Source organism: Eschrichtius robustus, chromosome 2, assembly GCF_028021215.1.
Source record: "Eschrichtius robustus isolate mEscRob2 chromosome 2, mEscRob2.pri, whole genome shotgun sequence".
NCBI classification, from domain to species: Eukaryota; Metazoa; Chordata; class Mammalia; order Artiodactyla; family Eschrichtiidae; genus Eschrichtius; species Eschrichtius robustus.
In genome coordinates, this window is record NC_090825.1 from 157838024 (window position 1) to 157965581 (window position 127558).

General features: G+C 40.1%; 2 protein-coding genes across 4 annotated transcripts; one reads left to right on the forward strand and one right to left on the reverse strand.

The window, feature by feature from the left end:
• Nucleotides 1-3253: 3253 nt before the first annotated feature.
• Nucleotides 3254-100399, forward strand: SIMC1 (SUMO interacting motifs containing 1). 2 transcript variants are annotated; one of them, XM_068536399.1, is made up of 10 exons: nucleotides 3254-3466; nucleotides 55407-56957; nucleotides 61308-61540; nucleotides 62307-62376; nucleotides 67139-67293; nucleotides 71946-72098; nucleotides 73949-74077; nucleotides 92506-92662; nucleotides 92805-92889; nucleotides 100084-100399. In XM_068536399.1, exons 1-10 carry the CDS (start codon nucleotides 3338-3340, stop codon nucleotides 100143-100145), a joined length of 2724 nt encoding a protein of 907 aa, XP_068392500.1. In that variant the 5' UTR covers nucleotides 3254-3337; the 3' UTR covers nucleotides 100146-100399. The 2 variants fall into 2 exon arrangements, with proteins under 2 accessions (XP_068392500.1, XP_068392499.1); XM_068536398.1 differs by lacking the exon at nucleotides 100084-100399 and adding an exon at nucleotides 99562-99994.
• Nucleotides 100400-100488: 89 nt separating this feature from the next.
• Nucleotides 100489-114092, reverse strand: KIAA1191 (KIAA1191 ortholog). 2 transcript variants are annotated; one of them, XM_068536400.1, is made up of 9 exons: nucleotides 113909-114092; nucleotides 112710-112822; nucleotides 112380-112466; nucleotides 109700-109878; nucleotides 106623-106743; nucleotides 104358-104482; nucleotides 102398-102504; nucleotides 102059-102201; nucleotides 100489-101949 (listed from the first exon to the last, which is right to left on the reverse strand). In XM_068536400.1, exons 3-9 carry the CDS (start codon nucleotides 112405-112407, stop codon nucleotides 101741-101743), a joined length of 912 nt encoding a protein of 303 aa, XP_068392501.1. In that variant the 5' UTR covers nucleotides 112408-112466; nucleotides 112710-112822; nucleotides 113909-114092; the 3' UTR covers nucleotides 100489-101740. The 2 variants fall into 2 exon arrangements, with proteins under 2 accessions (XP_068392501.1, XP_068392502.1); XM_068536401.1 differs by lacking the exon at nucleotides 112380-112466.
• Nucleotides 114093-127558: the final 13466 nt, after the last annotated feature.

A 127558-nucleotide genomic window follows, 5' to 3' on the forward strand; every position in this document is an offset into this window, starting at 1 on the left:
ATGATGTATGTGCATGCGTGTGTGCATGCATTCCTGCATGCGTGTGTGTGTGTGACAATCATAAAAAAAAAAAAAATTCAGGAAGGTAGAGGTGAGAGAGTGCGTGGGAATATAAACAGAACAGGATTGATAATTCTTGAAGCTGGATGATGGGCACACGGGGTTCATTATAATCTCTTTTGTTTAATTTTTTTAAATAGTGGTAAAATTATAATTGTTTCTTAATTTTTTTCTCAACATAATATGAAAACATCTAAATATACATAAAAGGTAAAAGTGAACACCCATATAACTACCGTGTATTTGACAATGTTAATCTTTTATTATATTTACTTTACCCACATCTATCCTTCTATACATTTATCCATCTTATTTTTGATGCATTTCAAAGTAATTTGCAGACTTCATTACACTTCACTCCTTAACACTATAGCGTGCATATCATAAACCTCAAAAATTTTTTACCATTTCTTTTTTTTTAAGGTAAAATTTACTTACAGTGAAATCATATATTTACTATATGTAAACATATCATATATTTACTATATAAAATAACATTTATTAATATAATCTACAAAAATACATATTATTTATATTTGTCCTTATATTTAGAAGTTCATAGCATGTTATGTTTGTGTCCCTCCAAAATTCATATGGTGAAACTCTAACCCTGCAATGTAATGGTATCTGGAGATGTGGTCTTTGGGAGGTAATTAAGGTCAGATTAAATTAGGGCATGAGAGCATGAGGGTATCCTCATGATAGGATTAGTGCCCTTATAAGAAGGCCATTAATCCTCACCCTCACCCTCTCCCTGCATGCACCCACTGGGGAAAGGCCATTTGAAGATATACTGAGAAATCTGCAACCCAAGGAAAGAGTCTTCACTGGGAACTGAGTTGGTCAGCACCTTAATCTTGGACTTCCCAGCCTCCAGGACCATTAGAAAATAAATTTCTGTTGTTTAAGCCACCAGTCGATGGTATTTTGTTATGGCAACCTGAGCACGCGAAGGCATAGTGTTAGTAGGAAGCCACTGAAGGGGTTCATTACATACTTTCTTAAAGAGTACTCTGGCTAAGTGTGGAGGAAGGAATGAAATAGGACAAGAATAGATTCAGGAAGACTGACTAGACTAGAGGTGATCTTAGCTTGCCTAGAATCATAAGAGCAGAGACCAAAAGAAGCAAGGGAGTGCGAGAAATATTTAGGGGGTAAAAGAGACAGGATTTGTTGAGAGCATAAAGCTGTGCAATTGCTGGCTGGTAGTACCACCAGTCACTGAAGTAGGGAACACAGAGAAGAAGCAGGCTTTATTTTTGGAGGGCCAGGTAGGGGGATGGAGGTTGAGTTCAGTTTTGGACATATTCAACTTGAGATGCCTATGAGGTTCAACAGACATTTGGATACATTACATCTGGAGCTTTGAGGACAGGGCTGGGCTGGGGATAAACATATGGGAGTCACCAGCATAAAAATTATCATTAGGGGCTTCCCTGGTGGAGCAGTGGTTGAGAATCTGCCTGCCAATGCAGCCGACACGGGTTCAAGCCCTGGTCTGGGAAGATCCCACATGCCGCGGAGCAACTAGGCCTGTGAGCCACAACTACTGAGCCTGCATGCCTGGAGCCTATGCTCCGCAACAAGAGAGGCCGCAATAGTGAGAGGCCCGCGCATCGCGATGAAGAGTGGTCCCCGCTTGCCGCAACTAGAGAAAGCCCTCGCACAGAAACAAAGACCCAACACAGCCCAAAAAATAAAAAAATTATAAATGAATTTAAAAAAAATTATCGTTAAAGCATGGAAATGGTTGAGATTGTGTAGGGAGAAGTATACGAAGGTCATGAGGAACACCATGATTTAAGGAGTAAGTTAGAGGAGCAGTAGTCAGCTAAGGAGAATGAAAAGAAGTGGTAACAGAGGTGCTGAGTCACAGAAACCCAAAAAAGAAGTTAAATAAACTAAATGTTAAATGGCATTTGGTGAAGACAAACAACTTAATGAATCCCTTCACAACAAGGATGATTTCAAACATACCACCAGAACATCTGAAATCTGCTGGCCATTGACCTGAGGTTTTCAATGCATGGTCCCCACAAGAGCAGCATCAACATCACCCGGAAACCTGTTAGAAATGAAAACTGGGTGGCCCCACCTCATAAACCTACTAAATCAGAAACCCTGGGGTGTGGCCCAGCAATCTGTGTTTTAACAAGCCTTCTGGGTGATTCTGATGCTCACTAAAGTTTGGGAATCGCTGCTCTAAGCAGTGCTTAGATAGCACCTGATAACCATTCCTTTAGGAACCAATCCCCTTTCCGATAAACACATTTTCCTTTGGCTCTGTTAATACATTTTGCCAAATTGCTAGAGCCTGGGCAGCAAGATTTGGTCAATACCCCATTTATTGTAACACAGATCTTATCCTGATTTTAACGTTCCTGCTCAACAACCAACTACCTACGGCTTCTCCCTCCACTGGGTATATCTTTTTTGCTTATTCATAACATCTAAATATTCATAATGTCTGCTCCTTCATCGCTTCTCTTTGTGCATTTTTTTCAGTCTCTGATCCTGCTACCAACTGAACAAATCTCTAAATCTCAGTTTAAATTCCTGAGTGACATATATTGTTGGTGAAACCGCAAATTGGTACAATTTAGTAATTTGGCATCATTTATCGGAACAGAAACAGCGCCTCCGACCTAGTAATTCCACTTCTAGGAATTGATCCTACAAAGGTACTTGCACGTGTGCAGAAAGAAGTGGGGCCTCTCTCCCCCCACTCAGTCAGAGGCCAGCTCACCCACCCTCAGTCAGTAGGGGCCCCCTCTACCCCGCCAGTCCGAGGCCAGGTTCCACCCTCAAGTGACGCTCTTCGGGTGAGTATGTCGAGGCCGTCTGGATCAGAGAGGCCTGTTCACACCTCACTTCACACTTGAGTCAGAAGCAGCAGGGGAAGCCCTCACAGCCTCAGCGTCCCGCACGGCCGCCCCCAACACCGGCCCAAGCCGGCTGCGACTTGATTTTCTCTCTCTCTTTCCGGGAAGAGAGTACGAGTACCACCGCCAAAAACCGTGACCGCGGCCCTTACCCAACCGCTAGCCGCCCACCGCCCGCCGCCCGCCGCCAGGGGGCGGGGCTCCGGAGGGGCGGGAAGGGGCCGACGGGGCGGGGATCGGGGAGGGAAGGGGCGGGGCCGTTGGGGTGATGGCCCCGGTTGTCGCCGCCGCCGCCGCCGCCGCCGCCTCAGCAGCAGGAACCGAAGTCGCCGCCGCCGCTGCCGCCTCCCGGGTCGCCGGCCGCCCGTGCGCTGGCTCGGCCGGGACCCGCAGCCATGGAGGACTTCATCGTGATCTCGGACGACAGCGGCTCCGAGAGCCCCGGGGGGACCCGCCCGGGCCGGGCGCGGAGGCTCCGCCGGGCCCTGTCCAGGACCACCGGCGCGCTGCCTCGTCGGACCGTGGTGAGTGAGCGAGCCGTCGCTCCCCGAGCCCCGCCGCGACCGGAGCGCCGCCTCCGCTCGGGCCACCCTCGGCCCGGCCCGCTGGCTCCGGCGGCCCCGCCGCCCGCGCCTGGGCGCCTCACAGCTGCAACGGCTTCCCGCCTTGCCGCCTTCCCGGCGTGTTCTACCCTGAGGAGTGCGGCGGGCCCGGATCGGGAGGCCGGGCCTCCCGGGCTCCGCACTCAAGCCCGAGCGGGCTGAGGCTGGAGAATGGCCACCGAGCACATGGACGAGGTCCTGGTGCGGGGGGTGCAGGAGCCCACAGCGGGCGGCGGTCTCAGGTCGGGCCGCGCGCTTCCCCGAGCCTTGGCGGGGGTGGCGGCCGGGGGGCCCGGGGGCACACGGGGTCCTAGGGGTAGTCCCGGACCTCCGGGCGGGGACGCGGGAGCGTGTAATTGTTTGGCTTGTGGTGGGTACAGATGTATGCAGGGAGGTAACAGGAGCCCGGGCGGGGAGGGAGGGAAGCTGGGGCCTGGGCCAGATGGTGGCCGCGCTCCAGGGCCTGGCAGCCGAGCGAGGGGCCCGATTTTGGAGTTGTGCAGGAGGGCCGTTTTATTTCGCTTAGGAAACATTTACCAAGCTCTAAAGGAATAGGGAGGGAAACATCTTGCACGATTTCTTTTTCCCTCAGGCTCTTTGTCCTTCTTCCTAAGGTAGTGAATAAAACATCTATGGTCCCTGCCTTTCTAGAATCCTCCACAGATATTTATTGAACCCCTACTATGGGCCTGATGTTCTAAGAGCTGGGGATACGATAGAGAACACAACATTTGCGGCTTCTGTCATAGAAGGTGATATAATCAACAAGTGGCTATTGAGTACTCAAGGGATGGGAGGTGGGCAAGGCTTTCTATCAGGAGACTCCCAGCATCAGACTTCCAACAATCTTCCCAGCCTCCCAAAGCCACACCCCAGAAATAACAGAATTGTCACACTGATGTTATTTGTGAACCCCTTTCTTCCTTTGCAAATACTTCATCAAGACAAATCTAGCTTCTGCTTCTCCAATCCCATTCCCATTGTTTGTAGTCCCTAAGCCTCCACTGTGAGCCACTGCAGGTATAGTGCTAAATCTAGGAGGTCACTGTAGAATAAATGGCATGCAAAACCAATTAACTTATAGTGCTATGTTGCCATGGTTCAAGCAAGAGGGATTCTCAATAAATTTCAGTAAAGAATTTAGATGAGAGGACAGACAAATGATTTTCAAGGTAAAAGTGACCCAACTTGGGAGGTGAATGGATGTCCCTAGTGCTGTGACAGTGTGGGGGACATACTAGATCCACAATAAATATTTGTTGGATGAAAGAATGGTTGACGGAATGGGAGAGCGAACAGTTCAGACGGATGTTTGACGATGAGAGCGAATACAGTAGGAGCAGGCTTGGGGTGGAGGGAATGCTGCATTCAGTTTGAACTCTGGAGAAAAGTCAGGACTGGAAAGATTTGGTAATCATCTAAACAGAAAGGAGCATCGAAGGTCTAATTGTGACTTAGATAATCAAGGGAAAGAATATAGAAAGAAAAGAGGTGGAAGAAAAAAATACTGCAGAATAACTCCCAACTGCATCTCCTCCTAGTTCCTCCTCTTTCCTATTCCTCCTTCTCTCAATCCCCCTTTAATTTGTCCTTCCTACTAACTTTGTCCTTTGCTCCCAAGTGGTGTCCATCTTCCCTCATCCTGGGTCAGCTTCCTTCTTCAGGTGCCCATATGTCATCCTTATCCCAGTCTGTCGCGTGTGTTGTGACCCTTCACACACATACATAGGGGCACTCTCAAACTGCCCCCCTACCCTCCCTTGTGACCACCCAACCATGCATTTTGATTTGGAGCTTTTCGAGTTGAAGAGAAATGAAGGGCAAGTTCCAGAGTAGTACCCAGTGTAAATCTCGCTTCTCCAGATACTTACTCCACCTTTCTAAAAACTCCGGGCTGGTTCTCCTTTTATCTTTCTTGCAAGTTAGATAAGGGTGGTAGGATAACCACACAAAAGATCAGAGGCATTGAGAGACTCGAGCAAGGTTATAAAGCCTAAAGCGCCTTTGTCCAGCTTTTTCTCAAGGCCCTGAGGTCAGAGAAACCTCTGTTTAAATCAGGAACTCCCCCGCCTCGCCCCGCCCCCAACAGCTGTGTGAGCTTTGGCAAGTTCTGTCATCTCTCTCAGCTTTTGCATTTGAGAACATTAATACCTACCTGGCAGGACCATTAAAAGGTTTTTAATGAAACAATGCAAGGAAAATGCCAGCATAAATGATAGCTTTTGCTACACTTTGTGCTGTTTCTCAAGCTTGGCAAGCAATGGAATAAAAGAAACAAGTTTTGTAATTTTTTTTTTCTTTTTTACAAATATTGACTGATGGGAAACAACTTGCTTGAATTCAGGAAATCAGAAACCCATCTCCAATGCTGAAGTTGATGTTTCTGAACTTCTGGCTCTTAACCTGGGCTTTAGTCTTCAGTAAGTTGATGAAATGTGTCTGTGTTTTTTTATAATATTTATTGCTTTTTTTCCCCCCCTACTTATAAAAGCAGAATATATTCAGATAATTTTGGTTGGCCTAATTACAAAAAATTGAGAAATGTATATAGAAGAAAATTTAATTGCCCTTAATCTCGCTATCCAAAAATAACCAGTGTTAACATTTTGAAGTATGCCTGCCTAAACTTTTATTTGTAAATACCAGTGTGCACTCATACATAGCCATGTGTCATCCCCATATGTTTTTGCAAAAATGAAGTCTTGCTATACTTCATTGTTTTCAGTTTGCCTTTTCTCTTAATATACTTTTTATCTCTTTCTGCATCAATAAATACACATCACCAATATTTTTAATGTATTTCATTGTACAGATTTATAATTACATTTCTCTTTTCCTGTAAATCGATATTATGCTGCCATTTCTAAATTTTGTCTATTATAAACAACTCAGTGAGAAATCTCCTCATAAATAATCTTTGTACCTTTGTTTGTTTGTTTGTTTAGGATAAGTTCCTCTTAGCAGGGGAAAAACATGATCTAATTTACACTTTTAAAAGGTGACTAGCTACTGTGAGAGGAAAAGACTGTAAGGCAAGGTGACCATATAATTTATCATCCAAATGGGGATCCTTTTGCAAATGAAAGGGGTTGCTAACTGGAACTGGTATCAAGCAACAGGTGAAAACTGAAACTGTCCCAAACAAACCAGCTTCACCTTACTATAAGGGGACAAAAGTGGATCAGGGAGATGAGTCTTGGAAGTTGCAGTAGTAGTCCAGACCAGATATAATTATAGCTTTGTAGGTGGTGCAACTGGAAGACTGGAGAGATATGGAAGGCATTTATAAAGTAAATCCTGATCCTTGGATGTGGTTAATGAGGGAAAGGGAGAAATCAAAAATGATGCCCTGGTTTTGGCCTGAACAACTGGATGCAAGTTGGTGTCAGTCATTGAAGTGAGGAAGACTTGGGGAGGAACAGGGTTGGAGGAAAGATTCAAGAGTTCTCTTTTAAAGGTGTTAAATTTAAGATGCCTGTGGGAGAGCCAACTGGAGATGCAAGTTATAAGGTTTGTACTGAGTTTGGAAGCCAGGGGAGAAGTCCTGACTAATTTGGTGTCATTAGCACATAGGTTGTAAAGTCATTGACCTAGAAGAGTTCATCTAGGCTGACAGTCTACAAGAGGAAGAGCATCCAGGATCTAGCCCTAGAGCGTGCCACAGTGCCTGGCCCAGGGGAAGGCAAGGGGAGGAGGAGCAGCTAGTGAGGTTGGAGATCAGAGTGTGTGCTCGGCATGTAGCAGAGCTGGGCATCTTGCATATGTTTATTGGAGATCTCTCTCTCTCTCTCCATATGTATGTATATATATATATATATATATATATATATATATATATATATACATATACACACACATACACACATAGGGTGTGTGTGTGAATTGCCTGTTCTTATCCTATTGGGTTTCTGTTTGTTTGTGTGTTTACTAATTTCTCAGTTTTACTCACATAGTAAAGAATTTTTATAGGTTGGATTGGGTCCTCCAAAAAGATGTGTTGAAGTCCCCATCACCACTACAGAATGTGACCTTATTTGAAAATCGAGTCATTGCAGATGTAATCAGTGAAGATGAGATCATAGAGAGTAGGGTGGACCCTTAGTCCGATATGACTAGTGTCCTTATAAGACGATGTGAAGACAGAGGAAGAACACCGTGTGACGATGGGAGTTATGCACCTGCAAATCAAGGAACACCAAGGATTGCTCATGACACCAGAAGCTAAGAGAAGGGCACAGAACAGATTCTCCCCTAGAGCCTTGGAGAGAGCATGGTCCTGCAGACACCTTGATTTTGGACTTCTGAGCCTCCAGAACTGTGAGAGGATGTTGTTTTAAGCCAGCCAGTTTGTAGTAATTTGTACTAGGAAACTACCCCTGTGTTATACATGTTACATTTTTTCCCCACTTTTGATTTCTTTGGTTTTCTTTACAGAGGTTTTAAATTTTTACATAGTCAATTCTGTCACCCTTTTCCTTTATGATTTCTGTCTTTGTTGTCATACTTAGAAAGACTTTCCTCACTCCTAAGATTATAAATATATTTTTTTTCATTAATCCACCTGGAATTAGTTTCAAAAAAAGAATAGAATGGTAATCTAATATTTTTCTCTCCAGATGGTTAGCTAGTTGTCCCAACATAATTTATTGAATTATCTGTCCTTTTTCCCCAGTGGTTTGAAATATTACCTTTATCAACTAATAACCTTCGTGTCTATTTGTGGACTTTGTATTCTGACTTTGTTACATGCTGTTTTAATAAGAAGCAGAGGAAACTTTTCATTGCTCTTCTTTTTTAGAATTTTTCTGGCTAATTTTGCATATTTATTCTTTCAGATAACTTTAAAATCATTTGGTCAACTTCTAAATAATTTTTACTTTTAAAATTGGGATTGCACTAAATTTAGAAATCTGTAGTTTGTGATGTTTTATTTAATGAAGTTTTACATTTTACATGTGTATTTGTGCATCTTTTTTCTTTATTTTTTTCTTTGTTTTATGTTTAGAAAGATTTCCTGTCCTGAGATTATTTTCCTATTATTTACTTATTATTGTTCGTTGACTATCTCATTTTTAACATTTAGTTCTTTAATTCATCTGAAATGCTTTATATAGCATGAAGTATGCTTACCATTTTCCATATATGTATTGCCTTATTTCTAAGACAACACTGAATCTAAGACTTGCTGTCAGTTTAAGAACGGCTTTTCAAGAAAAAAGAAACTACCGCATGAAGTGTATATACTATTAGATGCATCCTGATTGCAGATGTATGAGGGAAACATTCTGGATATTAGAATTTATAATATATGATTTTAATCATTTGTCTGGGAATCATTTCTTAAATAATTATTTTTCTCCATTTATCTGAAGCACATGATTTATACCAGATTATTTTAAGCACTTGGATCTATTTCTGGGTTTTCTTTTATGTTTCATTGATTTGTGTATTCTCAATGTCAGAATTTGACTGTCTTGTTTTTGTGGTTGATATTTTTTTTGGTATCTACTCGAGCAAATACCTCTTCTTACTTTTTTTTCCCCCAAAATTTCATGTCTGTTGTGACCATTTAGTCCTCCAAGTGAATTTTAGAATCATCTTATCAAGGATTGCATTAGATCAGGGTTTCTTTGGGCCAGATGATTCTTTGTTGTGGGAAGCTGTCCCGTGCACTGTGGAATGTTTAGTAGCATCTTTGGTCTCCACCCACTAGATGCCAGCCAGTAGCAGCAGCCCCTTCACTTGTGACTACCAGAAATGTCTCCACGTATTGCTAAATGTCTCCTGTGGGGGGCAAAAGTACCACTGGTTCAGAACTACTACATTAGATTTATAAGTTAATTAAAGGAGATTAATATCTTAATAGTATTGTCTTCCTAATTGGAAACACAGTTTAACTTTAATTTTACAGGGTTTCCTTCCTGGCAGTAATAAAACTTTAAGACTTTCTTTGTTTGGGTCCTGTGCCTTTCTCATCAAGGAGCTGGTGTTTTGATTCAGAGTGACTGTTTGGTACATAGAGCTGACCATGTTAATCATGGTGAGCATCACATAGTAAGAAAAGCTGATATTTATGCCAGGCACCATGTTAAGTGCTTTGCATGGATTAACTCATGTAATCTTCACTGCAACCCTATGAGGTGTAGGTACTATTATTATCCCTATTTGGTAGATGAGGAAACTGAGGTAGGTTCAACCAGGTGCTAACTGATAGAGCAGATTTACCACCACTAGTGTCAGTCTTGAAAATCCTGGGGTGAACTTGCAAACCTCTCACCATGTTTCCAAAGGAACATCCCCTGGGGATGCTGGAAATAGTTAAGTGGAAAAAAGCAAATTGCAAAGTATAATTCTATTTTTCAAATGTGTGTTTTTATCAGAATAGACTCACCAGTGTTTTTAATCCAAAAATTATTCTTTAAACTCTATCATGTACTTTAAAAATACTTTTTAAATCACTTTCTCTTTCTCAACCCCTTCTCCCAAAAATTGCAAGTTCCCTGCTGGACACAGCCACATACTTAGTGCCTCAAACATAGTAGGTGCTGATTAATTATTTATTCAGGGAGAAACAGAATTCTTATTATTGGTTTTCTAAGGAATCCTTTCCTCCTGAGATAAGTTATGTCAAAATACCCTCTGTGATGGGAGAGCCAGGGGATAAATAATGGCTTCCATCCCAAGCTAATTTTTTTTTTTTTTTTTTTTTTTTTTTTTAATTATTATTTATTAATTTATTTTTGGCTGTGTTGGGTCTTCGTTGCTGTGTGAGGGCTTTCTCTAGTTGCGGCAAGCGGGGACCTCTCTTCATCGCGGTGCGCGGGCCTCTCACTGTCGTGGCCTCTCTTGTTGCGGAGCACAGGCTCCAGACGCGCAGGCTCAGTAGTTGTGGCTCACGGGCCCAGTTGCTCCGCGGCATGTGGGATCTTCCCAGACCAGGGCTCGAACCTGTGTCCCCTGCATTGGCAGGCAGATTCTCAACCACTGCGCCACCAGGGAAGCCCCCAAGCTAATTTTTTATAAAGATTTTTGGAACTAAAACTATGGATATGTTTTAGAGTAGAAGGCAAAATTCACCTACATTTTTAATTTAAAACATCAGATGTCAAACTATTGATAATTTGGATCTTAAATCAAGGTCGGCTCCCATGTAAGCCTGCAGATCACTTGTCCCGTTCCCCCTTAACAGCTTTATTAAGATATAATTCCATACCATACATAAAATTCGCCCATAAAATTCCAAGTAGTTTAACAATCACCACTGTTTTAGATTTTAGAACATTTTCTTCGCTCCAGAAGGAAACCCTATTGTCTCCAATGGCTTCTCGGGTTTTTTTTTTAAGGTATACAATTTGTGTCATATAAAAAATAAAATTTCCCCATTTTAAATTATAAAAATTATTTTAAAATTTTAAAGAGGCAAAAAACTCAGGCCATCAGAAAGAATGTACCCCTGTCCATTCCTGCTCTCCAAAGATAACTAATAGTTTTCTCTGTGTATGTACATAAACATACCTAAATGTCTGATTTTTTTCCCAGTGGAGTCATACTAATTTTTTAAACCACTTAATATATTTTAGGCATTTAAAAAAAATACTGGTACCTCATTCAGACTATTGTCCACTTTGTTTACCATGGTATTCCCAGTGCATAATGTGGTTCCTGGCGCACAGTGAGTATTCATTCAATAAATATTTTATCAGCTGCATGTTATTCTCATATAAAAACTGCCATAATTTATTTAACCAACCCCTTATTTTTTATTTATTTATTTATTTTAACATCTTTATTGGAGTATAATTGCTTTACAATGTTATGTTAGTTTCTGCTGTATAACAAAATGAATCATCTATACATATACATATACCCCCGTATCTCCTCCCTCTTGCGTCTCCCTCCCACCCTCCCTATCACACCCCTCTAGGTGGTCACAAAGCACCGAGCTGATCTCCCTGTGCTATGCAGCTGCTTCCCACTAGCTAGCTATTTTACATTTGGTAATATATATAAGTCCATGCCACTCTGTGACTTCGTCCCAGCTTATCCTTCCCCCTCCCCACGTCCTCAAGTCCATTCTCTACATCTGTGTCTTTATTCCTATCCTGCCCCTAGGTTCTTTAGAACTTTTTTTTTTTTTTTTTTTTTAGATTCCATATATATGTGTTAGCATACGGTATTTGTTTTTCTCTTTCTGAACCAGTCCCTTATTGATTTTAATTTTTTTGCTATTACAGACTATGATGTGATGAACTCTCTTGCATGGTCATAAGAATATGTTTTTAGGACAAGTTCCTTACAATGGAATTCTGGAGTAAAGAGTAATAAGTATTTATAATTTTAATGTATACCACTGTTGTGGACATAATGTCATTCTTTGTGCGATCCTAGTGTCTGAAACCCAGAACTATGTTTGTAAAACTCCCACCTTTGGAGATACAGTCTATTTCCTCCTAAAAAAAAAGCTGAAATGCCAGGTACTCACATGCCCAGGCTCCCTTGCACCTAATGCTTGGACATAGAACCTAGATTATACCAGTCAGAAGTACTTATTTCAAACTTTGAATTGGAAGCTGGTGATGGGAAAAAGCAGGGTAAGGTGGACTCCATTTTGGTGAGACAGCAGCAGCAATGGCAGTTACATGTAGCAGTAGGGTACAGGGTATAGCTGGCCATGGAAGCTGTGGTGTTTGTGCCCACTGACAGTGATAATGGCATATTCAGTTGTGCACTATGGTTTAGAGCATCAGTTTTGGCTGTGTAGACTCCAAACTTGGTTCTCAGGTTCTCCTCTAGATTCTAGGAGCTACCCATTATTCTTAATCAATTCCTGTTGTGCTTAAGTTAGTCAGTTGATTTTTTTTTTTTTTTTGCTTGCAACTAAGATCACTAGTTGATATATAACCACCAAATTATACTTCAAAAAGGATGTAATATATATTCTTATGTGGACAGTGTTTAAGAATACCTGTTTTCTTATACTTTGGCAAACCTGGATATTATCAGAATTCTTAGATTTGTGCCAAATGTAATGGTCTAACTTTTCAATTGTCTAGAATTTTGCTGAAAGGAAAAACTCTTCTCAAATAATGAGTTAACTCATTTAATACTATTGAATGATCTACCCAATTATGTGTAAAACTACCTGTGTCGTAAACTAAGTTTCCAGATAATTCGGGGCCTATTTTCTACATATTTTAATTACTGTAGCTCTGAAGTTGTCTTGATATTTGGTAGTGCAAAGCCTCCTTATTTGTCTTGTGTTTTCCCGTTAAGTTATCCTTGAGCCTTTCCTCTTTCAAAGTAATGTTTGAATCATCTTATTCATTCCTTTAAAAAATACCATTGGAATTTTGTTTGGAATTTATTAAATTTATAGGGTAATTTGGGGATAACCAACACTTATTAAACTTTAAATTTTTGTTATAAAAGATATATGAATAGAGTATCTGAATAGACCTATATCTATTAAAGAAATTGAATCAATAATTAATAACCTTCAAAATCAGAAAACACCAGGCCCAGATGGGTTCACTGGTATATTCCACTAAACATTTCTAAACATTTAAGAACATTATACCAGTTCTCTACAGAAGATAGAAGCTTCTGTAGGGGATAGGGGAATACTTCCTAACTCATTCTCTGAGGCCAGCATTACCCTAATACCCTAAAACCAGACAAAGACATTACAAGAAAAGAAAACTACAGACTAGTAGCTCTCATTGAACATAGATGCAAAAACCCTTAACAAAATATTAGCAATTGAATCCAACAATGTATGAAAAGAATTATACACCACGACCAAGAGGAATTTATTCCAGGTATGCAAATCTGGCTCAACATTTGAAAACCAACTAATGTCATCCACCGCATCAACAGGCTAAAGAAGAAATTTTTTCTTCATATGATCATATGATCATATTAGTAGATGCAGAAAAACCGTCTGACAAAATCCAACACCTATTCATGATAAAAAAAAGAAGAAGAAAAAAAACCTCAGCAAACTAGAATTAAAGGGGAAACTTCCTCACCTTGATAAAGAACAGCTACAAAAAACCCCTCATACTTAATGGTAAGAAACTTAAAATTTTCCCACTAAGATCAGGAACAAGGCAAGGACATCCTCTCTCACCAGTGCTTTTCAGCATTGTACAGGAAGTCCTAACTAACGCTATTAGACAAGAAAAAGTATACAGATTAGGAAAGAAGAAATAAAATTGTCTTTACTCACAGATGTCATAATCACCTATGTAGGAAAAAATCCAAAAGAATTAACAACAACAACAACAAAAACTAATAAGCGATAATAGTAAGACTGTAGGATGCAAGGTCAGTTTACAAAAGTCAGTCATTTTCCTGTATACCAGCAGTGAACAAGTGGAATTTGAAATTAAAAACATATTACCATTTACATTAAAACCTAAAAAAATGAAATACTTAAGAATAAATCTCATAAAACATGTATAAGATCTATATGAGGAGAACTATAAAACTGATAAAATATTTCAAAGAAGAAATAAATAAATGGAGATATATTCCATGTTCATAGAAAGGAAGACTCAATATTGTCAAGATGTCAGTTCTTATGAACCGGATCTATAGATTCAATGCACTCACAATCAAGATCCTAGCAAGTTATTTTGTGGATATCAGTAAACTGATTAAGGTTTATATGGAGAAGCAATAGCCAACTGAATATTGAAGGAGAAGAACAAAGTGCCACTGCCAGGTAGAACTGCCACTACCTGACTTCAAGACTTACTACAAACTACAGTAATCAAAACAGTGTGGTGTTGATGTAAGAACAGACAAATAGATCAGTGGAACAGAATAAAAAGCCCAGAAATAGACCCACATTACTGTAGTCAACTGATCTTTGACAAAAGAGCTAAAGTAATACAGTGGAGCAAAAGATAGTCTTTTCAACAAATGGTGCTGGAACAACTGGACATTCACATGCAAACAAATGAATCTAGACACAGACCTTACAACTTTCATAAAAATTAACTCAAAATGGATCATAGACCTAAACATAAGATGCAAAACTGTAAAATTCTCAGAAGATAGCATAGGAGAAAACCTAGATGACTTTGGGTTTGGCAGTGATGTTTTAGATACAACACCAAGGACATGATCTATGGAAGAAATAATTGCTAAGCTGGACTTCACTACTACTAAAAACTTCTCTGTGAAAGACAAGAGAATGAGAAGATAAGCCACAGACTGGAAGAAAATATTGCAAAAGACACATCTGATAAAGGACTGCTTTGAAAATATGCAAAGAATTCTTAAAACTCAACAATAAGAAAACAAACAACCTGATTAAAAAATGGACAAAGGACACGAACAGACACGTCATCAAAGAAGGTATACAGATGGCAAATAAGTGTATGAAAAGATGTTCAACATCGTATGCCATTAGAGAATTGCAAATTAAAATAACAATGAAATATTACTGCATTTGGATTTTAGACTACCCAATACAAAACACTGACAACACCAAATGCTGGTGAGGATGTGGAATAATGGAATTCTCACTCATTACTGGTGGGAATGCAAAATGGTACAGCAAATCTGGAAGACAGTTTGGCAGTTTTTTACAAAACTAAATGTGTTCTTACCATAAAAACCAGCAATTGTGCTCCTTGGCAATTGTGCTCCTTGGTATTTACTCAAATGAATTGTAACTTATGTCCACACAGAAAACCAAATACAGATGTTTATATCAGCTTCATTCATAATTGCTGAAACTTGGAAGCAACTAAGATGTCCTTCAATAAGTGAATGGATAAGTAAACTGTGGTACATCCAGACAGTGGAATATTATTCAGCACTAAAAAGAAAGAAGCTATCAATCAAGCCATGAAAATACTTGGAGGAAACTTCAATGGCTTTTTTCACTTAGTAATACGTAATCTGAAAAGACTACATACTGTATGATTCCAACAATACGACATTCTGGAAAAGTGAAAACTGTGGAGACAGTGAAGATTACTGGTTGCCAGGGGTTAATGGAGAGGAAGAACTGAATAAGCAAAGCACAGGATTTTTCAGGCAGTGAAACTATTCTGTATGATACTACAATGGTAGATACATGTCATTATACATTTGTCAAAACCCATAAAATGTACAGCACCAAGAGTAAACCCTTATGTAAACTATGGGCTTTGGGTGTTGATAATGTGTCAGTGTAGGTTCATCAGTTGTAACTAATATACCACCATGATGCTGATTATTGGGGGAGGTTGTGCATATGTGGGGAGAGGGGATATATGGGAACACTCTGTAATTTCTGATCAATTTGTCTGTGAACCTAAAACCACTCTAAAAAGTAAAGTTTATTAATTAAAAAAAAAAAAAAAACTTACATGTACCAGTCCAAAAAATTCAAATGCTAGAGAATGGTATACAATGAAAATTAGGGTAGTGTTAGTCCCCAGCTCATTATTTTCCAGAGTTTTTCTGGGTTTTGTCACATTTCTCTTTTTTTAAGTTATTTATTTTAAATTTTAGCTTTATTGATGTATAATTGACAAAATTGTAAGATTTTTAAAGTGTATGTCATGGTGATTTGGTATGCGTATGCATTGTGAAAGGATTCCTCCCATCTAGTTAATTAACAAAGTTTTTAATTTTTAATCAAAGTTTCACACATTATCAATGAACTTTAGTGTCATGTCACATTTTCTAAAAATCCTCATCATTTTTTTATTGAGGTATAATTGACATATACCATTATATTAGTTTCAGGTGTACAACATAATGATTCAGTATTTGTATACACTGCAAAATGACCTCCATAATAAATCTAGTTACCATCATTCACCATACAGAGTTACAAAGAAAATTTTTTTCTCGTGATGAGAATTTTTTTAAGATTTACTCTCTTGGCAACTTTCAAATATGCACTGCAGTATTATTGATATTATAATACATTATAATTATAATATAATTATTAATATTATATAACATATAATAATATATTATAAAATATTATTGATATAATTACTATGCTAAACATTACATCCCCATAACTTATTTTATAAGTGGAAGTTTATACCTCTTGACCCTGTTCACCCATTTTGCCCACCCTCACCCTCCTGGCAAACACCATTCTGTTCTCTGTACCTGTGAATTTCGTATCGTGTGTTTGTTTTTCTTTTTAGATTCCACGTATAAGTGAAATCATATGGTATTTGTCTTTCTCTGTCTGACTTATTTCACTTAACATGATACCCTCTAGGTCCATCCATGTTGTCACAAATGGCAAAATTTCATACTTTTTTATGGCTGAGTAGTACTCTATTGTATATATATATGTATTTATACATATATACTATACACACGCACACACACACACTACATATTTATCTGGTCATCCATCAATGGACACTTAGGTTGTTTCCATTTCTTGGCTATTGCAACTAATGCTGCAGTGAACATAGTGGTGCATATATCTTTTCAAATTAGTGTTTTCATTTTCTTCAGATAAATACCCAGAAGTAGAATTGCTGGATGGATCACATGTTGGTTCTATTTTTAATTTTGGGAAGAACTTCCATACTGTTTTCCATAGCAGCTGTACCAATTTACATTCCCACTAACAGCGAACAAGGGTGCCCTTTTCTCCGCATCCTTGCCAACCCTTGTTATCTCCTGTCTTTTTGATAAGAGCCACTGTAACAGGCATGAGGTAATAGTTCATTGTGGTTTTGATTTTCATTTCCCTGATTATTAGTGATGTTGAGCATCTTTTCATGTGTCTGTTGGCCATCTATATGTCTTCTTTGGGAAAATGTCTATTTAGTTCCTCTGTTGATTTCTTAATCAGATATTTGGTTTTTTGTTATTGAGTTGTATGAGTTCTTTATATATTTTGGATATTACTCTTTTATCAGATGCATGATTTGCAAATATTTTCTCTCACTCAGTAGGTTGCCTTTTCATTTTGCTGGTGGTTTCCTTTGCTGTGCAGAAGCTTTTTAGTTTGATGTAGTCCCACTTGTTTATTTTTGCTTTTGTTGCCTTTGCTTTTGGAATCAGATACAAAAATAATCACCAAGACCAATGTCAAGGAGCTGACCACCTATGTTTTCTTCTAGGAGTTCTGTGGTTTCGAGTCTTACATTCAGGTCTCTAATCCATTTTGAGTTAATTTCTGTGTATGGTGTAAGATAGTATCAATAGTCTAGTTTCATTCTTTTGCTTGTGGCCGTCTAGTTTTCCTAGCACCATTTATTAAAGAGACTGTCCCTTCCCCATTGTATAGTCTTACCTCCTTTCATAAATTAATTGACCATATGTGTGTGGGTTTGTTTCTGGGATCTCTGTTTTTTTAATTGATCCATGTGTCTGTTTTTATGCCAAAATCATACTGAGTTTGAAATCAGGGAGTGCAATGCCTTCAGCTTTGTTCTTCTTTCTTAAGACTGCTTTGGCTGTTTGGGGTCTTTTGTGGTTCCATACAAATTTTAGGATTCTTTGTTCTGTTTCTGTGAAATGTGCCATCGGGATTTTGATGGGGATTGCATTGAATCTGTAGATTGCTTTGGGTAATATGGGCATTTTAACAATATTAATTGTTCCAAACCATGAGCATGAAACATCTTTCCATTCATTTGTGTTTTCTTCAGTTTCTTTCATCAGTGTCTTATAGTTTTCAGTGTATAGGTCTTTTACCTCCTTGGTTAAATTTATTCGTAGGTATTTTATTCTTTTTGATACAATTGTAAATGGGATTGTTTTCTTAATTTCTTTTTTGATAGTTCATTGTTAGTGTGTAGAAATACAACAGATTTTTGTATATTTATTTTGTACTCTGCAACTTTACTGAATTTATTAGTTCTTACAGTTTTTTGGTGGAGTTATCACACTTTATATAATATATTGTCCACAAATACTGCCATTTATTTCTGCATCTTGCCTAATTGCTCTGGCTAGGACTTCCAATACTATGTGGAATAAAAGTGACAAGAGTGAACATCCTTGTCTTATTCCTGATCTTAGAGGAAAAGCTTTCAGCTTTTCACCATTGAGTATGATGTTAGCTGTGGCCTTATCATATATGGCCTTTACTATGTTGAGGTATGTTTCCATCTCTACCCACTTTATTGAGAGTTTTTGTCATAAATGGATGCTGAATTTTGTCAAGTGCTTTTTCTGCAACTATCGATATAATCATATGATTTTTATCCTTTGTTAATGTGGTATATCATGTTAATTGAATTGTGGATGGTGAACCATCCTTGCATTCCTAGACTAAATCCCACTTGATCATGGTGTATGATCCTTTTAATGTATCATTGGATTCGGTTTGCTAGGATTTCTGCATCTATGTTCATCAGTGATATTGGCCTGAAATTTTCTTTTTTTGTGGTATTCTTGTCTGGTTTTGGTATCAAGGCCATTCTCACCTTGTAAAATGAGTTTGGAAGAATTCCTTCCTCTTCCGTTTTTTGGAAGAGTTTGAGAAGGATAGGTATTAAATCTTATTTAAATATTTGGTAGAATTCACCAAAGAAGCCATAGCCCTGGACTTTTGTTTGGGGTGAGGGGCAGTTTTTGACTACTGATTCAATCTCATTATTAGGAATCTGTCAATTCAGATTTTTTATTTTTTCATGATTCAGTCTTGGAAGATTGTATGTTTCTAGGAGTTTATCCATTTCTTCTAGGTTGTCCAATTTTTTAGCATATAATTGCTCTTAGTAGTCTTTTATGATCCTGTGTATTTCTGTGATATCAGTTGTAACTTCTCTTTCATTTCTGATTTTATTTATTTGAGCCCTTTCTATTTTTTTCTTGGTGAGTCTAGCTAAAGGTTTGTCAATTTTGTTTATCTTTTCGAAGAATCAACTCTTAGTTTCATTGATCTTTTCTGTTGTCTTTGTAGTCTTTATTTCATTTCTATCTACTCTGATCTTTATTTCCTTCCTTCTCCTAACTTTAGGATTCATTTCTTCTTTTTCTAGTTCCTTTAGGTGTAAAATTAAATTGTGTCTTTGAGATTTTTCTTGTTTCTTGAGGTAGGCCTGTATCACTATCAACTTCCTTCTTAAAACTTCTTTTGCTGCATCCCGTAGATTTTGGTAAGTTGTATTTCCATTTTCATTTGTCTCAAGGTATTTTTTTATTTATCTTTTGATTTCTTTGTTTACCCATTGGCTGTTCAATAGCATGTTGTTTAATCTCTATGTATTTGTGATTTTTCCAGTTTTCTTCTTGTAATTAATTTTTTATTTCATACCATTGTTGTTGGAAAAGATGCTTGATGTGATTTCAGTCTTCTTAAATTTATTGAGACTTTATTTTGTTAAATATGGTCTATCCTGGAGAATGTTCCATATGCATATGAGAAGAATGTATATTCTGTTGCTTTTGGCTGGAATGTTCTGTTTATATCTATTAAGTTAATCTGGTCTAGTGTGTCTATTAAGGCCAATGTTTCCATATTGATTTTCTGTCTGAATGATTTATCCATTGATGTAAGTGGGGTATTAAAGTATATCACAATTTTTTTCATTGCTGTCAGTTTCTCCCATTACATCTGTTAATGTTTGCTTTATATATTTAGGCGCTCCTATGTTGGGTACATAAATATTTACAAATGTTATATTCTCTGGTTGGATTGACCACTTTATCATTATGTAATGCCCTTCTTTGTCTTTTATTACAGTCTTTGTTTTAAAGTTTATTTCGTCTGATATAAGTACAGTTACCCCAGCTTTCTTTTGGTTTCCATTTGCATGGAACATCTTTTTTCCATCCCTTCAATTTTAGTCAGTATGTGCCCTTACATCTGAAGTAAGTCTTATAGGCAACATATAGATGGGTCTTGTTTTTTTTTTTTTTTTTAATCCACTCAGCCACTCTATATCTTTTTTTTTTTAATTAATTTATTTATTTTTGACTGTGTTTGGTCTTCTTTTCTGCACGAGGGCTCTCCCCAGCTGCGGCAAGCGGGGGCCACTCCTCATCGCGGTGCGCAGGCCTCTCACCATCGCGGCCTCTCCCGTTGCGGAGCACGGGCTCCAGACGCGCAGGCTCAGCAGTTGCGGCTCACGGGCCCAGTTGCTCCGCGGCATGTGGGATCCTCCCAGACCAGGGCTCGAACCCCTGTCCCCCGCATTGGCAGGCAGACTCCCAACCACTGCTCCACCAGGGAAGCCCCTCTATATCTTTTGATTGGAGAATTTAGCCCATTTACATTTAATTATTGATAGGTATGTACTTATTACCATTTTGTTAATTGTTTTCTGGCAGTTTTGTAGTTCTTCTCTGTTCTTTCTTTTGCTCTCTTCCCCTGTTGTCTGATGACTTTCTTTAGTGTTATGCTTAGATTCCTTTCACATTATCTTTTGTGTATATACTAGGTTTTTGCTTTGTGGTTACCATGAGGGTCATATATAACAGACTATATATATGACAATCTAAGTTTTCTTAATATAGGTCTTGAAATTTCCCAGTAAGTTTATTCCAGGGACTTTTAAATTTTTATTCAAATATGTTTATTGGGGGATAATTCTCCTACTCTCTGGATACCAACTGGGTGTCCCACAATTTCATTCAATTCTGACACTACCTGGAGTCATCACAGAACCCACAGGTTAAGGGCTCAGTTCTACAAGACTGCCCCCCTCTTCAGATGCCAATTGCATGTAGTGCAAGTTACCTTCATTTCTTTCCAACTTGTCTACAAATCAGGGATTCCCACCACCCCCTTCTAAAGTTTGATAATTTGCTGTAATGGCTCACAGAACTCAGGGAAACACTTTACTTACTGTTACCAGTTTATTATAAAGGATGTAAATGAACAGCCAGATGAAGAAGTACAGAGGGCAAAGTTCAGAAGCGTCTCAAGTGCAGGAGCTTCTGTCCCCATGCAGTTTCGGGTACACCACCCTCCTCGCACATGGATGTGTTCACCAACACAGAAGCTCTCCAAACCCTGTTGTTTGGGATTTTTATGGAGGCTCCATGACAGTGGGTGTGACTGATTAAATCACTAGCCATTGGTGATTACCTCAATCTTGAGTTCCTCTCCCCTCCCCAGACACTGAGGAAGTGGGGCTGAAAATTCTAACCCTCTAATCACATGGTTGGTTCCTCTAGCAACTAGCCCCAATCCTGAAATACCTAGGGGCTTTCAGCCATCAGTCATGTCATTAACAAACTCAGATATGGTTGAAAGGGGCTTATTATGAATAACGAAGATGCTCCTCTTCTGTCACTAAGGAAACTACAAGGGTTTTAGGAACTCTGTATCAGGAACCAGAGACAAAAACCAAATATATATTTCTTATTAGATCCCAATATCACAGAATCATATTGCATGTTATTCTCTTTTGCCTTTCTTTTTTCCTCAATCTTATGTTTATACAACTAAGCAGTGTTATTGCATCTGGCTTTAATTAGCCATTTTCATCTTTATATGGTATTCCCAAACCAGTCACTGCCAACAACCTTCTAATTTGTGACTTGTCTTACAACTTTCTGGTGTTTTGATAAACAGAAGTAATGTTCTCAGTGCATCTCATCAGGAGGAACATTAGGTAGTTTGTTTCATTATTGGTGATGCTAACATTGATCACTTCACTGACGTAGAATCAGCCAGATTTCTCTACTTTAAAGGTGCTATCTTTCTCTCGATTAGTAAGAAATTTGTAGGGTGACACTCTGAGACTATTAAGTGTTCTAATCCTCATGAAATTGCTATACTTTAGTTTTAGCATACATTGATGTTTCTTGCCTAAATCAATTCTTACCATGATGGTTGTAAAATAGTGATTATATTTCCTGATTGCATTATATTTCCTAATTATACTAGTTGGCATTCTACTATAAAGAAGAATATTTCCTTCTCTTTCCCATCACCCTGTCTACCTATCATTAGTATGAATTAATAGATTTCTATTTTATTCAGTTGGTTAAATAATTTCTACTACTCTTTATTTGTTTTTATTGAGATAATTATAGATTCACAAACAGTTGTAAAAAATAATACAGGGAGATCCCTTGTACACTTTGCCTAGTTTTCTTCAATGGTAGCAGTTTGCAAAATTATAGTGTAATATCACATCCTGGATATTGATACAATTTGCTTATATTATTGAGATTTCCCCAGTTTTACTTATATTCATTTGTGTGTTTGTGTGTATTAAGTTCTATAGATTTATAACCTTTGTAGGTTCTTGTATTTACTACCACAATCAAGATATTAAACCAACCCAATACCACAAGGATCCCTCATATTGCCCTTCTATAACCCCATTCACCTTCCCCCCACCACCACCATCACCCCACTCACATCCCTAAACCCTGGCAACCACTAATCTGACCTTCATTTAAAATTTATCCTTTCAAAATGTTATTCAAATAGGATAATGTAGTATGTAACTATTGGGGATTAGCTTTTTCACTCATCATGATTCTCGGAAGATTCATCCAAGTTATTATGTGTATCAATAGTTCATTCCTTTTTGTAGAATAGTATTCCACTGTATGTATATGCCAGCCTGTGTAACCAGGCATCTGTTGAAGGACATTGGGGATAATTGCAGTTTTTAGCTGTTACAAGTAAAGCTGCTATGAACATGCATGTACATGTTTTTATATGAAGAATTTTTCAGTTTTTTAGTATAAATGTCCAGGAGTGTGATTGCTGGTACTATGGTAGTTGTTTGTTTCATTTTTTTAAAAAACAGTTCCACTGGCAATGTATGAGTGATCCAGTTTCTCTGCATCCTCACCAGGATTTGGTGTTTTCACTATTTTTATTTTAGTCATTCTGTTATATAGTGACATCTCATTGAGATTTTAATTTGAATTTCCCTAATGGCTAATGATGTTGAATATCTTTCCATGTGCTTATTTGCCATCTGTCTATCTTCTTCAGTGAAATGTCTGTTCATATTTAACCCATTTTCTACTTGAATTTTTTTTTTTAACTGTTGAGTTGTGAGAGTTCTTTATATATTCTAGTTACGATTTCTTTGTTGGGTCTGTGATTTGCAGATATTTTCTCCCAGTCTATAACATGTCTTTTCATCCTCTTCACACAGGCTTTCACAGAGCAGATGTTTTAAATTTTGATTAGGTCTTATTTACTCATTTTTTTCTTTTATAAGTAGTGTTTTTGGTGCTGTCTAAAAACTCTTTGCCTGGCCCTAGAGCCCAAAGATTTTCTCTTATTTTTTTCTAAAAGTTTTATAGTTTTACATTTTATATTTAACTCTGTAATCTGTTTTGAGTTAATTTTGATATAAGGTCTGAGATTTAGGTTGAGGTTCATATTTTTGCCTATGGATGTCCAATTGCTGCAGCATCATTTGTTTAACTACTATTTATTTGATGTTCAAATTGACCCAGTGTTAGCCAGTGGTAACCGCTTTATGCTGGCTTCTCTGCAAGAGTAATTTTGAATAGGCACTATTCTTGTCTTATTGGCCTACTTTGGAACCAAATCCCCAAGTAAGATGTGCCTATACTGTACTTACTGTCATGGGGATGAGTTGATCTTGAGTTGCGTGAGATTTCACGAACTCTGGTGTGTAAAGGGAGGGTCTTCTGCTCTATAATCCTTTGGACTCCGATGGTCTAATGCAACTTTTAAATTTCCCAAGGTTCCAAAGTTTGGTCCTACTTATTTGAAAACTAAAGTTTCTTTCTTAGCATGAGAGAGCAGAGCCACTCTTCTCCTTATTCTTAGTTAGTATATCATTAGGCCAAGACCTGGATTAAAACTTTAAAAAGATAGTTGGCACTCCACCCAGTAACATCTGTTCTATCACACATGGGACATTCACCAAGATAGACGACATCTTGAGTCATTAAACAAACCTTATAGATGTTTTAAAAATTGAAATCATAAAAATTATGCCCTCTGACCATAATGGAATCAAACTAGAAATCAATAACACAAAGATAACAGGAAAATACCCAAACACTTGGAAATTAACACATGTCTAAATAATGTATGGGTCAAAGAAGAAATCTTAAAGGAAAATTTTTAATGTATTATACTGATTTAAAATGAAAATACAACATATCAAAATCTTTGGGACACAGCTAAAGCAGTGCTTAGAGGGAAATATATTGCACTTAGTGCTTATATATAAGAAAGGCCTCAAATCAGTCATGTAAGCTCATACCTCAAGAAACTGAACAAAGAAATACATACAAAATAACTCCAAACAAACAGAAGGAAGGAAATAATAAATATTAGAGTGGAAATCAATGACATCAATAACAGAAAGACAATAGAGAAAATCAAACTAAAAGATTTCTTTTGAAAAGATCAGTAACATTGATAAACCTCTAGCAAGAATGATAAATTAAAAATGAGAGATGAAACAAACTACCAGTACCAGGAATGAAAAAAGGAATATCCCTACAAACCCCACAGATATTAAAAGGATAATAAGATACTACTCCAAACAACTGTAGTCATATAAATTTAAAACTTTGGTTAACATGGACGTATTCCCCTCCAAAATCACAAACTCACCCAAGGCTAAATAGGTAATTGAATAGTCCCATAACTGTTGTGGAAATTGAATTAGTAATTTTAAATTTTCCAAAAAGAAATCTCCTGACCCAAAATTGTCACTAGCAAATTCTACCAAACATTTACAGAGGAAATAGCACCAATTCTACACAACTTTCAGAAAACAGAAGAAAAACCAACACTACCCACCTCATTTTATAAGGTGAGCATTACCTTGATATCAAAACCAAAGACAGTACAAAAAAAGAAAAAGAAAGAAAACTATAGACCAATATTCCTCGTGAATTTAGATATAAAAATCCTCAGCAAGATATTAGCAAATCAAACCCAGCAATGTATGAAAAGAATAATATACCACAACTAAGTGGGATTTATTCTGGGAATTCCAGGCTGGCTCAGTATTTTAAAACCAATTAATGTAATCTATTAACAGTCTTAAGAAGAAAAGCCACATGATCATATCAGTTGATGCAGAAAACACATTTGACCAAATTCAACGCCTATTCATCATACAAACTCTCAGCACACTAGGAATAGAAGGGAATTTCCCCGAGCCCAATAAAGAGCATCTACAAAAACCAAAACAAAACACTAGAACTAACATCAGACTTAATGATGAAAGACTGAATGCTTTCTGGAATAAGGCAAGGATGTCTGCTCTTTACACCCCTATTCAATATGGTACTGGAAGCCTTAGCTGGTAAAATAAGGCAAGAAATGGAAATAAAAGGCATACGGATTGTAAAGGAAGAAATAAAAGCATAACTTTTTCCAGATAATATGATTGTCTACATGGAAAATCCTAAGGAATCTACAAGAAAGAACATAAGAGGAGGGGAGGAAGGAAGGAAGAGAAACCTTCCTAGGACAAATAAGTGAGGTTATAAGTTAGCAAGGTCACTGTATACAAGGTCAACACAAATTAATCATATTTCTATATGCTAGCAGTAAACATTTGGAAACCTAAATTGAAAACACAATATCATTTACAATCACATCCACAAAAATGAGATACTTAGATATAAATTTAACAAAATATATATAGGATCCATATGCTGAAAACTACAAACTGCTTCTGAAAGAAGACCTGAATGAGTGAAAATATATACTGTGTTCATGGACTGGAAGACTCAACATACTAAAGATGTCATTTCTCTCAAATTGATGTACAGATTTAACTTAATTCCTACCAAAATCTCAACATGGTTCTTTATAAACATAGATAAGCTTGTCCTAAAATTTATGTGGAAAGGCAAAGGAAGTAAATTAGCCAGAACAATTTTGAAAAAGAAGACTATAGTTGGAGGAATCAAACTATCAGATTTTAATATTTACAATTTAGCTACAGTTATCACAAGAGTGTGGTATTGACACATCGATCAATGGAATAGAAGAGAGTCCTGAGACAGACCCACACAAGTACAGCAAACTGATTTTTTTATGAAGATGCAGAAGCAATTCAATGGAGGAAGGATAGTATTTTCGACAAATGATGCTGGAACAATTGACATTCAAAAGCAAAAAGCAAAAAAAAAGGAAAAGAACCTTGATATAAATATCATACCTTATACCAAAATTAACTCAAAATGGATCATAGATTTAAAATGTAAAGCTGTAAAGCTTATAGAAGAAAATATAAGTGAAAATTGCTGAGAACTGAGGTTAGATAGAGTCCTTAGATATGACACCAAAGGCACAATCCAAAAAAGAAAAAAAGATAAATTGGGCTTCATCAAAATAAAAAATTTGGAGGAACTCTGGTCTCAAGGGCTGGGTGCAAGTCCTCTATATGCATCACCCTATGAGCAAGTGAAACTAGACTAAGGACAAGGAAAAGAAAAAGGGCCAAATATTTGCTTTCTCATGACCCTACCACCGGTAAACTGTAACTTCTTTGTTTTAATGGATTGTATCTCTTTTCAACTGTAAGCATTTAGAATAATGATTAGTGCATAATTATCCTCAAAGAGTGATTGAATGAATCAATGACTTTGATTTCCATTTTGTCCATCTAGGTTACTATTTCTACTTTATTTATATTTATCTTTTTTTAAAATTATTTATTTATTTATTTATTTATGGCTGTGTTGGGTCTTCATTTCTGTGTGAGGGCTTTCTCCGGTTGCGGCAAGCGGGGCCACTCTTCATCACGGTGCGCGGGCCTCTCACTATCACGGCCTCTCTTGTTGTGGAGCACGAGCTCCAGACGCGCAGGCTCAGTAACTGTGGCTCACGGGCCTAGTTGCTCCACAGCATGTGGCATTCTCCCAGACCAGGGCTCAAACCCGTGTCCCCTGCATTGGCAGGCAGGTTCTCAACCACTGTGCCACCAGGGAAGCCCTATCTTTATTTTTTTACTCTATTTCTAATCCACTTTCTTGGATTAGATCTGAAGATCTCAAAACTTGTTAATATAAAAACTCCCTGGAATAGAGAAAAGATGGCAGAATAGAAGGACTTGAGCTCACCTCCTCTCACAAAAACACCAAAATCACAACAAACTGCTGAACAACCATCGACAAAAAAGACTGGAACTGCCAAACAAGGTATTCCACATCCAAAGACAAAGCAGAAGCCACAGTGAGACAGTAGGAGGGGTGCTTTCACAATGCAATCATATCCTACCAGATGGGTGAACCAAAAACTGGAAAATAATTATATCACAGAGGTTCTCCCACAGGAGTGAGAGTTCTGAGCCCCATGTCAGACTCCCCAGCCTGGGGGTCTGGCATTGGGAGGAAAGGCCCCCAGAACATTTGGCTTTGAAGGCCAGCAGGGCTTGAGTGCAGGAGCTTCACAGGACCGGGGAAAACAGAGACTCCACTCTTGGAGGGCACACACAAGGATTCACATGCACTGGGACCCAGGGCAAAGCAGTGACACCATAGGACCCTGGGCCAGAGCTACCTATGGGCCTTGTAGGGTGTCCTGGGAAAGTGAGAGTCAGCTGTGGCTCACTGCAGGGGCAAGGACACTGGTGGCAGAGACGCCAGGGATATTCGTTGGTGTGAGCTCTCCTGGAGGTCACCATTCTGGAACCAAGACCTGGCCTGACCCGTCAGCCTGCAGGCTCCAGTGCCGGGACACCTCAGGCCTAACTACCAACAGGGTGGAAACAGCCCCACCCATCAGCAGACAGGCTGCCTAAAGTCTTCCTGAGCCCACAGCCACCTATAAACACACCCCTTGACATGGCCCTTCCCACCAGTAGGACAAGACCCAACTCGACCCACCAGGGGGCTGGCACTAGTCCCTCCCACCAGGAAGCCTGCACAAGCCCCTAGGCCAAACTCACCCACCAGGGGGCAGACACCAGAAGCAAGAAGAACCACAATCCTGCAGCCAGAGAAATGGAGACAACAAACACAGAAAGCTAGAGAAAATGAGACCGCAGAGGAATATGTTCCAGATGAAGGAACAAGATAAAACCCCAGAAGAACAACTAAGTGAAGTGGAGGTAGGCAACCTACCTGAAAAAGAATTCAAAGAAATAATAGTAAAGATGATCCAATATCTCAAAAAAGAATGGAGGCACAGACCGAGAGGATACAAGAAATGTTTAATAAAGAGCTAGAAGCTTTAAAGAGCAAACAGAGATGAACGATACAATAACTGAAATGAAAAATACACTAGAAGGAATCAATAGTGGGATACATGAGGCAGAAGAACGAATAAGCATGCTGGAAGACAGATTGGTGGAAACACTGCTGCAGAACAGAATAAAGAAAAAAGAATGAAAAGAAATGAGGACAGTCTAAGAGACTGCTGGGACAACATTAAATGCACCAACATTTGCATTATAAGGGTCTCACAAGTAGAAGAGAGACAGAAAGGGCCTGAGAAAATATTTGAAGCAATAATAGCTGAAAAACTTCCCTAACATGGGAAACGAAATGCTCACTCAAGTCTAGGAAGTGCAGAGTCCCATACAGGATAAACCCAAGGAGGAACACATCAAGACACACATTAATCAAATCGACAAAAATTAAAGACAAAAAGTATTAAAAGCAACAAAGGAAAAGCAACAAATAACATACAAGGGAATCCCCATAAGGTTATCAGCTGATTTTTCAAGAGAAACTCTACAGGCCAGATATATTTACAGTGATGAAAGGGGAAAACCTACAACCAAGAATACTGTATCCAGCAAGGCTTTCATTCAGATTCAACAGACAAATCAAATGCTTTACAGACAAGCAAAAGCTACGAGAGTTCAGCACCACCAAACCAGCCTTACAACAAATGCTAAAGGAAATTCTCTAGGTGGAAAAGTAAACCCCACAACTAGAAACATGAAAATTATGAATAGAAAAGCTCACCAGTAATACAGTAAAGGTAGGAAATCATCCACACACAAATGTGATATCAAAACCAGCAACTGTAAGAAGAGGAGAGTACAAACTCAGGATATTAGAAATACATTTGAAATTAAGAGACCAGCAACTTAAAACAATCTTGTATATATATATAGACTGCTATATCAAAACTTCTGGTAACCACAAGCCAAAAATCCACAATAGATACACACACAAAAACCACAATACTAAAGATAGTCATCAAATCACAAGAGAAGAGAACAAAGGAGGAAAGGAAGAAAAAAATACCGACAGCAAATCCAAAACAAATAACAAAATGGCATTAAGAACATACATATCAATAATTACCTTAAATGTAAATGGATTAAATGCTGCAACCAAAAGACAAAGACTGGCTGAATGGATACAAAAATCAGACCCATATATATGCTGCCTACAAGAGACCCATTTCAGATCTAGGGACACATACAGATTGAAAGTGAGGAGAAGAAAAATGTATTCCATGCAAATGGAAATCAAAAGAAAGCTGGAGAAGCAGTACTCATATCAGACAAAATAGACTTTAAAATAAAGACTCTTACAAGAGACAAAGAAGAACACAACATAATGATCAAGTGACTGATCCAAGAAGATGTTATAACAATTGTAAATAAGAAGATATCACAATTGTGCTCACAATATATGAGCAACGCAATGTATAAGGCAAATACTAACATCCATAAAGGGAGAAATCAACAGTAACACAGTAATAGTGGGGGACTTTAACACCCCATTTTCATCAATGGACAGGTCATCCAGATGGAAAATCAATAAATAAACACAGGCCTTAAATGACACGTTAGACCAGATGTACTTAATTCATATTTATAGAACATTCCATCTGAAAACAGCAAAATACACATTCTCCTCAAGTGCACATGAAACATTCTCCAAGATCGATCACATGCTGGGCCACAAAGCATGCCTTGGTAAATCTAACAAACTTGAAATCACATCGAGCATCTTCTCTGACCACAACACCGTGAGATTAGAAATCAACTACAAGGGGGAAAAAAGCTGTGAAAAACACAAACACAAAACTATAAAAAACTAAACAATATGTTACTAAACAACCAATGGATCACTGAAGAAATCAAAACATACCTAGAGACGAAAGCAAAAACACAATGATCCAGAACCTATGGGACGCAGAAAATCAGTTCTAAGAGGGAAGTTTATAGCAATACAATCTTACCTCAGGAAACAAGACAAATCTAAAATAAACAACCTAACCTTAAACTTAAAGCAACTAGAGAAAGGAGAACAAACAAAACCCAAAGTTAGCAGAAGGAAAGAAATGACAAAGATCAGAATAGACATAAATGAGAGATGAAGAAAACAATAGAAAAGATTAATGAAACTAAAAGCTGGTTCTTTGAAAAAATGAACAAAATTGATAAACCTTTAGCCAGACTCATCAAGAAAAAAAAGGAGAGGGCTCAAATCAGTGAAATTAGAGATGAAAAAGGAAAAGTTACAGCTGACACCACAGAAATGCAAAGGATCATAAGAGACTGCTACAAACAACTGTATGCCAATAAAATGGACAACCTAGAAGAAATGGACAAATTCTTAGAAAGGTATAATCTTCCAGGACTGAACCAGAAAGAAATGAAAATATGAAGAGACCAATCACAAGTACTGAAATTGAAACTATGATTTTAAAACTTCCAACAAACAAAAGTCCAGGGCCAGATGGCTTCACAGGCAAATTTTGTCAAACATTTAGAGAGGAGTTAACACCTATTCTTCTGAAAGTATTCCAAAAAATTGCAGAGGAAGGAACACTCCCAAACTCATTCTATGAGGCCACCATCACCTTGCTACCAAAATCAGACAAAGATACCACAAAAAAGAAAATTACAGGCCAATATCACTGATGAACATAGATGCAAAAATCCTCACCAAAATACTAGCAAACAGAATCCAACAGCACATTAAAAGGATCATACACCACGATCAACTGGGGTTTATCCCAGGAATGCAAGGATTCTTCAATATATGCAAATCAATCAATGTGATAAACCATATTAACAAATTGAAGGAGAAAAACCATATGACCATCTTAATTGATGCAGAAAAATCTTTTGACCAAATTCAACACCCATTTATGATAAAAACTTTCTCCAGAAAGCAGGCATAGAGGGAACCTACCTCAACGTAATAAAGGCCATATATGACAAACCCACAGCCAATGTCATTCTCAATGGTGAAAAACTGAAACCATTTCCTCTAAGATCAGGAACAAGACAAGGTTGCCCACTCTAACCACTATTATTCCACATAGTTTTGGAAGTTTTAGCCACAGCAATCATAAAAGAAAAAGAAATAAAAGGTATCCAAATCAGAAAAGAAGAAGTAAAAGTGTCACTGTTTGCAGATGACATGATACTATACATAGAGAATCCTAAAGATGCTACCACAAAACTACTAGAGCTAATCAATGAATTTGGTAAAGTAGCAGGATACAAAATTAATGCACAGAAATCTCTTGCATTCCTATACACTAACCACAAAAAATCTGAAAGAAAAATTAAGGAAACACTCCCATTTACCATTGCAACAAAAAGAATAAAATACCTAGGAATAAACCTACCTAAGGAGACAAAAGACCTGTACTCAGAAAACTATAAGACACTGATGAAAGAAATTAAAGATGATACAAACAGATGGAGAGATATACCATGTTCTTGGATTGGAACAATCAATGTTGTGAAAATGACTATACCACCCAAAACAATCTACAGATTCAATGCAATCCCTATCAAATTACCAATGGCATTTTTTACAGAGCTAGAACAAAAAATCTTAAAATTTGTATGGAGACACAAAAGACCCCAAATAACCAAAGCAGTCCTGAGAGAAAAAAGCAGAGCTGGAGGAATCAGACTCCCTGACTTCAGACTATACTACAAAGCTACAGTAATCAAGACAATATGGTACTGGCACAAAAACAGAAATATAGAACAATGGAACAGGATAGAAAGCCCAGAGATAAACCCATGCACCTATGGTCAACTAATCTATGACAAAGGAGGCAAGGATATACAATGGAGAAAAGACAGTCTCTTCAATAAGTGGTGCTGGGAAAACTGGACAGCTACATGTAAAGAAATGAAATTAGAACATTCTCTAACACCATACACAAAAATAAACTCAAAATGGATTAAAGACCTAAATGTAAGACCAGATACTATAAAACTCTTAGAGGAAGACATAGGCAAAACATTCTTTGACATAAATCGCAGCAATATCTTTTTGGATCCACATCCTAGAGTAACGAAAATAAAAACAAAAATAAACAAATGGGTCGTAATTAAACTTAAAAGCTTCTGCACAACAACGGAAACCATAAACAGAACAAAAAGACAACCCAGAGAATGGGAGAAATATTTGGGAATGAAGTGACCAGCAAGGGATTAATCTCTAAAATATACAAACCACTCGTGCAGCTCAATATGAAAAAAACAAACAACCCAATCAGAAAATTGGCAGAAGCTCTAAATAGACATTTCTCCAAAGAAGCCAACAAATGACCAAAAATCACATGAAAACATGCTCAACATCACTAATTATTAGAGAAATGAAAATCAAAACTACAATGAGGTATCACTTCACACCGGTCAGAACGGCCATCATCAAAAAGTCTACAAACAATAAATTCTGGAAGGACTTAATGCAGTGGTTAAGAATCCACCTGCCAATTCAGGGGACACGGGTTCGAGCCCTGGTTCAGGAAGATGCCACATGCAACTGAGCAACCAAGCCCATGCGCCACAACTACTGAGCCTGCACTCTAGAGCCCAAAAGCCACAACTACTGAGCCTGTGTGCCACAGCTACTGAAGCCTGTGCTCCTACAGCCTGTGCTCCGCAACAAGAGAAGCCACTGCAATGAGCAGCCCACGCACCGCAATGAACAGTAGCCCCCACTCGCCGCAATTAGAGAAAGCCCGCACGCAGCAACAGAGACCCAACTCAGCCAAAAATTAATTAATTAATTACAAAAAAATAGATAATCAAAAACGACCTACTGCATACTATAAGGAACTCTACTCACTATTCTGTAATAATCTGTATGGGAAAAGAATCTGATAAAGAATGGATATATGTATATGTATAACTGAATCAGTTTGCTGTATACCAGAAACTAACACAACATTGTAAATCAATTATATTCTAATATAAAATAAAAATTAAATGTAAAAAATTAATTAATTGATTAAAACTTTGCTCTGTGAAAGACCCTGTTAAAGTGAAAAGGCAAACTATACACGAGGAGAAAAGATTTACAAATAACATATATCACAAAAAGACTTTTATCTAGGTACATAAAGTATACTTTAACATTAATACTAAGAAAACAAACATTCCAATTAGAATATGGACAAATAGACGATATATGGGCAGCAAGTATTTTCATGAAAAGATGTTCAGCATCATTTGCCATAAAGAAAATGCAATTAAAACCATAATGAGCCATCACTACACTCCTATCAGAATGGCCAAAATAAGATGGTGTCAATTCCAAATGCTGGCAAGGATGCAGAGAAACTGAAACACTCATGCACTGCTGGTAGTAATGTAAAATAATATGGCCACTCTAGAAAACATTTGGCAGTTTCTTATAAAGTCAAACATGAACTTACCTGATGACCCAGCATTTGCATTTCCAGGCATATACCCAAGAAAACTGAAAACAAAACACAAAACACACAAAAACTTGTCTACAGATGTTCATAGTATTATTCATAATAGCCAGTAAGTGGAAATAGACCCCAGATGTCTATCAACTGGTGAATGAATAAAAAATAGTGCTATCGCCATACAACAGATCCACAAAAAGGAATGAAATACTAGTAACAACATGGATGAATCTTGGGGGCACTTCCCTGGTGCTCCAGTGGTTAAGAATCCACCTTCTGATCCAACAGAGAGCAGACAGCAGAAGCAAGAAGAACTACAGTCCTGCAGCCTATGGAACAAGAACCACATTCACAAGATAGACAAGATGAAAACACAGAGGGCTATGTACCAGATGAAGGAACAAGAGAAAACCCCAGAAAAACAACTAAATGAAGTGGAGATAGGCAACCTTCCAGAAAAAGAATTCAGAATAATGATAGTGAAGATGAACCAGGACCTCGGAAAAAGAATGGAGGCAAAGATCGAGAAGAGGCAAGAAATGTTTAACAAAGACCTAGAAGAATTAAAGAACAAACAAACAGAGATGAACAATACAGTAACTGAAATGAAAAATATACTAGAAGGACTCAATAGCAGGATAACTGAGGCAGAAGAACGGATAAGTGACCTGTAAGACAGAATGGTGGAATTCACTGCTGTGGAACAGAATAAAGAAAAAAGAATGAAAAGAAATGAAGACAGCCTAAAAGACCAGAACAATATTAAACGCGACAACATTCACATTATAGGGGTCCCAGAAGGAGAGATAGAGAGAAAGCACCCGAGAAAATGTTTGAGGAGATTACAGTCAAAAATTTCCCTAATATGGGAAAGGAAATAGCCACCAAAGTCCAGGAAGCCAGAGAGTCCCATACAGGAGAAACCCAAGGAGAAACACGCCGAGACGCATAGTAATCAAATTGGCAAAAATTAAAGACCAAGAAAGATTATTGAAAGCAGCAAGGGAAAAACGACAAATAACATACAAGGGAACTCCCATAAGGTTAACAGCTGATTTCTCAGCAGAAACTCTACAAGCCAGAAGGGAGTGGCATGATATACTTAAAGTGATAAAAGGGAAGGACCTACAACCAAGATTACTCTACCCAGCAAGGATCTCATTCAGATTCGATGGAGAAGTCAAAAGCTTTACAAACAAGCCAAAGCTAAGAGAATTCAGTACCACCAAACCAGCTCTACAATGAATGCTAAAGGAACTTCTCTAAGTGGGAAACACAAGAGAAGAAAAGGACCTACAAAAACAAACCCAAAACAATTAAGAAAATGGTCATAGGAACATACATATCGATAATTACCTTAAACATGAATGGATTAAATGCTCCAACCAAAAGACACAGGCTCACTGAATGGATACAAAAACGAGACCCATCTATATGCTGTCTACAAGAGACCCACTTCAGACCTAGGGACACATAAAGACTGAAAGTGAGGGGATGGAAAAAGATATTCCATGCAAATGGAAATCAAAAGAAAGCTGGAGTAGCAACACTCATATCAGATAAAATAGACTTTAAAATAAAGAATGTTACAAGAGACAAGGAAGGACACTACATAATGATCAAGGGATCAGTCCAAGAAGAAGATATAACAATTATAAATATATATGCACCCAAGATAGGAGCACCTCAATACATAAGGCGACTGCTAACAGCTATAAAAGAGGAAATCGACAGTAACACAATAATAGTGGGGGACTTGAACACCTCACTTACACCAATGGACGGATCATCCAAAATGAAAATAAATAAGGAAACAGAAGCTTTAAATGACACAATAGACCAGATAGATTTAATTGATATTTATAGGACATTCCATCCAAAAACAGCAGATTACACTTTCTTCTCAAGTGTGCACGGAACATTCTCCAGGATAGATCACATCTTGGGTCACAAATCAAGCCTCACTAAATTTAAGAAAATTGAAATCATATCAAGCATCTTTTCTGACCACAACGCTATGAGATTAGAAATCAATTACAGGGAAAAAAACATAAAAAAACACAAACACATGGAGGCTAAACAGTACGTTACTAAATAACCAAGAGATCACTGAAGAAATCAAAGAGGAAATCAAAAAATACCTAGAAACAAATGACAATGAAAACACGGCAATCCAAAACCTATGGGAGGCAGCAAAATCAGTTCTAAGAGGGAAGTTTATAGCAATGCAAGCCTACCTCAAGAAACAAGAAAAATCTCAAATAAACAATCTAACCTTACACCTAAAGGAACTAGAGAAAGAAGAACAAACAAAACCCAAACTTAGCAGAAGGAAAGAAATCATAAAGATCAGAGCAGAAATAAATGAAATAGAAACAAAGAAAAGAATAGCAACGACCAATAAAACTAAAAGCTGATTCTTTGAGAAGATAAACAAAATTGATAAACCATTAGCCAGACTCATCAAGAAAAGGAGGGAGAGGACTCAAATCAATAAAATTAGAAATGAAAAAAGAGAAGTTACAACAGACACCGCACAAATACAAAACATCCTATGACAGTACTACAGGCAACTCTATGCCAATAAAATGGACAACCTGGAAAAAATGGACAAATTCTTAGAAAGGTATAACCTTCCAACACTGAACCAGGAAGAAAGAGAAAATATGAACAGACCAATCACAAGTAATAAAATTAAAACTGTGATTAAAAATCTTCCAATAAACAAAAGTCCAGGAGCAGATGGCTTAACAGGTGAATTCTATCAAACATTTAGAGAAGAGCTAACACCCATCCTTCTCAAACTCTTCCAAAAAATTGCAAAGGAAGGAACACTCCCAAACTCATTCTATGAGGCCACCATCACCTTGATACCAAAACCAGACAACGATACTACAAAGAAAGAAAATTACAGACCAATAGCACTGATGAATTTAGATGCAAAAATCCTCAACAAAATGCTAGCAAACAGCATCCAACAACACATTAAAAGGATCATACCCCATGATCAAGTGGGATTTATCCCAGGGATGCAAGGATTCTTCAATATATGCAAATCAATCAATGTGATACACCATATTAACAAATTGAAGAAGAAAAACCATATGATCATCTCAATCGATGCAGAAAAAGCTTTTGACAAAATTCAACACCCATTTATGATAAAAACTCTCCAGAAGGTGGGCATAGAGGGAACATACTTCAACATAATAAAAGCCATATACGCCAAACCCACAGCAAACATCATTCTCAATGGTGAAAAACTAAGATCAGGAAAAAGACAAGGATGTCCACTCACCATTATTATTCAATATAGTTTTGGAAGTCCTAGCCATGGCAATCAGAGAGGAAAAAGAAATAAAAGGAATACAAATTGGAAAAGAAGAAGTAAAACAACTGTCACTGTTTGCAGATGACATGGTACTATACATAGAGAATCCTAAAGGTGCCACCAGAAAACTACTAGAGCTAATGAATGATTTTGGTAAATTTGCAGGATACGAAATTAATGCACAGAAATCTCTTGCATTCCTATACACTAATGATGAAAAATCTGAAAGACATTAAGGAAACACTCCTATTTACCATTGCAACAAAAAGAATAAAATACCTAGGAATAAACCTACCTAAGTAGAAAAACGATCTGTATGCAGAAAAGTATAAGACACTGATGAAAGAAATTAAAGATCATACCAACAGATGGAGAGATATACCATGTCCTTGGATTGGAAGAATTAATATTGTGAAAATGACTCTACTACCCAAAGCAATCTACAGATTCAATGCAATCCCCATTAAATTACCAATGGCATTTTTTACGGAACTAGAACCAAAAATCTTAAAATTTGTATGGAGACACAAAAGACCCCAAAGAGCCAAAGCAGTCCTGAGGGAAAAAAACGGAGCTGGAGGAATCAGACTCCCTGACTTCAGACTATACTACAAAGCTACAGTAATCAAGACAATATGGTACTGGCACAAAAACAGAAATATAGAACAATGGAACAGGATAGAAAACCCAGAGATAAACTCAAGCACCTATGGTCAACTAACCTATGACAAAGGAGGCAAGGATATACAATAGAGAAAAGACAGTGTCTTCAATAAGTGGTGCTGGGAAAACTGGAGAGCTACATTTAAAAGAATGAAATTAGAACACTCCCTAACACCATACACAAAAATAAACTCAAAATGGATTAGAGACCTAAATGTAAGACTGGACACTATAAAACTCTTAGAGGAAAACATAAGAAGAACACTCTTTGAAATAAATCTCAGCAAGATCTTTTTTGATCCACCTCCTAGAGTAATGGAAATAAAAACAAAAATAAACAAATGGGACCTAATGAAACTTAAAAGCTTTTGCACAGCAAAGGAAACCATAAACAAGATGAAAAGACAACCCTCAGAATGGGAGAAAATATTTGCAAACGAATCAACAGACAAAGGATTAATCTCCAAAATATATAAACAGCTCATGCAGCTCAATATTAAAAAAACAAACAACCCAATCCAAAAACGGGCAGAACACCTATATAGATATTTCTCCAAAGAAGACATACAGATGGCCAAGAAGCACATGAAAAGCTGCTCAACATCCCTAATTATTAGAGAAATGCAAATCAAAACTACAATGAGGTATCACCTCACACCAGTTAGAATGGGCATCATCAGAAAATCTACAAACAACAAATGCTGGAGAGGGTGTGGAGAAAAGGGAACCTTCTTACACTGTTAGTGGGAATGTAAATTGATACAGCCACTATGGAGAACAGTATGGAGCGTCCTTAAAAAACTAAAAATAGAATTTCCATATGACCCAGCAATCCCACTACTGGGCATATACCCAGAGAAAACCGTAATTCAAAAAGACACATGCACACCAATGTTCATTGCAGCAGTATTTACAATAGCCAGGTCATGGAAGCAACCTAAATGCCCATCGGCAGCTGAATGGATAAAGAAGCAGTGGTACATATATACAATGGAATATTACTCAGCCATAAAAAGGAACGAAATTGGGTCATTTGTAGAGATGTGGATGAATCTAGAGACTGTCATACAGAGTGAAGTGAGTCAGAAAGAGAAAAACAAATATCGTATATTAACGCATATATGTGGAATCTAGAAAAATGGTACAGATGAACTGGTGTGCAGGACAGAAGTTGAGACACAGATGTAGAGAACAAACGTATGGACACCAAGGAGGGAAAGCGGCGGGGGGTGGGTGTGGTGGTGTGATGAACTGGGAGATTGGGATTGACATGTATACACTAATATGTATAAAATGGATAACTAATAAGAACCTGCTGTATAAAGAAATAAATAAAATAAAATTTAAAAATTAAAAAAAAAAAAGAATCCACCTTCCAATGCAGGGGATGCGGATTCAGTCCCTGGTTGGGGAACTAAGATCCTACATGCCACGGGGCAAGTAAGCCTGCGTGCCACAACTACTGAGCCCACATGCCACAATGAGATAGCTCATGTGCTGCAACTACAGAGCCCACGCGCTCTGGAGCCCACGCACCTTAACTCTGGAGCCCATGCACCGCAACTAGAGAGAAGCCCTCACGCTGCAATGAAAGATCCTGCATGCTGCAATTAAGACCCAACACAGCCAAAAATAAATAAATAACATTTTTAAAAAAAAAAAAACATGGAGGAATCTTGAAAACATGATGCTAAGTTAAGGAAACCAGACATTAAAGGCCACATATTTAGTATTCCATTTATATGAAATGTCCAGAATGGGCAAATCCATAGAGACAGAAAAAGGATATACAAGTCAGATAGATGGAGATTGATTTAATAGCTATGTTACTAATAGTGCCTAGTTAGAGTAAGCTTCCTGGATCTATAGCCCCATTTGGGCTTCCTAAAACTACAAATTAAACTTAAAACCTCCTTGACCCCTTCCTACCTAACAAGCGTCAAGGTAACCTTACCCAAGGAAAAAGCAGATAGTATCTTTAGGGTAGAGGGCTTAAAACAAAGAAGGGGGGCTCCTGGTTCAGCCCTTGGTTCTAGTTTCACCTAAATAATGACGCCATTTCTTTTTCCTTGTGGAAGAGTGATAGGTGGAGAGAAACCTGAAGTATCTCTGTTATTTTCAGTCTTATTGAATGAAGTTCCATATGTGAGGTATGGAAGATCAGCTTTCCCCCTCAAAATTATTTTTTTTTATTCACTTTATGTTACTTGAGCACTTTTCCATTTGTCAGATGCTGTGCCAGTCACTACGGCATTATACTCAGTCCTAGTGGGAAAGATAAGCAACTAATACTGGGATCTTGTAAAGAGGCCTGAACCCAGGAACTTCTGCCTTCAGCAGTATGACTGACTTTAAACGGTTCTCTGCTAAAACAACAACTAGATCCTGAATGAAACTAATTTTTCCTGCTTGCTGGGCTGGCAGGAATTAACAGAACTCTCCAAGGAGAAAAATAAAACCAAAACCATGAGCTGAACCTGCAGTGAAGAGCAAATACCATTTTCAGCACCATAATCAGGAAATAAGCCTTGGACAAGCACCTTGGCATGTGTAGGTGAATCTGAGACTTCTGATTTAAACAAGTCCAGAAATCCAAAAGAAAAGTATTCCGCTTTCTGAGTTTTAGTTTTTTTAGCTATAAAATGTGAATAATATTCACCTCACAGGGTTGTTGTGAGGCATCTAGTTTTGAAAATAGGGTTAATGGAGTGGACAAGGGCTTTATGGACTTGTTGCTGTGTTTCATTCTGCAGATACAAACTATTGGAGAGCCTTAGTCATCTGTATTTCTGTCTGGTGACATAATTATTAAAATTAGAAAGATAATTTGTTGTCTGTGAAAACTTAGAGTAATATGTGATGAAAAAGCAAATTACTTAATTAGGAGTTAGGAGGACTATCAGAGGACAATGAGATGAGAGGATAAATAAACAATTGTTATTAGATTAAATTTATTCATTTATCGTTTGTTGAGTCTAAAATACTATGCAGGTACCAAGGATACAGGATACAAAAATAAGTTACGTCTAATGGGGGAGAGGATAAGCAGGTGCTCTGTGATATGTACTAAAGTGATACTGGTATGTGTAGAGTGCTATGGAGTAATTAAAGACAGAAGCAATAAGCTCTCTCCAAGGTGGAGAAAGGCAGTTGAATTGTGCTTCCAATATGTGAAACTACTTTACCTGACAAAATATTCCCTGAGGGCCCAGGGAAAAATCAGGCAGACACTAGAGAGAAATCTACTCTTGAAAGATAGCTGCATGGGGCAGTATCTGTGAATTTGCTGCTCTTTTAATGAACTTCATTCCCCAATCATTTGCCACTTAGGTGACAGAAAGCTGAAATTTTATGCTTTTGAAACGTCAGGGGATAGAGGCCAAGGATGGCAGAGCAGCAAATAATTAGGGAAGCAATCCCTAATCCCCAGAAGCAAGAGAATGATAGGAAGGGCAAACCCCAAAATTAGAGTAAAATCTGCCCAAATCTTTGGCTGATAGCCAAATTTAGGCAGGCACAAGGGAGAACCACCCTGCCGCCCACCACCAAAAGGCCAGGTTAAAAGAGCAGCAGCTGGAAACCATAAGAACAAAGATATCGGCACCTACGTTGTGCCAGGGAGAAAAAGCTTGCAGTTTGAGTTCAGGCAAATTAACTATCTACTAGAACAACAACAACAATGAAAAGACAGTTTTTGTAAGAAAACCATCAAATCATTATGTGTATTACCTATAATACTCAATTTTCAACCAAAAATTACTAGACATGTAAAGAAGCAGAAGTGTGACCCATACTCGGGGGAAAAAAGTAGGCAGTCAATAGAAACTGACTCTGAGCCTAAGTGTTGGATTTAACAAAAAACTTCAAAGTATTTATTATAAATATGTTCATCCAATTAAAGAAAATATGACATCAATGAATGAATAGATAGAAAATCTCAACAGAGAAAATGGAAACAATAAACAGCAGAAATTCAGTTTATAAGAGGGGGAAATTTGGATATAGAGATAGACACGTCCAGAGGAAAGACAATGTGAAGACACACATCTACAAGCCAAGGAGTGCCATGGATTGCTAATAAACCCCAGAAGTTAGAAGAGCCAAGGAAGGAGTCTCTCCTACAGCCATCAGAGAGAGCATGACCCTGCTGACACCTTGATTTTGGACTTCTGAACTTCAGAACTGTGAGACAATAAAGTTATGTTATTTTAAGCAAAAAAAAAAAAAAAAAGTTCGGGAGTTTAAAAATACAGTAACTAAAATCTTAAAATAACTAGATGGGCTCAACAGCAAATTAGAAAAGAAAGCAGGATGTAGGGGTGGGTGGGAGTGACAGCAATGTTTGAGATAGAACAATAGAAATCATCCAGTTTTAAGAATAGAGTGGAGGAAAAGATGGAAGTAATTGAACAGAGCCTCAGAGACCTGTAGGGAAATATGAAATAATTCAAAATATGGGTAATTAGAGTCTTAGAAGGAGGGGTGGGGGTAATTATAAAAAAATTTTTTTGAAGAAATAATGGCAGAAATGTTCTCAAATTTGGTGGGGAAAAAAAATAATAAGTTACAGATCCTCGAAGCACAGCAGACTCAAGGCAAGATGAACACAAAGAAAACCACTCCTTGACTGTCCAGAAAAAAATATGTTACATATAGGAAACACAGTGCAATTAACAACAGACTTCTTGGGAATCCCCTGGTGGGCCAGTGGTTAGGACTCCGCAGTTTCACTTCCAAGGGCACAGGTTTATTCTCAGGTTGAGGAACTAAGATCCTGCAAGCCGTGCAGTGCAGCCGAAGAAAAAACCAAAACACAACTGACTTCTTATCAGAAACTGGAGGTTAAAAGACATTGGACTGACATTTCCCTTATATCCAAATAAGGGAAAAAAGAAACCTTTAGCCAAGGATTCTATATATGGAAAATTGTCCTTCAAAAATAAGGACAGGGACTTCCCTGGTGGCACAGTGGTTAAAAATTCACCTGCCAATGCAGGGGACATGGGTTTGATCCCTGGTCCAGGAACATCCCACATGCTGTGGAGCAACTAAGTTCATGTGCCACAGCAACTGAGCCTGTGCTCTAGAGCCCGCAAGCCACAACTAGTGAGCCCACGTGCTGCAACTGCTGAGCCCGCGTGCTGCAACTACTGAAGCCCGTGCACCTAGAGCCCATGCTCCGCAACAAGAGAAGCCACCACAATGAGAAGCCCATGCACCACAATGAAGAGTAGCCCCCGCTCACCAAAACTAGAGAAAGCCCACATGCAGCAACAAAGACCCAACGCAGCCAAAAATTTTTTTTAAAAAGGACTAAATAAAGACATTTTCAGATAAACAGAAAATGAGAGAATTTGTCACTAGCAGACCTGCACTATGAGAAATTTTAGCTGAAGGGGAATGACACCAAATGGAAACTTGGATCTACAAAAATGAATGAAGAGAGCTAGAAATTGTAAATATGTATGTAAAAAGAAAATATTTTCTTCTATTAATTTCCTTAAAAGACAAATAACTGAAAATAAATAGTTATACTCTATTGATGAGTTCATAATATATATAGGTAAAATATATATGACAACAAAAAGAATGGGGCACAAGGCAAGAGGAATATTTTTTAAGGTTCCTACATTTTTTTTTTAATTCTTTTTTTTTTAAATTTTTATTTATTTATTTATTTATTTTTGGCTGTGTTGGGTCTTCGTTTCTGTGCGAGGGCTTTCTCGAGCTGCGGGGAGCGGGGGCCACTCTTCATCACGGTGCGTGGGCCTCTCACTGTCGTGGCCTCTCTTGTTGTGGAGCACAAGCTCCAGACACGCAGACTCAGTAGTTGTGGCTCACGGGCCTAGATGCTCCGCGGCATGTGGGATCTTCCCAGACCAGGGCTCGAACCCGTGTCCCCTGCATTGGCAAGCAGACTCTCAACCACTGCGCCACCAGGGAAGCCCGGTTCCTACATTTTTACCTTAAGTATTTTAATATTTTTTCTAAGTATACTGGGTTAGTTGAATTTGCATACTGTAATCATCTGAGTAACCGCTAAAAATATAATTTAAAAATATAGCTAGTAAACCAACGAAGGAATTAAAATGGAATTGCAAAAAATATATATGATTAATTCAAAGTGGGGTGGGAAGGGAGGAACAGAAGAACAATGAACAGATAGGAAAAATAGGAAATAAATGGCATGATTATAGATATAAAAGCAAATATATCACCAATTAAGTGTAAATGACCCCAAAACGAATCAAAAGGCAGAGGTTGTCAGAGCAGACGAAAAAGCAGTAACAACTATGAGCTATTTATATGAGATGCACTTTAAATACAAAGACACAAGTACATGGAGAACAGAAGGATAGAAGAAATATACCATGCAAACAGTATGCATAAGAAATTTAAAGTGGCTCTATTAATAAAAGAAAAATAGACATCAGCACAAGGAGGATTGCTGGAGACTAAGAGGATAAATGATAATCCTAATAATGATAAATGGGTTAATACATTAAGAAGGTATAATAATTATAAGTGTATATACACCTAATAAACAGAATTTCAAAAGACAAAGCAAAAACTAACTGAAGGAAAAGGAGGAATGGTCAAAGCCACAATCTTAGTTGGACACTTTATTTTTTTTAACATCTTTATTGCAGTATAATTGCTTTACAATGGTGTGTTAATTTCTGCTTTATAACAAAGTGAATGAGCTATACATATACATATATCCCCATATCTCCTCCCTCTTGCGTCTCCCTCCCACCCTCCCTATCCCACCCCTCTAGGTGGTCACAAAGTACTGAGCTGATCTCCCTGTGCTATGCGGCTGCTTCCCACTAACTATCTATTTTACATTTCGTAGTATATATAAGTCCATGCCACTCTGTCACTTCATCCCAGCTTACCCTTCCCCCTCCCCGTGTCCTCAAGTCCATTCTCTACGTCTGCATCTTTATTCCTGTCCTGCCCCTGGGTTCTTCAGAAACATTTTGGTTTTTTTTTAGATTCCATATATGTATGTTAGCATACGGTATTTGATTTTCTCTTTCTGACTTACTTCACTCTGTATGACAGACTATAGGTCCATCCACCTCACTACAAATAACTCAATTTCGTTTCTTTTTATGGCTGAGTAATATTCCATTGTATATATGTGCCACATCTTCTTTATCCATTCATCTGTTGATGGACACTTAGGTTGCTTCCATGTCCTGGCTATTGTAAATAGAGCTGCAATGAACATCGTGGTACATGACTCTTTTTGAATTATGGTCTTCTCGGGGTATATGCCCAGTAGTGGGATTACTGGGTCGTATGGTAGTTCTATTTTTAGGGTTTTTTTTTTTTTTTAGTTTTAGTTTTTTAAGGAACCTCCATACTTCTCTCCATAGGGGCTATATCAATTTACACTCCCACCAACAGTGCAAGAGGGTTCCCTTTTCTCCACACACTCTCCAGCATTTACTCTTTGTAGAGTTTTTGATGATAGCCATTCTGACTGGTGTGAAGTGATACCTCATTGTAGTTTTGATTTGCATTTCTCTAATGATTAGTGACATTGAGCATCCTTTCATGTGTTTGTTGGCAATCTGTATACCTTCTTTGGAGAAATGTCTATTTATGTCTTCTGCCCATTTTTGGATTGGGTTGTTTGTTTTTTGGATATTGAGCTGCTTGTAAATTTTGGAGATTAATTCTTTGTCAGTTGCTTCATTTGCAAATATTTTCTCCCATTCTGAGGGTGGTCTTTTTGTCTTGTTTATGGTTTCCTTTGCTGTGCAAAAGCTTTGAACTTTCATTAGGTCCCATTTGTTTATTTTTGTTTTTATTTCCGTTTCTCTAGGAGCTGGGTCAAAAAGGATCTTGCTGTGATTTATGTCATAGAGTGTTCTGCCTCTGTTTTCCTCTAAGAGTTTTATAGTGTCTGGCCTTACATTTAGGTCTTTAATCCATTTTGAGTTTATTTTTGTGTATGGTGTTAGGGAGTGTTCTAATTTCATTCTTTTACATGTGGCTGTCCAGTTTTCCCAGCACCACTTATTGAAGAGGCTGTCTTTTCTCCATTGTATATTCTTGCCTCCTTTATTAAAAATAAGGTGACCATATGTGCGTGGGTTTATCTCTGGGCTTTCTATCTTGTTCCATTGATCTGTATTTCTGTTTTTGTGCCAGTACCATACTGTCTTGTTTACTGTAGCTTTGTACTATATTCTGAAGTCCGGGAACCTGATTCCTCCAGCTCCATTTTTCTTTCTCATGATTGCTTTGGCTATTCGGGGTATTTTGTGTTTCCATACAAATTGTGAAATTTTTTATTCTAGTTCTGTGAAAAATGCCATTGGTACTTTGATAGGGATTGCACTGAATCAGTAAATTGCTTTGGGTACTATAGTCATTTTCACAATGTTGATTCTTCCAATCCAAGAACATGGTATATCTCTCCATCTGTTTGTATCATCTTTAATTTCTTTCATCAGTGTCTTATAGTTTTCTGCATACAGGTCTTTTGTCTCCTTAGGTAGGTTTATTCCTAGGTATTTTATTCTTTTTGTTGCAGTGGTAAATGGGAGTGTTTCCTTAATTTCTCTTTCAGATTTTTTGTGGTTAACATATAGGAATGCAAGAGATTTCTGTGCATTAATTTTGTATCCTGCTACTTTACCAAATTCATTGATTAGCTCTAGTAGTTTTGTGGTAGCATCTTTAGGATTCTCTATGTATAGTATCATGTCATCTGCAAACAGTGACACTTTTACTTCTTCTTTTCTGATTTGGATACCTTTTATTTCTTTTTCTTTTATGATTGCTGTGGCTAAAACTTCCAAAACTATGTGGAATAATAGTGGTTAGAGTGGACAACCTTGTCTTGTTCCTGATCTTAGAGGAAATGGTTTCAGTTTTTCACCATTGAGAACGATATTGGCTGTGAGTTTGTCATATATGGCCTTTATTATGTTGAGGTAGTTTCCCTCTATGCCTACTTTCTGGAGAGTTTTTATCATAAATGGGTGTTGAATTTTGTCAAAAGCTTTTTCTGCATCAATTGAGATGATCATATGGTTTTTCTCCTTCAATTTGTTAATATGGTTTATCACATTGATTGATTTGAGTATATTGAAGAATCCTTGCATTCCTGGGATGAACCCCAGTTGATCATGGTGTATGATCCTTTTAATGTGCTGTTGGATTCTGTTTGTTAGGATTTGGTGAGGATTTTTGCATCTATGTTCATCAGTGATATTGGCCGGTAGTTTTTCTTTGTGACATCTTTATCTGGTTTTGGTATCAGGGTGATGGTGGCCTCGTAGAATGAGTTTGGGAATGCTCCTCCCTCTGCTATATTTTGGAAGAGTTTGAGAAGGATGGGTGTTAGCTCTTCTCTAAATGTTTGATAGAATTCACCTTTGAATCCATCTGGTCCTGGGCTTTTGTTTGTGGGAAGATTTTTAATCAAAGTCTCAATTTCAGTGCTTGGGATTGGTGTGTTTATATTTTCTATTTCTTCCTGGTTCAGTGTCAGAAGGTTGTGCTTTTCTAAGAATTTGGCCATTTCTTCCAGGTTGTCCATTTCATTGGCATATAGTTGCTTGTAGTAATCTCTCATGATCTTTTGTATTTCTGCAGTGTCAGTTGTTACTTCTCCTTTTTCATTTCTAATCCTATTGATTTGAGTCTTCTCCCTTTTTTTCTTGATGAGTCTTGCTAATGGTTTATCAATTTTGTTTATCTTTTCAAAGAACCAGCTTTTAGTTTTATTGATCTCTGCTATTGTTTCCTTCATTTCTTTTTCATTTATTTATGATCTGATCTTTATGATTTCTTTCCTTCTGCTAACTTTGGGGGTTTTTTTTGTTCTGCTTTCTCTACTTGCTTTAGGTGTAAGGTTAGGTTGTTTATTTGAGATGTTTCTTGTTTCCCGAGGTAGGATTGTATTGCTATAAACTTCCCTCTTAAAACTGCTTTTGCTGCATCCCATAGGTTTTGGGTCATCGTGTTTTCATTGTCATTTGTTTCTAGGTACTTTTTGATTTCCTCTTTGATTTCTTCAGTGATCTCTTGATTATTTAGTAGTGTATTGTTTAGCCTCCATGTGTTTGTATTTTTTACAAATTTTTTCCTGTAATTGATATCTAGTCTCATAGCATTGTGGTCAGAAAAGATACTTGATACGATTTCAGTTTTCTTAAATTTACCAAGGCTTGATTTGTGACCCAGTATATGATCTATCCTGGAGAATGTTCCATGAGCACTTGAGAAGAAAGTGTATTCTCTTGTTTTGGGATGGAATGTCCTATAAATATCAGTTATGTCCATCTTGTTTAATGTATCATTTAAAGCTTGTGTTTCCTTATTTATTTTCATTTTGGATGATCTGTCCATTGGTGAAAGTGGGGTGTTAAAGTCCCCTACTATGATTGTGTTACTGTCGATTTCCCCTCTTATGGCTGTTAGCATTTGCCTTATGTATTGAGGTGCTCCTCTGTTGGGTGCATAAATATTGACAATTGTTATATCTTCTTCTTGGATTGATCCCTTGATCATTATGTAGTGCCCTTCCTTGTCTCTTGTAATAGTCTTTATTTTAAAGTCTATTTTGTCTGATATGAGAATTGCTACTCCAGCTTTTTTGATTTCCGTTTGCATGGAATATCTTTTTCCATCCCCTCACTTTCAGTCTGTATGTATCCCTAGGTCTGAAGTGGGTCTCTCGTAGACAGCATATATATGGATCTTGTTTTTGTTTCCATTCAGCCAGTCTGTGTCTTTTGGTTGGAGCATTTAATCCATTTACATTTAAGGTAATTATCGATATGTATGTTCCTATTACCATTTTCTTAATTGTTTTGGGTTGTTGTAAATCTTTTCCTTCTCTTGTGTTTCCTGCCTAGAGAAGTTCCTTTAGCATTTGTTGTAAAGCTGGTTTGGTGGTGCTGAATTCTCTTAGCTTTTGCTTGTCTCTAAAGGTTTTAATTTCTCCATCGAATCTGAATGAGATCCTTGCTGGGTAGAGTAATCTTGGCTGTAGGTTTTTCCCTTTCATCACTTTAAATATATCCTGCCACTCCCTTCTGGCTTGCAGAGTTTCTGCTGAAAGATCAGCTATTAACCTTATGGGGATTCCCTTGTATGTTATTTGTTGTTTTTCCCTTGCTGCTTTTAATATTTTTTCTTTGTATTTAATTTTTGATAGTTTGATTAATATGTGTCTTAGCATGTTTCTCCTTAGATTTATCCTGTATTGGACTCTCTGCGCTTCCTGGATTTGATTGACTCTTTCCTTTCCCATATTAGGGAAGTTTTCAACTATAATCTCTTGAAATATTTTCTCAGTCCCTTTCTTTTTCTCTTCTTCTGGGACTCCTATAATTTGAATATTGGTGCATTTAATGTTGTCCCAGAGGTCTCTGAGACTGTCCTCAATTCTTTTCATTCTTTTTTCTTTATTCTGCTCTGAGGTAGTTATTTCCGCTATTTTATCTTCCAGGTCACTTATCCGTTCTTCTGCCTCAGTTATTCTGCTATCGATTCCTTCTAGAGAATTTTTAATTTCATTTATTGTGTTGTTCATCATTATTTGTTTGCTCTTTAGTTCTTCTAGGTCCTTGTTAAACGTTTCTTGTATTTTCTCCATTGTATTTCCAAGATTTTGGATCATCTTTACTACCATTACTCTGAATTCTTTTTCGGGTAGACTGCTTATTTCCTCTTCATTTGTTTGGTCTTTTGGGTTTTTACCCTGCTCCTTCATCTGCTGTGTATTTCTCTGTCTTCTCATTTTGCTTAACTTGCTGTGTTTGGGGTCTACTTTTCTCAGGATGCAGATTCGTAGTTCCCATTGTTTTTGGTGTGTGCCCTGAGTGGGTAAGGTTGGTTCAGTGGGTTGTGTAGGCTTCCTGGTGGAGGGGACTGGTGCCTGTTTTCTGGTGGATGAGGCTGGATCTTGTCTTTCTGGTGGGCAGGACCACATCCGGTGGTGTGTTTTGGGGTGTCTGTGACCTTGTTATGATTTTAGGCAGCCTCTCTGCTAATGGGTGGGTTCTGTTCCTGTCTTGCTAGTTGTTTGGCATAGGGTGTCCAGCACTGTAGCTCACTGGTCATTGAGTGGAGCTGGGTCTTAGTGTTGAGATGGAGATCTCTGGGAGAGCTTTTGCAGTTTGATATTACATGAAGCTGGGAGGTCTCTGGTGGACCAATGTCCTGAACTCGGCTCTCCCACCTCAGAGGCACAGGCCTGACACCCAGCTGGAGCACCAAGACTCTGTCAGCCACATGGCTCAGAAGAAAAGGGAGAAAGAAAGAGAAAGAGAGAGAAATAAAATAAAACAAAATAAAGTTATTGAAATAAAAAATAATTATTAAAAATAAAAATGTTGAAAAGTAATAAAAAAAAGAAAGAAAGGAAGAAGAGAGCAACCAAACCAAAAAACAAGTCCACCAATGATAACAAGCGCTAAAAACTATACTAAAAAAAAAAAAAAAAAAAAAAAAAGACAGACCGAACCCTAGGACAAATGGTAAAAGCAAAGCTATACAGACAAAATCACACAAAGAAGCATACACATACACACTCATGAAAAGAGAAAAAGGAAAAATATATATATCTATATATTTTTAAAAAAGGAAGAGAGCAACCAAATCAATAAACAAATCTACCAATGATAATAAACTCTAAATACTAAACTAAGATGAACATAAAACCAGAAACAAATTAGATGCAGAAAGCAAACCCCAAGTCTACAGTTGCTTCCAAAGTCCACCACCTCAATATTGGGTGATCCGTTGTCTATTCAGGTAGTCCAGAGATGCAGGGTACATCATGTTGGTTGTGGAGATTTAATACTCTGCTCCTGAGGCTGCTTGGAGAAATTTCCCTTTCTCTTCTTTGTTCGCACAGCTCCTGGGGTTCAGCTTTGGATTTGGCCCCACCTCTGCGTATAGGTCGCCTGAGGGCATCTGTTCCCTCCCAGACAGGATAGGATTAAAGGAGCAGCTGATTAGGGGCCTCTGGCTCACTCAGGCCCAGGGGAGGGAGGGGTACTGAATGCGGGGCGAGCCTGCGGTGGCAGAGGCTGCGTAACGTTGCAACAGCCTGAGGCGTGCCTTGTGTTCTCCTGGGGAAGTTGTCCCTGGATCACAGGACCCTGGCAGTGGCGGGTTGCACAGGCTCCCTGGAGGGGAGGTGTGGATAATGATCTGTGCTTGCACACAGGCTTCTTGGTGGCTGCAGCAGCCGCCTTATCATTTCATAGCCGTCTCTGGTGTCCACCCTGATAGCCGCGGCTTGCGCCTATCTCTGGAACTCATTTAGGTGGTGCTCTGAATCCCCTCTCCTCGTGCACCCTGAAACAATGGTCTCTTGCCTCTTAGGCAGTTCCAGACTTTTTCCCAGACTCCCTCCCTGCTAGCTGTGGCACACTAGCCCCCTTCAGGCTGTGTTCATGCAGCCAACCCCAGTCCTCTCCCTGGGATCTGACATCCTATGCCGGAGCCTCTGCTCCCAGTCCCCACCCGTCCTGGCGGGTGAGCAGACAAGCCTCTCAGGCTGGTGAGGGTTGGTCGGCACCAATACTCTGTGTGGGAATCTCTCCACTTTGCCCTCTGCACCCCTGTTGCTGCACTCTCCTCTGTGGCTCCGAAGCTTACCCCTCGCCCACCCCCCGTCTCTGCCAGTGAGGGGTCTTCCTAGTATGTGGAAACTTTTCCTCCTTCACAGCTCCCTCCCAGAGGTGCAGGTCCCATCCCTATTCTTTTGTCTCTGTTTTTTTCTTTTTTCTTTTGCCCTACCCAGGTACGTGGGGAGTTTCTTGCCTTTTGGGAAGTCTGAGGCCTTCTGCCAGCATTCAGTAGGTGTTCTGTATGAGTTGTTCCACATGTAGATGTATTTCTGATGTATTTATGGGGAGGAAGATGAGCTCCACATCTTACTTCTCTGCCATCTTGAAGATCTCTCCCCTGGACACTTTAATACACTTCTCTCAGTACTTGATAGCACAACTGCATCCCCTCAAAGGTGAAGAAAATGAAAGATCTAAAAGCTACTATCAGCAACCATGACCTAATTGGCATTTATATCCAACAACTGCAGAATGCACGTTTTTTTCAAGTGTACAAGGAACGTTCAGCAAGTAGGCCATGTGTTAGGACATAAAATAAGTCTCAGTGTATTTCAAAGGATTGAAATCTTACAGGGTTTGTTTTCTGACCATGGTGAAGGTAAGCTTGAACTACATGATAATAAAGTGACTGTGTATTAAAAATTGTGGGATGAAGCTAAAGCAGTACTTACAGGGAAATTTTTAGCTTTAAATGCTAATGTTAGAAAAGAAAGATTTTGAAAATCAAGGTATCAGCTTCCACATTAAGAAGCTAGAAAAAGAAGGGCAAATTAAATCCACAGTAAATAGAAGGAAGGAAATAATAATGATAACAATAGAAATAAAGGGAATGGATGAAAAAGCCAGTCCTTTGGAAAGATCAGTAAAATTGATAAACTTCTAGCTAGGCTGATCAGGGGAGAAAATGCAAAGGATACAAATTACCAATACTGGGAATAAAAAAAGAAAATTGGGGATAAATCTATACAGGGTATAGAATTAAAAAGATAATAAAGGACTGTTGTGAACAGCTTTATGCTAATAATTTTAATAACAAATTCCATAAGTCACAGAAGTAACACAAGAAGAAGTAGAAAATGTAAATAGCCTTATGTCTACTAAATTTTACCTACAAAGCAAATTTCAGACCCAGATAACTTCACTGGTGATTTCTATAAACATTGAAGAAAGATATGGTACCAATCCAACACAACCTAAATAGAGGGGGTGGGAATAGCTCCCAATCATTTTATGAGGCCAATTTTATTCTGATAGCAAAATCAGTAGAAGAAATTACAAGAATAGAAAACTACAAACTAATATCCCTCATAAATATGCAAAAATTCTTAACAAAATATTGATATATTAAAACAAACAATATAGAAAAAAAATAATACATCATAACCAGTGGAGTTTTCCATAGGATTAATTTAACATTAGAAAATCAATGAATATAATTTTTGATATTAATAGTACAAAGGAAAATCATAGAATATCTCAACAGGGGCAGAAAAATCATTTGACTAAATTTAACAATGATTTCCAATTAAAACTCTCAGAAAACGGGACTTCCCTGGTGGTCCAGTGGGTAAGGCTCCATGCTCCCAATGCAAGAGGCCCAGGTTCGATCCCTGGTCAGGGAACTAGATCCCACATGCATGCTGCAACTAAGAAGCCCGCAGGCCACAACTTAACATGCCACAACAAAGATCCTGCGTGTTGCAACTAATACCCGGTGCGGCCAAAATAAATAAATAAATAAATATTTTCTTTAAAACTCTGAGAAGACAAGGAGAAGAAGGGAACTTTCTCAACGTGATATGGGGCATCTATGAAAACAACACAGCTAACGTTATACTTAATGATGAAAGTCTCAGATGTCTGCTTTCATCACTTCTGTTGAGAATTATACTGGATGCCTTAGCCATTGCAATAGTTAAGAAAAAGAAATAAAAGGCATGCAGATTGAAAAGGAAGAAGTAAAACTCCTCTATTTGCAGACATGATTTCTTATATGGAAAACCCTAAGGAATCTACAAAAAAAGTTACTTGAACTAGTAAGTGAATTTAGCAAGGGCAGAGGATACAGGGATAATATACATACATAAATCAACAGCATTTCTATATACTAGCAATGAATAATTGGAAAATGACAAAAAATTATTTCCATTTTCAATATCATTTAAAAACATCAAATTCTTTGGGATAAACCTTTTTGGTTTGTACAGATGAATTGGGGATATAAGGGAGAAAACTAATAATTTAACTTGGGACAAGAAGTGATCTGGAAGAATTTTCGCATACAGTGATATCTGTGCTGAGTCTTGAAAGACAAGAAACTTCCAAACAATCAAAGGGATAATAATCACTCCAGACCAAAGAAAGAACATAAACAAACATAAAGATAGAAATACTTGAGAAAACATGGCACATTTGGGGATCTGAAGTAGTTCTGTGTGATTTGCGCACACGAGGAGGAAGAGTAATCAAGAAGAAGCTGAATTATGAAGGGCTTTATGAGTCTTACTAAAGCATTTGCCCTTTATTCTGTAGCTCATATGGTGGGTTTTAAGTGAGAGACATGGTAATGTTGCATTTTAGGAGTTGGTGGTGGAATAGGAGTTGAATTCAGACCTTTGCAGCTATTTATGTTGAGTTCAGCTAGCAGTAGACAGGCAGTGATACTATATGTCTGCTTCTTAGGAATGAGGCATTAGGTTTCACCAAGCAATCCCTATTCCAAGATGAGATGCATGCCAGCTTCTCACTTGACCCACCCAGAATCCTGTGTCCTGCTTTGGTGCCAGTGGTGACCATCACATCTATTAAAAGAAATAGCACGGTAGCTGTAGTAGCAGCAAGAGCATTGCTAGCCCAGCAATTAGCACCCGACATATCAGTGGCACTGGTACCCAACCAAGTGAGGAGACACCTGGAAGGCAGAGCAATATTGTTCCTGGCTCATGACACAGGGGTTGTTTACAGTACCTCTGGCTGGCATCATCAGGCTTTGTGAACTACCTAATCATTTTGCCAAGGAATGGGGGTGAATATAAGAGGTTTTTTGTAATTAATTTAGGCTCAGACTTACAATGGTTAGTTTTATAACCCTTAGTGTATTATCCTCCATATCTGACTATAGGCTGATTATACATTGAATGAAGTTGTACATTCCTAGGCCCTAACAGGGAAAGAAGGAAACAGACCTGGGTTTGAATGTCTGTCTCTGCTACATAGCTATATAATCCATAGGTAAATAACCTAACCCCTCTGAACTTTAGTTTCCCCATCTGTATAATAGAGATGATAATGCCTTCCTGACAGGGTCATTGTGAAAATTAAAGATGTGTGAAAGCACTCAATACATTCTTAGCACAAAGTAGATTCTCTTATATTAGTTTCCCTTCTTTAGCTTCTGTTGTAGGTTATCCTGTGTATTTGCTTTTCCAAACAAAGGTTGCTTTTTACTTTGACTTAAGGTTGAAATCTTCTCTAATACTCCCCTGTCCACCTTGGATCATAAAACATTTCCCCCTGTGTCCTCTGTTATGTGCTTGTGGCATTTGGATAGTTTAAGAAGGTGTAGAAATTGGCAGCTTTGACAGAGGAAAATTTTGGCCAAAGGAAATAAACTAACGCTTATGTTATATAAGATATATAAATTGTCAGTGAAGTGAAAAGGTAAAATGGTTTATCCTTAAAAGCTAAGCTTTAAGTCCTCTTAGATAAAGCTAAGACCCCTACTTGACCTCTTATCTTCTCACAATCTTTCAACAGGACTTCATTGACTTAACTAGAGAAACCAGACCAAGGGCAAAGGATCGCAATGGACTCTGTGTGATTGACCTAACAGGATCTGAGGAAGAAAATAGACCTATTGCCACTCTTGACTTGACTCTAGAACCTGTTGCTCCTTCCCAGAAAGAGCCAGCCAGTCTTCAAGCATGTGCCAGCCTCTCCAGCAAAGAGGTGATGGAAGGGCGGGTAGACAGAAGCTCTCGGCCTGCAGCAAGGAGAATCATTAACAGTGATCCTGTGGATTTGGACCTTTTGGAAGAAACTGCATTTGAAGGTCCCCAACCCCCTACGTCCATCAGTGGGGACTCTGTTTATCCAGGAGAGCCGAATTGTAGCTCAACCATATTCAAAGGTGACCTCGGCTTCTTGGCAAGCCTACAGCTATCTTCAGATATTCACTCCCTCCCCGCAACAAGCAATAATGGTAGCCGTAGCAATCAAAGGGCACCCTTGCCATGCCCACAGCAAGATGTGCCTTGCCCTCCACAAGCCTTGCCATGCCCACTGAGAGCCTTGCCATGCCCACTGCGAGTCTCATCATGTCCACCACGAGCCTCCTCATGCCCACCGCGAGCCTTGTCATGCCCATCACAAACCATGCAGTGCCAACTACAAACTTTGCCTCACCTGCCTCAAGAAGGGCCATGCCCTCCTCAAGATGTGCCATGCCCTCAGAATGTGCCATGCGCTCAGCAGAATATGCCAAGTCCACCTCAAGACTCATCATGGCAACTTCAACACTCACAAAGCCCACCTCAAGACTCACTGTGTCCACCTCAAGACTCACTGGGCCTACCTCAAGATGTACCAGGCCCACCTCAAAACATAACGTATCCACAAGATGTGGCACACCTGCAAAACATGCCACAGTCCCTGGGAGACATGCCACAGTCACCAGGAGATATGCTACAATCATCAGGAGACAGGCCACAGTCATCAGGAGACGTGCCCCAGTCACCAAGAGATGTGCCACAGTCACCAGCAGATGTCCTACAGTCACCAGCAGATGTGTCACAGTCACCAGCCAATGTACCACAGTCACCGAGAGACACTCCACCGTCACCAGGAAGTGTACCACATTCACCTGGAGAAGTCCCACACTTATCAGGAGATGTGCTACATTCACCTGGGGACATGTCATGCTTGCCAGAAGACATGCCACACACACTTGGAGACTTGCCTCATTTACCAAAACTTAGGCCTGACTCTCCGCAAAATGATGTACAGAACCATGACACCCCTATGGATGTCTCAGCTCCATCCTCTCCAAGCTGCTCTCCCAGCCCACAGTCTCCACAGTTTGAAACTTCCTTAGAGAAAGTTCCTTGGCTCTCTGTCACAGAAACTCCAGCCAGAAAAAAGATATCATTGTCAGAGCCTGTCAACCCCGGATCTACCCAGGTGCAAGCACGAACACCACAAGGTGGGTTGTACAACAGACCATGCCTGCATAGACTGAAGTACTTCTTACGACCTCCGGTGCATCACCTCTTCTTCCAGACACTAATACCAGATAAAGACACAAGAGAGGTGAGCTACCATGTCTTCCCCTGGGGATCAGGTGTCCTTTGTATAGGCCTAGCATGACGTTAGTATGCTACCAGGAGCCCATGCATGAGAGGACAGGCCCAGCTGAGCTAAGACATTTTTATCTTTCTCCCACTGTGGAACCATTCAGTGTAGAATCAGATCTGGGTTCAAATTCAGCCCCACACTTAAAATCTGGCACTGAAGAAGTCACTTTACCTATCTATAAAATGGAGATAAGAACATACCTCACAGTATCATTAAAGGAGATAATATGTAAAGTGCCTGTTGGGGTGTCTGGCTCATCATAGGCCTTCATCAAATACTTCTCAATTTCTCTGCCTTTCCTTCCTCAATTCCTGATGCCCTCATTACAGCTTCCATATCACAGAGATAATAATACTCATGACACTTTGGTACCTTCAAAATTGTTACTCTCTAACTTTGGGGGAGGAAATTCAATTTTAAGATTTTGTTTTTTAATTTATTGATTGATTGATTGATTTTTGGCTGCGTTGGGTCTTCATTGCTGTGCGCAGGCTTCCTCTAGCTGCAGCAAAGGGGGGCTACTCTTGGCTGCGGTGCGCGGGCTTCTCATTGTGGTGGCTTCTCTTGTTGCGGAGCACGGGCTCTAGGCCTGCGGGCTTCAGTAGTTGTGGCACATGGACTCAGTAGTTGTGGCTCCCAGGCTCTAGAGCACAGGCTCAGTGGTTGTGGCACACGGGCTTAGTTGCTCCGTGGCATGTGGGATCCTCCCAGACCAGGGCTCGAACCCATGTCCCCTGCATTGGCAGGCGGATTACCAACCACTGTGCCACCAGGGAAGTCCAAGATTTTTTTTTTATTGAAGTTGATTTACAATATTGTTTTAGTTTCAGGTATACAGCAAAGTGATTCAGTTATATATTTGTTCAGATTATTTTCCATTACACATCATTACAAGATATTGAATATCGTTCCCTGTGCTAGACAGTAGATCCTTGTTGCTGATCTATTGTATGTATAGCAGTTTGTGTCTGTTAATCCCATACTTCTAACTTGTCCTTCCCCACCTCCCTTTCCCCTTTGGTACCCATAAGTTTGTTTTCTATGTCTGCGAGTCTGTTTCTGTTTTGTAGATAGATTCATTGGTATTATTTTTTTGGATTCCACATATAAGTGATATTATATAATATCTGTCTTTCTCTGTCTGACTTACTTCACTTAGTATGATATTCTCTAGGTCCATCCATGTTGCTGCAAATGGCATTATTTCATTCTTTTTTTATAGCTGAGTAATATTCCACTGTGTGTGTGTGTGTGTGTGTGTGTGTGTGTGTGTGTATACCACATCTTCTTAAACCAATCATCTGTTGATGGGCACTTGGGTTGTTTCCATGTCTTGGCTATTGTAAATAGTGCTACTATGAACATTGGAGTGCCTGTATCTTTTTAAATTAGAGTTTTCATCTTTTTCCAGATATATGCCCAGGAGTGGGATTGCTGGACATATGGTAGCTCTATTTTTTGTTTTTTGAGGAACCTCCATACTGTTTTCCATAGTGGCAGCACCAGTTTGCATTCCTACCAACAGTGTAGGAGGGTTCCCTTTTCTCCACACCCTCTCCAGCTCAATTTTAAGATTTTAACAGGAATGCTACTTCCCATTAGTCTTCATTGATCTCTAAGAACTAAACTAGATGTGTAAGAAAAAAAAATTGTGGCTAAGTCCCATAACATGAAGCTTTTTTTCATTATACCTAACCACGTTCCCAACATTAAGACTGGCTTGAAGTTGTTCAAGAATTCAAAAGGTGCATTCTCCTGTTGGAGCAATCCGTAATCCAGCTTAGTGGGTGTCAGGCATTCACATTGATTTGCCCTTGGAGAGTGAATTTTTTTCTCTCGTTTTAATTGTTCTATCTTCTAGTAGGTTTTATGTCTCCTCCTTCTGAATGACTCTCCCCAACACTAGCTCATTTTCTTTTTTCCTGTGGGTTTGCCTCCTATTGGCGATACATCATTCCATTATTGAGCACCTGGGGGGCTTGAGAAAGTTTGTTTACCTAGTCAAGGCTGTGTGCTTTGTAGGTGCTACACAACCAAAGAAGCCATCAGTAGATACAGGTCCACATTATGTGTACACATAGCTCAGATTACAAGGTGGCAATTAGGATACACAGAGTGGCTTTTTCTTCTTCATCTTTATTTCTTACCTTCTCAAAGAATCTCAGCCATCTAGAATACATCTGTAAATCTTTTCTGTCTCTTTTGATTACTTTTGGGCTTTTTGTAAGTACTTCTTCACTAAGTCATTCTCCCCCCAGAACTTTTTTTTAGTGTGATGCACTTTATTTTCTATTCTATTCTAATTCATTGGGGTTTTTGGTCAGTACATTATTTTTTTTATTGAAGTATAGTTGATTTACAGTAGTATATTAGTAATGGGCAAAGGATTTGAATAGACATTTCTCCAAAGATTTTCTGTATCGTTAGTCATTAGGGAACTGCCAATCAGAATCACAATGGGATACCACTTTGTATCCACTAGGATGGCTATAATAATACTTATTATAACCATTTCTAGCCAATAAATATATTTATTATATTAAATATATATTTAATAATATATAACTATATTATTAAAATATAGTTGATTTACAATATTATGTTAGTTTCAGGTATACAACAAAGTGATTCCGTTATTTTTTTCAGGTTATATTCCATTATAGGTTTTTACAGCATATTGAATATAATTCCCTGTGCTATACAGTAAATTCTCCCAAGAACTTCTTAGCCAGAGTCCATGCTGCCACTAACCAGCCATTAGCCTTAACTCCTGTGAGTTATCAGCAAGATCAGGGGTTACCCTCAGGTGTCCTGAGACATAAGAAAGCTAACTGGACTTGTCTCTTCCAGAAAGCTAACTGCCCTCTCCCCAGACGGCAATTCCAGCCATCACTGTTTTTCTGTTATACATAAACTATCAAACTTTGTTTGGCTTGTGTTTTAAAATTAATACTTATTCTCAGATTTTAAAAATAATGCTTGTTTAAGAAATAATTACCCATGATGCCATCAGTCAGCATTTATTAATGTTAATAATTGGGTGTATTTCCTTCCTAGTTGCCTTTTTATGTGTAGACACTTTAAATTTTTTAATAATTGGGGGTTTTAACAATAATATATTTATTATTGTTGGTTTTGTTGTTTATAGAGAGTTTGAGTTTAGATGGTAGCTATGGAGTTATACCGCTGTATGAAACCAGCTTCTGCCATCTATTGCATGAAAAATTCTCACTCTAAATCTCAGTTTCCTTATCTATAAAATAGGAATAATAATAACATGTATTTCTTAGAGTTGTTGAGAGAATTAAGTGAGGATAAGTTAAATGTTAAAACTTATTATTATAATTATTGTTGTTATTATATCAGACTTTTTAATGTTTGTTTTTCTTCTGATGATGTGTCTAATACAGAAAAATTGAAAAATACAAAAGAACATATAGAGGAAAAATCATCCATCATTTCACCACCCAGATAATAGAAAACCACTTTTCATACATTCTCTCTCATTCTTTATATACATACTGTTTGGGGGTTGGGGTGGGGGGTGAAGCAACTTAATATTTACTGTTGACTCAAAAAAAAATCAACAAAATGGAGTTCTTCTTCTAACAATAAAACATATTTAAATCATCTTAATTCATCTCTTTGTTTCAGTATCTGATATAGTATCATAGCTACCCCTAAATATCTTATCACCCTTATTCCAAACTCAACTTAGGCTAGCTCTTAAATCTTTTGTACTTTCCTTTCTAATGCTATATTTTAACACAGATGAAATCATGTTACATGTAGAACTTTGTATTCTTTTTTTAAAATTATTTATTTATTTATTTATTTATTTATTTTTTCGCTGTGTTGGGTCTTCGTTTCTGTGTGAGGGCTTTCTCTAGTTGTGGCGAGTGGGGGCCACTCTTCATCGCGGTGCACGGGCCTGTCACTATTGCGGACTCTCTTGTTGCGGAGCACGGGCTCCAGACGTGCAGGCTCAGTAGTTGTGGCTCATGGGCCCAGTTGCTCCGCGGCGTGTGGGATCTTCCAAGACCAGGGCTCAAACCCGTGTCCCCTGCATTGGCAGGCAGATTCTCAACCACTGCACCACCAGGGAAGCCCAGAACTTTGTATTCTTATTTGTTAACTTAATATAAGCATTTTCCCATGTCATTAGAAATTTTTTAGATAAGGCTTTCCAGTCTCAATTTTTTAAATTATGAATATTTCAAATGCATGGAAAACTTCCCTGTCTTCAACCTCTTGCTTTTATGTCTATAGAAACCCACCCTAATTTATTTCTTTTTATCTCTGCAGAACAAAGGTCAAAAATTAGAACCTATCCCTCATCGAAGACTAAGGATGGTAACAAACACCATTGAAGAAAACTTTCCCCTGGGGACTGTGCAGTTTTTGATGGACTTTGTGTCACCCCAGCATTACCCACCCAGAGAAATTGTGGCTCACATCATCCAGAAAATCCTGCTCAGTGGCTCTGAGACTGTGGATGTTCTAAAGGAGGCCTACATGCTTCTCATGAAAATTCAACAGTATGAACCTTAGCTTTTGGCAAATCTTCTGGGGAACCCGGACTCAGGGCACAACTTTCTCTTGCCTAAGATTTATTCATCTAACCATAGAGAGGGTGACTTAGTATATTAGTATTATTTGGATTGCAAGTGACAGGAAACTCAATCCAAACTGGCTTTAACAGCTGGTAAAAGAGAATTTAATGACTCATGTTACTAGAAACCTAGGAATAAGATGTGACTTAATTCATTAAAAAATGGTTACCAGGATCCATTTTTCAGCTCTACTTTGCTGTTTTTAGGCTTCACATGGTAGCCTTCTCAACCTCTAGCTTTTACAACACTCTTAGTACAAGAGAAGGTCCACTTCCTTTACAATCACACAGAGTTCTGAAATTGAGTCTTATAGGTTTTAATTGGCATAACATAAGACATGAGTCCATCTTTGAGCCAATCATCGTGAACTGAGGAATAGAATAACAAGATTAACGTGCTTTGCAGACCTCATCCCAGGGTCCTATTGGGTAAAGCCAGTGGGCTAAGAATAATAAAGAGTTGATTTCTTCAAGGCAAAATTGGGGTACTAATGCTTCCCAAAAGACAAGTGGATATTGGGTAGCCAAAAAAAAATGAAGTTCCACTACCCTCAGATGACATGGTATTGTATCAAAGGGTGGGCAAGAGCACTGAGGATAAGAGGAGGCTTCTTGCTTCTATCATCTTCGAGATCCCATCCCTTCTTCCACTAAACTCTCCAGAATTCTAATTGATGTCACTTTACTTTCAGGCTACATCCAGCTAATGCCAAGATGGTGGAGTGGGACTGGAAGCTGCTCACTTATGTCATGGAGGAAGAGGTAACATAGCAATTGCAAGCATAAATCTTTTGCAGAGGAAGTTTTAACTAGAAATAAAAGTGACTGTAAATCTGGTAGTAAAGTCTTTGCCATTATTCCTTTCTTTTACTCCCCCCAATCCCGACCAAAACATTCCTATTGAAATGGTATGTGCTGTCTTCCAATTCAAGATTGAATACATTCACTTATCCCTCTCCTTTTTCAGATTCCATTTAAAATAACAGTAAATAAATAGAGAAAAGTATAAACCTAAGGCACTGAAAATAAGGGGAAAGACAATAGATTTGAATGAAGATTGGAAGAGCTAAAGGAAATGTAAGAGTGATAACTGACGAAGCTAGGCTGAGAAAGCTACAGGCTAGAATACATGAGGAAGGGCTGTAGCCAAAGAGGGAGGAAATCTGCCCTTTAGGGCAGAGAAGTTTTAGACTCAGAAACACAATATATAAGAAGGTTGGAGTAGGATATGAGCTGTAAGTCTGTTGAAAGCTTGTAGATGGAACTGGCAATCTCTCTATTTTTGAGTACAGAAAGCTCAGTTGCCAGGTTACCTACCTTTCAGGCAAAAAATCAGAAGATTCATTGTCTAAAAGAAATTGAATGAACCATCTGTCATAAATGAAGGCAGCTAGTGTAGAGTTGGTGCTCCAAAAAAAAGTCTGCATTCTGACCTTTAGGGATCCCTAAACTTAATTGCCAGCTTTCTGTCTGCTAACCCAAAAGCACTTGGATGGAACAAATTATTGTCAACTTAGAACTCTATACTCAGCCAAACTATTAGTCAACTGTGAGGGTAGAATAAAGACATTTCCAGACATGTACAAACTTGAAAAACTATCCACACACCCCATTTCATAGGTTACTTGAAGATATGCATACAAAGAATAGGGGAATAATCAAAGAAGGGGGAGACACAGGATCCAGGGAACACTAGATCTAATCCAGAAGAGTAAGAAAGAGAAGTCCTGAGATTACTGCAAATAGTAGACCTAGAGAGCAATCACTCCAGACTGGAGCAAAAAAACACAGGGCTTTAAGAAAGCATGATCTGGGAAACACCACCAAGATGGTAGACAAGGAAGCTCCAGGCCCTTGTTCCCCAATGGAGACACCAAGTTAACAACAATATATGGACCAGAATACCTTTGTGAAAACTCTAGAGACCAGTTGAGAAGTTGTACTCAGGCCAATGCATAACCAAGAAGGGACTCCATTGAAAGGAGTAGGAAAGTTTGTGGTATTTTGTGTGTCCGTGCCCCTCCCTCTACCCAGCATAGCACAGTGCAACTAGGAGGAAATCTCCCATACCCTGGCTCCTCCCTTGGGATGGAAACAGAAGAGTGGACGTTGAGTCCAGTGTTCTGGCTTGTTAGGAAGATAGTTTCTGTCTTACCTGACTCAGAGCACTGTTGAGAACAGTGGTTTAGTTTTATGGCTGAAAAGAAATGTGAGCACTGCAGCGTTTTAGAGCTGCAGAGAGTATGCAGTTCACAAACAGGTACTGGGGGAGCAAGAGACTGTGGGCTTTCAAGAAGAAGTAGTGGCAAGCCACTTGGGAAATTAAGGCAGATAAAAGCACACACACAAGCTCAGAGAAAATACATCTCCAGTAAAGGTCTGAGAGGTCTCAGAACCTTTAGCCAAGCTGATTGGTGAAGGTCTTGCCATGCATGGACTCAATGGATAAAGACTGGGAAAGGTGTTTTTTTTTCAAACGTTTAAATCTCAAAAGAAGATTACAAGGCATACAAAGAGACAGGGAAATGCGGCCCAATCAAAAGAATGAAATAAAGCTCCAGAAACTGACCCCTAAAGAAACACAAATCTCTCAACTTACTGACAAAAAATTTTTTAAGCTATGTTAAAGATGCTCAAGGAGCTAAAAGAGAACACAGATAGACAACAAAATGAAGCAAGAAAATAATGCATGAACAAAATGGGAATATTAAATTTTAAAAAACTGTAGAAAATAATCAAACATATTCTGGAGCTGAAAAATACAGTAACTGAATTGAAAACTTCACTAGAGGAGTTCAACAACAGTCTTGGTCAGGCAGGAGAAAAAAAATCAATGAACATGAAGAAAGGTCATTTGAAATCACTGAGAAAGAGGAGCAAAAAGAAAACAGAATGAAGAAAATTGATGAGCACCTAAGGGACTATGGGACACCATTAAATGGACCATATACACATTAGGGAAGTCCCAGAAAGGGAAGAGAGAAAGGGACAAAGAGCTTACTTGAAGAAATAATAACCAAAAACTTTCCAAGTCTGAGGAAAGAAATGGACATACAAATTCAAGAAAGCTCCAGTGAGAATAAACCAAAGAGACCCCACACCAAGGCACATTATAATCAAACTGTCAAAAGTTAAAGACTTTTTCTTTGAAAGACATTTTCTTGAAGGCAGCAAGAAAAAAGTGAATTATCACATACAAGTGAGTTTGTATAAGACTCTCGGCAGATTCTCAGAGAAACCTTGCAGGTCAGAAGGCAATGGGATGATGTATTCAAAGTTCTAAAAGAAAAGAACTGTCAACCAAGAATACTATATCTGGCAAAACTTTCCTTCAAAAATGAGGGTGAGCAGCAGGAGAGAAGTGACACATCAATACAAGATCCTCAATAAGATTATCAGAGATTTCTCATTAGAAACTGGAGGCCAGAAGTTAGTGGGACGATATATTCAAAGTGCTAAAGAATAAAAGTCAACCAAGATTCCTGTATCCAGCAAAACTGTCCTTCAGAAATGAGGGAGAAACTACTGGGCGTATACCCTGAGAAAACCATAATTCAAAAAGAATCATGTACCACAATGTTCATTGCAGCTCTATTTACAATAGCCAGGACATGGAAGCAACCTACTTAGGTGTTCATCAATAGATGAATGGTTAAAGAAGATGTGGCACATATATACAATGGAATATTACTCACCCATAGAAAAATGAAATTGAGTTATTTGTAGTGAGGTGGATGGACCTAGAGACTGTCATATAGAGTGAAGTAAGTTAGAAAGAGAAAAACAAATACCGTATGCTAACACATATATATGGAATCTAAAAAAAAAATGTTTCTGAAGAACCTAGGGGCAGGACAGGAATAAAGACGCAGACGTAGAGAATGGACTTGAGGACATGGGGAGGGGGAAGGGTAAGCTGGGACGAAGTGACAGAGTGGCATGGACATATATACACTACCAAATGTAAAATAGATAGCTAGTGGGAAGCAGCCGCATAGCACAGGGAGATCAGCTCGGTGCTTTATGTCCACCTAGAGGGGTGGGATAGGGAGGGTGGGAGGGAGACGCAAGAGGGAGGGGATATGAGGATATAAGTATACGTATAGCTGATTCACTTTGTTATACAGCAGAAACTAACACACCATTGTAAAACAATTATACTCCAATAAAGTTGTTTAAAAAAAAAAATGAGGGAGAAATAAACACATTCCCAGATAAACAAAGCTGCGGGAGTTCATTTACTACTAACCCTGCTCATCAAGAAATGCTAAAGGGAGTCCTGCAGGGTAAAATGAAACACTAAACAGTAACTTGAAGCCATATGAAGAAGTAAAGATATCAATAAAGATAAATACATGGGCAGTTATAAAAGCTATTATTGTAACAATGGTTTGTAACTCCACATTGGTTTTCTATAATGTATTAAGTAACTAATACATTTTTAAAGTATTAATCTAAAAGCTAGTATTATTGTAACTTTGTAACTCCACGTTTTGTTTTCTACATAATTTAAAAGATTAATGCATTTAAAAGAATTATTAGTTTATTTTGGGGCACACAATATATGAAGATATAGTTTTGTGACTTCAACAACTAAAAGGGGTGGGAACAGAGCTGTAAAGGAGCAGAGTTTTTGTGTGTTATTGAAGTTAAGCTGGTATAAATTCAAAGTATTATAATTTTAGAATGTTAAATGTAATCCCCATGGTAACCACAAAGACAATAGCTATAGAATGTACACAAAAGGAAATGAGAAAGGAATGCAAACATTTCACTATGAAAAAATCAACTAAAGACAATAATGCAGGAAATGAGGGACAAAAAAACTATAAGGCATTTACAAAACAAATAGCACAAGGCCAGAAGTAAGTCTTTCCTTGTCAGTAAAGGGAAACCAACGAATTGTGCATGCCTGCCTGCTGTGTGACAGGCACTTACGCTGGCTTTGGTAAGGTTAGAGTTATCACCACATAAATCACAAGTTATCATCACATAAATCACTGAGACTCAGAGGGGTAAGTTAAATAAGGGATGGAGCTGAGTTTCAAACAAACAAATAAATAAGGTCTGTGCACCACCAAAGCCCATGCTCTTTACCTGCATCAGTTAGGCTTCAACAGTTAGGATCATTTCACCTGTAACAGAAAACCCAGCTCAGACTTGCTTTCACAATAAGGATATACATCAGCTCATCTTACTAGAAGTATAGCAGTGAGATAGACATCATGGTTGCTTGATCTAGTAGCTTGGCAGAGTCATTTTTCTGTCTCTCTGTTCGGATATCCACAGTTTAGGGTTTATCCTGAGACTGATAGTTAGGTTCAGTGAAAGAACTCTAGGATTGCCCTATTTGCCCTCTTTTATAATGACCTAGACTGCTTGCTCTTTCCCAGAAACCTCTCTTTTAGATACACACTCGTTGACTCATGGGCCTTCCCTTAACTTAGTATTTATGAGAGCCCAGTGCTCAGTGTCATCCAGGAGATTGAGAGGAAATACTTACTCCTCATTTTTTCTCCCCCAGGGACAAAATCTGCCCGGGCGAGTCCTTTTTCTACGTTATGTAGTACAGACCCTGGAAGATGATTTCCAACAGATCCTGAGGAAGCAGCGACAGCACCTGCAGCAATCTATTGCAAGCACTGTGCTATCCTGTGACAAGCAACCCCACAATGTCAGGTAACCAGCCATCTGAGCCCTGGGATGACAAGAGGGAGGGGCTGTAAGTGGGCAGCTACTCAAGTCCGGAGAACATCAGGTGGATGAGATTTTCTAGTAGCTAGATAGTATAACAGGGGTGGTTATTACAACTGTAAACAGTCCTAGAAGAAAACCTCTCTGTACCAACTGTGTGTCAGATGCCATAACTTGTGTGGTTTTTTTCCGAAGACCATCAGACTTCCTTTAGCCTATTTCAGTATTGTTCAGACGGCCTTGTGAGATCTAGGGGAAAAACTTGACTTGTGTAAAACTTTTCACAGCTTTTATAAACCTAAATTTATTTCCATCCCCCTGAGTAACTCAAGATAAATCTCATTTGTCACTACTACTTTCTGAAAAGTCTATTATGATAATAGGTCACGTGGCTGACAATAAGGTACAGTAAGGTAGCAAGCACGTGTTCTTTTTTTGTAGGATCAGGGCCAAAGCTTCTGGAAGCTTCAGAGTGGGGAACTACCATATCCTTATACCAACAGGGGGAAATGTGGTTTGTAGGGTAGGGATCTCAGGCTAGAATTTTCATCCTGGAACTACAGCTTTGCTTCTTTTGGAAACGGTTCTCACCAGCATTCCTTTTTTCAGAGCATCATTCGATTTTTTTCACTCACATTTACATTCTCATATGTTCTTGCATATTTGTTAAGAATAGTTTTCACAGGCCAGTGTGGGATATTGACTATTATAGCTCCTTTAATTAAAAAAGGGGGACGTTTCATTATGTTCTAAGTAACAGTCAGCTTTTTCTCCCTTAGTTTGCATGCTTATATCCATTTCCCTAGATGTGGCATTTTACATAAAGTTTAAATGTTAATGATTATAGGGGGTAGAAAATCAGTAAGTAGAGAAACTACAGAGAGCACAGGATAGCATAGTTGGGTTTAAAATTGAAAAATAACAATTTAAATAGTGAGAGCAACTCTCCTGACCATTCTGCTTTGTGAGCTTAGGCATTGGATTGGGAAATGGGAGACATGAACCCAACTCAATCCAGTGACAAGTCACTCACTTTCATTGTGTGAGCCTCTCACTATACCCAACACTATACTCTTGGGTTTAAAGATAGGCATTGGTAACCTCTAAATGCAAGCCACATACTCTATTTTGTGCTTTATCAATGAAAAAAATCAGTTCCAGCTGATCAGTTACAGCTGGGGAAACCAGCTGTATTTGATTCAATAAGAGATGGCTATTAGATTGAGGTTGTGGTTACATGGATGTGTGCATGTATTTATCAAAACTCATCAAACAGTATATAACTGTGCTTTGACCTGTAACGGGTGGGACAGTTGTCAGAGCTTTCTGAGAGGCTGTTCCTGGATTATAATCCTCAGCTTAGCTCAAATAAAATTTTCCATTTCCTTCTTAAAATAAAAAAAATTCATCAAAAAAAAACCAGTGTGCAATTTATTTTATATAAGTTATACCTCAAAGATAAGTTTTTAAAACGAAAGTGATGGTAAGTCAGTCTCCATATGACCCCTTAAGGGATTTTCTTTTCTTTTTTTAACTGTGCATACAAAGAGTAATCTAGTTCTACACGATTTAAGAAATACACTAGTCCCCAGATCCCCTCACTCACATTTTCCTTTCCCAAGGGGTAACTACTTTCAACTCTTTTATTTAAGTGATTCTTTGGATTTTTACCTCTTTATGGCTAAATAAACTGCTTGTGTTGCTAATTGCTGATTTTTCATTGTTAGCTATTATCTATTAACTCTCCACATGAAAGATGAGTTAGCTCTTTTTCCTCTCTACCTCCTCTCTCTCTCTCTCTCACACACACACACACACACTTCCCAGCCCCCATGCCATTAATAGAATTATATCATAATTTTGTTTAGATCAGTATCCAATGTTTCCATCACTATAACTATGTGTGCTAGTCAGAGCTGAGCCAAGTACTAAACTGTGATTACTTTTTCTTTCACTCATACCTTTTTTGTTTTCCTTAGAGTTAATAACTGCCTCATTTTTAGTTTCCTTGTATTGTTTGTGCATGTCAGAAGTCAACCCCAGATTCTCTGCCGTTTGATTTAAATATCCCATCAAGATGTTTATTCACACTGGGTTAGTCTTATGAAGTTCTTCTTCTTGAAGGTCTGTGGTGGAACGTTTTGACCTCCTTCAATCTGGATTGGTTGTCCTCTTTTCCAGTCTTTATCATAAATGTGAAAATTCCCTTCACCTGTTTCCAGTGTTGGATCTCTGTTTCATATCTTCTCTTTCTTGGTTTACTCCCATGTTTTTGATAGATCAGTCTCCAGTAGCTTCTTAGAAAGGTATGTGGGAAGTAAAATTTTTGAGATCTTGTATGTCTGAAAATATCTTTATCTTCCCACACGTTGATTGATAAGTGAGTATAGATATTTAGGTTAGAAATATCTTTTCTACAGAACATTAAAGGAAATCTTCCATTGTCTTCTAGCTTCCAGAATTGCTGTGAAGAAGCCATAAGCTACTTTGATTACTGATTCTTTGTGTGTGCCTTGATTTTTTTCTCTAGCTGTTTACAGAATCCTCTTTTTGCCCAATATACTTGTTTTAGATCTATATTCATCCAGTATGCTGGGCATTCATTGGGCCATTTCATATCCTTCATTCTTGGAAAATAGAATTTTCATTCCTGTTATCATGTTTTTAATTTCCAAGAGCTCTTTTTCTTTAAATGTTCCTTTTTGAAAATAATAAATAGTATTCTGTTCTTGTCTTTTTCTTTCATGGATCCATATCTTTTCATATCTTTGATTATACTAATGATAACTTTTGTTTTTGTTAATTCCCTGTATAATGTCTGTTTTCTCCAAGTTGCTTTTTTGAGGAGAAAGGAGGGTTGGTTTGGCTTTTTGGTGTTTATGTCTCATGTTAGAATATGTCCATAGATGTCTGGTAAACTTTTGTAATCTATCCACGTTTAAGGGTGACTCAAAAGCTCTTGGAAGCTCTGAGTACAGGTGAGGACTTGTCATTTCTGAGTTTCCCTGTCAGTGGAACTGGCTGCCCGTTTCTTAGGAAATACCTCATCAATGTCTTTAGGTCTTTCCTCTTGGGCTGGATGAGTTTTCCAGAAAATACTTCAGATTTCCTACATGAAGGATAAAGACCAGGATGCCAGGTTTTTGGAAGACAGTTCTGGGAAGGTGGCAAGGATCTCTGCACTGAGCATGCATAGGTTCACTTAGAGCCCCTGTTTTTGCTTTATCAGCCTTTGCCTCCCAGCTGTGCCTGGTATCCCAGTCCAGAGACCCTCTGTTTTACCTCTCCACAAAGTTAACCTGTAGTCTTCAGCATTGGGGGAGAAGATCTAAAAGTTTCTTAAACAGATTACAAGCCATCATATTTATTTTAATTTACCTGCTTTTACCCTAACTTCATCGAAACCTCATACTGCCATTTGCAGCACTTATTGAAGATTTTTTTTTTCCATTTTTTGGTAAATAGGATTAAATAGGATTGCTCTTCTCTACTGCTGGCTTAGGATTCAGCTTTCTCAATTCTTCCAAGTCAGTTAAAATTTATCCCTTTGCCAAAGTCATAGACTTAGATTAAACATCATCTAAACATGACATTTGCCTTATTTACTTAGTTAATTGGTTACTTTGAATTTTGTAATCAGCATCTCTTACCCCACCCCTTAAATCAAAGGCTAGGACCTTGACAATTACCTACATCCATCCCCCATCACCCACTTTTTGCACCTTCTTGCACCCAAAGTAATTGGCATCCTGAATGTTCATCATGTTTCTTTCCTTTTTATACAGCTTTATTGCATCTATATGTGTTCCTGTAAAGTATATATTTTTATTTTAGTTCCTTTTAGCTGTATATAAAAGAGTATCATGCTGTATGTAATCAATTGGTACTTTTATATTTCATTTACTATTATAAAGTACTAAGATTTGTCCATACCTATCCACTGTAGCATATTCATTTCCACTACTATAGAATATTGTTTTATGAATATACTTCATTTTCCTTCCAGCTTCCAGATTTTTACTGTTATTATCTGCCCTCCTTTTCTTCCCTTCTTTGTGGATTTTTTAAAAAATGATTTACTGTAGTATTAGTGGCATTTTAGGAGGGAACAAAACTAGATGTGTACATTCAATCCACCATTTTTACCTGGGTTACCTAAGCGATCATCAAAAGTAATTTTGACTATATGAGATGTTTTTACCTTACTAACTTTGTGAACCTACACCCTGTGTAAGGTTTGACTCCACTGCACATACCCTAAACCTTGGTTATTAGCATTAATAACTGACATCTAATAACAGAAAGCCAACAAAGTCATCCAGTCCAACTTTCCACTTTGTCAAGGAATGTTCCTGGTCAGGAAGCCACAGATAGTGCTCTTTGACCTTGGAGATACCTTTCAATAATTCTAACTTAAAGAAAAATGTTGATGTTTTACTTATCTTTTGTAACCTTACTGCAATTAAATGCAGGGTTTCCATTAGACTTTTTAAATATTGAAAGTAGCCTAAGGGCCCTCTCTGTTGCCTATAGGGAAATCTAGAGGTCTAGGAGCCCATGTTAAAGTTGCAGTTCTGAGCACCATATAGTAAGACAGAAGTTTAAACTTTTTCTTTCTTATCTTTCTTCCATTGCAGGGATGTCATCAAGTGGTTGGTCAAAGCAGTAACTGAAGACAGATTAACTCAGTCCCCAAAGGAGAATCAAACCTCTCCAGGAACAGGAATCTTGAAGGCCAGCAGTAGCCACCCTTCTCCCCAACCTAACCTGACAAAGAACAGCAATCAGCTGTAAGGAGCAGGCAGAAGTTATCTTTCCTGGGGCTATTGGGATTTACTGTTTTAGAGAACAGCACCACCCCCTAAGAGGAGTTTCCCCAAAATTAACAAGCTCTTATAACATAGGCTGATTTTTACTAAAAACTATCTTAGTTTGACTAAAGGCTAAATTCCTAATTCCAAAGGTAAAACAAAAGCAGATGCTTTCCCCCTAGATGAATAGGACTTCACTAAGTGAATATAAATTCACAAAGCCGAAGTGGAACAAAAGCCAGAGGACAGTGCCCTCCCTCTCCTAGATTCCAAGAGACAATACAGGGTTACAGCTACTCACCACTTCATCTGTCCACTGACAGAAGAGGAGTCATGCGTAGTGGGTGTTCCAGCAGCCTCTTGTCCTCAAGGACCTGGGTCTCTCCTCCAGTCCTGGAAGAAGAAGAGCAGTTCAACCTGCAGGTTCCAACAGGTTATAACAGCAATGGTTCAGACCAGGGCAGGTCCTATTACCTCAGACCACACTGGAAAGAGATTCCTGGCATTTTTTTTATGGGATTGAAAGTGGTCTTGGCATTTTTTGAGAAATGCCAGGATTTGGGGGCTGGAGCTGCCCTTGCACAAGTAACCTGCTATTCCATGTCAATTATGTTAAAAATGACAGTCACACTTGATATTTCAGATACAGCATTTGTGCCTAAATTCACAACGCTATATAATAATCTAGTTGCACTGACCTGATTTTCATATAAGTACTATGGGTTTTAACTAATTTAGGAGACAATCTTGTATCTAAAGGGAGAATGTGTTGGAACAATGAAGTATTTGCTTGAGCAGACTGGGGAAGGTCCTAAAGTAGGGAAGTAGGGTTATCCCAGAACTCAGTACATAGACCCAAGAGAGAAGCAGACACTGTTCCTTAAATGAAAGCTAATATAATAATAATAGTAATAAATTTATTGTAAGTAGATATTAGTAGAATAAAATAGGGTCCCCCTAAAAGTGATCATGATCTTAACAACAACAGTAGGCACTGCTGTTTACCATTAATGAGTGCCTATCTGCCAGATATCTTAAACAGCACAACTTTATGAAATAGGTGGTATTATTTCTCCTTTTTTGAGATGAGAGAACTTAGACTGAAAGCAGTTTAGTAATTTGTCAAAAATTGATCAGCTCGTCATTGCTGAGCCAGAATCTGATGCCAGAGTCCCTGTTCCACCTATTGTGTGGAACACAGAAAACAGAGCCTTTCCTTCCCTCACAAATAATAGTGCATGTTAGAAAAGGCTAGCTTCAAGGCCAGGCTCACCTTCTGAGGGGTTGCCCAGATTCCTTCTGCCACATCAGCCTGGCTGTCTCCCACAGTTAGGTCTGATGAGAGAGAGGGTCATGTTTCACCAGTTGAAATTCTGAGACTGAACTTAGTAAAAGATTATTGTAAAGGAACCAGTAACAGGAGAAGACTATATGGTAAATATGTATTTTCTCCTATCAAAGAAATTCAAATAATTGTTAGTCATTCTGGACCTGTTTCTTCATCTGTAAAATAGAGAAGTTATAGGTTAGGTGATCCTTAAAGTTCTCTAGATCCTTAAGATTGCATGTTTCTCTTTTTGAATTTAAAAGCAGCTTGCTTTTACAGCTCAACCCCAGGTTCTGAGAGGTTCAGATAGTATGATCTGGCAAAAAGGATTCAGGTAGGTGAAATTGCTAATAAAAGCATGCTGGTGCTTGAGTAGTTCTCCCTGACCCTAGTGTGTGCTTTACAAGATCCTTTAGTACACTGGTGGGGACCTCATCCCAGCCAGTAGGGTAGCTCTTTGCCAGACCCTCCCGCTCATTTGTTTTCTGTGTTCTGGACTCAGGATTGTATGCCAGCTGCAGAGGATGCTGTCCATAGCCGTAGAGGTGGATAGGACCCCCACATGCAGCTCCAATAAAATTGCTGAAATGATGTTTGGGTTTGTGCTGGACATTCCTGAGAGGAGTCAGAGGTGAGTCTTAGTTTTCTTTTTTGTTCATTTGTTTTTTGTTTTGGTCTGGGAACATAATTTCAAAAGAAAATTCCAAATGGTAGTTAAATTAGGAAAAAAGAGGTAGAGGGATAGTTCCTGTCTCTTTAACCTTTTGAAAGAAAGAGGTTCTCAACCAGTTGTTATTATTTGCAACTAAGGCATAATTTCTTGGGAAGAGGCAGGGTTCCTTAAATGGAGCCTAAATTTTCCCACTTTATCCATCTGTCTAATAACTTTACTCATCTCTCAAGGTTCAGCTGTGAGGCACGACCATCTTCTCTGACCCTCAGCCATAGAGCCTGGTATAACTGTTCGCTAAAGTCTTGATGGATGAATGAAATAGGCATATCCAATATTAGGGGGAAAAGAGGTGACCCAAGAATGAATAGGGTTGCACCTGTAGAATGAGCCCAGATACTAAGAATAAGGAATTCAGTTTCTCTAAGCATTAATTAGTAAAGCATTTCATTAGGAAGAGATAAGGAAATAGAACTCTTGGCTAGGGCCAGTGATTCCTCCTTTGAACCAGTAATTTTAGAAATCCGAAGGAAGAAAAATAAACTGGAATGAATATGAATTCATGAACAGTTGCTGGTACAGAAAATAACTATGAGAAAATCATTGTATGGTGGTGGCCCTTGGGGGAGATTATCTCCATCAGGTCCATGTCTGCTTCCCATCCCCATCCCCTAAGCTCCCAGTTGGCAGCCAAGACTATTCTTGTACCGTTCTGGTTCCTCTATTGGAAGAAAATGTCGTACCAAATAGAATTGTAATAAAGATTTAATTAAAATATCCTGCTAAGATTAAGACAAACATTTATTGGGTCCCTACAATGTGCCAGTCATTGTCACGTTAATTATCTCATGTTTTCGTAAAACTTTATAATGTTATTCCTGTTTAACAAATGAGAAAAATACTCTAAGTAGTTAAATAACTAACCCAAGTTTACACAGTTAATCACATTCAGAATCCAGATTTAAACCCAGGACTTCTTAAATCCAAGATCAGTTCAAAGAAGGCAATACATTACAGTGGTCAGCCAAAAGGAAGCTTTCATAAATGCCATGCTTGCTCTATCACTTTGTTAGGGATATTTCATTTGGGTCCAACTCCCATACCATTCATTCATTTATGCCCAGATTCTGGTGAGAGATGGGAAATCTAAGGAATGGGTAACTGTAAACAAATTTGGGCTTAACATAGACAAAAAATTTTTAAATAAAACCTGGCCCTACTTTAAAACTTTCTCAGAAAGGGCATATTGGCAACCACCCCAAATTATACTAGAAGATACTTTATATACTTTTATCTTGGTTGTTTTAACTTTTAAAAGTTTAGGTGTAATTTACATGCAATTAAATGATACAAACTAATTTACATAAATATCCTTCCATGAGTTTTGACAAAGGCATAACCCATGTGACCTATCATTTTCCAGTGCCTCATCGATAGCATATAGAAATCCTGCAACCTTGATGAATTCATTTATTCTAGTAAGAATATTTCTGTAGTTTCCTTAGAATTTTCTACATACACAATATTTTGTCTGCAAATAAAAACAGTTTAACCTCCTCCTTTCCAATCTGTATGCCTTTTGCTTGTTTATCTTACCCTATTGCATGGGCTAATACCTCCAATAGAATGTTGGAGAAGTGATAGGAACAGACATCCTTGCCTTATGCCTGATCTTAGGGGGCAAACATTCAGTCTTTGACCATTTAATAGTAGTATTAGCTGTAGGTGTTTCATAGGTGCCCCTTGTCAGATTGAGGAGGCTTCCTTCTATTTCTAATATATTGAGTGTTTTTGTGAAGAATAAGTATTAAAATTTGTGAAATTTTTTTCCTCTAGTGAGATAGTCAAAATTTTTCTCCTTTCTTCCATTGATGTGATGAATTACATTGATTAATTTCCTAATATTAAAACAACCTTGCATTCCTAGAATAAAAAACCCTACTTGACTGTGATATGTTACCCTTTTTTTATTGACAGACTGAATTTGCTAATATTTTGTTAAGGGCTTTTGCATCTATGTTTACTAGAGATGGTGATCTGTGATTTTATTTTCTTATAATGTTCAACTTCATTCATATTTAAAGAAATTTAAATTAAAACTACACTGAGGTACCATTTCTAACCTATCTAAATAGTAAAAATTTTAAAGTACTATAAAACACTCTGTTAGTGAGGCTTTGAGAAAGCAGGTAGGTACTCATACATTGCTGGTGGGACTGCAGAATGGTACAAGCCTTATGGAGGGGAATTTTCCAATATCTAACAAAATTAAAGGTACATGTACCTCTTGACCCAGCAATCTCATGTCTAGGAATTTACCCTGAAGGTACACTTTTAACAGTATAAAAATACATATGCACAAGGATATTCACAACAGCATGTTTGTAATTGCAAAATACTAGAAACAACCCAAATGCCCATACATAGGGCAGTGGTTGAATATCTGTGGTACATCTACACAGTGAAGATGTAGCTGTAAAAAAGTAAAATTTAAAAATAGGAGCAAAATATTTATGATCTGTTTTCCAAAATATATTGTTAAGTAAACAAAGCAAAATACAAAAGAGTATGCATAATAAATATACATATATTTTTCTAAGAAGGAGAAATTTTAAAATATACATGATTATAATAATTTACAAAAAAAGAAACCAAGTTAAGATAAACTGCAGACTAATAAAATTGCTTACATACAGGAGTAGATAGATGGCAATGGGCTGGAAAGGAGATAAAGTGCTGAGCTGGAGTTGGAATGACCTTAATGGTAGTATTGGTAGTGTAATACTTCCCTGAGTATACTTCTTTGTATAGTTATAACTTTTAGACTTTTAGAACCATATTAATGTTTTATATACTCAAAAAAAGAAAAATAAATCAGCAAGGAAGTTGGATGGGAGCCTAACATGCAATACAAACAGACACAAATTAACCTGTGTTTTAAATGAATAATAATTGGGGCCATGGGGTGGGGGATGGGAGGGAGGACAAGCCCAAGCAACTTTATTTTTACTTCTTATTTTTAAATAATTATAGATTCACAGGAAGTTGCAAAAACTAGTACAGAGGGGTCCTGTATACCCTTCACCCTCTTTCCCCTAGCGATTACATCTTGCATAACTATAACAGTATCACAAAAAGGAAATTGATGTTGGTATAATCCACAGAACATATTCAGATTTCATCCATTTCACCTAGATTGCACTCATTTGAGGGTAGTTCTATGTAATTTTATCACATTTGTAGCTTCATATAACCACCAGCACAATCAAGGTATATGGAACTGTTCCATCACCACAAAGATCCCTTGTACTACCCTTTTACGGGTAACTATTCATCTTCTCCAACCCCTGGAAACCACTAGTCTGTCCAAGTAAGATAAAACACAGTATCTGGACTAAACGCCCTCAGGCTAAAGACAAAATGAAGTGTAAATAAATATTAAACTCTAGTTAGTAAATTTCTTTTTCACAGAAAGTATGAGTTAACAATTCAAAAACTATCTTATGTGTATTCTAGGATTAAACAAATAAATGTATTGTGGATAATGAGAGCCAAGTTTCTCACTGTCAGAGAAGAGAGTAACACATATGAAAAGGGGAAAGGATAGAAGGAACCCTGTGGTGCTGGATTGGAATTGGAGGTATCAACATGAACTTGTGGTTTCTAATAAATATAGATAGATATAGGAATAAATGTAGATGTGTGAGTGTGTTTTATATATATATAGAGAGTGTGTGTGTGTGTGTGTGTGAATTCATACGTCTGTTTCCTACCTTTACCCACTGAGAGAGCATAGAAACAATTACACCCTAGTAGCAATGAGCACACCTAGTACTCAGATCTTTGTTTCTAAATACTAGTTTATACTAAAATGAACAAGAGTTCTTTAAGGAAATGACTAATTCCAGAGCTGAGGTAAAGAAAAGTATAAAATGAGCCTAGAACATCTTGTTCCCGAAAGTGAGGAAATGTTCAAGGAATGTTCAGAACATGTCAAAAGAAGCTTAAAGGGCTTCCACTGACTAAATCTGGGATAATTTGAGTATCAAATAAATATTGACAGTAAAACATTATAAACTGTTGTATAAAATAAGAATCCATGATTCTAATACTGATAGGAAGGAAGAAAACGGACTCTCTTCCTTACATTAGAAAGCCAGCTAATAAATATAAGAAGAAATGATGAATTAGGGAAAAAATTGCCATTTGGCAACCATCATAATAAGAGTTAATTCAGGTATGAGTGTGTACTAAAATTGTGAAAGTTTGTGGAGTACCAAGATATTTGCATAATCTCAAAGTATGTTCTCATGAGATATTAATTATGAAGTGAAAAATAATAACTTTACTGTGGAGATAACTACCATAGTCAAGTGATCAAAATTAACACCAGCAATGGGACAAATTGACATCATATGCCCCTTGATATGATACACACAACATTTTTGCAGTCCTCTTGCCAAAAAATGCATAACCTCAATCAAATCATGGGAAAATATCAGAGAAATCCCAAATGAGAAACATTCTATGAAAAAAACTGACCTGCACTTTTCCAAAATGTCAATGTCATGAAAGACAAAGCAAGATTGAGGAACTGTTCCAGATCAAAGGACATTAAAAAACAGGCAACTGAAAGCAATGCATAATCTGGGATTTTCTTTTGCTATTAATAGCATCATTAAGACAATGAAAAAATCTGATTAAAGTCTATGGTTAATATAATAGTATTGCGTTAAGATTAATTTTCTGATTTTTTTTTATCATTGTATGTTGTTATCTTAGAGAATGTCCTTGTTTTTAGGAATTATACACTGCAAGTATTTAGGGATAAATGGGCATCATGTCTGCAACTTACTATCAAATAGTTTAGAGGAAAAAAATAGAAAGACAGAGTTAGTGAGAAGGATAAAGAAGATATGGTAAATGTTTAACACTTGGGGAACCTGAATGAAAAGTACTAAGGGTATTTGTGAATTATCTGTACTATTCTTGCAACTCTTCTCTGAGTATAACAAAAAGTTAAAAAAAGAAGTATATTTATTGTAAACAGCATATAGTCAGATTTGCTTTTTTAGGCAGCTGACAATCCCTGCCTTTTAACTAGAGTTATTTATTCCATTTACATTTAATTTAATTATGGTTTTACATCTTTCATCTTACTGTTTGTTTCCTATTTGTCCCTTTTGTTCTTTGTTCATTTTTACCTCCTTTTCTGCCTTCTTTTGGATTAATTATTTTCTATTATTCCATTTTATCTTTCCTAAGGCTTTTTAACTTTTTTAAATTAAAAATTTATTTTGACATAGTTGTAGATTCTTATGCAGTTGTAAGGAATAATACAGAGAGATCACATGTACTCTTTACACAATTTTGCCCAATGGTAACATATTGCAAAACTTTAGTGCATGTATCACAACCAGGATATCAAGAATGGACTTCCCTGGTGGCACAGTGGTTAAGAATCCACCTGCCAATGCAGGAGACACAGGTTCGAGCCCCGGTCCAGGAAGATCCTACATGCCACAGAGAAACTAAGCCCGTGAGCTTCAACTACTGAGCCTGCACTCTAGAGTCCGTAAGCCACAACTACTGAGCCCGCGTGCCGCAACTGCTGAGGCCTGCGTGCCTAGAGCCTGTGTTCCACAATGAGAGAGGCCACCACAATAAGAAGCCCATGCACCGCAACAAAGAGTAGCCCCCACTCACAGCAAATAGAGAAAGCCCGCGTGCAGCAACGAAGACCCAATGCAGCCAAAAATAAAAATAAATAAAATAAAAATTTTTTTAATTTTTAAAAATAAAAACAAAGAATGATAGAAGCCAAGATAGAGAACATTTCCATAACCATAAGGATTATTCATTTTGCCCTTTTATAACTATACCCTCCCACCGCCACCCCTTCTTAACCCTTGGCAACTACTAGTCTATTTTTCATTTTTATAGTTTTGTCATTTCAAGATATTGTATAAGTGGAATCATACAGTATGTAACCTTTGGGGATTGGCTTTTTCACTTAGCATAAGTCTCTGGAGATCCATTCAGGTTGTATCTATCAATAGTTGATTATTTTTTATTGGTGAATAGTATTCCATAGTGTGGGTGTACCTTTGATTTTTTTTTTTTTTAACCATTTACCCCCTGAAGGATATCTGTCTTGTTTCCAGTTTGGGGCTATTATGAATAAAACTTCTATAAACATTCATGTACAAATTTTTAAATAAATGTAAGTCTTCATTTCTATGGAATAAATGCCAAGGAGTGCAATTTTTGCATTATATAGTAGTTACTTATTTAATTTTTTTAAGAAACTGCCAAACTGTTTCCTTGAGTGGCTGTACGGTTTTACATTCCCCCCAGCAGTATATGAGTGATCCAGTTTCTCTGCATCCTGGCCAGCATTTGGTGTTGTTACTGTTTTTTATTTTAGCCATTCTGACAGGTGTGTGGAGGATTCTCATTGTGATTTTCATCTTCATTTCTCTGATGGCTAATGAAGTTGAACATGTTTTCATGTGCTTAATACCATCTGTATAACATCTTCACTAAAATATTTTTTTCTTATGTTCTAAATAGATTGTTTGCTTTTTTACTGAGTTTGTTTTATTTTTTAATAGATTGTTATTGGAATATAATTACTTCACAATACTGTGTTAGTTTCTGTTGCATAATGAAGTGAATAGCCATATGCATACACATGTCCCCATATCCCCTCCCTCTTGAGCCTCCCTCCCATCTCCCCTCTAGGTCATCGTAAAGCACCGAGACAATCTCCCTGTGCTATGCTGCTGCTTCCCACCAGCCAACTATTTTACATTCGGTAGTGTATGTATGTCAATGCTACTCTCACTTTGCCCCAGCTTCGCCCTCCCACCCCATGTCCTCAAGTCCATTTTCTATGTCTATCTCTTTATTCCTGCCCTGCAACTAGGTTCATCAGTACCTTTTTTCTTTTAGATTCCATATATATGTGTTAGCATATGGTATTTGTTTTTCTCTTTCTGACTTACTTCACTCTGTATGAGAGACTCTAGGTCCATCCACCTCACTACAAATAACTCAGTTTCATTTCTTTTTAATGGCTGAGTAATATTCCACTGTGTATGTGTGCCACATCTTCCTTACCCATTTATCTGTTGATGGACATTTAGGTTGGTTCTATGTCCTGGCTATTGTAAATAGTGCTGAAATGAACATTGTGGTACATGTCTCTTTTTGAATTATGGTTTTCTCAGGGTATATGCCCAGTAGTGGGATTGCTGGGTCATATGGTAGTTCTATTTTTAGTTTTTTAAGGAACCTCCATACTGTTTTCCATAGTGGTTGTATCAATTTACGTTCTCACCAACAGTGCAGGAGGATTCCCTTTTCACCACACCCTTTCCATCATTTATTGTTTCTAGATTTTTTGATAATGGCCATTCCGACCAGCGTGCGGTGATACCTCATTGTAGTTTTGATTTGTATTTCTCTAATAATTAGTGATGTTGAGCATCTTTTCATGTGCCTCTGGCCATCTGTATGAAATGTCTATTTAGGTCTTCCACCCATTTTTTAACTGGATTGTTTGTTTTTTTTGATATTGAGCTCCATGAGCTGTTTGTATATTTTGGAGATTAATCCTTTGTTGCTTCATTTGCAAATATTATTTTCTCCCATTCTGAGGGTTGTCTTTTTGTCTTGTTTATGGTTTCCTTTGCTGTGCAAAAGCTCTTAAGTTTAAGACCAATTTGTTTATTTTTGTTTTTATTTCCGTTACTCTAGGATACGGGTCAAAAAAGATCTTGCTGTGGTTTATGTCAAAGAGTGTTTTTCCTATGTTTTCCTCTAAGAGTTTTATAGTGTCTGGCCTTATGTTTAACTGTTTAATCCATATGGAGTTTATTTTTGTGTATGGTGTTAGGTAGTGTTCTAATTTCATTCTTTTACACATAGCTGTCCAGTTTTCCCAGCATCACTTATTGAACAGGATGTCTTTTCTCCATTGTATGTTCTTGCCTCCTTTGTCATACTTAGGTGCCCATATGTGCGTGGGTTTACCTCTGGGCATTCTATCCTGTACCATTGATCTATATTTCTGTTTTTGTGCCAGTACCATACTGTCTTGATTACTGTAGCTTTGTAGTATAGTTTGAAGTGGGGGAGCCTGATTCCTCCAACTCCATTTTTCTTTCTCAAGATTTCTTGGCTATTCAGGGTCTTTTGTGTTTCCATACGAATTGTAAAATTTTTTGTTCTAATTCTGTGAAGAATGCCATTGGTAGTTTGATAGGGATTGCATTGAATCTGTAGATTGCTTTAGGTAGTATAGTCATTTTCACAATATTGATTCTTACAATCCAAGAACATGGTATATTTCTCCATCTGTTTATGTCATCTTTGATTTCTTTCATCAGTGTTTTATAGTTTTCTGAGTGCAAGTCTTTCACCTCCTTAGGCAGGTTTATTCCTAGGTATTTTATTCTTTTTGTTGCAGTGGTAAATGGGAGTGTTTCTTTAGTTTCTGTTTCTGATTTTTCATTGTTGGTGTATAGGAATGCCAGAGATTTCTGTGCACTAATTTTGTATCCTGCAACCTTACCAAATTCATTGATTAGTTCTAATAGTTTTCTGGTGGCATCTTTAGGATTTTCTATGTATAGTATCATGTCATCGGCGTACAGTGACAGTTTTACTTCTTCTTTTCCAATTTGTATTCCTTTTATTTCTTTTTCTTCTCTGATTGCTGTGGCTAGGACTTCCAAAACTATGTTGAATAAGAGTGGTGAGAGTGGATATCCTTGTCTTGTTCCTGATCTTAGTGGAAATGCCTTCAGTTTTTCACCATTGAGTATGATGCTTGCTGTGGGTTTGTCATATATGGCCTTTATTATGTTGAGGTAGCTTCCCTCTATGCCCATTTTCTGGAGAGTTTTTATCATAAATGGTGTTGAATTTTGTCAAAAGCTTTTTCTGCATCTATTGAGATGATCATATGGTTTTTATTCCTTAATTTGTAAATGTGGTGTATCATATTGATTGATTTGCGTATATTGAAGAATCCTTGCATCCCTGGGATAAATCCCACTTGATCATGGTGTATGATCCTTAATGTGCTGTTAGATTCTGTTTACTAGTATTTTGTTCAGGATTTTTTTTTGGAAGAGTTTGAGAAGGATCGGTGTTAGCTCTTCTCTAAATGTTTGATAGAATTCGCCTGTGAAGCCATCTGGTCCTGGACTTTTGTTTGTTGGAAAATTTTTAATTACAGTTTCAATTTCAGTACTTGTGATAGGTCTGTTTATATTTTCTAATTCTTCCTGGTTCAGTCTTGGAAAATTGTACCTTTCCAAGAATTTGTCCATTTCTTCGTGGTTGTCCATTTTATTGGCATATAGTTGTTTGTAGTAGTCTCTTATAATTCTTTGTATTTCTACAATGTCAGTTGTGATTTCTCCTTTTTCATTTCTAATTTTATTGATTTGCATCCTCTCCCTTTTTTGCTTGATGAGCCTGACTAAGGGTTTATCAATTTTGTTTATCTTCTCAAAGAACCAGCTTTTAGTTTTATTGAGCTTTGCTATTGTTTTCTTCATTTCTATTTCATTTATTTCTGCTCTCATCTTTATGATTTCTTTCCTTCTACTGACTTCGGGTTTTCTTTGTTCTTCTTTCTCTAGCTGTTTTAAGTGTAGAGTTAGATTGTTTATTTGAGATTTTTCTTGTTTCTTGAAGTGAGATTGTATTGCTATAAACTTCCCTCTTAGGACTGCTTTTGCTTTGTTCCATAGGTTTTGGGTTGTCGTATTTTCATTGTCATTTGTTCCTATTTTTTTTTTATTTCTTCTTTGATTTCTTCAGTGATCTCTTGGTTATTTAGTAGTGTACTGTTTAGCCTCCATGTATTTGTGTTTTTTACAGTTTTTTTCATGTGATTGATTTCCAATCTCATAGCATGTGGTCAGAAAAGATGCTTGATAATGATTTCAATTTTCTTAAATTTTCCGAGGCTTGATTTGTGACCCAAGATGTGATCTATCCTGGAGAATGTTCCATGTGCACTTGAGAAGAAAGTGTATTCTGCCACGTTTGGGTGGAATGTTCTATAAATATCAGTTAGATCTATCTGGTCTATTGTGTCATTTAAAGTTTGTGTTTCCTTATTTATTTTCTATTTGGATGATCTGTCCGTTGGTGTAAGTGGGGTGTTAAAGTCCCCTACTATTATTGTGTTACTGTCGATTTCTCCTTTCATGGTTGTTAGCATTTGCCTTATGTATTGAGGTGCTCCTATGCTGGGTACCTAAACATTTATAATTGTTATATCTTCTTCTTGGGTTGATCCTTTGATCATTATGTAGTGTCCCTCCTTATCTCTTGTAACAGTCTTTATTTTTAGTCTATTTTATCTGATACGAGTATTGCTACTCCAGCTTTCTTTTGATTTCCATATGCATGGAATATCTTTTTCCATCCCTTCACTTTCAGTCTGTATATGTCCCTAGATGTGAAGTGGGTCTCTTGTAGACAGCATATATATGGGTCTTGTTTTTGTATCCATTCAGCCAGTCTGTGTCTTTTGGTTGGGGCACTTAATCCATTTAATAATCAAGGTCATTATCGATATATATGTTCCTATTTCTATTTTCTTAATTGTTTTGGGTTTGTTTCTGTGGGTCTTTTTCTTTTCTTGTGTTTCCCGCTTAGAGAAGTTTCTTTAGTGTTTGTTGTAAAGCTGGTTTGGTGGTGCTGAATTCTCTTAGCTTTTGCTTGTCTGTAAAGCTTTTGACTTCTCCATCAAATCTGAATGAGATCCTTGCTGGGTAGAGTAATCTTGGTTGTAGGTTTTTCTCTTTCATCACTTTAAGTATATCCTGCCACTCCCTTCTGGCCTGCAGAGTTTCCGCTGAAAAATCAGCTGATAACATTATGGGGATTCCTTTGTATGTTATTTTTTTGTTTTTCCCTTGCTGCTTTTAATATTTTTCTTTGAATTTAATTTTTGTTAGTTTGAATAATATGTGTCTTGGTGTGTTTTTCCTAGGGTTTATCCTGTATGGGACTCTCTTTGCTTCCTGGACTTAGGTGACTCTTTCCTTTCCCATGTTAGGGAAGTTTTCAACTATAATCTCTTCAAATATTTTCTCAGACCCTTTCTTTTTCTCTTCTTCTTCTGGGACCCCTGTAATTCGAATGTTGGTGTTTTTAGTGCTGTCCCAGAGATCTCTGAGAATGTCTTCAATTCTTTTCCTTCTTTTCTCTTTATTCTGCTCCTCGACAGTTATTTCCACCATTTTGTCTTCCAGCTCACTTACTCGTTCTTCTGCCTCAGTTATTCTGTTACTGATTCCTTCTACTGTATTTTTTATTTCAGTTATTCTGTTGTTCATCTCTGTTTGTTCTTTATTTCTTCTAGATCTTTGTTAAACATTTCTTGTATTTTCTCAGTCTGTGCCTCCATTCTATTTCCGAGATTCAGAATCATCATTACTATCATTACTCTGAATTCTTTTTCAGGCAGATTGCCTATTTCCTCTTCATATTTTTGGTCTTGTAGGTTTTTACCTTGCTCCTTCATCTGTGACATATTATTTTGTCGTCTCTTTTTTTTTTTTTTATGAGTGGGACTGTGTTTTGTCTTACTGGTTGTTTGGCCTGAGGCTTCCAACACTGGGGTTTGTAGGCTGCTGGGTAGAGCTGGGTCTTGGTGCTGAGATGAGGAACTCCATGAGACCTCACTCCAATGAATATTCCCTGGGGTCTGAGGTTCTCTGTTAGTCCAGTGGTTCGGACTCGGAACTCCCACCACAGGAGCTTCGGCCTTACCCTGGCGGGCTCATGAACCAAGATCCAACAAGCTGCCTGGGGTGGCAAAAAAAAAAAAAAGTACAATAACAAAGTAAAAAATAAAATTAGACTAGGAAACTAACAGATATGTTAGGAAGAATATAAAAATTAGAATATAGATGAATCAACAACCGGAAGGTACAACAGTACCACAGTAGTAAAAAAGAGGAGGGGGAAAAAAAGGGGGTGGGGGAGGAGGCCTTGGCTGCGGAGGGCAGGGCCTAAGCAAGGGGGAGCTTTGGGTGGTGGGTGGGGCCAATGCTCAGGACCCACAGGGCTGGAACAGGCCCTGGGCACTGTGGGGGATGGGGCTTAGGCTCAAGGAACAGAAGGGGCCCAGGCGTGCCCACCACCCCTGGTCTGAGAGGGCAGGGGACCTCACCTGGGAGCCCAGCAGGTTTCCTGGGCTCGAGTGGGTGGGACAAATGCCCTCCTCTCCTCTCCTGCTCCTCCAGTCTGGGAGGGCCCCTCCCCCCCTGCCTCTCCTGATCTCCCCACCTCCCTCCTATGCCCCCAGGACCCACGCAGCCTGGATGGGGCTTTGGAGGGGGGGTACTGGCCTGGGAGCTCAGCAGGCTCCCTGGCCCAAGTGGGCCAGGCAATCGCCCTCCCTCCTCTCCCGCTCTTCCTGGAGAGTCCCTCCCGCCTGCCTCTCCTGATCTCCCAGTCCTCAGGGGTGCGGATCCTGTCTGGCCTCCACTTCTCCTCCCCCGTCAGTCCCCCTACATCCTACGGGTTCACTTTGAGGTTCCTCCCATCTCCTTGGGCATCAGAGTCTCCCACCAGTGGCCGGCAGGCGCCCTAGTTGCAGGGAGATGCTAACTCCACGTCTTCCCACATCTCCATCTTGACTCTGCTCTCCTACTGTTGACTTTTAAGAGTCTGTATATATTCTAGATACAATCTTTTTTCAGATCTGTAGTTTGCAAATATTTTCTCCCATTCTGTAGTTTGTCTTTTCATCCTCTTTAACAAGGTCTTTCAAAAAGCAAGTTTTGAATTTTAATGAAGTCCAGCTTATCAGCTTTTTCTTTTATGGAAAATGCTTTTGTGACAAAGATTCCTTAGGATTGTCTGTGTAGACCATCATGTCATCTGCAAATAGGGAAAGTTTTACTTCTTTTTTTTCCAATCAGTATGCCTTTTATTGCCTTACTGCACTGGCTAGAACTTCCAGTACTATGTTGAATAGTAATGATGAAAGCAGACACCTTTGTTCATGATCTAGGGGAAAGCATTCAGTTCATTAATTATTGATTAATTAAAATATGAGTTCACCATTAATTATGATGCCAGCTATAGGTTTTTTTGTAGATGTTCATTAATAAGTTGAAGAAGTTCCCTTCTATTCCTAGTTTTCTGTTTTTATCATGAGTGGGTATTGAATTTTATCACATGCTTTTTCAGCAAATGTTTTACTTTTTTTTAATGGTTGCTCTTGGAATTACAATATGCATTCTTAACTTACTAGAGTCTGCCTTGAATTAATATTATATCATAACATGTAATGTAAGAACCTTATATCTGTGTATTTCCATTTATCCCACTCCCATCCTCTGTGCTATTGTTGTCATACATTTTACTCCAGGATGGGATCATATTTTTGCTTTAAACATTTAGTTGTTTTTAAAAGAAATTCAGAGATGAGGGGGGGAAAGTCTTTATACTACCTAACTGGGATATTATGACCTATAATAAGAAATATATATATTTGATCTTCATCCTGTTCCTGGCACAGAGCTCTTTTGGAGTTTTTTAAGTGATAAGAGTGATCAAGTTATCTCTGTTATGTTAGTGAGGTGTCTTTCAGAAAGCATTTGGTGACCTAAGGATAGGAGCTGGTTGCCAGGGGAACCATGTAATTAGAGGGTTGGGACTTCAACCCTCCACTCCCAGCCCTCCCCTCACCCCACCCCCACCTCCTGGGAAGGGGCAGGGGCTGGAGGTTGAGTTCAATTACCAATGGCCAATGATTTAATCAGTCATGCCTATCTAATGCAGCTTCCTTGAAAACCCAAAAGGACTGGGTTCAGAGAGCTTCCAGGTTGGTAAACAGGTGGAGATGCCTGTAGAGTGATGTACCCAGAGAGCAAGGAAGGGCCTCACCCTTTCCCCATACCTTATGCATCTCTCCCATTTGGCTGTTCTTGAGTTATATCCTTTTATAATAAACTGGTAATCTAGTAAGTAAAGTGTTTCTCTGAGTTCTGTGAGCCACTGTAGCAAATTAATCAAACCTAAGGTGGGGTTCTGGGAACCTTCGATCTATAGCTAGGTGGTTCAGAAGCACACAGGTCAACAACCTGGACTTTCCAATTGGCATCTGAAGAGAGAGTGGGAGGGCAGTCTTGTAGGATTGAGCCCTTAACCTGTGGGATCTGACACTATGGTAAATAGTGTCAGAATTGAGTTAATTGCTTAGTGGTGCTGAAATAAAACACACATCAGATCCACATAGCTACCATTTTGGGTGTTCTTTCTTTCTTTAAGATCCAAGTTCCATTTGGTATCATTTCTCTTCCACCTAAAGAACTTAACTTCTTTTAACATTTTTTGTAGTGCAGGTCTACCGTAATGAATTCTCTCAGCTTTTGTTTATCTGGAAATGTTTTTATTTTACCTTCATATATGAATGGTGTTTTTACTTGATATGAGTTCTAGATTGATAGGTATTTTTAATTTATTTTAAAGATGTTCCATTTTCTTCTGGCTTGCTGATGAGAAGTCATTAGAATTTCTTACTTTTGTTCCCTTATATGCCATGTGTCTTTTTTCTCTGGCTGCTTTTTTTTGTTTTCAGCAATTTGATTATTATAACTAGGTGTGGTTTCCTTTATGTTTATCCTGCTTGGGGTTTATTGAGATTCTTGAATCTGTGAGTTGATATTTTTGATCAATTTTTGAAATATCTTGGCCATTATTTTTTATATTTTTTGCCCCAAACTTTAATCTCTGGGAATTCAAGTACATATACATTAAGCTGTGTGACACTGTTCCACAGAACACTGAGGATCTGGTGTTTTCTACTGTTGTTTTGTTTTATTTTGTTTTGACTTGTCTTTTTTTTTCTCTTTTTCACTTTGGATAGTCTTCATGCTCCCTGATCTTTTCTTTTGTGGTGCCCAATTGTTGTTAAGCCTATCCAGTGATTTTTTTTTTTTCAGATATTGTGTTTTTCAGCTCTAGAGTCTCCATTTGATTCATTGTTATAGTGTCCATTTCTCTTTGCTAAGTGTCCCCATCTAATCACTGATTATATATATCTTGGTTAGTTGGTCAGCTGGTTGGTCGGGGGGTTGGTTGGTTGGTTAATTTTGAACATATTTATAATAGCTGTTCTAAAGTCTTTGTCTACTAATTCCAACATCTGTATCAACTCTTAGCCTGTTTCTATGGACATTTTGCTCCTGGTTATGGATCACATTTCCCTGCTTTTTCCCCTGTCTAATAATTTTTTATTGTGTGCTGAACATTATGAATGCCACGTTGTTGAGAGTCTGAAATTTGCTGACTTCCTTTAAAGAGTATTGAGTTTCATTCTTGCAGACAGTGATTTACTGGCAGATTAGCTTTCTCCTTTTAAGGCTTGCTTCTAGGATTTGTAAATCAACCTTTCTTAAGATACTAGTCTTGTAGCTTAGTCTTTCTGGGGTTGCACCTGAATGCCCAACATGTTCAATGAGATCTCTCCTCTAGCTCATTGAAACCCCATGTCTTTCAGCCCTGGCCACTCTCCCGAATCCCCAGTCAGCTCATAGCTCCTCACTGGCTGTTCTCTCCCAGGCTTTTGGATCTTCTCTCTGTCCGTGTGCCAAGGGGGGCCCCTTACACATATTTCTTGAGCTCCCTCTTCTCTGACACAGATTCCAGCCACCTCAGCTCTACTGAACTCCAGTCTCTGTTTGCTCTGCCCAATAAGCCCACTGCTTTCTGTTTGGGACCCACGCTTTCCTCTGCCTTAGTTAGAGGGTGCCCCCAGCAAGAAATCTGGGGTAAATGTGGGGTTCACCACCTTTGTTTCCCTTCTCTCAAGAATAATAGTCACTTGTAGTAGCTTGTCCAATGCCTGAAAATAGTTATTTCATATATTTTGTACAGCTTTATAATTATTGATAACAGGAGAGTAAATCCAATACCAGCTATACTTGTTAAGGCTGGATCTGGATGTTAGCCTTCCTCTGTATCTTGTTTTAAAATTTTGAATTTGAATTGCTATAGATAATTGTACCTCCATTTCCTACTATGTCCAATACATTAAAATTACTTTCTTGTCCCTTGGATATTTCTGGGTTTGCCATCTTGGATTATAAAACCAGGACAAATGCAGGCCCTGGAATAAAAATTGGAAGAGAAAATACAGTTTGAAATAAAAAGTTATTAAATAGGAAAACTGTCTTGTGAAAGTAATAGGCCAAATACAGAGTAGAAATTAAACTTTAAAAGAATTGGAGGAATATCTTATAAATGTAATAATTTGGAGTCCTTTGTATTAAAAAAGAAAATTTGTCAGAGGAGGTATAGAATGGTACTTTAAAAAAACACACGCACATTAAAGAGATAAAATGGGGCTTCCCTGGTGGTGCAGTGGTTAAGAATCCGCCTGCCAATGCAGGGGACACGGGTTCGAGCCCCGGTCCGGGAAGATCCCACATGCCGCAGAGCAACTAAGCCCGTGTGCCACAACTGCTGAGCCTGCGTGCCACAACTACTGAAGCCCACGTGCTACAACTACTGAAACCCACGTGCCTAGAGCCCATGCTCCGCAGCAAGAGAAGCCACCACGATGAAAAGCCCGTGCACCGCAAAGAAGAGTAGCCTATGCTCGCCACAACTAGAGAAAGCTCGCGGACAGCAACGAAGGCCCAATACAACCATAAATAAGTAAATAAATAAATAAATTTATTTATTTATTTTTTAAAAAAGAGAGAGATAAAATGGATTTTCACAAATATTACAGACTTTTTTAAACTTTTGAATGGTAAGAAGCAAAGGTTTTAAAGTATTTATTCTGCTTTTTTACCCTTGCTTTTACACAAATAATACATGTGCCTGGTGGAACAGCAAAGGGAAAGGGGAAAAAAGAAAATAAAAATGAATAGATACTTTGTTATTTATCATTTTTATATATATATATTTTTTTTTAATTTTTACTTATTTATTTATTTTATTTATGGCTGTGTTGGGTCTTCGTTTCTGTGCGAGGGCTTTCTCTAGTTGTGGCAAGCAGGGGCCACTCTTCATCGCGGTGCACGGGCCTCTCATTATCGCGGCCTCTCTTGTTGCGGAACACAGGCTCCAGACGCGCAGGCTCAGTAATTGTGGCTCACGGGCCTAGCCGCTCTGCGGCATGTGGGATCTTCCCAGACCAGGGCTCGAACCCGTGTCCCCCGCATTGGCAGGCAGACTCTCAACCACTGCGCCACCAGGGAAGCCCTGTTATTTATCATTTTTACAAGTGACAGTGGCACAAAGAGCACCCTATTTTTCCAGATGTTGCAAAACTGCAAAGGGGCAATTGTAGAAGAAAGAACTCTGAGACCTGGAGCTAGCTCTGTTGCTGCCATCTCCTTATCTGCTCATGAGCCATCTATTCCTCAGAACTGCTATGACAAGCAGACCTGGCAAGAACCACCAAACAAACCTTCAGGCAGAAACCTTCAGGCAGTCCAGAGATTCACCCTGTGCACCTGAGATTCATAACTTTTTTTTTTTGGAAGCTGACATTGCTTTTAGAACAATGACTTTGATTCACCTTCTTGAAGCACAGCCCCCGTTTTACAGCTCTCCTGCTCAGAAGCCTCTGAATGTGCTCCAACCCACCCTTGCTGGCCAAGCCCTGCCCTGCATAGAGTGACAAAGTCAAGGGCCAGAGTCCCTCTGGGACTCTTAAGTCCTAGACTTGACATTTAAGAAGGCTGCAGTGCCCCAGCTATGACTTTTACTCCTTTGTTTTTACCCATGTTTATCCCTGCACTGAAATGCCTCCTGCCTTGGGCCTTCTTTACTCCTAGACCACCGTCAGCAGTGCCACCTCCTCCATACGAAGGCTGCTTCCAGGCCCCTGACCAAATGTGCTCTCTTTGTGTCTCTAGAGTGCCACAGGCACCTCGCATACGTGTACACTTGCCCTGCGCTTTATGTAGGTTCCTGTTGCATACTTCTTGCCCCTGTTCAACTATTGGCTTTTTGAGAGCAATATCCTCTTTTATTTCTCTTAATATTCCTTGTTTCTGCCAAACAGTACCTGGCACATTATGGCCATTCAGAAATATGTAATCTCATGATTAATTCTCTTGGTTACAGTATGATATAATTCTTCTTAATGTGTCCTAAACTAGTCTTTTTCAAATATCAAAGACTTTCCCTCCTTCTGACAGTTGCTAATTCATGAACAAATCCATTTATGCCCTGTCCACGAGGTTTGTGATTTTGTAGGCCTTCACTGTATTCCTTCTTAGCCTTCTCTGGATTAGGGCAAAGGTTAGAGCGTTCAGGGAGAATTGTGGTATATGTTCCGTGAAACAATAATTGTGATGGTGAACTCTCTCTATCTCTTCTCCACGCAGAGAGATGTTCTTTACTACCATGGAGAGCCACCTTCTGCGCTGCAAAGTGCTGGAAATCATATTCCTCCACAGCTGTGAGACACCCACCCGCCTACCCTTGTCTCTGGCCCAGGCCCTCTATTTTCTGAACAATTCCACATCACTGCTCAAATGTCAGGTACATTTTTCCCTATTTCAGTTCCAGGCCTAGAACACCTTTTCCTTAATCCTTGAGCATTATGTAAAAGTGACTTGAAAACTGTACAAAACCTCTAACTGAGGAAGGCATTTATTACCAATTGCTTTTACTATCTCTGCAGTCGGATAAAACCCAGTGGCAGACATGGGATGAACTGGTTGAGCATCTACAGTTTCTGTTATCCAGTTACCAACATGTTTTAAGAGGTAAGGAGCATTTGGTCACAAACCAGATGGTGTGGGAGTCTCACAGTGGACATTATTATGAATTAAAGTTACATAAGGGACTCTAATTTGTTAGCTTCAGTAAATCATTGTTCCTTGGTATAACTGTAAGGAACAAGGAAGGACATAGCCGGAATCACTGCTGTAAAACAGAAGAATTCACATAGTATTTTTGTTATGGCAGATACTACAGTGGTCCTCACAATTATTAGGCTGTGCAGGTAAACAAAAGTCATCCTAACATGAGAAGGATTTAGTAATGACCTGATTTGGCCCTGGCATCTTTCCCTGGCCTATCACTGCAGCGTCTTTGTTGGGTTGATTGCTCACTGACTCGGACACTGTAAATATCCGACAATATGATGCAAATACAGAGCAAATCAGTGGCAAAGTAAAAATGTACATCTTGCAAAAGATGTAAGACACTCTTAAGTCTGTGAAAGTGGCTCTGCTCTAGTCACAGGCAAAGCCAGTGATCCGTGAGGATCTGGAAAAGTTAGACTAATTAACACTCAGGGGGCAAATATTGACAAGGATAATGATGGAATAGCTGCTTCAAATAAGAATGATTTGATTAGCCAAGGATTAATGTGGTCCCTGGGGAAACTAATGTAATTATTAATTACATAAGGAAAGATAGTAAGTTTTCAGGGGAGAAAACTGACACCCCTCTTGATGTGATACCCTGAGAAGGACACCTCATCACTTATGTAGTGTTCTTGCCAAAATTTCGTGACCTGAATCTAATCAGAAGGAAGCATCAGACAAACCCAGATTGAAGGGCCTTTTACAAAGTAGCTGGCCTGTACTTTCAAAAGCCACAATGTCTTAAAAACAAAGAAAGACTGAAGAACTGTTCCAGATTAAAAACAAACTAAAGCACATGAATATTAAACGCAAAACATGATCCTGTATGGGATCCTGAACCAGGAAAAAAGAAGTTATAATGTGCATTATTGGGACAATTGGTAAATTTTAAGTAGATTATATAATAGTATTGTGTTAATATTAAGTTTCATATTTTTTTATAATTATCCTGGCTTATGAAAGTAAATATCCTTGGTCTTAGGAAATCCATTCTGAAGTATTGAGGGGCACAATGTCCAACTTATTCTCCATCAGTAAGGGGGGAAAATGCATATATATATATATATATATATATATATATATATATATATATATATATATACACACACACACACACACACACACACACACACACACACACATATACATACATACATAATTTACCTGCCATGATCATATTGAGGTTGATTTTAGCTCAGTAATGGCACTTGGGAAGATAAGATGGTCCTTACACCCTCTTGGGCCTGGAATTGAGGAAGCTGTTACAGAAACATTTTTAAAAGCACTGGATTTAAGACAGAAGGTCTGGGTTTAAATCCCAACTCCATCACCTACTCTGCATTGGGCAGCTAACTTTATGTCTCTAGACCTCAGTTTCTTCCTTCTGTAGAACGGGGATGGTAATACATAACTTGCCAAGACTGATTGCTAATGGGCGTGAGTTAAAAGTAGAAAGTGCTCAGTCAGTGTTAGCTGCCTGTCATCTGGCCAGGAGTAGGCTACAAGGGTCTTCTGTGTTTCAGGCGCCTGTAACTAAAACATAAGCGAGAGCATTGTCAAGGCCACGACATGTAATTGTGTGGTTTGTGTATTTTTTAACACGCTCAAAGAAAGGTAGTGCCCTTCTCAGAACAAAGCCCCAAAGGCAAATTCCATGCGTCCTCAGCCTCATGGAGGTTTATGTAATTGTTTCTTTTGGAGATCTAGCTGAAAGTTTAATATTAAAGCAGCTCGGTTTTGCTTAAAGTTCACCTTTAACACTTCTTTGTTCATTTCTGTTTTGCGTCCCAGGGAATACACCTGGGTCATGGGCAATAGTGATTTAAGATGGACATGGGATCTACTTTTATTACAGAATATTCTTCTGCCTTGAATAAAGGAGAGGAAGGCCTCAGACCAGTGTATATTGACCAAGAATAAACAGGGTGTGTTCCAATGCTATTTTATCCTTAACGTCCTTTCCAGCTTCTTTGGAGACCAGGAGTTAAGAAGGAGAAAAAAATATTTAGAACCAGTAGTTTGAAAACAGAGTCCTACAAAGAACTACAAAGAACACAGCTGAATGGTTCCCTGAAATGGTCAGTGTCCTTGTCAGTAGGCATTTTACTGTGAGGGCTCCTTAGTCATCTCTGTCTTCTTCAAGTGGGCTGAGGACATTGTTGAGTGCGTTTTGAGGTCGGCCGGAGTTGTCCAGCTCCAAGGGCAGGGGAAGAAGGGAAGAGGATGGGGAGCCTAAGCTTGCCCTATGTTTATGGGAACCTCTTAGCGTGGAGGGAGAGAGGAAGGGAGCATAGGTAAATGTGCCTGCACTGGCTTATCTAACCCAGTAACCTTGTGAAGGTGAGTACCAACCCCCTTTCAAAGATGGGAAAACAAAGGCTGAGAGGAAAGTAAATGCAGAGCCAGGTCTGTTGCCAAAGTCTGTATACGGTGAAAGCACACTGGAAGGAATTAATTTCCTATGAAATCACTGGGTGAGATTAGAAGGTGAGATTCTAAGGAATTTCCGACCCCCCACTTTCTAAACTCTCTATACATGGTTAAATTACTTTTGTATCTACCCTTGACCTTGGGGAGAAGTATATCTTGAAGCCCCACATCTTGTAAATGTTTCTGTAGAGGGCAGAGTAGCCCCACTGAGAGGTGGATGCTGGGCTGTCAGCTGAGCTCACATTCTCTGGCTGAGAGAATCAATCCCCCACACCCCAGTTTCACAACCGTGCAACTCAAGTCTGAGCCTCGGCAAAATTATGAATTGCCATATGCCGTGAGTTTTCCTGATGCTTATGAATAATTAGAACCTCATATTTTGAAACTATGAATTCTAGGAATTTAAACACATAGTATTTAAATGAATGAAATGCATGCTTTTCCTGAATTCCGCTCTGCTGGACCACTTAGGGCGACGCGGAAGTCAGACACCTGTTCATTCCAAAGAGAGTCTCACACACGGCCTTCCTGAAAGGAGCCCTGTCCACAGAGGGGAGAAAAGCAGACTCAGGCAAGATCAGTTAAGTTCATACATTCATCCAGGCAACAAATATTTACTGAATGCCTCCTCTGTGCCTGGCTCATTGGGAAAACTTCAATGAATGAGACCAACATGGCCCCTGCCCTCCTAGAGCTTAACTGTCTAGTAAAGAGATTGACCCTAAACAAACCACCACACAAGTAACATACAATTGCAATGAAAATAAATGCTGTGAAGGAAAGTACAAGTGCACAAAACAGGACTTCTTAAACTGTTTATGGAGGAACCCAGGAAGGCCTCCCTGAAGAAGTGATACTTGGGCTGAGATATGAAGTACCAGTGTTAGCCAGGCGAATAGGGAGGGTAAAGTTTCCCAGAAAGAAGAAACAGCATGTCCAAGGGCCTTGAAACCAAGAAGTTGCTTAATGAGTCCAAGGAACATAGAGCAAACTGGTAGGACTAGGATACAATGAGCAAGGGGGGAATAGCATGAAACGAGACCACGGTACTAGACAGGAGCAGGCGTGAAGGGCCCTCCTGTTAGGGAGTTCGTGTTAAGGAATTTCACCTTGATTCCAGAGTGAAGGGAACCCATCAAAGTGGTTTTAAGTAAGGTCACTCTGCCTGATGTGTGACAAATAGTTTGGCCGAGGACCAGAGAGGTCAGAAGAGGGATAATGGTGACAAGGGTGTGGGTGGTGCAATGGGGAATGCAGTGACAGATCAGAAGCACTTTGAAGATCAGTGTGACAGGGCACGGGTGACCGAGGCTGAAGGTTGACGCCCAGGGTTCTGCCAGTACTGACGCGGAGATAAATGGAAGACCTGCAGAGAAGATACTGTTAGATTGGAGATTCCTGTAGTGACGATGATGATGATAAAATAATAGTAGCTGATCCTAGTGTTGATCCAGGAACTAATAATACTACCAGCCAAAATATCTTGAGCCAGGCCTTGTGCCAAATAAACCCTTTACATAAATCACCTCACACAATAATCACAAGAACCTCCGATGTAAGAACTCTCCTCTACTGAAGCATAAAATCCAAGGCCTTGCCAACTGGACCAGAATGGTTCAAGTCCACTGGCCAAGACTTCCTCCCCTTGGATGGTGGTTAGGTGGGCACTGCCAACCTTTGCTTCTTTGAATTTCCTGTATTAATAAGTTCCAAATTCTTCTTGCTCCTAACCCACATGTTCCCTATCCCACTCTATTCAGCCAATTCTATCTTTTCAAAGTCATTTTTATTTTTTTCAGAGTAGTACATGCTTTGTTTAAGAAAATCAAATTCTACTCAAAGGCTTTTGTCCCCTGTGACCGTTCTCCCCCAGTAGCAGAGTGAAATAGAGCACATTTCCCTGCTTAAAACCCTCCAGATACTTGCCTTTGCTTTCAGAGGCCAAACTCCACATTGTTCTGTGGCCCAGCCTGCCTGCCAGTCTCCTCTAGTCCTGCTCTCCTTCTTACTACCCGGATCTTACCTCCAGTTCTTGAAACAAGCTCTTCCTGCATCATGGCATTTGCACTTGTTCTCTCTACCTGGACTGCTTTTCCCCTAGACCTTTGCATGCTTACCACCTTCTCATCCTTTGGGACTCAGCTAAGAGGTCCTCCCTGACTAGAGTGAGCTGCTTCCCTCATTTCCCCAGTGTTCCTCTATCACAGCACCTGATTTATTTATTGGGTTGCACTCACCAAAACTATAATTGTTTTTGTTGGCTTGTTCACTGTCAGGCACTGTCACTGCAGCTAGAACGTCAGTCAATGAGGGCTGGGCCCAAGGCTCTGCCTCTGACATCACGCACCGGGAAGGGGTGTACATCCTCGTCTCTTCCATGTTCTTGCTGATCACCAGAGAATAACTAGACCACCCCAATTGTGGGGCATTCTACAAAATAACTGCCCTGGACTCTTCAAAAATGTACATATTACGAGAGACAAGTAAAGGCTGGGAGCTGTGTTAGATGACAGGAGACTGAAGAGCATAACAACCAAGTACAGTGTGTGATGTCTGACTGAATCCTGGCCCAAAGCAAAACTGAACACCTATAAAGGATATTATTGGCACAGATTAGATAATATTCAATCAAGGATAAAATTAGTGGGATGATGAATAGTGGTTATGTAGGGGAATATTCGTATTCTTAAGCTGAAGTATTTAAGCATGAAGGATTATGACAGCGCAACTTACTCTTAACTGGTTCAGCAAAAAAAAGAAAAAGAAAAAAACATATAGATGGATCAGTAGATAAACCAAATGTGGCAAAATGTTAACAGTTTATGAATCAAGGTAAAGGTTATATGGGTGCGCATCATACTACTCTTTAAACTTTTCTGTAAGTCCAAAAATAAAATACTGGGGTGAAGTACAAAGGTCTAAAGGTATCTCATCCCAAATCCATAACTCAGTCCCAACAGGTTCTGGAAGTGTGTGGAATTGAGGGAAAGGAGCTCAAGGTCACATATAAGGCAAATGAAGTGAGAAGAGCCCTGCAGCCCTTCTGACTCCCAGGTGCTCCAGAGGCCACAACAGTATCATTTTCTCCATCTCATTTATAAAATGGGGGTAATGGCACCTTCATTAACAGAGTTATTAGAAGGACTGAACTAGTATCCAGAAATTTGGAAAACATAGAATAAACTGAAAAGAAAGTACAATAAATACACTGTAGAGTACCCAAAAAGTTTGGAAACATAGGAGGCGAAGCTGCCTTGAGATGTCATTACAGGGCCCTTTCAACATTCAATCAACAAACATTTACAGTGAGCACCTACTCTATCTCCGGAACTGGGCTAGACTCCGGGGATGCAGTGGGATCAGAGCCTTGGGCCCAGCCCTCATGGACTGACGTTCTAGCTGCAGTGACAGTGCCTGACAGTGAACAAGCCAACAAAAACAATTATAGTTTTGGTGAGTGCAACCCAATAAATAAATCAGGTGCTGTGATAGGGGAACACTGGGGAAACGAGGGAAGCAGCTCACTCTAGTCAGGGAGGACCTCTTAGCTGAGTCCCAAAGGATGAGAAGGTGGTAAGCATGCAAAGGTCTAGGGGAAAAGCAGTCCAGGTAGAGAGAACAAGTGCAAATGCCATGATGCAGGAAGAGCTTGTTTCAAGAACTGGAGGTAAGATCCGGGTAGTAAGAAGGAGAGCAGGACTAGAGGAGACTGGCAGGCAGGCTGGGCCACAGAACAATGTGGAGTTTGGCCTCTGAAAGCAAAGGCAAGTATCTGGAGGGTTTTAAGCAGGGAAATGTGCTCTATTTCACTCTGCTACTGGGGGAGAACGGTCACAGGGGACAAAAGCCTTTGAGTAGAATTTGATTTTCTTAAACAAAGCATGTACTACTCTGAAAAAAATAAAAATGACTTTGAAATACATTTTTTTTTAATACGTAAAACTTGAGGTCCAGAGAGAACCAAGAACAAAGGACTGGAAATGGAGTTACCACAGGTACTCACATGCCCTTTGACTTGTATCCTAGTAACTCATCAACAAGTCTTTGCCTAGACCCAAAATTGGACTTCATCTTCCCAAGTCATAAAGGAATAAAAAGCAGTTCAGAACAGTTCTGCTGACTTTTTCCCTCTTGCAGAGCACTTACGGAGTTCAGTGATCGATCGAAAAGACTTAATAATCAAAAGGATTAAGCCCAAGCCCCAGCAAGGAGATGACATCACAGTGGTGGACGTGGAGAAACAGATCAAGGCCTTCCGCAGCCGCCTGGTCCAGATGCTGGGGGAGCCGCTCGTCCCGCAGCTCCAAGACAAGGTGCACCTGTTGAAGCTCCTGCTTTACTACGCCGCAGACCTGAACCCTGACGCAGACGCCTCTTCACAGGCCTGGAGCAGACCCTGAGACCCTTCTAAGCACTGAACGCCAAGAATACCTCCTGAACTCTATCTCAAACTACTTGGAAGTTCTAAAAGTATAAAAAGTAGTTTAAAATCTTATAGGACCAAACCTATCTTATTTATCTGTAGGCTATAATAACTTTCTGTTTAGTAAATATCTTTTTTTTAATAATCCTATCCTAGCCTGTTCTCAGATATGGCTTAAATATATAAGGTGTATATATTTTTTAATAAATTATTTATCTATACTTTTTTTGAAACAGGTGATACTATATGCACTATATGTTTAACATTTCAAGATGTGAAGAAAGAATCCGTGTGCTGAACAAATTCTAGACATCAATGTTATGTCATTCAAGGTACTGACAACCTGTTTCGAAAGAGAAAGACGTATTTGTTTCTCCCTGATGGAAAACAAACACCCTATATTGGACCTGTGATATTGCCTATGAATTTGACTTTGTGGCCAGTCTGTTAAGATCTAATGTAATGAAGGGGGTAGAAACAAAAGGGTTGAGTGTGTTACAAAAAATTTGATGTTAAAAGCATACAATAAAAAGGCAATGGTTTTTCAAAATACCAAGTTTATCATGCTTAGGTTTCATGACTGCGAGCAGGCAGAATGGAATAACTACTCTTAACAGAACCAAAAAAAAGTTCCATCAACATCTGAGAAAGTAGTAAGGATTTTTATTGTCAAAACAAGTTAAGAGATACAAGCATAACAGAAGACACAAATAAATTAACTGTTCTGATCATTTTAGACTCCAGGGCATCTCTGTGGGAAGGTCAGCTCAGCTCCTTGTGTAGACACCATACTGTCCAAAGCAAAAGACAGCAGGAATTTGAGACAGTGTTCAAGACAATGATTGAACATGTACACAGCGAGGAGAAATGAAAAGGTGGTTCCCCTCGTCCCTTTCCTCAGTGAGGTACGTGTTTATAAAAGTATGAGGCTCATTTGGGGGGAAAATGATTGCATACAGAAAATTTTTTAATTCTTCCACCTCCCAGGAAAAAATTTTTCAGGCCCTGGCCTGAACAAGAAACTCAAAATAGGGTGACACTAGTTTCATATGAACCGCAAGACTACACTCGAACTGCAGTTGCCGCCTCCTTTAAGAAAGTTTAACATCCATTTATCTATACCAAACCAGTAGACTGGATTTTCTCCCTTAGGAAGTTTTCAACCAAATGGGAGTTAAATTAATCTCACTTTAAAGTGCAACAAAGGATATGTAAGGCTAGTGTTTGTTCTGTGACACACAAAAGAGAAGCATCCCTCTAACAGCACTGGCCCAAGAGGTACTACAGTAAGAACTGGCTGCAGGACAAAGTGATCCATGAGGTCTACCAACAAGCAAGGAGATTCCGGTTTCAGCAGAAAACAGAGGGGATCCCTGCCAAGGCTGGCTCCTAACTATACCCAGATCTCAAACAGATCCTGGGTCCCCATAACTGACAAGGCTGGAGCACACAGTGCCAGCACAGCCAAGAGGGCCAAGGTCGTCTAAACTAGTCAGTGAACGCCTCTACGCCATGATTTGTCCATGCGCACATGGACAGTGGTAAAGGAATCAAGAAGCCTTGGTTTTGGAACAACACAAACATTATTTACCTAGTAAGTAATGATCAAAGTTCTTGTGTAGGGTAAATGATATAAAAATAGGTAATGAGGTCCCCATACATCACTGCAGAGGTTTAGTCTAACTTTAAATTAAAGCAGTACAAAATGGCTTCTTCCACACAAGGACAAGCTTTGCACTAATGTTTCTCAAAAACCAATTATGTCTCCAGCTCTAGCCTCAGTTTGAGAGATTTTTAAAAAGAGAAAACAAAACTTTTCCTATGTCAGAGCCAAGGTAAAGGGGAGCTGGGCTCAAGACATCTCTATCCAGAGTCCCTGGAACAGAAAGAGCTCTAGAAGCCAGTGGGTGTGAGAACATTCAAGTCCCGCGGTTTTAGATTGTGGGCCCGCGGCAGCTGTTTCTTCCCTTCTATCACTGGGATGTCCATTTGGGGTGGCTTGAACACTGCTGGATCCTCGGCCATTCGGGTGGCCTGCGTGCGAATCAGTTCCATTGGAGAAGGCTTCTGGGCTCCTTTGTAGGCCTGGATGGCAAAACCTCCTACAGAAGTAAACCACAGAGCAAACGATTTCAAAATTAGTAAGCAGCTACCAACATACATGGTAAATTGCCCGCCACACTGCTCTCTTTTGTGAAGGGGCTGCCTTACCTGAATCAGACCTCTGGAGGGATCTTGGTCCAAAGAGGCTCCATTTATCTGCCGAGCTTCTGTCTTTCTCCCCGCTTCCAGAATCCATGGTGCTAAGATTGGGGCCAGGTAAGGCTGTGGAAGAACCAGTAGTGAACCAGCCTCTGGAAGAGAAGGAATGAAACACATGGTAACACATCCTCTTCCTACACCTGTAGAAGTGTCCCACGCCAAGACTAGGGACTGTCAGCTCCCCCTCCTGGCTCGAAAGCCACAGGCTGACCTCCCAGTGTTGGACGTGGCACTAGCTTTGCTTTAGCCCACGGCTGCTGGTGGGTGGGGGTCGCAGGAAGGGCTCACCTGGGCTTCTGCTTAGGGGATGAGTGGGGGCTGCTGCTTGGGGTGGACTGGGTGGAGGCCGGCTGCTTCTCCTCTCTTGTTATCTCTCCGCTCTGGAGCTTTAGTTTCTGCTCAGATGGGTAAGAAGAGAGGCTTTTTAAAAATCACAGCAAATACAAAACAGCTAAGTTTGGGTATAAACAACCTGGTTCACACTAACTTCAGGCAAAAGGAAACATTAATAGGTGGAATAATCTTGGATTATAGGAAGATATTCCTTTGATTCTGCCATACTAGATAGAGTTCCATCTTTTAAAAAAATGTATTCATTCTACAGCATATCTCGAACATCTCTGCGCTAATTCCACACCAGAGCTTTCGACTGTCCCACACTGACCAGCCAGTAAGTGGAGGAGCCAGAACCCCAGTGGTGGGCCTTCCTCAAGGGCCCTCTTTGCCGCTCCTACCGCGCACACCCCGCCATCCCCAGCCTCTCAGTGCCAAGACTCGGCCGCTAACCCCTCCGGCTAAACGCTCCCTCTGTGCAGCCCTTCCCTCCCATAACCAGTCACTCCGGCTGCCCTCGGCGTTGTAAACAGACATCTAACAGACAGACCAGCAGTCTAGCAGGGGAGACAAGCCTACTTCTCACTGCTCCTAGGTCAAGGCTTCCATATGGTATCCGTGCTCCGTGTCCAGTACACCAATGCTCAGCCCAGGCTATACTTCAAACAAATAACCGTGATGAATTTTCTCAACACTCAACATATCAGGTTACGTGAGCTGGCATTTCAGCCATCCTCATGTTCTACTCCTATGGCCAAGATGCAGAAGGTGGGCCAGATTCAGTTCCACCATTATATGGGGTGAACTGTGCAAATGGAATTCAGACTGACACCTACCCTGGAAAGTTCTCAGTGTCAAAGGCTGACAGTGCCCCTCTCTGGAAGGATCTGTCTTGTCTGAGAGCTTAAGCTGGACACCAAGCCAACCCTGACCCGCCACAGCAGTGGTTTTAAGTTCAGTGTGCAAACATCATCCGGGATGCTCATTACAAAATGCAGCCATCCACAACCTCTCACATCCCTGCCCACAGGCCGCTAACCCCCAACTATTCCTCCTCCATGTATTGTATATCATGATCCTCCTTGTGAGCACCTTCGGGAGCCAGATTCTCAGGCAACTCTGGAGTATGGAGAAAAACCAACAGGAAACAGGGCATCAGGAGACTTGATTTCAGGTACTGTGACTGGTTAAATACATAACCCTGGACCTCAGTTTCTTCATTTATAAAACATGGATAATAGTATCTATGTCAGAGTATTAATAAGAAGATGAAGTGAGCATGAGTGCATGATAAATCTTAAAAGCACTATTAAGTATAAAGTGATATTCCCTGAAAGAAAATCATTTGAAACTATTTTATTTTATTCATACAATTATTTGGTCATTATTAACCTTACTGAAAATTCTCCATTCGTTCCAATTTTAAAAATGAAAGAGCAAAAACATCCCAATTCTATATTTATTTTAATTTTTTAAAAATTAAACATAGAGCATAACATTCCTTTCTAGCCAGCGTTACCTCTGTTGAGGTTGCCTGACTCCCATTTCTCGCCCTCAGAGTCGATCACCCTGGTACACAGTGACCCACGTTGGCTTTGTTGTTCATAACGTGCTCACACATATCACCTGTGTAAGCTCAGAATCTCATCTGACCCTCCGAACCAGAAGTAAGGGAAACAGTAAGCTTTACAGATGGATAAGCAGAAACAACGAGGCTAAGAGCCCGGGAGCTTTCAGCTAGAAAGTGCGACCACAAGGGGGACTAAACCTGCTCTAAATTCCTCGCTCAAGCCTCTTTCCACCACTCTCCACACCCCCAACTCGCTGAGCTGGTAACTTCAAAACCACAGCCACACCTCAAGCTGTGAATGATGAGGGTTTTGTTTTTTTAAAAGTTCCTAAGAAACAAGCTTACGTGGAGTGCTTCTGCCACTCGAAGGTACTTGGTCTCCTCGGTGGTGAGGCCCTTGTGGGGTGTGTATCCAGCATCTCTCAGACCTGCCTGTTGCTCAAAACGCTGAATGCTTTCCTGGGTCTGTTCTGGGAACAGAGGAGATGACAGTCATGCCCATCCCCCTCTCCCATCACAAACTGGGGGAGATGAACACAGATATCCACTGTTCTCCCCGGGAGCGAGAGCATACACACTGGCCATCCGGGAAGGAGAGTTCTCCCAGACAGGCATCGTAGCAGGAATTCTGAACCTCACGTGAGGCCTAAGCAGAAAGAAGCCTTCCCTTACACCAAGCTAAAGAGCAGGTTACTCCTAAAGGGACAGCCTGATAACCTCCAGGGAAACACTCCTTACCTTCCTCTCATTTATACCCTAGGACATTTTCTTTGTATTCAGAAATGCAACATGGAGAAGGCAGCTGACATTCAGAAACAGTGCAAGTTCTCCAAATATAAAGTTTCCTCAGAGATACTCACCACCCTCTTTAAGATCTTCACCAAAGAGAAATGGGCCACATTTAGGCCAGATGGCACCAAGGTAGCAATTGGATCCAAACCAGAGAGAATGTGCCTTGAACTAACCAAGGTCTACTGATCCAATGTTTCCTGTGTGTGAAACTGCCCACCACAGTGCCTGGCACAGCAGGCAGACTCAACTCACTATCAGAGCAGTCTGACCCGATTATCTTGTCATCAATGTCAGTTGCACCTGGGAATGACTGACAGTGGAATTTTTGCTTAATCTGTACACATACTATGTAATACACCCCCATGTACAAGAATGTGGCAGCTGAGGACCAAAAGTCCAGATGCCAGATGTCCTTTATGACTTAGTCATTCCCCTTCTAAGGGACTAGTTTATTTCCAACAGAAATGGAAGCAAAGGAAACACACACACACACACACACACACTAAATGTATAAAGGTGTTTTCCAGTCTTGCCAGGTAGTCACTTGAAAATTTTAAAAGCAGGAAAGGATTTAATGAATATGGTACCTGGTATTTAAAATACCAGGATTTTAAATGCAGCTTTTTTTAAAAAATTTATGACTACAGCAACATGAAAAGTTCATTGTAATATTAATTGAAAAAATATTGATAGAATGGTTTGTCTATTAAATCTGCAATTATATAAAAATATGCATATATGTGGAAATGACTAAGCCAAATAAGTGAGTGATAGTAATATATACTGGGGCGCTATAATGTTCTATACTGTTAGTAAACTCTATTTTCAATAAAGAAGTTACACTGTTCTAAAAGAACAATGACTAAGCTTCCTAACACTGCCAGGACACATTCTCAAGCTTGCAAAATACAAGCAGTAGTTGCTGATTCAAACAGTGCATTTATGTGTGAATAAGAAAAAGTCCAAGTAAGAGTTTGGACTTTTGGTTCCTGGGTGAGTTCTTCAGGAATTACCCAAGACTAACTGATGCCCTCCAGAGCAGATAAACAAGGGCTTCCGACATCAAAACTGAGCCAACTAAAGAGAACCTCTACATGCCCTGCCCCTGGCAGAGGCTGCTGCTGACAAGCAGAGCTGTGTATCTAATAATTGTTAACTTCCCACTAGAAGCAACTAGAAGGGCCCTCTGGAACCAACAAGTTTAGTTAACTTGTAAGATTTTTTTTTTTAAATTCAAGCTCTCTTGTTTCCAGTCTTATCAGGACCACAAATCACACATTCTTAAGACCAAAGACACTTGAGGCACCAATCTTGCCTCAAGATCCAGAAAGAGGAACAACTTTGAGCCATTTAATTTAAAAAAATAAGCGCAGGGGCGGTGGGAGATGTCTCAGTGTGTCTCCTTCTCCAGCAGAGCTTGAGACAGTATCAGCAGCCGCTCCCGGCCACTGAGCACTGGTGCCATCTAATCCTCCCCTCCACCTGCCGGCCAGATTCCCCACCTCACGGAGGAGGAAACAGCCTCAATAGTTAAGTAACTTGCCCAAGGTCACGCTGATGGATATGGGAAAATAAGGCTGTAGCAACGAAGCTTCGGGAGTGCACCTAAATCAACTGAGATGCTTAACGTTGGGCAAGTCTTCTACCTAAATGGAGCTTCAACATTGGTGATGACTCAGCAGCCAGACTGACCTCTGCCGGGCTGGGTTAGCACAGGTTAAGGCAGGTGTGTCTGCAGAACCCCCCCAGCTAGTTGTAGGAAGCCTAAATTCTTCCCCGCCCCCAGTTCACTCTATTCTGAGAGCGCAGAGTGCTTACTTGTGATCAGAGAACTCATGATGACATGGGTAGCTTTAGCCTTCACCACGGGGACCTTGTCCGCACCATCAATGGCCGATGGCAGGGCACGGGATGAGACGCTGGCCTCTCCTTCCTCCACCTGTTCAAGAGGGGCAAGGAGGCACCTGAGCCCGACAAGGGAGTCACACGCCTCAACTTACTCCTCTGGGAGTAATCAGATACAGGAGAAAATACGTGAAGGGGGGCTTGGTTGTCCACACCCGATTAGATATGTATTATCCATAGTGACAAAAGATATGACATTATACAAATAGCCTGTATTTATAAAAGTGGGAGAGCCAGAATTTGAAGCTCTGAGCTCTATTATCTTTCCAGACTATGTCTGTCCAAAACACACTATGCCCCTAAGGATACAGAAGAAACAACTATTACTAAGCATTGACCGTGTACCAAGCACCACGCCTGCTTTTGCTTAATTAATCACTGCATTCGCTAAGTGGTTCCCAAATTTTGCCAAGCACCAGAATCCCCTGGAGGGCTTGTTAAACAGACTGCTGGGCCCCAACCCAGAGCTGATTCAGTAGGGCTCAAGAATTTTGTTTCTAACAAATTACGAAGTGATGCTGATGCTGTTGGTCCCTGAGACTGCACTTCGAGAACCACTGCTCTAAGGGTTCAATAACGGTCTTTTAAAACAAACCAGAAAGTCTACGTAGCTCCTCAGCTTTAACATGAGAGAGCTGGAGCACGCTGCCTTCCTTAATCTAAACACCTGACACCGTGCTCAGGACTAACTGGAAGCAGAGGACTGGGTTTACTCTTTGTTCTCTACTTCTCCAAAGGAATTGAGAAGAAAGATGGTCAGAAAGGAGGGGAGTAGAAGGAAGTATTGAAATGTTGTATCCCTGTTACAAAACAGGATTTAAACTCTTCAGCTGTGACCTTACTCGAGCAAAACTTGAACCTCTGCTTTCTCACTTGGAAGACGGCTGATGGTTGGGACATGGATGCCTAGGGCATGGATGGTTAGGACAAACAAAAGAATGCATGTAATGAGTCAAGTTGAGCTCTCCTTAGAAAGGCCAGTTGTTCCAAACTGTCAGCTGTTCCAGCTGGGACACAGCAGAAAACTGGAAGCCCATTCTTTGCCTAGAGAAGCAAGCGGCAGCCTTCATAAATGAAGAGGGTGGTGGGCTGCCCTCCCAAGCGCTATCAGGAGCCTTGCTTCTTTTCTGCTCCGGTCCCTTGAGTCTGCTGCTTTGGCATCACAGGCAGGCTGCTGGGGTCCTTTCCCCCTAGTACTGCCAGTACTTTTTACACAAAATGTTTCCACCTCAACAACTGACTGGGTCAGATTTCAGTAGATAACTGATATAGGGGACTGCCCCAGAGCTGTAGGGGACACTTTCATAGCAAGGAGTGCCCTGTTCTGAGAGCTTAATGGTGGCGGGGGGGGGGGTGCGGGGGGGACACTACACTCATTAGAAAGGAAGGATTGCATACAGCTCTGCCAAGGCAAGGTAAGCCAGGAGCCGGGAGTCACAACATCAGCTCCACACCTAATATGTGCCAGGCCTTTCAGTCCTCTTTTTTTTTTTTTTATAAATTTATTTACTTTATTTATTTATTTTTGGCTGCGTTGGGTCTTCATTGCTGCGCGCGGGCTCAATAGTTGTGGTGCACGGGCTTAGTTGCTCCGCGGCACGTGGGATCTTCCCGGACCAGGGCTTGAACCCGTGTCCGCTGCAATGGCAGGCGGATTCGTAACCACTGCGCCACCAGGGAAGTCCCTGCAGTCCTCTTTTATTTAATCCCCACGGCACCTCCATGACAAAGTATTTTCATCTCTCACACAGAGACACTGTGGCTCAGGGGTGAAGCCCGAGCTCACAGCTGGTGCACAGACTGTTAGGTGGCTCACACCCAGGTCTGCTTAGACAGCTGCTTACTGGTACTTGCTGTCAGGACCTAGCTGTCACACAGCTCAAAGTGCAGCGAAACTATAGCTGCAGCTTAAAAGGATTCATCTGAACTGGGTGGGCCTAGCTTATTCAGGCAACAGGACCACCTTTCTGGCATTCTTAGTGGTTGGAAAGTCAGAGGCAAGAGAGACACAGTCCCTGCAGTCAGGAAGCACAGGCTTCAGAAACAAGCCTGCAACAAGCGTGTCAGAACCCATGAAGCCCAACTGCACAAAATGGCTGTAGAGCAGATCAGTGTGTAACGAGGTACGTGTGTGCATGTCAGGAGGGCCTCACAAAGGAGGCAGCTCTCACATAGGATGGTAGTGGGGAAGGGCATCTGAGGCAGGAGGAACAGCATGAGGAAAAGCACAGCACATGTTCAGGAAAGAGCCAATTTCTAATCACTCAATGAGCATCTTTTTGCAATCTACTTTATGCCAAGTCCTCTGCTAGATACTGTAGATGGAGTACGAATCAGACATGGCCCCTGCCCCCAGGAAGCTAATGGAGGGCGATGAAGTAACACAGGGATTGTAACAGGGATCCACAGTACACTGGAGACCTCAAAAGGAGGGGTGATAGTCTTATTGGGAGGATGGAGGAAAATCACAGAAGAGATGGTTGAACTAAGACTTAAAGGATGCCATTTGTCAGGCAGATGAAGTACAAGGATAGGATGGGGACTGTGAACATTCCAGGCAATCGGAGCAGCGAGAAGCAAAGACTTAGAGGCCTCAAATACCCTATTAAGTACAAGAAATCTTAAGTAACTTGCATGGTTGGATCACGGGGGGTCGGGGTGGATTCGGAGGGGAGGGAGCGCAGACAGGACCTGGACCATGCAGAGCCAGACTAAGACTAAGGAGCTTGGATTTAATAGTGTGGAAACGAGGGTGGGGAGGACGGGGAGGAGAAGGGATGCGGAGGTTGTGTTTCAGGTAGAAGACACAGCCGTTCTAGTTTTGAATTAAAAAGGAAAAAAGGCCTACCAACTCTACAGAAAACATAACATATATAGGGATTGGTGGCTGCCCAATGCTATGGGTGTCAGGAGCCGCTGACCACTTCTGGAGCAGAGGAAGGAGAACGAAGGGGTTGGGCCTGCCAACGGCAGTCAGCGGGGTCAGATACCTTGGCGAGGTGCTGATACTTGCGCTCTGGAATCACTGGCTTCCAGGGGATGCTGCCCATGTCCGATGGAGGAGGAGTCATGGGCGTAGGGTCCTCGAGGGCATCATCATAGCTGAGTGCCCGGCGGTACATCCCGATGGGCAGGGACATCTTGCCTAGAGGCCCACTAGGCTCAAGAGCTAAGAACAGACACGCCTGTCAGGATGGGTTCATCAGCTGAACATACCAGTAGCTTTAAATTAATCTGTAGGCAGGAAAGCTCTGAAACACTCTTATTCTGGAACAGAGCAAGAATAGCTCGTTCTGGAAGAGCTAATCCAGTCAAGGTAAGGTAACTACAAATTCCTTCCTCTCTGCCTGACACTGGATTCTCCACTTAACCCACACAGCAACCCTAATCCATTTTTATGGATTAGGAAACCAAAGTTCAATTTCAATTTACCTGAGCAAGGTCACATAACTTCAAAGTGCAGTAAGGAATCAAAACCCAAACCAATCTGATTTCAAAGCTTGTATTCTTTAGGCCACAGAAGCCCGTGGCAATCCCAAGACTCTCAACTCAGGCAAAACTGAGGATATGCAGTCTTGGGAATTCCCTGGCAGTCTACTGGTTAGGACTCCACGCTTTCACTGCTGAGGGCCAGCGTTCAATCCCTGGTTGGGGGAACTAAAATCCCACAAGCCTCATAGCCAAAAAAAAAACAAACAAACATGAAATCTTGTTCCCAGTTTATACATGAGGAAATGAAGGCCCAGAGGTGGCAAATCCTCTGTCTTTACTACCTCACCTAAGAAAACAAGAGCACCATGACAAGAAATATGTCAAATAATATGCTGTCCAGCAGCATCTAGAACAGTTTCGAATGTTCTATATGACTTAAACGGCAGAGCCAATTTCCATCACAGAAGCTACTGACAAGGGTTCTCACAAAGCACTGCCAGCTGATCCTGCCATTCCTGTCCACCGGAACGGACTGGCGGAATGCCCCAGTGACGCAGGCTCCCCACCTCAAGGGCACACTCAGCACTGCCAGACCAGGGAGCAAAGTTCATTTTGTTTGTTTGCTGATCCTTTCAGAGCAGAACTAATGTCCAGATCCTGCCTTCAGTGTGACATTATCCTGTTGCTATAATTACACAATCACACTCTCCAAGACATCAACCTGTTTGGCAAGAAGTCCAAAACCAGCAAACACATTCCATGTAAACAACAAGAGGGCCAAGCAGTTACCATTATTATTATGATTAATAACAATTACTAACAAATCCATAGAAACAGAAAGAGGATTAGTAGTTGCCAGGACCTGGGGGGAGGGAGGAGCCACAGGAGTGACTACTAAAGGGACAAGGTTTTCTTTTGGGGGTGAGGAAGATGTTCTGGAATTAGACAGTGGTGATGGTTGCACAACCTTGTGAATATACTAAAAATCACTATACTGTTCATTTTAAATGGCTGAATTGTATGGTATGTGAATTATCTCAATTAAAACAAACACACAAGCAAATAATAATTACCAAGTACCCTTCCTTGCCAGGAACTTACATCCCTCATCCTTCCTAATCCTCATTAAGCAGATATTCTTCCCCTTTTCCAGCTCAGGAAACTGAGGCATAGATCTTAAGCAACACCCCTCTAGCAAGTGTGAGGTCAGGGCTGGAACACAGATCTCAGCCAGCTCTCACACCCTCCACGCAACACTCCATGCTCCCCACACTACAAGCATTAACCTAACGCATGCAACCCTGCGGCCAGGATGCTTACAGGGAGCTTACGGGCATCACGACGACAATGAAAGACAAACTAAAACACAAGTTGATGAAGTTAGAGACTAGAGATGGATCCTTATTGGGAGACAGAAGGGAGACTCCTATGACTCCACTTAATTTGGGAGCAATTTCAAAAACATCTTAAAGACTCATCCCAAGAGCCATCCCAATAGCCTTCCTAAGAATAATAATAAAGTCAGCTAATATTTACTAAGAGATAAAGTCCCACAAATAGAGACCAAAAAATTTTCTGGGCAGTAAATGTATATTCATCGTTAACTTTTAACTCACATTTTCATGTATTTTATGTTTGATCTTCACAGCAAACCTGAGAGACAGGCACTATCATCTATACTTTACTGAGAATCAAAAATTGAGCGATTCAGATTTTAAAAATCACTAGCCCTTCCCACTAAAACAGTCCAAGGAGGAATCAACGACTTCACTAGCCCAGAAATTATCGCCCTGTACAGACCCAGGACTCACTAAATGTTGCAGTGAGCATTTTCATGACTAAGTTCAATGTGCCTTGAAATCAGGCTGGTGCCTTTTTGCCAAAACTTTCATTCCTTCCACCCTCCTATCTCCTCCTCACAGAAAAAGGGGGTGAGTTTAATCATTTTGGTTTAAGAACTACGCAGCTTATTCTAAATTTTTATTTGATACATAGGAAAGTGACAAATCTGTCATACCCTTAAGTGAAATAACTGTTCTCTTTCAAGTTAGATTTTTGGGTTCACACCCTGGCTGGGTGGTTAATAAGATAATATTTAAATGATGCCAATCTATTAAGTCTAAATACTCTCTTGATGGCAGAGAGTTACTATTAATATGTGGTTCAGAAAAAGTAGTTTCTGTCTAGCTTAAAATGTTAAGGGCAAAACATAACTTTACCAAAAAGAATTAAGTTTACCAGGCACTTCTGGTTGTCTCGAAGCCATTGAAAGACTGGGATCCAGGTGCTTTTCCTATACAGAATTCAGAGCTGAGTCCCTGCCACCTAATAAAAACAACAAAGGGCATTTTCTTACAGTGAACACCAAAGAATAGCTCCAATGCTGTTCTTTTGACAGGGACACAGAGTTTTATGGCTTGGTTACAAGGTTGAAACACGCACAAAACAGGGACAAACATGCCGAGGGAGAAAAAACAGGATAAAGTCAAAGGTCTCACTGTACCTGTCACTGATCTTAACACCTGTGATATGACAAAGACACCATACACAGTGAAAAGGTTACCTTACCAGAGTGAAATGATGTGACGATTATGCTGACAGACAGATATTAATGAGGAACATTGTTCAGCTGCTGCAAGTTAGCAAAGCTGCTCGGGAAGAGTCCATCCATTCCAGAGGTTCTGAGAACAACAAACAACCAGCATTGGCACAGCCCTTCAGAGTCTGCTAAACACCTTCCTGTACTTTCATGTATTTCCTGTAACAACCTTGCAAGAGATACTATACTCATTTCGTTTCTAAATAAGTTAGGGCTCAGCATCCACATAACCTGACCCACAGCAAGGGACTAGGGAACCACAGTGGGTAAATTCATTCCTTGCTGCTAGTATTGACTGATATTCATAAGGGTTTTGTACAACACTTATCTTGTGTTTTAATCCTTGCAGCAACCCTTGCAAAGCAGGCATTGTTTATCCCCAATTTAAAGAAAAGGAAACTAAAAAGCAGAAGTGATTTGTCCAAGGTTACAGACAAGTGGCCCATCTGTAAGGCAGGTAGTTTCATCTCCATTTTACAGGGGAGTTCAAACAAAGCTCCGAGAAAGCCAAGTTACTTGCTTTTCAGCTTGCTACACTCCCCCCTCTATCCTGATGAAGCTCAGAAGGCAAAATCGTTAGGTCCTCATTAAAGAGTATCGCATAAACCAAAGTCGGCCATCCTCGGGGTCCAGGCAGCATTCCGGCCCGACACCTCCCCTTCCACTTCCCAGGGCCCGTCCCCTCCCCCCTCCCCCGCAGAGCTCTGACTTCTCCTTCACAAGATACAGGACAATGCCACCAGGATGTGAAACGCCTGGGCTGACTCAACCGCCTCTTCCACCCGGCGAGGTTAAGAAAAATTAAGGCGATTAGGGCCAGGGCCTGGCACAAGCCGAAAGTTCCCCGGGGCAAGGCAAGTAGGAGGCTTGGGAGGTAAGGGCGAGAAATGGAGGGTCCAGGACAAGGCCGGCCTGGTAAAGTAGAGGCGAAGCCCGGTGCCGGGGCTGCGGGGGCATCATCACAGAGAAACCCCACGGGGGGACCCCAGAAGGCGGGGCGAGAGATGCACGGAGCGGTCCGGCAAAGATCTCAGCCTGAGTAAGGGGAGAGGAGAGAGGCACCACGAGGGCCCGGGCCAGGGCCTCGGTGGAAGGGACGGGGGCACGCCCCTCCTTACCGGCGGAGGACCGAGCCCCAAGGAGGGTCCGGTCTGGCTCATCTGGTTACCTGTTTTTCCGCCGCCGCGGAGCCGCCTGCGGCCCGAGCTCCGGCACTAAAGAGGCTCCGAGGACCCACGTCTCTCGCGAGGCTGTGGCGCACTCGGGACCCAAGCCATGGTGTGAGCGGCGCTGTGCCCGTGGCGACACAGAAGGCCCCAGACACCAAACAGGGAGGGACCACAGGATGCCGGCCCACAGCCTTCCCGATAAAGTCTCCAGAGGCCGAGTCATTTCACGCGAGATTTGTCAGGGCGGTGGGCTCGGTGCATGCTGGGAGTTGTAGTCCATGGTCGGGAAAGCCCCAGGATCTTAGCTGCATTGCAGGATCTTAGCTGCACTGGGGCCAGAGCTCCGTGTGTGGAAACTGCCATCTCCCAGACGAAAAGCTACCCTTGACTAGCATTCTATGCCTGGGTCTGTGACAGGCTGAGGGCAGATGGAGGTGGCATAGTAAAGTGACACCCTCAAACCCGTTTCACAGAGGGGAAGTGGAGGCTCGGAGAGATGCGAAGGAACTTTGACTAAGAAGAGATGAAGTGAGCAGGGACCCTCTTCCAGGAACAGCTGGGTTAGGCAGGGTTCATACTAGTAACAGAACCAAAAGGGGAAGCAAATAGCACCTGCCTCTGCTAGGTAAGGTGGTCGTAACATTATTTCCCTTTTACACTAAGGAATGTGACACTTGGAGAGGTGCCAGCTCAACTGTCATACCCTGAAGACTTCTTTTTTCCTTAAAGCGTTTACAAATATGACAAAGCAATAAAGTTGAGGAAGTAAACGAAGTTGAAAAACAATCTACCCACATGTCCAAAGCTTGCCATCAAGGCTCATTTCAAGAGGGCTATAGGGGCTTGGGGCTGGGTTTGACTTTTAGATTTCAGCATTTAACCATTGGCCAGGCCTACTGGCAGGACTGAGAGGCATTCTTCATGCACCTTTAAACTTGAATATGCCAGTAATTAGAGTCTTTTCTAAATTCTGTGATTAGCTTATAAATAGCACAATTACATTGCAGTGTGATTTTTTTTTTTCGTGTTAAAAGTGTTACTTTGAGGCTTCCCTGGTGGCACAGTGGTTAAGAATCCGCCTGCCAATGCAGGGGACATGGGTTCAAGCCCTGGTCCGGGAATATCCCACATGCTGCGGAGCAGATAAGTCCGTGTGCCACAACTACTGAGCCTGCACTCTAGAGCCCGTGTGCCACAACTACTGAAGCCTGCGCACATAGAGCCCGTGCTCCGCAACAAGAGAAGCCACCGCAATGAGAAGCCGGCACACCACAACAAAGAGTAGCCCCTGCTTGCCGTAACTAGAGAAAGCCCGCACGCAGCAACGAAGACCCAACACAGCCAAAAATTAATTAATTAATTAATTAAAATAGATTCTCAAAAAAAAAAGCGTTACTTTATAAATTTGGAACTTTTAAAATATGCCATAATTTTTGCCTTCTGTGGGAACAAAGCTGACACCTTGCCCTCCTCCATCACAAGGAAGGCATACACATCACATCTTAGTCAGAAGGGGAGGAAAGAGCACTTTGCACCTTTATATAAATTGCAAGACAGGATCACCTTGTTTCAGTCTTATCCCCAAATTAATGAAAACTGAAGCCTTTCCTGGAAGTTACTGACTCTAACTAAGACAACTTTATCCCTGACTCTTGTGATACTGATGTCTGAAGCTGTGACATGATGTTGGCAGATAGTAGCCGTTTGAGAAAATTGCTGTTTTCCCCAAAGAGCAGACTAGCTATAAACTTTTAGCCTTTGCAAGCTTACAGGGTTTTCCTCTTTAAATGGGTGTTGTATTTTTTATTTGGGGAGCTTATTCTTCTAAAGCCTGGACTTCCTTCGAAGCCTTCTTTGTAAGTAAACTACTTTTCTAAATGGTCTGGTTGCATAGCTAAAAAGGATTCAGTCGCAGCTGAATCCATGAGGCCCAAGAAGGGCACCTTCAGAGCTGTTTGATCTCAGGCCCTTTTTCTCAGCTCCGGGGGTGGATCTCTTGTGGCAATAGAGGTTCCCCTCCACTGCCTTTTCTGTGCTTTTTTTCTGACGCTGGTTTTGGTTCTTTTTCTTTCTTTCTTTGTTTTAAAGTCTTTATTGCATTTGTTACAATATTGCTTCTGTTTTATGTTTTGGTTTTTTGGCCACAAGGCATGTGGGATCTTAGCTCCCTGACCAGGGATCAAACCCGCACCCCCTGCACTGGCAGGTGAAGTCTTAACCACTGGACCGCCAGGGAAGTCCCTCTGGTTTTGGTTCTTAGCCAAGCCTACTTTTAATTGTCACAGCCACTTTATTTCCCCAAGAGTGGCAGCATCCTTGGGTGGTTGGTCTTTGAGTTCTGATTGTTGGTTCTTGTCTAGGGTCAGACAACAGTCAAGGGTCTCTGTGTGGCTGACCAGGGAATCTGGTTGCCTTTTTATGTACGTTTACAACATACACTTACCACAAAACTAATTTTCTTTTTATTTATTTAATTATTTAATTATTTTTGGGGGGGCTGCATTGGGTCTTCGTTGCTGTGCACGGGCTTTCTCTAGTTGCTGCGAGTGGGGGCTACTCTTCATTGCGATGCGCAGGCTTCTCATTGCGGTGGCTTCTCTTATTGTGGAGCACGGGCTCTAGGCGCGTGGACTCAGTAGTTGTGGCTCACGGGCTTAGTTGCTCTGCAGCATGTGGGATCTTCCCGGACCAGGGCTCGAACCTGTGTCCCCCGCATGGGCAGGAGGATTCTTAACCACTGTACCATCAAGGAAGTCCCGAAACTAATTTTCTAAATACTTTTGACTCGGAATTTTCTTTTTGCACCTCCTTGGGCACTTCATACTTTAATAAACTTGGAGCCTCTGAAATTGACCAGAATCTCTCTTACATCCACCCAGGATGCCCCAAATCATCCTGCATTTCTACTTCATGGGGGACGGGCAGAGAGTGGGACCAGACTCTGCCCACCTGCCTTCCTCTAGACATCTGCGCTCTCTGGCCAGTACAAGCCCTCAGAAAGGTCCACTCCCTAGATAGACCTGCCAACATTCTCACGACCCATCAGCGGACTGAAACTTGGTCACTGGGATTGTAGCAAGTGGGGCATTTGCATTTCTGGGATCTCTAGACTTGGAACTCTGGAAACCTGCCCCCTATAATATCACAGATAAGGCATTCCACCTAGCAGTGCTTAGGCATTGTCCATTTCCATTGCCCATTTCGCAGCAGAGGAAACTAACACTCTCAAAGGAACTTTGGATAAGATACCTCAGCCAGGAAGCGGCAGAGTTGAAATTCAAGACCAGGGCTGAGTGCCCAGCTGACAGTTTCTCTGCTGGCTGTCCTTGGCCTCAGCTCCTCCACTTTAACGTACCTGGGGCAAGAGGGTTGAAGGCACATTCCCAAGGAAGAAACAACGAGCAGTAACACCGCCCTCTAGTGGTGAGGGGTAAAGATTTCACTGAAAAAAATAAGGATGCTTGGTCAGCTGTCAGACTGTCCTTAGAGACCAACTTCTCTCGCCTAATATCACAGATGAAGCAACTAAGGTGCAGAGAACAGAAGGAACCCGGCCACTGTCACAAAGTTAGTCCGGGGCAGTTGGTTAGCTAGAAAATGTGTTCTTGTGTCTTACTTTGTGTCAGGTGCTATGCGTGGTACTCAGGATACACTGGGGAGGGTCCCTGGCTGTTATAGGCTGACCTGTGTCCTCCCAAAATTCATGTGATGAAATCCCAAACCCCAGTGCCTCAGAACTTAACAGTATTTGTAGATAAGGGCTGTAAAGGGGTGATTAGGTTAAAATAAGGCTGGTGTCCTTATAAGAAGAGGAAGAGGCCCAGAGTTACACAAGCACAGGGAAAGGCCATGTGAGGATACAGTGAGAGGTGGCAATTTGCAAGCCAAGAAGAGAGGCTGCAAAAGAAACCAAACCTGCCGGTACCTTGATCTTGGACCTCTAGCCTCCAGAACTGTGAGAAAATTAATTTCTGTTGTTTAAGCCACCCACTCTGTGATACTTTGTTATGGCAGCCCTACCAAACTAATACGAGGAGACAGACAACAAATGAAAGATTATGAATAATTAAAAGTCATATATCAGGAAGCAATAGCACCAGGTGCTATGTAATAGGGGGACTGACTCTGGAACATCAGGGGAGAGTGCCCAGAGAAATATGAGTTACAGAGGCAAGGAAGTAGGTGGAAAAGGGTGCTCCACGTGGGGCACCAAAGCAAGGGTGAAGGCCCAGAGGCAGGAGAAAGCTTGTGTCTGAGGACAATTGGAGGGTGGGGAGCAATTAGCAGAGTCCTTGAGGTGGCAGAGCCCCCACCAGCTCAAGGTTTATAGGCTAAGGTATGGATTTTTGTCTTTCCCCTGAGAGCCATGGGGGTGAGGGGCCACCTGGAAGTGGACATAGTGTAAACAAGTCCACAGTCGGCCTTGGGTGGGGAGGGGAGGAGAGGGGAGAGTTAGAAAGGTTAGTTGCAATGGGGCCTGGGGTGATTTGGTTAAGCTAGGTTTTATTAGGCTCTGTTGGGGTTTATCTGGACGGCAGTTTGAGCACATTTAAATGCATTTGGGAAGAATCAGCAGAGAGGGAAGTGTGCAAGATGCAGGTGAGTAAGGGGTTAAGAGCCCTGAGATGCAGGAAGGGGCACCTGGCATTTGATCAATTACCTAGGACATACAGGCTTTTCAGGGACCCACAAAAACATCTTTGAACGCTAAAAGTTAAATGATTGGCTCCAAGATTTTTTTAAAACTGCAGAATCAAAACTAATATGTTTAATAAAATGTCCGCACAACAGAGTATTACATCAACTTCCTTTATGATAATATTTAACTCTCATAAAGATGGCATTGCATTTGAAAACAAATTGAGAGCTAGATTTTTCTCACCTTGAAAAATACTCCCAATGAGCACCTTAGTGCGCCCCAAAAAAACAAAAAAAACCAAAAACATAGTCAATCACAAATTAGACAAGTTGCAACTTCCCTGGTGGCACAGTGGTTAAGAATCCGCCTGCCAATGCAGGAGACACGGGTTCGAGCCCCAGTCCAGGAAGATCCCACATGCCTCGGAGCAACTAAGCCCGTGTGCCACAACTACTGAGCCCGCACACCACAACTACTGAAGCCCGCACACCTAGAGCCCGTGCTCCTCAACAAGAGAAGTCACCGCAATGAGAAGCCCACGTGCCACAACAAGGAGTAGCCCCCACTCGCCGCAACTAGAGAAAGCCTGCACGCAGCAACGAAGACCCAACGCAGCCAAAAATAAATAAATAAAATAAATAAATTTATTTTAAAAAATTAGACAAGTTATCTGTAGCTAAGTAATTTTTTTTAATTTTTTTATTTTAAAAATTTATTTATTTATATTTTTGGCTGTGTTGGGTCTTCGTTTCTGTGAGAGGGCTTTCTCTAGTTGTGGCAAGCAGGGGCCACTCTTCATCGCGGTGCGCAGGCCTCTCACTATCGCGGCCTCTCTTGTTGCGGAGCACAGGCTCCAAACACGCAGGCTCAGTAGTTGTGGCTCACGGGTCTAGTTGCTCCGCGGCATGTGGGATCTTCCCAGATCAGGGCTCAAACCCGTGTCCCCTGCATTGGCAGGCAGATTCTCAACCACTGCGCCACCAGGGAAGCCCCTGTAGCTAAGTAATTTTTAAAGAAAAACTTTTTAATTATTTAAATGTTTTACAGCAATATGTTTAACATGAGACGTGAGTACATTTGAATATGTTTGTTTGGTACAGTATGTGGTGGAATGTTCTAAGGAAGGACAGACTAGGGCAGAGGAGACCTAAAAACCACCCTGGGGTGGGTCCAAAGCATGTGACATGTGAGGGGCTGGCCTGGGAAAGGAGGAAGTTTTCAGGGGGTTTGGTGGAGAAGGTTGGCACGCCCCCCCCACTGGCTTTTTTTGTTGTCGGTGAGGTAGGAGATGAGCTGTCTCTTCTGTCTGTGAGCAGAGAGGGGGAGGGGAGGGGAGGGGCAAAGAGAGAAGAACGTAAAGATTGGAAATTGCCATTTCAGAGAGTGGAGGAGGAGAAACTGACTGGAAAGTGTGGATGACCCAGTTGAGGCTGGTCACCATGAGTAACTGATTGTGCCAATCTGTCTAGTTGTGTGTCTTCAGGAGCATAGTTTAACAGTCTGGAAGCAGGAACACCCTGGATTCACCCAGGGTTGGGGTTCAATAGGGTGAGCAGGATGAAGGGTCAAAGGAGGTGAGGAAGTTAACATCACTTGAGTGCCTACATCGTGTGCACAAGAATAGACACTCTTACATACACTGCCTCATCCATAAGGATCATTATATTGGTTACGATGCATTTGGCTGCAATCAAGAGAAAAACTCAACTAACAATGGCCTAAAGGTATTTGTTGTTTATTTAGGAGTCTGTAGGAAATTAGACCTAGGATTGGTTTGGAAGATCCATAATATCCTCAGAGACCTGGGTTTTTCCTTCCCCTTTGTGCCTTCCCTCAGCAAGTTGGGTTTCATTTGCAGGCTTGGACCTCATGTTTGAACTGTGGTCGCCCCAGCTCACGAAGCAGAGCTACCTCACAAGACAGCACTCTCTGTGGGAAGGGAGAAAATTACTTCCTAGAAGGCTAGCAGTCTTCTACCTACATCCCCTGGGCCAGAACTGAGCCAGATGCTCACCCCTGCACTAAAACTGATCAACAGGAACTGGAAGGCTCCAATTCATCTTAGTTTTAAATCATGACTCCTCCCGAGGCTGAGCACATACCAAATAAATAAAGTTGGGGTTCTGTTAGCAAGAAAAACAGAGGGATGGCTCTGTTGGATAGGCCACCAACAGTGTCTGCACAATCATTATCCTCATTTTACAGTTGAAGAAACAGGTTCAAAGAGGTTATATGGCATGATGAAGGTCATAGTGGGTCCGGAAATTGAGCCCAGATCCTTCTGATACCACTATGCTGTGCCCTGTTCAGGTCTTGCTGACTCCAAGACCAGTTTTCTTTGCATGTAACAATGGTTCCCAACTAGGATTTGAGGACACTAGGGGTCCCTATAGCCCCTATAGAGAGTTGGGGAGAGGAGGGAACTTCCTGGGTATTTATTTCCAGTGTAAAAAAATTAATAAACAGAAACCTTAATTAAATAGTCAGGAGACCAGAAGCAGGGGGCTCTCACACTCTGTGATGATGATAGCAGAGCCCAAAAGGAATAAGAAAGATTCCTCTTCCTTCCTGACAAGGACTCATCCAATGAAAAGCCATGGACTCTTTGTTTACTGTAGCCCTCCCAGCTTCCTTTTCCCCTTTATAAAAGAGTTCTCCTTCCCTTGCCATGCAAGGACTTGCACATGGCTTCCCACAATTGCAGGCCCCAAATTGCAATTCTCTGCTCATCTTGAATAAACCCACCTTGGCTGGAGAAATATCTGGCAGTCTATTTATTTTAGGTCAACATTTTGGTGGCCCATATGGGGGCCAGAGATGATCCCTGCTGGTTCCAGGACTGGTGAGCAAACAGATGCAGTACCCACAATTGAGCCCACTGTCACTCACTGCTTTTCTCACCAACCCTGGTCTTTCTCCTGGATCTAGCTCACACTCTCTTTGCCTTTGAAGCTCTTCATGCTTTTGGGGGGATCTACTTAAAGCTTTCGTCTTTCTGGTTAAGGTCTTGTTCTGTATGCGAGTACTTTTTTGGCACTTTGGTCTGATTTTTGAGATCAGAATGTTTCAATTGAAGCTGGCTGAGAAGCTGTGGGCCCATTCCTATGGGAACAAGAGCTGCTTCACTGAAACTGTGCCAGTTCAGCTGTCAGCCCATTCCTTAGGAATAGGGGCTATTCTCTAGAAACTGACTGAGAAAGTCTTTGGCCTGGCTTCTCTGAGACCAACCTGTTTCCTTAGAATTGGATGGTATCAGCTTGGAAGTTGTTTGAATTGAGTTGTTTGAGCTGTTTAAAAATTGTTCTTTTACTCTGGAGAAAAACCTGTAAGAAATAGGATATCAGTTACCTAAATACTTTGAGGGTGTCCTCCCTATAGGGACTCCGAATGATTTTATGTTTAAAAACTGCATTATTCTTCATGCACATTTCAACAAATGGACCAATCCGACCAAAGGCAATTTAGAATATCAAATGCCATTTGGAGGAACTTTTGAAATCCGCAAACTTAATTTCCTTAAAACCAAATTGGACTAAAATGGCTCAAAAATTTTCCAGAACTGAGTAGTATGCCTATTTCAATTGGTACATTGAGGATTCCCAATGTTATCAGGAGTCTAAAATTGCCTCTCTGCAAAATGAGATTTTAAGATTAAGTAAGGCAAACAAAGAAAAACAAAATGGTTCCCAAAGCCTTGGACTCTTCTTCCTTGGCTTCTTTGTCTCCCATTCTGCCTCTGACACCATCTTATCTCTCTCTCCCTTGGTTCCTCATGTTCAGGCCCTGCTTCCAGCACCATCTTCCTCCTTCCCTTCTATACCACCTACACCTCCTCTATACGCTCAAGTCCCCCATGCTAAATCTCTCACCAAACTTGTCGTTTTCTCTGAAACTCTTTTCCTCTGAACCTTTAAAATTAAAGGTTCAGAGGAAAATCTGTCCCTTTAAAATTAAGCCTCCTGAGGACCCAGAGAAAAACCCTTAATTTCTTATATTCCCTGGACTAAAATTAAACTGCGAGCCATAGTTAAAGATTTTCCCAAAGTAACTGAAGGTCCTCATGGATTTGCTGAGGAACTTAAAAGTATAGTCATTCAAACTTATGAACCTGGTTTCTCCAACTTATATCAGCTAATTAATATGCATGTCAGTGGCCCAGCCTTAGATAAAAACCCCTAATTGGGAAAATCATGAAAGGGCTCTAGAATTACAACTGGGAGAGCAGCCCACTAATTGATTATTTGATCAGGCTTGTTCAATTGCTAGGTGACTTCACTGAGCAATTTCTAGGGCTTTTCCAAAGCCTATTGATTGAGACAAAATTCAAGCTTGCCCACAAAAATCTGATGAACCTGTTTATGACTATTACAGTCAACTTCAGATTATTTTTTAAGAAAATTCTCATCTTCCTTCAGATGTTGATTCCCCATGGGTAACTTTTAACTCTGTTTATTAGTGGGCTGAACCAGGACCTTTCCCTTCTAATAAAAAGGATCAGGATGAAGTGGGAAATTATGTCCACTCTAGATTTAGGTAATCTGGCAAACCAGCTCTCACACTGTGGGTGGAGTCACCACCAAAATTCTTAATCTTCAACTCCACAAATGAAGTCCCCTAAATAAAATCAACACCCTCCCAGTTTCTGCTATTACTGCAAAGAGTCAGGACATTGGAAGAGAGATTGTTACAGACCCAAGCCCTTCAGGCACCATTATCCCTCTAACCAGCCTTTCCAACTTCCTCCCAGTTCTCACTGACAGGGCTCCAAGGAAATTCAGGGCCTCTTCCCAATCCTCCCTCTTAATCAGCTTGGAGAAACAATCCTCCAGATTTGGGACAGGTCTCTTCTCATCCTAACTGACACTGCAGCCACACTCTCAGTGCTCAACCCCACTACTATAAAGCAGCCCCTGCCTCGGAGTACTAATACAGTCCAAACAGTGGGGATCTCTAATGAACCTCAAGCGCTTCCTGTCCCTGAACCTATTCTTTTTTGTCTAGATCCTTTGAAAGATATACATGCCTTTCTCCTCAGTTCCTCCACCTCATCCATTTATTAGGCCAAGACTTCTTACAGAAGTATCACACCAGGGAATTCCCTGGTGGTCCAGTGGTTAGGACTCCACGCTTCCACGGCAGGGGGAATGGGTTCTATCCCTGGTCTGGGTCCCGTATGCTGTGTGGTGTGGCCAAAAAAAAGAAGTATCATGCCAGAATTTCTTTCTCCCAAAAAAAGGAAATAATTCTAGAATTTGACAGTAGTCATCAAAGTCACCCACCAGGTGAATTAAATTACCCTTTGACATCTTTTATTTGTTCCGTCTCTGAGAGTATTAGAGCTTATTCTAGAAACACAGATCATTTGTCCCTATTGAATCAGCTACCATCCCTCTTCTGGGCAAAATCTCCAACTGATGTTGGCAAAATTCATAGCGCACCTCCCATCAAGATTCATACAGACCCCTCAAAATCTCTCCCCAGAATTAGTTAACACCCTATAAGAAGTTCTTCAGGGCATAAGGCTCATAACAGTTACAAGGCTCAAGGCCTCATTATCCCTTGTAGTAGCCCTGTAACACTCCTATTTTACCAGTGAGAAAACCTAAGGGTCAAAGGTGGAGGTTTGTGCAGCACCTCAGAGCAACAAACAACACTGTTATCCCTCCACACCCTGTCGTTCCTAATCCTTGTATGTTGCTAACATCCATTCCCACCAGATGTAAATTTTTTATTGTAATTGATTTATGCAGTGCATTCTTTAGTATTCTAGTTGATGAAGCTACCTACCTACCTTTTATGCCTTCACTTGGGAAGAAAAACAATTCACCTGGACAGTAATGTCTCAAGGTTCTACTTGAGACATTACTTCTTATTTCTTGCAAATCCTAGAAGCTGATATGGATGATATAAAGTTCCCTAGAGGTTCTACTTTGTTGCAATATGTAGATGATTTGCTTCTTTTCTCTCTTTCTCAAGGTTTCTCACAGAAAGACAGCATCCACTTGCTAAAGCTTTTAGCATCAAAGGGACCAAAGTTCACCAAAGAAAAATTGCAGTTTGCCCAAACCCAGGTTTGATATTTAGGACATCTGATATCAGAACAAGGGCTACACTCAGATCCAGATAGATTTCATGGTGTCCTAAGTTTCCTAAAACCCCAAACTAAGTGCCCACTGGGAGGTTTTCTTGGGCTAGTTGGTTATTGCCAAAATTGGATTTCAAATTTCTTATGGCCAAACCTCTGTAATATTTTACTAAACAATAACAACCTGGACCCAATTTTATGAGAAGAACCAGACAACATAGTTTCCAAGGCCTTAAAGGAGAGTTTGATGAACCCACTTGCTCTTGGGCATTGCAATTATCAGATTCCCTTTCTCCTTTTTGTTTATAAAAAGGAAAAGAATGCCCTGGGGATATTCACCCAAAAACATGGGACCACCATTGACACTTAGGGTATTATAACCAGCAACTGGACCCTGTGGCATGGGGACACCTTCCTTGCCTTAGAGCCATTACGGCCACTGTCCTTTTGGTTAAGAGCACCAAGAAAATTATTGTGGGATCCCCTTTAACCATCTTTGTACCTCATGCAGTAGAAGCCTTCCTGAGTTCTCATCACACTCAACATTTCTCAGTCAGCTGCCTCACCTCCTATGAAGGCCTTTTTTTAACTGCTCCTCACATAACTCTATTATGCTCTAATAACTTTTAACCCTGCTACTCTTCTCCCCTCCAATACATATGAGAGACTTCAGAGCCAAACTCTGAGTTTTGCTTCTTTTTCAGATGAAAAGTATGATAAAATGAGTGGACCTAGGTTCCAGCAACTGTAAAGGGGGATCTAGGATATTTAAAGCATGGTTTTGCAATCGCACAGACCTGGTACAAACCCCAGTTGCATCATTTATTGACTCTGTGGTCTTGGGGAAGTCACTTCCTCTCTCCAGGCTTCAGTTTTCTCTTTTAGGAGGTGGAGATAAGCTGACAAGTTGGCAGATAGCACAAGCCAGCCCCAGGTCAGGGGGATACCTGAGAGTCACAGGGAAGTTGGCAGATCAGAGAAACTAGCCCTGTGGCTACCAGAAGAGGGCCAGGCTGGAGTGTGGACAATGGCAGCCCAGAGCAGAATAGGACACAGCCCCATCAGAGTTTTCAGATAGATACACACTTTCTTCTTCCCCACCTTGCCCGGGGCAGACCTTGGCCAGCCCTATAGCTGTCACCATACTATTACTGCAGGCTGAGAAGGCACTGGCTGGGTGGGGGTGGCTTACAGCCTCTGGGTGGGGATGGGGGTCAAAAACAAGTACAAGGCAGTGAACTAGCCTGTACCTTAGCTTCTCTTCCACCACTCCTCTTCGCCCTCCTGATACCTTAGGCACTAGGTTATGGCAACCATGGGTGGCAGCTTCTAGTAAGAGTCCTACCTGGATAGAGAGAGGTACAGGGAGGTTCTTCAGGGATGCAGATGTCTGCTCAGGACAGTATAAACCAGGAGGTATAGACTGTACACGAGAGTCTCCTTCTCAACTCACCAGGAAAAGTTCAAGCTACATTTGGGCTTTGCCCCCTCCCCCAGGCACTCAGTCCTGGCCCCAAAGAAACAGGAGCTCACAGGGGCAGATAAGAGACAGCTGAGGGACACACACCCAACAAGAGAAAGACAACATACAGGGAAACCTTATCCAGACACAGCAGAGTTCATGGACTAGGCAGGACAGGAAATGAAATACACATTTTAAGTATTATTCTAAAAAGGAAAAGAGAGGATTGGGGAAATATGAAGGAGGAACAATAAGTCATACAGAAGAACCAACTATAGAGTCAGACATGAAAAACGTCATAGATGAAATAAAGACCTCAAAGGTTGGGATGAATAGCAGAGTGGATGGATATAGCCAAAGAAAGACCAAATAAGCAAGTATTGATATTAAGATCAGGTTGAGAAAATCTCCTAAAAAGCATGAAGGAGGTATAGATATTTTACATGGTACCCCAGTACACACACACACACGCCCCTAAAACAAGTTTCATGAGAGGGTGTTATTGTCCACTGTATTCCATATATATATATATAAAACATATATATATATGACATATATATATGATATAAATTGATTTCACAATTCACTAATGGTCTTAAACTACAGTTTGAAACACAGGACTGGAGTCATACTCTTAGGCTCTCTTGCTAAGCATTACTTCTCTCCAGAGGAATGATTTCTTTGAATGGGGAGTTTGGGAGAAGACAGTAGGTATGCTCAACCCAGCTGCTCTGGGCTCTTCTGCCCTGCCCATCTGTAGAGATGGTGGGTCAGGATGCTCTCTGACTGCTCGGGAGGGGCCCGGCCCTGTAAGGTTTCTAGACAGTTTCTGTTCTCACTTCAGTGCCTACCCCTTTCTGACTATTTGGTGCCTCTGCCATACTGGCTGTTAATATTCTTAGTATAAAACTCCTGCCCTTGCTTGATGAGTTGAGTCACTGATCTGGTGGGTAGTCCATCTGTTTCAGGAGAAAGTATTAGCAAGTCTATTTCGGCCCCATGTCTAAGCCACTTTCTCCAATTCAGCATTTATTGACAACAAAGATGACATTTTTCTCTCCATTTGAACATCTTCTTTGTCTTCTCCATTAGTTCTAAACTTGGGGAGCAGAAGCATTCTTTATAAACCTGCTGTTATGGACCAAATGGTGGTATCCCCCCCCAAAATACATTATGTTGATGCCCTAATCCCCAGTGTAATCGTAATGATAGTATTTGGAGGTGGTGCTCTTGGGACGTAATTAAATTTAAATGAGGTCAAGAGGGTGGGGCCCCACCATGGGATTAGCGTCCACATAAGAGGAAGAGAGGGCAGAGCTCGCTCTCTCTGCCACTTGAGGACACAGTGAGAAGGTGGCTGCCTGCAAGCCAAGAGGGCCCTAGCTAGGAACTGAATCTGCTGACACCTTGATCTTGGACTTCCTAGCCTCCAGAACTGTGAGAATTAAATTCTTATTGTTTTT

Excerpts from the sequence above, each read along its gene's own strand:
- SIMC1 (XM_068536398.1), top strand. The coding sequence starts at position 3,338 with ATGGAGGACTTCATCGTGATCTCGGACGACAGCGGCTCCGAGAGCCCC. Across the intron at positions 3,467-55,406 it reads CGCTGCCTCGTCGGACCGTG|GACTTCATTGACTTAACTAG; the intron begins GTGAGTGAGCGA and ends ATCTTTCAACAG. Across the intron at positions 62,377-67,138 it reads CTTATGTCATGGAGGAAGAG|GGACAAAATCTGCCCGGGCG; the intron begins GTAACATAGCAA and ends TTTCTCCCCCAG.
- KIAA1191 (XM_068536400.1), bottom strand. The coding sequence starts at position 112,407 with ATGGCTTCGAGACAACCAGAAGTGCCTG. Across the intron at positions 104,483-106,622 it reads CATGAGTTCTCTGATCACAA|AACAGACCCAGGAAAGCATT; the intron begins GTAAGCACTCTG and ends CTCTGTTCCCAG. Across the intron at positions 101,950-102,058 it reads CCTCCAGAGGTCTGATTCAG|GAGGTTTTGCCATCCAGGCC; the intron begins GTAAGGCAGCCC and ends TTACTTCTGTAG.